At 37.2% G+C, this 144,179-nt stretch overlaps 2 protein-coding genes and 1 pseudogene across 3 annotated transcripts; 1 reads left to right on the top strand and 2 right to left on the bottom strand.

Annotated features, from left to right (window-relative positions):
• Positions 1–27,377: 27,377 nt before the first annotated feature.
• On the bottom strand, positions 27,378–42,237 carry LOC132300681 (cytochrome c biogenesis protein CCS1, chloroplastic). Its single transcript, XM_059797873.1, has 8 exons — positions 41,726–42,237; positions 38,987–39,206; positions 38,779–38,890; positions 30,470–30,742; positions 29,598–29,863; positions 28,854–29,010; positions 28,649–28,732; positions 27,378–28,106 (listed from the first exon to the last, which is right to left on the bottom strand). The coding sequence occupies exons 1-8, from the start codon at positions 42,144–42,146 to the stop codon at positions 27,951–27,953; spliced, it is 1,689 nt and encodes a 562-aa protein (XP_059653856.1). The 5' UTR covers positions 42,147–42,237; the 3' UTR covers positions 27,378–27,950.
• Positions 42,238–45,496: 3,259 nt separating this feature from the next.
• LOC132300680 (uncharacterized) lies at positions 45,497–95,292 on the bottom strand. Of its 2 annotated transcripts, none has more exons than XM_059797871.1 (23): positions 94,942–95,292; positions 94,414–94,745; positions 91,700–91,803; positions 91,335–91,403; positions 82,974–83,034; positions 80,318–80,457; positions 79,499–79,688; positions 72,478–72,539; positions 72,029–72,117; positions 63,913–63,985; positions 63,756–63,815; positions 62,978–63,124; positions 62,832–62,870; positions 62,661–62,698; positions 60,845–60,931; positions 60,382–60,547; positions 57,216–57,293; positions 56,739–56,878; positions 54,971–55,047; positions 47,887–47,956; positions 47,661–47,726; positions 45,814–45,963; positions 45,497–45,714 (listed from the first exon to the last, which is right to left on the bottom strand). In XM_059797871.1, exons 1-22 carry the CDS (start codon positions 94,999–95,001, stop codon positions 45,829–45,831), a joined length of 2,283 nt encoding a protein of 760 aa, XP_059653854.1. In that variant the 5' UTR covers positions 95,002–95,292; the 3' UTR covers positions 45,497–45,714; positions 45,814–45,828. The 2 variants fall into 2 exon arrangements, with proteins under 2 accessions (XP_059653854.1, XP_059653855.1); XM_059797872.1 differs by having other exon boundaries at positions 56,739–56,875; positions 94,942–95,290.
• A 46,713-nt stretch (positions 95,293–142,005) lies between these two features.
• LOC132302033 (small nucleolar RNA R71) lies at positions 142,006–142,104 on the top strand (annotated as a pseudogene).
• Positions 142,105–144,179: the final 2,075 nt, after the last annotated feature.

Raw genomic sequence — 144,179 nt, 5'->3', positions numbered from 1 at the left:
GTGGGCTTGGCCAACCCGCATCCGGAAATCCAGGGATATCACAGCAAGGCCCACCAGCTGACTAAGGGCCAAAACAGAGAGTTTTCTATACTAAAACATTGTTTCGGCCGGGTGACCCTCAATGTCTGCCTGCTAATCCTTCGTTTCTACTGACTGAAGCTCTTAGTTCACCTACAATTTTGACCAGAATTCAAACAGTCATATCTCCTTCATTTTAACTCTAAATTGGGTCAAATTTGAGTCCAATTTCAAGGTTTTTGAGTCAAATTTCCAATGGTACCAACCTCATCCAAAATTTCCAAATATAGAGGAAGATATAATGATTTTAGTGCGGATTGCTCCAGAAATCTTCTAAACCGAAAGGGGCTAATCATGTGAAAACATTATTCTTGCATCTTTAACCATATGAAATGGGTTATATAGCTGTGATGACCTAAATGGATATCATTTGACTTCTTTAGAGTCAACCCACTCTTATCAATTATTTAGAAATGACCATTTTACCCTTGTGTGCTCCCGGATCGAGTTAGGACCAGATTAGCGATCCGGACCCCTAGGTTTGGGTCGTTACTATTGGGATTTATATGCGTTGGCATAGCAAATTCCTCTTTGGATTAAAGTGACATATGTTCCTAACATATCTGAAATATTTATGCTTTATACAATTGGTGAATTCAATGTATTATGTTTCGATTCATTATGGAATTAATAGTGTCCACTTGATTACAAGAGATATTTATATATGTATGTGATGGCGATCGATACATGAATATAAATAGTAAACATAAATTGTTCATAGTCGGTAATTATGGATGGACTTATTATTAATTAAGACTTGAATTGGATCTGCGTTAGGTTGAGATATATTGCGATAACTGTCGTATGCAATTACTCCCTATCATTGTCATGGAATTTGACTCTTAAGTATGAAAGAAGTATAAACTCTTTTATTAATTAATAATTACTTTGATTTGTTCGGCGGATACTTCGGGATCCATAGATCGGCACTTTGGGTAGTTATGTAATTAATAGTTAGAGGGTTATATTCTCAATATTTGCATCAGTGCTACTTGTATTCGTTTTGTATTGATTATGGTTGATCACAAATTAAATTCGAAGGCCTTCGTATGTTTTAGACAAAATGATTTATTATATATTTATTTATTTAAATTATTATTTTTGTTAAACAAATATTTTATTGTGATCAAGCCAGAAATAATCAAAGGTACCAAAATAAATATATTAATTAAGTAGTCGGATTGATGGCTTTATTTATCCGATAATTGATTACGCATAGAGGGGTCAAAGTGCAACATTAACTTAGGGGTTATTTATTATTTAATTGGAGTTCTATTAATTTCTTTTAGTGGAGTAAAAATTAATTAATGGATTAATTTAATTGGGTCTATGGATCGGGCCAATTATTAATTCATTGTAGCCAAGAAAATAATAAGCCCAATAAGATTCTCACTCATAACCCAACTTGATATTGGAATCCTATTAGATTTGAGATATGTGAATTAGAGATTGAGAAGGATTTCTTGTTTCCTTTTTTTATTTTTATGTTGCCTATATATACATGGGTTCATGTGTAACGACCTGAACACGTGGGTCCGAACCGTTAACCGGATCCTTGCCCTAACTCGAGGTCAACTAGGTCATATTGTCCATTTCTTGTGGCTAACACCGTCATAAGGGTTAATCCGATTTTCAAAATGCCTTAGAATACAAACTTTTAATAAAAGTCAAAAAATTCAGGTCAAAGGGGGGTGATCAGCCGGCTAATAGCCCTTCACCGGCCAGCTGACTGGGCAGGTTCGATCGGCTGACCTACAGGGTCGGCCGACTGAAACGACTCTAAAACTTGCATGCTCTCGGGACTGCTACAGTGGGGGTGTCGGTCGGCTAATGAAGGGGATCGGTCGGCCGAAATAAGGTTCTTCACAACCAAAATGCACTATTAGCCAACTGATGATCTTTGTCAGCCGGCCAACAGGCCTGGGATGCTGCTATGTGCAGCCTCAAACATCAAAATGCTAAGTCCCTTTGCAAGCCATCCTATGTAGAAACCTAATTTATAACAAGTCCAAATTCACGGCAAAAGAACAGACAACAAATTCAAGATTTTCAAACATATATAGCTTGCCCCATTCATCATGAAATATTTACATAGTCTCAAATTTACATCAATTACAATCAAGTGTCTTAATCATAATACATGTCCATGGTTTGCAAAATAAATACTCCTTACTATGGTTTGAGACTTTACAAAAGAGTAGTAAATACACAAAAGGTGGTAAAAACAAATTTCTAGTCCTCTTTAAGCTTGTGATGGGTCTGCGTCTACTATCTCCTTTCCGAGCTCTGAAATTGTTAAATATAAGGGGTGAGCAGAATGCTCAGTAGGAAGTGTCTAAGACACACTTCTTATATCCCCATGAATCCATACAATAAATAGAAAATGAAAGGGGCGGGATTATGTTAATTCCGGAAGAAATACCACAATAATAACACTGGAAATAATTCGAGTCATGAATGAATCATATCGCTTTATAGAATGCAATGTCATGTCATGTCTCTCCCCAATTCCCAAAACAAATTCGCTTTACTGTTCTAAACCTTTAATGCAACCCGACCCATAACACCTCTATGGCGTCACGAGGAGAGGTTCGGCTAACAATCCCTGATCACATGGCACCTCCATGGCGTCTTCTGGGCCTAGGTAGCTTAACCTCCCTCTAGATTACATTAATCCCACAGACTACTAGGCGCCTCCTAGGCGTCTAGTTTTCACAACACTTTTCAAAACACTTTTTCCCAAAAATCATTTCATTTGCTTTCAAAACATTTTTCCCTTTTTCCTTTCCTAATGGATGCATGAATGCTTCATGCTTCTAATTATAATTTCAACTATAGAATTTCACACATGCTTTGCAAATTAAATCTCTAAAATAAGTAATTCATGCTTCTCTTCAACATTGTTCTAGCATACTAAGCATACAAAGCGTAAATTCTATTTTACATAAGCATATTATACACAATTCATCAACTAGCATTTTGCCACATATTTCATGCATACAACACATAAGCATCTAGCAAGAATTCAAGCTAATTAAGCATGCAAATCAACAATTTGTAGAAATTTAACTCACAAAGGCATAAGAAATCATGTATTAGAGACCTCTACCTCTAAATTAAAGAAAAGCCCCAAATTCACCTCAAACCCTGAAATTTTGAGATCCCCAAAATGGTGGCCAAATGAATATTGACTCCGATCAAAACATGGATCTCGTCGTGGTCTTCAATTTGCCGCAAACGGCATCTAAAAGCTTTCAACAGTTTGAGAGAAATCAAGGTTTGAAATTGAAAACGAAAAAGAAAAAGAAAAATTGAGAGAGAGATACAGAGCCAGCCGAGAGAGAGAGAATTGTGAGGCCATTTGGTGGCCTTTTTGATAAGTGCTTAAATGTGCACATTTCAGCACCTAAACTAGGGTAGTTTAGTCCTTGCATCTATCTTTAATTAACCGTTTTAGTCCTAATTTATGTTTATGTTTATTTCAGGGCAATAAAGTTAAAATGAGCTAAGAACGATCCATTATGGCCTTTTGGAGCCAAGCTAGAGCATCTAGACAAATTCCAGAAGAGAGCAAAAAAATTCAGCAAACATTGCGTTGCGTCCGGACACCAAATCTTGCATCCGGACGCAAGACTTTTATACATGGCGTCCGAATGCCAGGCTTACTGGCAGCAATTTAAGTTACGGGTTTTAATTGTTTTGATTGCTACAGGCTTTGGTCTTTTGGGCTTATTTTTGTAACCTATTGGCTCTAATAGGGTTTGTATTAAAGGGAAAACAAGGACCCATTAGAAAGGAGGATTATTATTTTGTAAATTAGTTTTTAATTAAGTTTATATATCGTTCTCTCTGGAAAAAGGCGAAAGAGGATAATAGAAGAAGAACAGGCTGGGGTTTTGAAGAAACTCAGAGATGGCCAAAAGATGGAGATGGAGCTTGTTGACACCATGATCCTTTCCTCCATGAGCTAGTTCTTCACTTAGGGCTTGGATGAGCCCTAACTTCATGTAAACTAAACCTTTGTATTTCTTTTAATGGGGAATTAATATGTTGTAATTGATTGTATGACCTTATGATTTCTTTATATATACATGCTTGATTTGACAAATTAAGGATTGTATTGATGAATTATTCCATTGAAATCTCCAGTTGATTATATGTCTATGTATGATTAATTAGGGTTTTTACTCTTCATTAGATTATTAGAATTAATTCATTCATTAATTCTATATGTAAATTGCATGTCTATGTGTGATTACTTTAGATTTATATTTTACACTAGATATTGCTTGTAGTTGTGTTTAGTGATGGTCATAGCATGATATTTATTTGATACAATTGTCAATTAATTTGATGGATAAAAGCTTAATCTTGATGAGTTGTTCTACAAATTAGAATTCTTGTCATTAGTTAATTGCAGTAAAGTAGTCAATTTCTGCTTGATTAGGTTAACCAATGCTTCTAATTACAATTAGTATTATCCTCTTGATTAATGTGTGTTTTTATTGGATACATTTGTGAATGTGTATGGTAGGTTATGACGTAGTCTTGAATGGGTTCTACACTTTAGTTTAATTGTCATTAGGTAGATAATTCATTCTTGATGTTGATAATCTATACTTTCAATTGTGATTTGTGATGATAATGTGACCACATCTATGATTACACTAATGATTTCCCCATTAAATGAAAGCATATGGTTAATTGCATGAGCTTAGTGGTGAATCTTAACCCTAAGAGTCTCTTCATATCCCTTAAACTCCTTAGTTTAATTTACTTAACTTGCAATTTATTTAATCACTTCACCAAACTCTTTTTCTCTCAAACTCTCTCTTTCTATCTCTCTTTTGTGCAATCGCATTAGCACTAAAATCAAGTTTAATCCCAACACGTGTTCAATCCCTTAGGAATGATCCCTTCTCACTTCATACTTGACGGTATAAGTGTTAAACGGCTTTTATATAAATTTAAAGTATGATGCCCGTTTGATACTATTTCCAAAACCAAAGTGTTGTGCATTATTTTGTGCACACGCTTGGGTAGCATCACTTTTGACCTTTGAAAGGAAGAAAAAGTTGGTGGGTCCCACCAAAACATTTATATATATATATTTTCCTTTTATTTTTAACTTTAATTCCAACCACAATTTCATATATATACTCATTTAATAATTCATAACTTTATATAACATACTAAATAAAATGCATAGGATGCAAATGGACCCCAACTAAAATCCCCGTATATAACAATTCCTATAGCGGGTCCTACACGAAACCGTCCGGGCCAAAAAACTGAAAAATGTCAAAATGACAACATTTGCATTTCAAAGAGTCCTGAACTCAGTGAAATACCCCAACCAACTCTCGGACCCATCCAGAATACCCCACGGTGTCCGGTACGAAAAACGAGAAAAGACGAAAATGCCCTTGCATGAACGAAAAATTCCAAAAAAATGAAAAATGAAAAAATTCAGAAATATTACAATCTATCCTCCTTAAAAGATTTCGTCCTCAAAATCTACCCTCCTTAAAGAAGCAAACCCACAGCCACATACCTTCCGAGAACACCTTACCAATCCTAAGAATTCACCAACCTTGTTACCTTTGACACCCGATGCTAACAGGCAATCGCACACTGTCATCAAAAAAACCCAATGCTCACCACCCTATGAGGGTACTCATCACTCACGACATCATAACACCAGACCATCTAGTACGCCCTACACTATACCCGACTCAAAACGGACATTGGTCCACTTTGCACTGCTACACAAGACTTTGGAGGTCAAAAGAAGAACGGTCACAAAATCTCTAAACATAACAACATCATATCTCTACTCATCCTTTAAAGGATACACAAAACCCCAATTCTATACATCTCCGTCAGTTCAAACACTCGCAATCTAATACGTAGCTACCCCATTACATATTGGTACAAGTAACCATGAACCACACCATTATGCAATCATTACACTTCATAACCTCAAGACGACTAATTAATGAATCTCCCAATGCCTGCATAAACATTAGTCACCAAATCAATAAAGTGCACTATCTTGTACTCAGGACAAAATCCTCAAAACAAGATCTTCAATAACCAAATAAATTAGACACTTGGTTCCACCTAACACACCTCGTCACCCGAGATAGACCACTTGAATCCACACTGTCACACCGACACAACCCATAATACCGTACTCTCATTGTCCCTAACAACCAAAACAATCATGGACCTTTAACCCAACATCGTGCTAAAGAGGGACTAATTCAGAAGAAATGGTTAGCCAGGCCATTCTCATCATCGATCCGATCTCAACACAAATGTCGTTCATGTCCTCAGGGTCCAGACCTCAAGTACAATCTCACACAGTATACGAAACAACAATGAAATCCACTCACTATTCATCCATCGTTATACGTAACCTCAACAACTATGCAGTCACATAGCAGCTCTAAGAATCCCAATCATGCCTTAATCACACAATCATAACAAGCTAAAAGCAACATGACACTAAACGTTATAATCATCAACTAGCATAAAGATCTCTAATCTTTTCTAAACACTGAGACCAGGTAGATGATAACATTATTTAGTTCAATTCCTACTTCCTCATAACACACAATACGACCGTCTCATGTCTGAAAACCCAAAAACCAAAGCCAATCATTCTCATTATTCTACAATGGAATCCAATAATCATTCTTTAGCTGCATAACATTCAACAATACCAATACCTGTCCTCAAAACACTGCTAGAACCAATCACCTATAAAAACATCCGAATATGTGAGTCACATCACATCACCTAATCATCCTTAATCTTTCATTCATGACGATTTCCTTACCACACCACGAGTACTAGACACTGAAATCGTACAATCCCTATTCAACAACTCGTACCTCACAAACCACCGGTCAAAACCACACTCAAAACAAGCACAACAGAAACCAAAGAATCCACCTCCCTTCGTGGGAGTGAGTCGACCTCCCTTTCAACCAGAGCTTCTACCAATGAACCCTAACAACATAACAAACCACATATAGGTCCGTCCATCCACGGACGCACGCAATTCCTAAATGGAGAACAAGACTCATCACAAACGACGCCCTTAACAGGACCAGAACAAATGGAAGGAAATAAACCTCACACTCACTAGAGGCTAACAACTCGCACCTGAATACTCCCGAAACCTTGTCACACACTACTCACCAATCGTCCAACCATGGACACTCGATCTCACTTGAGATGAAATGAACTCCATACACACAAGAAGGAGAAGTAACTAGAAACACATATGGGACAACGAACACAATTCTAGGCGACCTCGCCACCAACGAACCGTCAAACACAACCAACACGGAACCTCGTATCGCTATACCACGATACTTATGCCAACCAAACAAGAGTAACAAGGCTCACGACACAAAAACACCAGAAATAATTACAGCCCTTCGAACACCACATCCCGTTCTACCTAGAATAAGTCACTCCCAACCGGCAACCTCTACACTATAAAACGACACTTTACTATCCATTCCATCACTACCTACCCAGGTGGCACTGCCTCAGCTACCATGCACATAAGACCCGTGACCTCAGTCACAACAACCCACTGACTCTTCAAAAGAAAAAGATACTTACTTGGCAACACCTCTCTCTCCGGTTCTAAAGACTAAACAGACCACACAATTGTCTCAATTTGTGCACAATCCCATCACTTACCTGCCAACACACAACAAACAACTCGTAATTTCCAAACCACAATTGGATCATACCTTAAACCACTCTACTCATCAGCACTAAGCATCACACTACAACACCATAACACCTCTACTACCACTCATTCCAGCCACAGTTTTATCATATCATCCCACCAGACCATCAAGCCACTACCAAGCAATTCTTTTTCTAACATCCTTAAGGCAACACCATCATAACAAGAAAGTAACCATTACTCTTGATACTCCTCATAATGATCACTGCATACCACTAAAAAAAAAACCTTAATACAACATTACCATGCCGATAATTGCTCAAAACAAAAATGAGCATAAAGCCCATAATGCTTAACACCCAACTGTCACCTCAATACCATCATTGATGCCATCAATCATTAATGTTTAACTTACAACTTAATCCACTCCTTCTAAGGCGATCTACATGCCTAAATGAGAAAACCTCATACTTCAGGGTTCAACGTCACTACTTCCCTTCTTCATTGTTCCTTAGAACACTCTTGGCCCCGACAAAAATTAATTGGGGCTACCAACTAACCTACAAAATCAACCTCGTCACAATCACTCCAATCATTAGTCTATCTTTTTTAATCCAGAAAAAATAATACTCACCAGCTATCACTTCATCCATAAATAGCCAAGCACTCCAATGACCCCATATTACCTGTCTTATTGTGTAACCCTGCACTACACAGCTAAAACTAACCACTATACACCACCTCGAGACTCTCTAGACAGCAATGCCAACCCAGAAACCGCCTAATCGATCGAGATATGCAATCGACTCACCGAGTGTCAATTACCCGCAACACACTCCTGTAACTTTCTGAAATGGGGATCACCCCTCGACAAACCAGTCTCTAAAACAGACTCCTACAAGACCATGAAATGATCGACATCCGGCAACCAGTCCTAAATCACCATAAACCTACAGAGTCTAACAAGTTCTCACCAGTCAAAACCAACACACTTCCTTAAGTCATTCCAACATGCTCGAAATACACATTTACAATCCATAGACTACATTCGTGACTCAAAAAACCCCCGTTACGCCTATCACGACTGGTTCAAAAAGAACCTCTACACCAAACCGTGACCTAAGTCATAAACACTAAACTCCTAAGGTCATACCGAACCCTCACTCGCACACTTGACCACCATAGTCACCAGAACCCAAACAGGAATGCATGACACTCAAACACGACAAGGGCACTATGCCATGAAAAATGAACCCGTTCTAAGGTTGTGCTCTAAGCACCGCACAAATGCAATAAGAAAATCAAAGTGACCACACACCAAATAGCTCAATCCACGAGCTAGAAGTCTAAGCCACTCGTTTAATAAGAACTGAATCCTAACAACCCTAGAGTAACCAAGCTCCTCGCCTACTCAGGTCAAAACTCACACAACCATCACATGCTCGACAACATATACACATAAGAATATAGGTATATATATAAGACATACATATATTTATATATATACATAATAACAGGGACATAAACCTTGGCACGACCGTGTCCTATCACATAAGTTTTAAACAATGAGTTCATTAAATTATTATGTAAAATTAAACATCCTTTCCATCCTTATCATCATTCCATATACTACACACTTGCACAATCTGTGCTTATAGCTTGTCATCTTATCATGTATAACATGTTTTCCAATACATCCCCATTTCATTTTTCATAGTCGGATCATATAACTATTTCATATGCATGGCCATGTAACATAAATTTTAGCATTTGAACACGTAAGCAATTAGTAATTAGGCATGCCCTCAAAACTGTAAACATATAAGCATGTGAACACGTAAGCAAATAAACAGGTAAGCAATTAAAAAAGTAAGCATGCTTCTCAAACATTTAAACACTTTAACACGTAGCACATAATCATGCAATTCAACTTCCCCATGCAATCCTAGGTAGGCCTTTACTCGTCGTCCTAATGGTATTTGAACCATTGCTCTAATACCAAATTTATAACGACCCAAACCCGTAGGTCCGAACCATTAACCGGGTCCTTGCCCTAAACCGAGGTCAACTAGGTTATACCATCCATTACCTGTGGCCAACACCGTTATAAGGGTCAATTCGGTTTTCAAAATGCCTTAGAATACAACCTTTTAACAAAAGTTAAACAATGCAGGTCAAAGATGGGTGATTAGCCGACTGATAGCCCTTCACCAGCCAGCTGACTAGGCAGGTTCGACCGGCTAAAACGACTCCAAAACTTGCATGCTCTCGGAACTGCTACAGTGGGGGAGTCGGTCGGCTAATGAGGGTGATTGGTCCGCCGAAACAACGTTCTTCACAACCAAAATGCATTATCAGAGCACTGATGATCCTTGTCAGCTGGCAGAGAAGCCCTGGGATGCTGCTATGTGCAGCCTCAAACATCAAAATGCTAAGTCCCTTTGCAAGCCATCCTATGCGGAAACCTGATTTACAACAAGTCCAAATTCACGGCAAAAGAATAGACAACAAATTCAAGATTTTTAAACATACATAGCTTGCCCCATTCATCATGAAATATTTACATGGTCTCAAATTTACATCAATTATAATCGAGTGTCTTAATCATAATACATGTCCATGGTTTGCAAAATAAATACTCTTTACTATGGTTTGAGACTTTACAAAAGAGTAGTAAATACACAAAATGCAGAAAAAACAAATTTCTAGGACTCTTTAAGCTTGTGATGGGTCTGCGTCTACTATCTCCTTTCCGAGCCCTAAAAATGTTAAATATAAAAGGTGAGCAGAATGCTCAATAGGAGATGTCTAAAACACACTTCTTATATCCCCGTGAATCCATACAATAAATAGAAAATAAAGCGGGTGGGATCATGTTAATTCCGAAATAAATACCACAATAATAACACTAGAAATAATTCGAGTCATAAATGAATTATATCGCTCTATAGAATGCAATGTCATGTCATGTCTCGCCCCAATTCCCAAAACAAATTCGTTTTAGCGTTCCAAACTGTTAATGCAACCCGACCCATAACACCTCTATAGCGTCACGAGGAGAGGTTCGGTTAACAATCCTCGACCACATGGCACCTCCATGGCGTCGTCTGGGCCTAGGTTGCTCAACCTCCCTTTAGATTACATTAACCCCACAGACCACTAGGCGCCTCCTAGACGTCCGGTTTTCACAACACTTTTCAAAACACTTTTTCCCAAAAATCATTTCATTTGCTTTTAAAACATTTTTCCCTTTTTCCTTTCCCAATGGATGCATAAATGCTTCATACTTCTAATTATAATTTCAACCATAGAATTTCACACATTCTTTGTAAATTAAATCTCTAAAATAAGTAATTCATGCTTCCCTTCAACATTGTTCTAGTATACTAAGCATACAAAGTGTAAATTCCATTTTACATAAGCATATTATACACAATTCATCAACTAGAATTTCACCACATATTTCCTACATACAATACATAAGCATCTAACAAGAATTCATGCTAATTAAGCTTGCAAATCAACAATTTGTGGAAATTTAACTCACAAAAGCATAAGAAATCATGTATTAGAGACCCCTACCTCTAAATTGAAGAAAAGCCCCAAATTCACCTCAAACTAGAATTTTGAGATCCCCAAAATGGTGGCCAAATGGAGATTGAATCCGATCAAAACGTAAATCTCGTCGTGCTCTTCAATTTGCCGCAAACGGCATAAAAAATCTCTCAACGGTTTGAGAGAAATCAAGGTTTGAAATTGAAAAAGAAAAAGAAAAAGAAAAATTGAGAGAGATATATAGAACCAACTGAGAGAGAGAGAATTGTAAGGCCATTTGATGACCTTTTAACCTTTAAAAGAAAGAAAAAGTTGGTGGGTCCCACAAAAACATTTATATATATGTATATATATATATTCCTTTTCTTTTTAACTTTAATTCCAACCATAATTTCATATATATACTCATTTAATAATTCATAACTTCATATAACATACTAAATAAAATGCATAGGATGCAAATGGACCCAACTAAAATCCCCGTATACAACAATTCCTAAAGTGGTTCCCACAGAGAACCGTCCGAGCCGAAAAACTAAAAAATGTCAAAATGACAACATTTGCATTTCAAAGAGTCCTGAACTCAATGAACGCCCCAACCAACTCTTGGACCCATCCAGCATACCCCACGGTGTCCGGTAAGGAAAACAAGAAAAGACGAAAATGCCCTTGCATGAACGAAAAATTCCGAAAAAATGGAAAATGAAAAAATTCAGAAATATTACAATCTACCCTCCTTAAAAGATTTCGTCCTCAAAATCTACCCTCCTTAAAGAAGGAAACCCACAGCCACACACCTTCTGAGAACACCTTACTAACCCCAAGACTAAGAATTCACCAACCTTGTTGCCTTTAACACCTGATGCCAATAGGCAATCGCACATTGTCATCAGAAAAATCCAATGCTCACTACCCTATGAGGGTACTCATCACTCACGACATCATAACACCAGACCATCTGGGATGCCCTACACTATACTTGACTCAAAACGGACATTGTTCCACTCTGTATTGCTACACAAGACTTCGGAGCTCGAAAGAAGAATGGTCACAAAATCTCTTAACATAACAACATCATATCTCTTCTCATCCTTTAAAGGATACACAAAACCCCAACTCTATACATCTCCGTCAGTCTAAACACTCGATATCTAACACGTAGCTACCCCATTATATATTGGTATAAGTAACCACGAACCGCACCATTATGCAATCATTACACTTCACAACCTCAAGACGACTAATTAATGAATCTCTCAATGCCTGTATAAACATTAGTCACCAAATCAGTGAAGTGCACTATCTTGTACTCAGGACAAAATCCTCAAAACAATATCTTCAATAACCAAACAAATTGGACACTTGGTTCCACCTAACACACCTCGTCACCTGAGACAGACCACCTGAATCCACACTGTCACGCCGACACAACCCGCAATACTGTACTCTTACTGTCCCTAACAACCAAAACAATCATAGACCTTTGACCCAACATCATGCTAAAGAGGGACTAATTCAGAAGAAATGGTTGGCCAGGCCATTCTCATCACTAATCCAATCTCAATACAGACGTCGTTCATGTCCTCAGGTCCAGACCTCAAGTACAATCTCACACAGTACACAAAACAACAATGAGATCCACTCACTATCCATCCATCATTATACGTAACCTCAACAACTATGCAGTCACATAGTAGCTTTAAGAATCCCAATCATGCTTAATCACATAATCATAACAAGCTAAAAGCAACACGACACCAAACGTCAGAATCATTAACTAGCGTAAGGATCTCTAATCTTTTCTAAACACCGATACCAGGTTGATAACTCCATAACATTATTCGGTTCAATTCCTACTTCCTCAGAACACACAATACGACCGTCTCATGTCTGAAAACCCAAAAACCAAAGCCAATCATTCTCATTATTCCTCATTGGAATCCCATAATCATTCTTTAGCAGCATAACATTCAACAATACCAACACCTGTAATACCCCTAGTTTCAAAAGGATATAATTGGGATTTAATTTTTATTTTATTGAATTTTAGGTGCTTACATGGTTATGCGTTGTTATGGTTTCATGATATATGTGAAATTGAATTAAATGTTTAATTTTGTGAATGCTTAAGTGTTTTATTTTCATTAAGTGTTGAATTATTATTTGATATTTGATTTTGTGTGCATTTTATTTTTATTTTTATTTTTTTTACTTTAAAAGGATGGATTTGGATAGTAGTGAAAGACCAATAGTAGGTCTCATGGACTACTTGAATAGAGGTTGGAGATGGGTACGAGTAATTCCCATATATGGTTGGTTGTATATATATACACTTGAGTATAGATATATTGGAGAATATAGATTATTATTATTGTTCATTGTTTATTTTAATGATAATAATAGTAATTGTATTTTATTTTCTTTTCAGCCGACTTAGTATTGGGTAGGGATTAGGGTTTGGTTTAAACCCATATATATATATATTAGTAGTCTTGTCTGCCTTAGGGTTCGTAAATCTTTTTCATGCCACCTTATAGACGAGAGTGGTAACAAAGGATTAAGAGAAAGAACAGAGAAGATAGAAGAGAAACCCTATGACCGGAGAGAGGGTTTGGGCAAAATAATTAGGCTGAACCGAGAAGGGGTATTGGATGCTTGCTCGTGGGTTGAACCTAGGGCAACAAAGGAGTTAACGACAATCAGAGGTCGCCAGAAAGTCTAGACAGAGGATGGTTAAAGGTTTCAATTCGAAACCTAGAGGCAAGTCTCTATGCTATCTCTTTCCCTTAAACCTGTGTTCTGTGCATGCCTAGGTAGACTCCAGGAGTTTAATTAATGCTAAAACTTATCTGTGATGCATGTTTAAACTGGAATTTGCTTTGTTGTATTAAGCTGTTTTGAAAATTCTTAAATCGTTTAATTGTATCCTTCTGTATATGTTGTTAAACCTTATTTAATTGAGATTGTTGATGCATATTGATGTCTTTAAAATAATCTGGGACACTGAATGAACATTAGAACAAGTGTTTAAAAGATTACAGAGGGCCTGGGAATCGCGGGAGTCGAAGAAGATGAAGCAGATACGCGAAACGGCTTCAGGGAGTGAAAGAGCAGGCTCCCAAAAGGAGGGAGCCAGCTCCCTCATCAATGGAGCCGGCTCCCATGCCAAAGGAGCAGGCTCTCAATTTGTGAGAGCCTGCTCTCGCCCAGAATTTCATACTGTTTGTTTTTAAGGCGTTGTTTGGACTGTGCAGAGTGTATCTACTTCATTTAAGCTATTTTAACTGATGTATATGATTCCCATAGAGCTGTAAAATATAGGGAAACAATAATTCATAAATGGATTCGGGAATGGACAGTGTAAAATTAGGAAAAAATCATACATGTCGCACTTTGATTGTTAATCAGCTTATACATTGGAACTTGGAGATTCGTTTATATGCGATTCAATATTGATTAATCATATTTAAACAGGGTTATAAGTATCATGAATTACTTGAAATTAACCATGCTTGTTTTGGAACAAATTGATAGTTACCTTACTTTTAACTGTATCAGTTTTATGGATGATTTGGAGAATTTAAATGCGATGATTTATTTTAGCAATTTAAATAGCTGGGATATGATTTTTAGGTTCTGTAACAAATGCCTAATGTCATTATATATGTATTAATTTATGTTGATGCATACTTTGGAGAATGGTTAATGAATACGTGGTGCTATTTTATCAATTATACAAATTGGAGGATTGTATGCACCGGTATGGGACAGTGGCATACTAGGGATGAATTAGTTCAAATACTAAGTCCTACCTAATCTAGATTGAGGTATGGATTAACCATAAAGGTTGAGTCCAACTCATACTTGTGTCATGTCAATAAAATAATTGAATGACCTACTATGGTTTCTGGATGGATTGTTATACATATATCAAGCCACTATACCAGATGGATGATATTTTGTATTAGGAGTATACGGACTTTATATATTTATGTTATGGTGCCATGGTATGAGCTTGAGTCTCAGGACCATGGTTAGGGTACGTATATCATCAAGGATGGATAACTGGACAATAGTTGCTGTTCCCTGGTAGGTCTAGGTACACATGACCACGTTATGTGCGATTTGCATAGTATCTCTACTCAGGCTGAGACAGACCTATTGGACTAGTGAGCGTCCTATAGTGTATACTTATACATATATGGACTACTCTAATTATTGTTGAGCTATCTAGGATGTATCTGCGTATCGGTTTTCTGTATAGATCGCAGTAGGATAGGACTTGCATGTGGGCCTGACCCACTCTCTTATTTTTCAGGTGCTCGTCAGTTCCAGGGTTAGAGCTTGGTCATGTAGAGCAAATACAGACACTCATTCCTCCGACTACATAGGACTACTTTCCATGTTTAGCTTAAGATTTTATTTAAGTTGTTTCAGTTTCAATTTGGGATATTATTAGGGGTCTACAAGATGGATTCCCGAGTTATATTTGTATTGGAAGTTTGGATGTACCAGAATGGTTCTTATTAATAAAATTTATTCTGAGGAGTTCATTATTGGATTATCGTTTTAGTTTTCTTTCAGTAATTTTATTTATTCATATTTATCTTAATTGTATTCTATGTTCGATTATTGCCTAATTGATTTGATATCCTCGGGTAATCGGGCGTGGGCCTGGCCAACCCGCATTCGGAAATCCGGGGGTATCACAACACCTGTCCTCAAAACACTGCTAGAACCAATCACCTATAAAAACATCTGAATATGTGAGTCACATCACATCACCTAATCATCCACAATCTTTCATTCATGACGATTTCCTTGCCACCACCACTACTACTAGACACTGAAATTGTACAATCCCCATTCAACAACTCGTGCCTCACATACCACTGGGCAAAACCACACTCAAAACAAGCACAACAGAAACCAAAGACTCTACCTCCCTTCGAGGGAGTGAGTCGACCCCCCTTCAACCAGAGCTTCTACCGATGAACCCTAACAACATAACAGACCACACATAGGTCCATCCATCCACGGACGCACGTAACTCCTAAATGGAGAACAAGACTCACGACAAACGACGCCCTTATCATGACCAAAACAAATGGAAGGAAATAAACCCCACACTCACCAGAGGCTGACAACTCGCACCATAATACTCTCGACACCTTGTCACATACTACTCACCAATCGTCCAACCATGGACACCCGATCTCACCTGAGATGAAATGAACTCCTCACACACAAGGAGGAGAACCAACTAGAAACACATACAGGACAATGAACACAATTCTAGGCGACCTCGCCACCAACGAACCGTCAAACACAACCAACACGGAACCTCGCATACGCTATACCGCGATACTCATGCCAACCAAAACCAACCAGACAAGAGTAACAACGCTCATGACACAAAAAACAATCACAGCCCTTCGAACACCACATCCCGTTCTACCTAAAATCAGTCACTCCCAACCAGCAACCTCTATACCATAAAACGACACTTTATTATCCATTCCATCACTACCTACCCAGGCAGCACTGCCTCAGTCACCATGGACATATAACCCGTGAACTCAGTCACAACAACCCACTGACTCTTCAAAAGAAAAAGATGCTTACTTGGCAACACCTCTCTCTCTAGTTCTAAAGACTAAACAGACCACAATTGCCTCAATTGGCGCATATTCCCATCACTTACCTAGCAACACACAACAAACAACTCGTAATTTCGAAATCGTAGTTGGATCATACCTTAAATCACTCTGCTCATCAGCACTAAGCATCACACTACAACACTATAACACCTCTACGGCCACTCATTCCAGCCACAGTTCTATCCTATCATCCCACGAGACCATCAAGCCACTACCAAGCAATTCTTCTTCCAATATCCTTAAGGCAATACCATCATAACAAGAAAATAACCATTTCTCTCGATACTCCTCATAATGATCACTACATACCACTAAAAAAAAAGTTAATACGACAATACCATGCCAATAATTCCTCAAAACAAAAATGAGCATAAAGCCCAGAATGCTCAACACCCAACTGTCACCTCAATACCATCAATGATGCCATCAATCATTAACGCTTAACTGACAACTTAATCCACTCCTTCTAAGGCGATCTACTTGCCTAAATAAGAAAACCTCATACTCGAGGTTCAACGTCACTACCTCATTTCTTCACTGTTCCTTCGAACACTCTTAGCCCGACAAAAATCAAATGGGGCTACCAACTAACCTACAAAATCAACCTCGTCCCAATCACTCCAATCATAAGTCTATCTTTTCGAATCCTTAAACAACAAGCACTAATGACTCGAATCCATAGCTTTCAAATTCTAGAACACAATTCATTTGATAACACAATACTCACCAGCTATCACTTCATCCATAAACAACCAAGCACTCTAATGACCCCATACTACCTATCTTATCGTGCAACCCTGCACTACACAGCTAAAACTAACCACTATACACAACCTCGAGACTCTCTAGACAGCCGTACTAACCTAGAAACTAGCTCATCGACCAAGCTATGTAATCGACTCACCGAGTGTCAATTACCCGCAACACACTCCTATAACTTTCCAAAATGGGAATCACCCCTCGACAAACCAGTCTCTAAAACAGACTCCTACAAGACCATGAAATGATCTACATCCGACAAACAGTCCTAAATCACCATAGACCTACAGAATCCAACAAGTTCCCATGATGGTCAAAACCAACACACTTCCTTAAGCCGTTCCAACATGCTCTAAATACACATTTACAATCCATAGACTACATTCGTGACTCAAACAACCCCCGTCACGCCTATCACGACCGGTTCAAAAAGAACTTCCATACAGAACTGTGACCTAAGTCATACCAAAACCCTCACTCACACATTTGACCTCCACGGTCACCAGAATCTATACACCAATACATGACACTCACACACGACAAGGGCACTATACCATGAAAAATAAACCCGTTCTAAGGTCGTGCTCTAAGCACCGCACAAATGCAACAAGAAAATCAAAGTAACCACACACCAAATAGCTCAATCCACTAGCTATAGGTCTAAGCCACTCGTTCGATAAGAACTGACACCCAACAACCCTAGAGCAACCAAGCTCCTCGCCTACTCAGGTCAAAACTCACACAACCATCCCATGCTCGACAACATATACACATAAGAATATAGGTATATATATAAGACATACATATATTTACATATATACATAATAACAGGGACATAAACCTTGGCACGACCGTGTCCTATCACATAAGTTTTAAACAATGAGTCCATTAAATTATTATGTAAAATTAAACATCCCTTCCATCCTTATCATCATTCCATATACTACACACATGCACAATCCGTGCTTACAGCTTGTCGTCTTATCAAGTATAACATGTTTTCCAATACATCCCCATTTTAGTTTTCATAGTCGGATCATATAATTATTTCACATGCATGGCCATGTAACACAAATTTTAGCATTTGAACACGTAAGAAATTAGCGATTAGGCATGCCCTCAAAACTGTAAACATATAAGCATGTGATCACGTAAGTAAATAAACAAGTAAGCAATTAAACAAGTAGGTATGCTTCTCAAACATTTAAACACTTTAACACGTAGCACATAATCATACAATTCAACTTCCTCATGAATCCTAGGTAGGCCTCTACTCATCGTCCTAATGGTATTCGAACCATTGCTCTGATACCAAATTTGTAACGACCCGAACTTGTGGATCTGAACCGGTAACCGGGTCCTTGCCCTAACCATGAGGTCAACTAGGTCATACCGTCCATTTCCTGTGGCCAACATCGTCATAAGGGTCAATCCAATTTTCAAAATGCCTTAGAATACAACCTTTTAATAAAAATCCAACAATGCAGGTTAAAGGGGGGTGATCAGCCAACTGATAGCCCTTCACCAGCCGGCTAACTGGGCAGGTTCGGTCGGCTAACCTACAGGGTCGGCCGCCTAAAATGACTCCAAAACTTGCATGCTCTCAGGACTGCTACAGTGGGGGTGTCGGTCGGCTGATGAGGGGGATCAATCGACCAAAACAAGGTTCTTCACAACCAAAATGAACTGTCAGCCGGCTGATGATCCTTGTCAGCTAGCCGACAGGCCCTGGGATACTGCTATGCGCAGCCTCAAACATCAAAATGCTAAGTCCCTTTACAAGCCATCCTATGCGGAAACCTGATTTGCAACAAGTCCAAATTCACGGCAAAAGAATAAACAACAAATTCAAGATTTTCAAACATACATAGCTTGCCCCATTCATCATGAAATATTTACATGGTCTCAAATTTACATCAATTACAATCAAGTGTCGTAGTCATAATACATGTCTATGGTTTGCAAAATAAATACTCTTTATTATGGTTTGAGACTTTACAAAAAGAGTAGTAAATACACAAAAGGTGGTAAAAACAAATTTTTAGTCCTCTTTAAGCTTGTAATGGGTCTACGTCTACTATCTTCTTTCCGAGCCCTGAAAATGTTAACTATAAGGGGTGAGTAGAATGCTCAGTAGGAATTGTCTAAGACACTTCTTATATCCCCGTGAATCCATACAATAAATAGAAAATGAAGGGGGTGGAATTATGTTAATTCCGGAAGAAATACCACAATAATAACACTGGAAATAATTTGAGTCATGAATGAATCATATCGCTCTATAGAATGCAATGTCATATCATGTCTCTCCCCAATTTCCCAAAACAAATCTGCTTAACCATTCCAAACTGTTGATGCAACCCGACCCATAGCACCTCTATGGCATCACGAGGAGAGGTTCGGCTAACAATCCCTGACCACATGGCACCTTCATGGCGTCGTTTGGGCCTAGGTAGCTCAACCTCCCTCTAGATTACATTAACCCCACGAACCACTAGGCATCTGGTTTTCACAACACTTTTCAAAACACTTTTTCCCAAAAATCATTTCATTTGCTTTCAAAACATTTTTCCCTTTTTCCTTTCCCAATGGCTGCATGAATGCTTCATGCTTCTAATTATAATTTCAACTATAGAATTTCACACATGCTTTGCAAATTAAATCTCTAAAATAAGTAATTCATGCTTCCCTTCAACATTATTCTAGAATACTAAGCATACAAAGCGTAAATTCCATTTTACATAAGCATATTATACACAATTCATCAACTAGCATTTTGCCACATATTTCCTACATACAACACATAAGCATCTAGTAAGAATTCAAGCTAATTGAGCATGTAAATCAACAATTTGTAGAAATTTAACTCACAAAAGCATAAGAAATCATGTATTAGAGACCCCCTACTGATCTGTGTCAATAATAAATTAACCACTCGCAATAAAACGAATCCTTGTAGGATAGGGCTATTTTGAGGGTGTCAAACCTCAAGGACTGTGGTGGTTTATTAATTGATACTATTTTAATTTAAAAGGAAGATTTGTTGTGTGTTGTGATTCAAAAATATAAACAGAAAATAAATAAAGTAAAAGAAAAGACCAGGGTAGAGATACTTAGGGATTAACTTCACCACGATCCTCCTACTATGATCAATTATTCAACCTTGGGATTTCAACAATTTATATACCATATGAATTAAACTCAATAACATTCATTTAATTCGGTTTTAAAGAAAGATGTTTCATTGAACTTAGCTAACAATAACCTATCAAAAGTTGGCACGAATTATCCGCCTACCTACTTCTAACTAATGTTGCAGTATAACTTGTCTTCCCTAAGCATAGACTATGAAAGAGTTCATTCATAAAAAACGTTTGAACACCATTGCATGATCTTGATTCTTATGTTCGATAGGCTCCGCCAGATATCGTCCATAAGAATGGGTTGAATATAATTTAAGAATAATTAAATCTAAGACAAGGTATTAATCATTCAAAAACTATGTAATCATTAAAAACCAATTGAATAAAGGAATTGCCCATAATCATGCAATCAAAATACATAATATATTAAATTCCCAAAGAATAGAACAATCAAACCATAGTATTTAGATTCAGGCTACATCAATGCCCTAAGATAGGAATTAGCTACTCATGACGACGCAAGATATCATTTGTGTTGTTGTGGTCTTCATCACCATAGACCGCCAAAACTCCTTTTGGATCTTCTTCTTCAAAACCCTAAAAGCCGCCGTGAGAGAGAGATATGAGAGAATGAATGATTTTCTGTGGCATTCTCCTCTTCTTTTATAGTGGAGAACAAGTCCCAATCCCCTTTGGATTGGTTTTACAGCTGTTGGTAACAATTGGGCCCATAAGGAACTAAAGAAATATGATTTTTGGTAATTCCCGCATGTATTTACGACTTCCAGGATGTCCAGGCTCGAGCTTTAGAGTCCCAGGCTCGAGCATTGAGGTTCAGGCTCGAGCATCACCTGCCAGCAACTTTGTTCGACTTTGCAATACGATTTTGACCCATTTAGAGTGTGAATCTAGAGATGGCTATTAGAGACAAAAACATCAGGCTTCGAGTCTTCTTTCTAGAACTTCTAAGTTTGCTCAATTTGAAGTTCCGAGTCAACAGTTATGGCCAAAATACTAAAGTGGGTTTAGAGTTTTCAACCATGCTCGAGCTTGAAGTGTTGGTGCTCGATCCTTTTGATTTGTCCTCGAGCCTTAAAGTTCAGGCTCGAGCTCTGGGAGCAAAAATTGTCCGAAATGTCTTTTTATTGATGGTGTTCGATCTTCTCTTCATGGTGCTCGATCCCAGGGTGTTGGGCTTGAGCTTTAGTTCGATACTTAGCCAAATTTCTTCAACTTTTTTCCGAAGCGTCTTTTTTTTCAATAATTAGAATATTTTTGGGATTTAAATCTTTTAACATTGCTCGATCTAAGCTTCATGGGCTCGAGCACTAGGTACCATGCTCAAGCATTTGGTACTCAAGGCTCGAGCCTTAAATGATGGTGTTCAATCCTTAAGTTGAGGCACGAGGTCTGGGAGCTTGGAAATCAATTCCTTCAAATTTCGACACCTTGTGCTCGAGCTTAAAGGTCAAGGCTCGAAGACCTTATGGTCATGCTCGAGTATCCTTTGTTCAGGCTCGAGCCTGAAGGTGCAAGGCTCGAGCTTTGGATTCTGACTTCTTCCAAACTTCACTATTTAAGCTCTCAGCTTGCTTTGAATGACCGGTAATGATGCGGTAAACTTCATTATCATTCTTTTCATCATAAAAGCGCGGTTTTAACTGCTTCTTTAGGAAAGTACCTAAAAACACGAAATAAACATAAGCCAATATAAAACAGGATAGATATATCACTTTAGGTCTTAACATATGCATATTTAGGGGCTCGAATATGCAATATTCAGCGCTCATCACCTACATCTAAATTGAAGAAAAGCCCCAAATTCACCTCAAACCCTAGAATTTTGATATCCCCAAAATGGTGGCCAAATGGAGATTAACTCCGATCAAAACGTAGAACTCGTCGTGCTTTTCAATTTGCCGCAAACGGCATCAAAAATCTCTCAACGGTTTGAGAGAAATCAAGGTTTGAAATTGAAAAAGAAAAAGAAAAAGAAAAATTGAGAGAGAGATATAGAGCCAGCCGAGAGAGAGAGAATTGTGAGGACATTTGGTGGCCTTTTGACCCTTAAAAGAAAGAAAAAGTTGGTGAGTCCCACCAAAACATTTCTATGTATATTTTCCTTTTCTTTTTAACTTTATTTCCAACCACAATTTCATATATATGCTCATTTAATAATTCATAACTTCATATAACATACTAAATAAAATGCATAGGATGCAAATGAACCCAACTAAAATCCCCGTATACAACAATTCCTATAGCGGGTTCCACACGGAACCGTTTGGGCCGAAAAACTGAAAAATGTCAAAATGACAACCATTGCATTTCAAAGAGTCTTGAACTCACTGAAATGCCCCAACTAACTCTCGGACCCATCCAGCATACTCTACGGTGTCCAATATGCAAAACAAAAAAAGACGAAAGTGCCCTTGCATGAACGAAAAATTCCAAAAAAATGGAAAATGACAAAATTCAGAAATATTACATCATGTATATTTTAAGGTAGACTTTGGAAGAAAAGAAAAAGGATTATATTTTCTCTCTCTAGAATTTTAGGATTAGTGTTCTCATCTAATGGAAGTTCCCACAAGCCTAGTTTTCCAAGGTCATTCATAGAAGCTTATGAGTGATTCCTAAAGGCAAAACCATTACCAGGAAATTGGAGATCCAAAGAGAAGGCATATAGCAAAGGGATCTACAATCAGTGAGAACATTCACTTTAGAGGAGAGATCTAAGGTTTACTCAAACCTTGATGTAAATATTCAACCTATTAATTGAATGATACATCATATTTTATTTTTGCATAAAACTTGTCTCTATGTAATGAATCAAGATCTATGTATGAAAATCCCTCAGAAAGTTTTTAAAACTTGCACGTTTCCCAACAGTTATAATATAACCAAATGTCAAAACCCCACTCAGTCACTCATCATATATTTTTAGGCTACATCTATACACTCAGGAATTGCATATACTCTCCACTCTCTTCACAACACTCATCCTTAAACTCCTTAGGGCTAGTTTGGTACGGATGAATGAAATGAAGTAGGAATGGAATGAACCTGAGAATGGAATAGGAATGGAATAAGAATGGAATGCTCATTCACATTCTCTTGTTTGGTTATGGATGGGTTAAAAAGGAAAACTATTCTGCCAAATACATACTATACATACACATATATATATATATATACATACGTATATACATAAACAAATATTTTCTCTCTTTTCTTCTCTCTTTTCAATCTTCTAAACACCGCATAAATTTGGAAATTGACAAGAGAATATCAAGAAAAGTTGCCTTTTATTGGATCCTTCTCATTGAAATGGAAATTTACTCTTGTTTCTCAGTCAATAATACAATCTCAATGACATGCATCTCTCTCATCGATATATATTAGTGCTTCGTCGCCGATCGCCGTTAATGGATGCAAATAACCGATTGATTGGTTGTCGATCGACTTCAATGGATGCAAATCGCCGGCTGATATTAGATTGGTCGTCGACTTGAATGGCTAATTTTGGGCTGATTTCGGATTGGTTGTTGATCGCCTTCAATGGTTGATTTGGTCTTCGATATTGTTTAACATTGATCATTTTCAATGGCCTTTAAGCAAAGCGATTTTTAATATTATTTTTATTCCGTATTTTTTAAGTGGGAATGGAATGCCCATTCATCTCGTTGGAAAGTGTAATGGTTTTGATGGAATGACAATTCTCCAAGAATGGTGGGGAATGGGCATTCCATCTTTAAAATTACTTTCTAAACAAAAGAATGGAATTAAAGCATTCCATTCCACTTTATTTCATTCCATTATCACCTATGAAACTAGCCCTTACATCTTTTATCTTTTCTCTCTTTAAGCCTCTCACACCCATCTCTATTTATAGAGTCTTTAAACCCAGTTCCTTATTGGATAAGTATTCCCCAACTTACCTAAAAGGAGTTACTATATCAGTATTCAACTCTAAATAGTAATAATTTGGCTTTCACGTCCAACTAGTTCAACTTTTCTTGAACTGGTTCAATTGGAGTTACAATCATGTCCAACTAGTTCAAGAAAAAGTTGAACTGATTCCCAATGACTTGAATATGTTCATTTCTTCCCGAACACTACTTACACATCGAATTCGAGCCACGAAACCCAACACATTGTCACAAGAAGAAGGATGGAAAGATGCATCAAATTTCAGCTTGAGATAGCCATCCGATGGAGGTATCCATCTAACACGGGAAAAATCAGAATTCAAAAGCATTCTGTGTTCCTGGGAACATACTTCCTTGAGCTTCGCAAAACTGGCTAGGGATGAATTCAAGATATCCACAAAAGATGATCATTTCTGACCATTTGTTGTTCCTGCTTCTCTAAAGATTCCAACAGATATAGGATCCCTGGTTGAAGCAGTCTTGTGACGACTTAGACTTAGACCATAGATCCAAGAGATCCAACCATCGTTTTTGCCAAGGGATTTCAAGAGATCCAACTTTGTGAACTGAGATTAAGGGGAGAAGCACGCCATACTTGGACAAGAGAAAAGAACATGATCCACAGACTCATTTGTTTCTCTTCACATTGGAAACAAATTGTATCAAGCACATGCAAGACCTTTCTTCTTGAGGACTTGAAGAACCGGGAGTCTTTCATGGCAACTCTGCCATAAAAAAAGTGAACCTTCTTGAAGGATTTAACAACTTTTAAATTCCTGTTGCTTGGTGTGGAAGAAGAATGTTGGTCCACCTTAGGCTGCGGATGTAACACATCAACAACCACCTTATATGCACTTTTAACAGAGAACTTGCCATTTGAGTGTCAAAGCAAGGAATAAAACCTCTTGAACTTGAATTGAAAAAATCAGTTAGATCTCGGATTGGTCATCATGCTAAGGTTACTCGCAGACATAAAAATAATAATATAAGGTGTTCTTGATTGCTGGTTATAATTTTCTTTAGTTTTGATCTAGTAAATTATTATTGGAATTAGTTTAGTGTTTAATGTTTCATATAATGTAAATGCTTGGTATTAGTTTAGTGTTTAATGTTGGTTTTAATTTTTTTTTGTTTAATTTCTGTATGCATGCAGCTTATGAATATTTTTAGTTTTTAATTGGCATGTTTAATGTTAATATAACGAAAATGTGTTCTTTCTTTTAATACATATCATGAACAATATGCATTGCTAATGCAGATATTCTTAATTGATAGACAATAAAGAGGAGTCTTCACCCAATTATATATATATAATGTTATTTGTTTGTTTAGTGTTCAATTTTTATACGATGAACAGTTAATTATTTTAATTAATGTCATGGATAATGAGCAAACCTGCAGACTTTCTTGAGAGAGAGAGAGAGGAGTGTGGTAATGATAGCATAAATGTTAATTGGTTTTTTTTTTTTTTTTTTTTTTTTTTTTTAACAAGGAACTCACACACCCATTTTAGTTGATAATAGTTTACTTTTTAATTTTTATATAATAAAATTGTTCATTCCTTCAAAATAAATTACATATTGAATCATACAGAAAATAACTTAAATTTATATATATATATATATAATCATGTGTCTCCTGTGATCTCTCTGGTTGATTCAGGAGAATCACCGTGGACACATAAGCTATGGTCACAAATCAATCACCATTGGAAATATAAGTACTTGTGTCGAAAATGTAGACAATTGGACAAGTAAGCTATTGTGTGACTTGTGTCTGAAACGTATTTGCTTTACTTAGCCTGTTTTTTTTTTTTTTTTTTTTTTTTTTTTTGTAACTTGCGTGTCCAATGGTAATTTATTGGAACGAATGACAAACGTTAGGACCATCTAAAAATTTATCCCTTCCATCAAACTTTCATTTTTTTTTTTGAATTATTATTTTTTTATATATTTTTATAAACCTTGGTAAGAAAATCACATACCCCCACTATCATAACTTGAACCTTGAAAGATGAGGAAGTATCACCAGCTACACTTCAACAATTGATTCGAACTCTTCCAAATGCTGGAAAAAGGACTTGCATTGTGTCGAATCCGATGGAAATTGAGCAATAATTGATTTGAACTCTTCTGAACGCTGCAAAAAGGCTCCATGTTGTGTCGAAAATTGAGCAATTTCTTTAAGTATAGCAGGGTCTTGCACCAATTGACTTTCACTCTTTGGAGATGTATGAAAAGTTAAATAAGTTATTTAATAAACCAATTAACTTTTCACTCTTTTGAAATGTAGAAAAGTCAAATGAGTTATTTAATAAACCTTTCGATCATTGCTTGAGAAGGAGAGCTCACATGACTCTCCTCTCCTTATAGCATTACTCTCAAAAAAATCAAACTCAAAAGAATTTGTATTTCATTGCTTCAGACATTAACAAGAGAGCCTTCTTAGCAACTGAAAGTAACCTCATTTGATAGAGAGAAGAAACCATAAAAGAAATACCCGCTCGGAGTGCTCGGCACCCTATTAGGCCACTGAGTAATGCCCAAAATGATATCTCACGAAATGTGATTTTGATATTGTATTCAAGTGATATTGTATTCATGTGATAATAATCTTCCGTCATTGTTCGAATCTTCTCTTTTAGTTTCAATACAAATTTCTAACATGAAAAAAAGTACTAATGATACAAACAGAGGATGGAGGAGAAACCATTTGGGCTGAGCCCTCAGTTGTGTCAATATACAGTCATACTCATTCACTATGATACAAATGATGATGATACATACCACTGACTATACATTTAGAACAAACAAATTTGACTGCCCTAACAAACTTCTGAAATTTCGCTGCGCATATCAACTTGTGTTGGAGTGAACCACTTATTTGTTAATCTAGACGACGAAATCGAATCAATAAGATCTTGAATTCTTCGTCGAAAATTCGAACCAGTAGCTAATTATATCACTCGGACTGCTCTTTCTTGTTGCGTTTGGATGCCTCCGAACTGTAGAGTCGAGTTAAAAAATGATCTCCTGCTTTACCTTGTGAACTGGATACCACCTGGAGTGCTCTCTCATTTCATTTTCATTTTCATTTTGATGCCTCTAAACTAATCACTAATGCCACTGGATTGCTCAGTTGGAAATGATTCAACTATCTCTGGGACTCGATCTAACAAGCGATTCATCTCGTCTGGAAATTCAAACTTGGCTCTGTTCGTCTTTCCGCCAACAACAACTGCTGTTCCATCTTGCAAGGCCCATACCTTTCAGAAGACAGAAAATACATAAACACATGGAAATCATCGTCATCATCTTTGCATTTATTCCATATGAATGAAGTAGGCTACATGAATTTTATTGTTTTATTTTCCCTATTACAAGTCATGTCTCCTATTACACTTAATTATAGATAAATACATGGAAATGATATATCAAATACATCATTTGAGAAATGGCAGTTAGAACAGAATTAACAGTAGGACACCTTGGCACCGTTTTTTTTCCTAGTCATGATTATAATTTACGGGAGAAAAAGATCACCTTTACTACCACTAATTATAAGAGCGAAGTTCATTATATTCATCAATAAAGAACATTCCTTTTCTTTCAAATCAAACATTAACTAATATGTAGCTCAAGTGAAAATTAGGAACTATCATTAAAGCGCCATCGTTGTGAGAAATAACAAAGGCCAATGCGGTCTGAACTAAATATAACATAGTCTTAACCCAGATCAAGAGTATCTGTAGCTTCAAATTCAAACACATACAACAGCAAAATCCTACCCTAAATGCAGAAATTTTACCTGTGCATGTGATAGAAAACTAATGGAAGTCGTAAGCATCAGAGCACCAAAGCCAGCATAAACAACTGGCACCCCCGGGTCAGTCTGAGAGCAACAAACAAACTTAGTTCCATCAGAAATGATAAAGTCAAGAAACAGAAGGGAAGAATGACATTTACTTAAAAAGAATTGAATTTTGTTTTCAATTGAAAACCTTGAACATCACCTTCAAGTTAAGGCCACTACTACCAATTGCATCTACAATAACAATTTTTGTGCCATCAATTTCGATAGGGAGCTTAGAGTTAGGCCGGCGGACTCCAGCGAATTTCCCTTCCGGATCATAAAGGACTATCGATTGCAGATCACGAGCAAGCATTGATCTAAATTTTTAATAAGAGAAGGATGAAAATAGAGAATTAGGGGAAATTGACTAAAATGGCAGACTGTCAGAAAAGTATTGGCCTCTAACAAGCCCCTCACAAAATTTTCATGAATTTTCTTTTTTACCCAACATGACCTGATTTCAGCTTGAGACACAATTTCAACAAAAAATACTTCCTATGAAAAGCTGAATATGTATGCTAAAACTCGTCAAAATGCTAAAAGTCAAACCAAAAGAGCAGAGCATACACCAGAAAATTTTCCACCTAAATATTTTTTTCATGTCCATTATGATGCTCAGTTATATAAATATAAATATTTATACAATCTTAACAACTCTTATAGTAAAAAAAAAAAAAAAAAAAAAAAGCTGAAAATACAAATTGCATTGGTAGAAAGAGTGTGGCAGAGGATGTATATTTAAGAATAGTTTTACAGGCTCCCAAGTCCCAGGAGACCAGAATTTCCTAACTCTACCTTCATCAATTCTAAAGGGAAAATAAAAAAATAAGTGACTAAACCTCCACAACCAGTTGAGAAAATTATATAGATATATAGATATGATATAGTAATAAAAGATACATACATTCCCTTCACATTCGGAGAATCAGTGTCTCCAACTGGTAGAAAAGTCCCATAGAGTTTCTTGTCTCCATTGATTTGTAGAGGTGCCATTGCCAAATTGAAAGGCCCTTCATCATCCTTAAGTATTTGTAGAGCTGAAAAACTCCAATCTGTCTGGTATATGGTAAACCCACCATACCTTAATGGATCATTCACGCTTATTGTCTTTCTCATCACCTCTTTCCCATTGATGTCAAGGAGAGAAAGATCAGTGCGAAACTGCCGAACCTATAAGAATAGTGAGGAAAATAAAATAAAAAATCAGCTTATTTTCTTTCTCATTACCTCCTTTCCATTGAGGTCAAAGAGCATGCAATCGGTGTGAAACCGTTTAACTTATAACATAAGTGAAAAAAAAAAAAAATTCAAATATTTAGCAGCTTGTGAGCAAACAAAACTAAGCAATGGCATTAAATAGAGCGGAATGGAAACATAGGATTCATGTAGCCGACCCCAAGTAGTTTGGAAAAAATACTTGGTTGTTGATGTTGTGAGCAAACAAAATGATAGGGGCATGTCACCAACACGGAGCATATAGAAAGAGTATCAAATAATTAAGAAGGCTAATAATGTCTCTCATGCTAGGATGCAAGAACCTCTCAGTTTTTCTTTTTCCACAGGTGAAGAAGGTCTTAATTACAGTCAATCAAATTAAAGAATTTTGAGATCCACAGTTTCACATTATAAAATTTGGAGCTTAAGGGAAAAAAAATTCAGGGAATTCTTTAATGCATTGAGTGTGTGTGTGTGTGTGTGTGTGTGTGTGAGAGAGAGAGAGAGAGAGAGAGACAGAATGCCTCTCAGTGTAAGGTGCTCCTATTAACGCCTACTTACCTCTCCACTGTCATAGTAGTCCATGTAGAATCTGTTGACATGAATCTCAGTATTGAAAGCTTCTGTAGGAGTAGAGAGAAACCCACTTGGTCCCAACACATCTCCAACAACGAAGTTTAGACCCTGCGGAACTGTGACTGAACCTCTGAAACTCCCAGTAGCACTAAGAGTTCCACCTACCATTATCAGCAACATTGCTAAATGCACTCCAATTGGAGCAAATCGACCAGCTAGCCCCTTGAAGGCATATAAAGATGGTCCTTTCAAGAAAACCTATAGAAACACAAATCGAGAAACTGTAACTAAAGGAAAAAAGTTTAAAAGCAATCAATAAACTGAAAGATGATGAATGACTATAATGCAGAATTTTCTATCTGCAGAAATGTCAAGATAGATGTCACAGATCCAACACGGAAAGGAGATGGCTCATTATTGTTCCATTTTGTTTCTTAACTTGGCATTTGCAAAAGAATTCTCCGAATGACAAAATAAAATTTGAATGAGACCAATATTTTTTTTACCAAGTGTCCATGCACTCACTCTTAACAGCTAGACCATACAAATGAATGTGTAGCAAGAAAGGAGGGCCGACTAACTCTCTGTTGAAATAATATCTTAAACCTTGAGTTGGAAAGGCCTTTCCAAAGGCTGATAGGTCCAAAGGGTTAGAATATAGGTTTTATTATAATGCTTTATTCTGTTATTAGATCAAGTATAATACAGGGCCAATTTGGGGATTTTATGTGATTAGCTTTCATCACTGAAAACAAAGGATGGCTATGGTTTGTGTCTTGAAGCAGCCACATTGTAACCACCTTAATCATAATATCTGTAATGTTTATGAATCATATATTTGGTTAAGTTAATCCATAGGGTTATGCCACTTAGATACCAATGGCATTGAAGTTGTCAATGAGGATTGAAGACCGAATCCGTCAACAAAAATCACAAAAGTGAGGAAAGGGAAGTGACCTAGAAAACAAAAGGTTAACATTGATTAATTAATAATGTAGGTGCCTTAGAAATTTCCTAATTAATCTTGTGAGATCTGAAATGCTTAAATCTGGTTTAAAATTAGTTAGGAAATATGGAACTAATTTGAGTTCAATAAGGAAGTTGACTTCGATCAATAATGGAATGTGTTCTACACTTTTTCAAGTGGAAAAAAAAAAAAGGAACAAATCTTTCTGAATCAGACTCCAACACCTTATAAAAGATCTTGAGTATGCCATCGAAACAAAAACTACTATCTGAAATTGATCTTCTGCCTTTCTATAGCCACTTAAAATTATCTACTTAGAATCTAGCAATGAGATCTATATCTTATAAGTTGTACTCATTATTTTATCAATGATAGATAATTCACATAATTTTGTATTTGTTTGACCCATCAATTAAGCCCCTAAAGTCAGACCATTTACGTTCAATGATTGAGCATTGATTTTTACTTTTCCCTAATTTGAGCATCGATATATTAGCATCTAGAGATTTGTGTACTGATGCCCAAAGCTCATGTGCCAATACAAGCATCACACTGAGTGATGACTGATGCTCAAGGACCATGTACCGATGAGCACTTGCCTTGGAGTGAGATATATGTCATCTACAAGCCGGCTGGCCTAATTCCGAGGAAATTCATTCAAACAAGAAAAAGAATTTCAAATAGATTTCTAATTATTCTAAGACTGTCTAAATGGTTCTAAGGGTCTTTTAAACACATAAAACAAAGAAGAATTCATGAAAAAATATGAAAATAAAAGAGAATACTTGAGAATGAGATTGATAGCATTCTTTTTTTTTTCTTAGTTGATACTCACACACACATGTCTCCACTGAGACTCGAACACCTGACCTCTTTTTGAGAAGTAGGAGTCCGGTACCGCTAGGCTACTGGCCTGTTGGTATTGAGAGCATTCTTTATGGGTATTTGAGAGAACATCATGGGATTTGCAACTCCATACATCTTTTGTGTGGTTGTTCTCCATGGAAATTTAGTGAAGACTTGAAAAAAATTAAATATAATATATTTATGTCAAAATTGAAGAGAGAAATAGAAAATGAAGAACACAAGGATATACGTGGTTCAGCCACCATAGCTTACCTCCACAGCACACAAAGCCCAAAGGGCTACATATCTTTATTATACCCTCTTGATTTTTGTATACAATGATCACCTCTTTATATAGGTGAAATGAGAAAGACTTGTAGCTAGAGAATAGGAAATACTTGCTCTACAAGTATTTTATAATAAAGGAATTACACAAAAAATGAAATACAAATATGGCAACAAGTCTCATAGCAATATTGTGCGAAGGAGTAATTTAAGTAAGGGTTCCCATAATAATATTCTCCAACACTTTCCAGCTAGAATTATTATTGTGTATACGTATGTTGGTTGACATGGAGTAGGCTGGTTCGCTAATGGTCACTATTGAAGAAAGTGGATCACGGTGGAGTGATTGTGTTGATATCAAAATATGGAGCACCGGCTGATGAGAATGTTGTCATCCGAGATAAATCAATGCCTTGTGGTAAATTGATCTTGTACTTTTTCTGTGCATAGTAGATAGTTAGTTCGAAACTTGGTCTTCTGGTTTTCCCATGTTGGGGTTTTTTGTGAAATTTGGTGTATCATAGTTAGCTTTATTTGATGGTTAGCATAATTATTAGCCTATAAATTGATATTAATTAAGTTATAAATTGATTAACAAATTTGTTAAAATTGGAATCAAGAAGAAAGTGATCAGGGTTTGATTAGGAAATGTTCAACCCCCTCTGACCCTTTTTCGCTTCAGCAGTGCACTGCTTTCACTTAAAACTTGTTGTCTAGGATACTATTTCTTTCAATGAAAGTTTTACAGTGACTTTGTACGTGGAGGTAGGCTTCAAGTCGAACTGTGTAACTTATTGTGTATATTATCAGAGGAGGTGATCTACATACCAAAATTAGATGATTTGATGAGTTGTAAGATAACTTATAATTAGGGATTTCATTCCAATTTAGATGATTTACAGATTGCTTGTAGTTAGGAATATTACTTGTGGATACCAAATCTTGGGATATGATTGTGGTAAGCATTCCTTGTATAGTAAATATTATTCTATAAAGAAAGTCTCCCGAAGGGAAAGGGATAGAAGTTTTCTCCAAAAATCTCTTTGTTCTCTTCGTATTGTCATGGTATCAGAGCCCAACTTGATACAAGAGACGTTCTCAGTTTTTTTTTATAAGATACATCACAGTTTTTTGTTAAAAACTATGCTGTCTTGTTTCTAAGGAGTTGCAGCAACAATCTTGGTTAGAGTTGCAGTCAAGAATTGCTGTTAGCATCATCTCAGGTTCTCATTCATCTTTTCTCTTTCGTTTGAGTCTCTTTTGAAGTTTTTTTTTTTAGAATGTCAAAAAAGTCAGAAATCTTGCCCATTAAATTGAATGGGAAGAATTATTTTTCTTGGGAGTTTCAATTCCGTATGTTTGTTAAAGGGAAAGAATTGTGGGGACATGTAGATGGATCAATCCCAGAACCAAAAGCTGGGACTGAAAAATGATAGCATCGCTAAATGGGAGTCTAATGATGCAAAGATAATTAGTTGGATTTTAAGCTCAGTAGATTATAATATTGTACTCAATTTGCGGCCTTATTCCAATGCTAAAGATATGTGGGGTTATCTAAAAAAGGTTTATAATCAAGAAAATTCTGGGAGGCGTTTTCAGCTTGAATTGGACATATCTGAATATTCCCAAGGGAATATGTCAATTCAAGACTATTATTCTGGCTTCATGAATCTTTGGGCTGAATACAAGCAACTAATTTATGCTAGTGTCCCAAGTGAGGGGCTACCATCTCTTCAAAAAGTGCATGAAATTACTCAAAGAGATCAGTTTCTTATGAAATTGAGACGTGATTTTGAATCTATTCGCTCAAATCTGATGGCTAGAGATCCTTCTCCATCATTGGATATGTGCTTTGGTGAACTTCTCCGAGAAGAACAACGTTGTTTGACTCAAGCTACAATTGAACAAAAGGGTGTTGGCACTAATCCACTGGATGTAGCTTATGCAGCTCAGGCTAAAGGAAGGGATTTGTCCAAAATACAATGTTATAGCTGTAAGGAATATGGGCATATAGCCAATCAGTGTAAGAAAAATTTCTGCAACTACTGTAAGAAGTCTGGACATTTGATTGTTGATTGCCGTAAGCGACCTCAAAATCAATCATCCCAGGCTTTCAATGCTACCACCGCAGTGGGTTCTCCCTCTGCTGCTACGACCATGCAGCATTCTCAAGCTTTTACTGCTTCTAGTTCCATAACTCCAGAGGTAGTGCAACAAATGATTCATTCTGCATTTTCTGCTCTTGGTCTCACAGGTAAACCTTCCTCCTCATCTATTTGGTATGTTGATTCTGGTGCTTCCAATCACATGACCTCTTCCTCAACACATCTCACTAATGTGAAACCATATGTGGGAAATGTGAAAATTCATACTGCTAATGGGGAACATCTTCCCATTAAGTCAGTTGGTGATATCCCTCATTCGTTGCAATTACATAATGTTTATCATACACCACGTTTGACCTCTAATCTTATATCTGTCAGTCAATTGGTTGATAATAACTGTAAAGTTTCATTTTCTACATCTGGATGTATTGTGCAGGATCAGGAGTCGGGGAAAGTGATCGGGAAGGGACCTAAATGTGGAAGGCTGTTTCCTCTAAGCTTGTTTAGTTATCCCAGAAATAAATCTTTATTTTCGTTATTTCGTCCTTCTTCTAGTACGTCATATCAGATGTGGCATAAACGATTGGGGCATCCTAATGCCAAAAGATTGTTGTTCTTGTTGAAATCTGGTTTGTTTTTCTAATAAAAACCCTGTTTCTTTCACTGATGTCTCATTTGATTGTAGTAGTTGTAAATTGGGTAAAAGTAAGACTCTTCCTTTTTCCAATTCATGGTGACATTACTACAAAATGCTTCGATTTGATTCATACTGATGTTTGGGGGGATGCTCCATTTCCCTCTCATTCTCGTCACAAATATTTTGTTTCCTTCATCGACGATTATAGTCGACACACATGGATTTATTTTTTGCATTCTAAATCTGGAGTTTTTGATGCCTTTAAGCGTGTTTTTTGGCTTACCTAAAAAATCAATTTTCCACATCCATCAAAATTCTTCGTTCCAATTCTGGAGGTGAATATATGAAAAATGAATTTCAAAATTATCTTCAACATGAAGGAATCATTTCCCAGCGAACTTGTCCATCTACTCCTCAACAAAATGGAGTAGCCGAGAGGAAAAATAGGCATCTTTTGGATGTTACTCGGACCCTACTTCTTGATGCATCAGTACCCTCTCATTTTTTGGTGGAAGCACTTTCCACAACTGCGCATCTTATCAATAGATTGCCTTCTCCAAAGCTTCAACATCAATCTCCATATTTTCACTTGCATCAAGCTAATCCCAATTATAACCAATTGCGTGTTTTTGGTTGTGTTTGTTATGTCCATCTACCTGCACAAGATCGAAACAAATTATCTGCACAATCTGCTCGTTGTGCATTTCTTGGGTATGCATCTCATCAAAAAGGTTTTTTGTGTTATGATCCTTCTGTCCATCGCATTCGTGCCTCTCGTAATGTTGTCTTTGTTGAAAAACAGTATTTCTTTCAAAATACTCATGTCCCTTCTCCTCCGTCCTCCTTTTCTTATCTTCATGACTTTAGTAGTATCTCAATTATAACCAATTGCGTGTTTTTGGTTGTGTTTGTTATGTCCATCTACCTGCACAAGATCGAAACAAATTATCTGCACAATCTGCTCGTTGTGCATTTCTTGGGTATGCATCTCATCAAAAAGGTTTTTTGTGTTATGATCCTTCTGTCCATCGCATTCGTGCCTCTCGTAATGTTGTCTTTGTTGAAAAACAGTATTTCTTTCAAAATACTCATGTCCCTTCTCCTCCGTCCTCCTTTTCTTATCTTCATGACTTTAGTAGTAATAATCCTTCTGTTTTCACAAGGTTTAAACCTGGGCTGGTTTATAAGCGACGAGGTAAAACAACAATTGGTGCAGAAGAAGGTCCTAACCGTGACTCCTCTCCATCTCCTGATCCAAGTCCACAACCGCCTCCTCTTCGAAGATCCACTCGCCAAATCAAACCTCCTGATCACCTAATTCTTATGACTACTCTGTCATCAAAATCTATTCCCAACTCATATTCACAGGCCATACAACATTTATGTTGTAAACAAGCTATGAAGGAAGAATTGGAAGCTTTAGAGAGGAATCATACTTGGGATATTGTTCCTTGTCCTCTTGGTCACAAACCAATTGGTTGCAAATGGATTTTCTCTGTTAAACTTAGATCTGATGGCTCCTTCGATCGATATAAAGCTTGTTTGGTCGCTCTCGGGAATTGGCAAGAGTATGGGATTAATTATGAAGAGACTTTTGCTCCTGTGGCAAAAATGACAACTGTTCGTACAGTGCTTGCTATTGCAGCTTCTCAATCTTGGCCTCTTTTTCAAATGGATGTAAAAAACACCTTCTTACATGGTGATCTAAACGAAGAAATCTATATGAGACTTCCCCCTGGTGTCACAAGCAATTCTGCATCAGATGTGTGTCATCTACGACGCTCTCTTTATGGCCTGAAACAAGCGCCACGAGCCTGGTTTGAAAAGTTTGGTAGCACTATTTGTCAATTTGGCTTTAATCAGAGTACCGCTGATCCTTCTATGTTTCTTCGTCGTCGTGAAACTGGTATCACCATTCTCCTTGTATATGTGGACGACATCATCATCACTGGTACAGATACAATAGGCATTCAACAACTACAGGCTTCTTTACACTCTTCTTTACACATGAAGGATCTTGGAAACCTCACGTATTTCCTAGGCCTTGAAGTGCATCAATCAGGTAATGGAATTTTTATTAATCAGCACAAATATGCCAAAGATCTTATTGCTTTGGCTGGACTCGAGAACTCGACTCCAGTAGCTACTACACTTGAAATTAATGTCAAGTATAAAAAAGATGAAGGCCAACTACTCTCTGATCCTACGACATATAGGCAACTATTTGGGAGCTTGGTTTATTTGACAATCACAAGACCAAATATTTCTTATGCAATTAATTTGATGAGTCAGTTTATGCACCAACCTCGACATCTTCATCTTGCAGCTGTCAAACGGATCATTCGCTATTTACTCGGCACTCCAGAGCGTGGGTTATTTTATAAAGTTGGTTCATCTCTCCAACTTACAGCTTATACTGATGCTGACTGGGCAGGTTGTCCTGATTCTCGTCGATCTACAACGGGGTGGTGCATGCATCTCAATGGCTCCCTTGTGTCATGGAAATGCAAGAAACAAGAACGAGTTTCAAAATCTTCTACTGAGGTAGAATATCGAGCCATGTCTTCTGCCTGTTCTGAAATCGTTTGGCTTCGTCATCTTCTATCTGAATTAGGTTTCCCTGAATTAAATCCTACTTCTCTACATGCTGATAACACAAGTGCCATCCGGATTACAGAAAATCCAGTATTTCATGAACGGACTAAACACATAGAGGTCAATTGTCACTACATTCGGGAAGCCTATGTTAATCATCTCATTACTTTGCCTCATGTGTCAACAAATTTCCAAACTGCAGATATTTTCACTAAAGCCTTAACTAAGACTCGTCACCAGTTCTTAGTTGACAAATTGATGCTTGTGGATTCACCAACATCAATTTGAGGGGGGTATCAGAGGAGGTGATCTACACACCAAAATTAGATGATTTGATGAGTTGTAAGATAACTTATAATTAGGGATTTAATTCCAATTTAGATGATTTACGGATTGCTTTTAGTTAGGAATATTATTTGTGGATACCAAATCTTGGGATATGATTGTGGTAAGCATTCCTTGTACAGTAAATATTATTATATAAAGAAAGTCACCCGAAGGGAAAGGGATAGAAGTTTTCTCCAGAAATCTCTTTGTTCTCTTCATATTGTCATATTGTGTGTACTAACTAAATTTTTACATATTCCTTCGTGCATTTTGAAATAAATTGTAGACCAGCCATGACACTCTTGACACATCTTTAAAAGATTCTGTATTTTAATTGAACAGGTGAATACAATTTAAAAGGCTTAAAATTATGAAGCACTAGTAAATGAAAGCCTACCCATTTAAATAAAAAATATCTCATGTACCATAGATACAAACATATGAAAAACATCAACTACTATCAACCCACCAAAAGCCTTATCAGCACTGATAAAAGGAAAAAAGAGAAGGCAGAAAAAGTCAAACATCATACCTCGTACCCAGATCCCATCAAAATGACACCCAAATCTTGAATTGATGCGCTGAGCAGAGTGTCAGAAAATTCCTGCTTACGAATGGCCTCGGCCGAGTGTAAGAAAGACCATCTGCAGAAACAGATTATTTATGTCAACTACAAGCTTCTCCTGCTTACTCCCACTTGAAACGACATGAGTTGGCAGAAGGGAAAAAAAAAGACCGACCTTCTTGCTACCTTAACCAGAGGAATCTGCGTCGTGTATGTGCAAGCCATGAGGGATGCTGCCAAAAGAGTCAACAATCCAAGGAATATGGGAGATGAGAACATGTGGTCAAAGCCAAGGGTTAGAACCCATCTCCATGTAAAGAATCCCAGGACAGGATTATCTTCAGGGAATTTTTGAAAATAGAAATCCGGAGTTTCGCCTTGATCAATGAGAGTTCCTGCATGGCCATTATACGTACAAGGCTAGTCTCAAATGATAATGCATCTGGGCACAAGGTTGAAAGATTAAGACTACAAATGTATATAAAATGAGTCTGAGACAGAACTAATGGTTAGTTCTGAGAAGTGCATAACCATTAGCCAAGGCTCCTAGTATTCCTACTATTGATCTAATTCAATTTACCAAATATCAAGCAGTCAAACAGTGTCATAACATAAAAGTAAATAGAGAGAGAAAGAAGAATTACCAAGAATTTTACGTGGAAAACCCTAAACAGAAAAAATGTACTATACCTGATCCAGCCATGAACAATCCGCCATTAGAGAAAGAGGTTACAAACTAAGTTCCAGACTCAAATATCACGAATTCCTTAGTCCCTCCTGACTCAAATTTACACAAGACTAATACCAGTTTTTTCAGTTGCTAATCTATCGACAGACTGCCTAACTTCACGAACTCTGTTTCTCCACGAGTTGTTCAATCTATCTGCTCTTGATCTGTTTTCTTTTTTTTTTTCTTTTTTTTCTTTTTTAAATGGCAAGAAGCACACACACCAATCACACACCCACTTTGCCCCTTTGAGGGGTCTCGGACCCTCACCATCCACTTTGATCGACCGCCTATCAATCAAAGCTAACTAGAGAGCCCTCAATCAATAGACTTATGGATCGGCACATCCTTTTTTTTTTTTTTTTTTTTTTTTTTTTTTTTTTTTTTTTACCGTAAAACTTAATTTTGAAAAGTTTTCAGGCATCCTCAATTTAGAAACTAAACTTTGAAAAACATGTTTAGAAAATTATTTTGAGCCGAGCAAAGATCAAATCTAGGTCAACCTAACCAGTCTACCTTCGTCTCAGTGTCTAGGTTAACTTAACCAGACTACCTCTGTCTCGGTGGCTTGGGACTTGATGTCTTCCATGGTTGTAAATGAGTAACTCAAGACACTAGCTAACAACACCCAAAGTTTTGAGGCAGAAAATGCCAACACATGACTCATATTCCTAACACATTCAAAACAATTAAATTGGTTTCAACTGTTTATGCAAACTTCAAGGTTCTGCAATTATTTGTGAAAATGAATAATGACTTGACAATACTTTAGTGTATTAAACTCTTGTATCGTGGAAAAATTGAATCTACTCTGGAGTCTCTAAGTAGTGTAGCAACCCTGATGAAGACAAAAGTAATTAGGTTTTCCATTTGCTGCATGATAGTGGAGAATGATAGGAAAAGAAACAAAATTCTATAAATTTATAACAGGGTGGAAAAAAGTAGCAGTTCCTCGATACTAAGACCTTTCGCTGCAAAAATTCTTGGTAATCCCATAATGTGGATGGATTTAACATCCAGCAACACAGAAATAACAGCAGATGGCACCATTTTGGTCAATATTTCTTCATGCAAGGTAAAGTGATAAAACCATAGTTTTACCCTTTCTTTAATTTTTTTGATCCAAATTGGGGTGGTGAGACTATTCCAAATTTAAATGTCATAAAACACCACACATGGCACTGATTTAGAGAAAAAAAGGGTTGGGGGGGGTGAACTACTCAGAAAGAGGGGAGAACCAAAATCCTTGCCTGAGATGATATCGTATTTGATCCAAAACTAAATTTTTGCCAAAAATCATTCAGCATTGAAAGCCATGAACAAATAACAATTCGCTCAGGTTCCTGCAAGAAGACTGGTAGAGAAATATACACTTGTTTCACACAAAACCTAATGCAGTTCTCCATTTTCCAATGCTCAAACAATTGGTATAATACAGGCTTTGTTGATTGAATCCCATTTTCTCCCTTTAGTTAAAACATGAAATTTTCACAAACTGGAATTAGAAATGAAGCAAAATTAGTTCAAAATTTGCACTAAGATGATCCACAATTCGCATTCCAAGCCGTGAATTCCATGCTGCCAAACGTGGCATCAAGGTTCTCTATTATTACATCTTCTCATCAATGGAAATGGACTACATGGTCCCATTTTGCAATTAAAAGAATACATATGCCATGACGAATACGCAAGTCCAGTCCTTATATGCATCCTATTCATGAAGGAATAATAATAAGAGTAAGACTATCAAGAGAGCTCCCTCATTTCATGAGCTCTCAGATTTAACCACTGGATTGAGATAGTTTTTCTCTTACAGCAGTACTCTAATAATAATAATAATAATAATATTTAAATAGAGTAATAGACCAAAACTTAACTCAACTGAAAATTTAAAAATTGTAGTTGTCAATTTTCTAAAAATTATTTTATAAAGATTCAATTCAAAAAGGGGTTAAAGACAATCACCAAACCTGTTGTTTGCTCTAATTACACATTGATTTGGGAAAGAGTAGATTAACTAGAAACTGATTACACGGCATTTGGGCTTCTTTATATATCAACTAAAAACACTCCAATCGAAACAAAATAGTCATAGAAATATATATATATATATATATATATATGTAGAGAGATAAATATAGGGAAAGAGAGGCAGCAGGAGGAGGTTTTAAAGAGGAAGAAGCATACCCACGGCCATTAAAGCAGCAATGGTGAACATTTCCGCAATAGCCAAAGGCAAATTAGACAGAATAGACAAAACCTTTCTGGGCAACCTCTTCAACAACAAACCCCCCATACTGATACTACTACTGCCGCCGGATGGATTCCTCTCGGACTTTGGCGCCAACCCATTTTCAGCGTCCTCAGAAAGCAACGGTGCTTCCTCAGAGGCTACAATTTTAGTACTATTGTTATTGTTGCTGCTTTTCTTTTGAGAGGTTTTCAGCTTACAAGTAACAGTGAATAATTTTGATGGAATTCTAGACTTGGAGTAGCAGAGACTGTAAATTTGGAATTTGTATGGGAACAGAGAAGAATTCAGGAATTGGGTTTGGAGTTGGGATGGTTTTAGAGTTCTGATTGTTAAGTTCAGACTCAGTGTCTCCATTAATGGAGATTTGTGGCAACACACTCTCTCTCTCTCTCTTCTCTCTAGACTCGAGGCCAAAGGTTAACGGCAGTGCTGGTTAGTTTTATCTAGAAAAGCGCAGAGATATTTCATAACATCACTTAGCCACGTAGTACTTTAGCATTGGGAACCCACAAACCATGGGATCATCACCAATATGCTAATTAAAAAAAAAATTGGATAAAGCACAGCAACATCCTTAAAAATTACCAATAGGACACTCATATTAAAATTATCTATTTTTAAAACATTGACACTACTTTAAAGAAATTACATCCAAATAAGTCCTTAAATCATTTGAAAAAGATAAAATTATTCCTTAATATTAAATTCAGATTTATTACAAAATATCAAATCTATCAAAATGACATAATTGCCCCTGAATGTTTAGCACCACAAATTAGCACCACTTGGCACCAGATTAACAACTCGTGAATTGCCTTAATCTTCTAACATCGAGAACCACTGTACCACGTACCGTCTGCCCCTCTCTCTCTCTCTCTCTCTCTCTCTTCTAATCTTTCATTTATTCTCTTCATATCACCATTTCTACCTCTCTGAAACCCTAAGTTTGTCACCATGATCTTTTCGAAACCCTAGTTCTGGACCAACCGGTGTTCGGCTAATTTGGTTGTTCTGCTCCGATTTACTGATTTCGCGATCTCTTCAAGACCAACCAGTGTTCGATTGATGCTCCGATTTGCTGATTTCGCAATCTCGTCAAGACTAACCAGTGTTCGGCTGATTTGGTTGTTCTGGTCTGAGTGTTTGGTGTTTGCAATCTCATCAATACAATCACCACACGTGCTTGCTTTTATTCAAGAGGACCTTTCCCGTAAGTCTAATCTCGTCATTTTTCCTCAAAATTTTGTTCTTGTATTCTTTACTAATATGTGGTTTTTTTTTTTTTTTTACCAAAATTTTGTTATTTTGAGAAATTGTGGTAGAATGAAATTAATTTTATTTTTTAACAAATGAGGGGTTATCAATTTTGTTATTACCCTAAAAACATAATGGAAAATAATTAAATAACTAAAATAGTGAATCCAGTCTGGGCTAAGCAGCGAAGTAACACCTAGTAGCAACAATTAGCTATTGAAAGACATTATTCAAAGGTTAGATAACCCATTCATAATCTCTCACAATTTTTTTAAGGCAAAATTGAACAACATTGACAGATATAAGTAGCACCCATTGACACCCTTCTAGATTGGTCAAACTTTCTTCTTTTTGTAAGAAATTGAAAATTTATTACACCAAAAGAAATATGCAGAATGAAAACAAATGAGTTTTTGTATTTTTTTTTTACCAAAAATTTTGTTATTAATTCACACATGCTATAAGATGGCATGTTAATAACTTTCTGCAACCATAGTGATTGATCTATGAATGTTTATATTATGACGGATTTTATGCAAAATTAGTGGTTGACACTTGAATGTTGGTTAAGTAATGATGGATTGTGTAAATTTTGGTGTCAAATGTTGGTTATGTAATGACTTGGTACAAGTTTATTATGGATTATGGATTGTAGATGGCTACTTTTATGAAGTTAAATGTTGGTTATGTAATGATTGTAATGACAGGTAACTATATTACAGTGATGCATAAATTTTTCATCAGGGGTACTTTCGTCCAATTTATTAATCTGTTTCAAACATCTATATATATATCTAGATATGCAATCTATATTCTTCATCTGGGATGTGTGTGTGTGTGTGTGTGTGTGTATATATGTGTGTGTGTGTATATGTAGTATATATTCTTAGCATTGTGGTTGTTTGTTCATAAGGGGTAGTTTCGTCCAATTTATTAACTTGTAAAGTTAAAAAGGTCAACTAAATAGTCAAAAGGCAATTTGGTCAATTTTTCATGCCGGTTGACTTCAAGGGGTACCTTTGTTCACTTTTCAATCTTCAAAGGGTGTCATTGTCCCAAAAATAGGTAACTTTCATCTTATTGTTCTTTTGGCAAAGCTCAGGGGTTGTTTCTGTACTTTACTCAAAATTAAATGTATATTTTATATATATAACAAATAGCTATCTTTAATATATTTTTTTAATTCTATATTTAATAAAAAAAATTATAATTATATTAAATTTTTAATTAGGAATAATTTTTTCTTTTTTAAAATTATAAAAAGAATTAAGATTTTCATTCCATGTGATACTCCATTAATTTGACAACTTTGAGAACAAATATTTTTTTTAATCTCTATTTACCCAATAAAAAAACACATATATTAGAACTTTCTAAAGAGCAGCATTAGGTCCTTGAAAATGTATCTCCCAACTCTCACTAGGAGAAATATAGAGAGAAATTTTTTGTTATTTTTTTCGAAAAGGTGAGAAAAATCCTTAAAATTGAGTTAAATGTGCACATAAAACTACTATGAGATTATTTGCATGCAAACCCCCTTTGGGCTTTTTCAGAAAAGTAAAAGAGCGAAACGAACATTATAGCATTACTTTATGTCAGATTTCTATTTAAGGGATGTTTTCGCACAATGTTAAAAGAATAATGGTATTATTAGCACACTTTTTTAAATAGGGGATGAAAATGTTACGCGAAGTAATACATTAGGAGTGTTTTCGCAATGTTAAAAGAAAATAAGGGATTTCACACTTTTTTAAAATAGATGATAAAAATGCTACGCAAAGTATACATTAAGGGTGTTTTCAACACTTGACCCTCATATTTAATTTAATCTATTATAATTTAGAATAGTACACTATCCTTCATCATTATTTTTAATTAACTTATAATTTTATTTTATTTTGCAATATTACGCTTAAAAGAAATTCTTATTTACTTATTTAAAATTAGGGTTATTAGAGAATGACCCTAAATAACCAAAAAGGATTATGTATGCATGTCTAATTTTCTATACTTACCCAAATTTCTCCTGAAAAATAACCAGAATACTTTGAGCTCAAAATTGAGATGGAAACATCAAAAAGTGACCAACACGTGAATGGAAAAGGCAACTATAAATTTAGCATAGTTTTATGAGACAAGGCCTATACATTGTCAGCGGACTCGGCAAAAAGTGTATCAGAGGAAATCAGAATAACCTATTTGAGAAAGTTCCAACTCCATATCAAATATTGAGGAAGTTCCAACTTCAACTTCATACCAAAAACCAGACTACATTGAGGCAGGAGTTCCAACCACATAAATTTCAGGACACTGAAAAGAAATCATTGCCAGATCGAGATACAAATTGTTCTCTATCTACAACAGAAATATTTAGTGGTGAAGCCCCACACAATAAGCCAAAAAACCTGCCTCTTGTAACTAAATTTCACAGTGCTCAATTGCAGATATCGTTTATTTTTTTTTTTTTATTTTTTTTTTTTTTTTGAGGGAGCATAATTCAAATTCCTCGTAACATCAAAGTTGCAGCACAATCAATGGGTACTTTTCAGTGTATCAATTACTCTTGCAAACACTTGGCATCTAGAGCGCTCTCCCACAAGCTCCCATGGACACAATCTCAATGGATTATCTCAGCTGTATATCTTCATATTACTCATCGTCTAGTTAGCTGCCAAATAATACATATTCCAATTCTGTTATGGCAAGAATGGTTTAACCAGATTATATGCAGATGTAAAGGAGTTGGCAGAAACAAGTCATAAGTTACCAGGGAGTGACAATGTCAGCTCTGCTTTGTTATTAGTTCAATGTCAGCTCCGACTTCAGCAATCTTAGGGTCTTTAGAAGTCTTTGCTGTCTTGGCAATGTTCTCAACATCAAAGTCCAACGCTATTCTTCTCACCAGACCCTCAAGCATCTGTATTTAAAGAACACATTGATAACACCGATGTAAACATATATAGAAGAAATATACACAACTTCTCTCTCAAAAAACAACAGTGTCCTCATGGTTGACAATCCAAACTTTTACCATTGTACCAAAAACACAGCTCCTTAAAGCAGAAAATAATATTTCCCAAAATTGTATAATGACCAATTAACTAGATTATTCAGCACAAGATGATCTGAGCAATTAACTCTACACTACACACTATTTTAGTAATAATCTGACTCGTTTTAATTGAATGTTCTCAAATCCCATTCACTAAAATATGAAACAAATACCGCTACTTTAAAGATAATGCATTACACTGCAATGAATCTACACTTGCACGTTGTAATGTGTCTGATATTCTTCAAATCAAGCTATCATTTAATTGTTCTCACTGCCCTTGCTCTTGTTCCCTTGCAATGCATATTGGCATTTACTAACCTATGTGATTTATTGAAAATCGAAAAATTATATTTTTGGTTACTTTATTAATTATCTTAGCTTACAACCCTTTTAAAATATAAACTTTTTAGGTTCATAAGTTCCCATTTACTGTTGTTTTTTTGTTTGTTTGTTTGTTTTTTTGTTTGTTTTTTCCCTCTAAAAAATTGAACTCATAGTTTTTGACTTATTGGAATTTATGATTTGTTACATTGGAAACGGAGTGTCTGAAACGACGACCAAGAAAATTAAGACACAAGGATATAGTTATATATATACATATATATATATATATATGTATATATATGGGTGTACATTATTTCTTATCTTCGTTATGTGATAATTTCCAATTTCATGTTTTCCATTTATTTTGGGGTCATTACTTGGTGCACTGGTAAAATGCTCGGGCCGTAAAGCATGAGAACGCAAGTTCGAATCCTAAGAGTAGCCACTTTGTGTAAATAACAGCGAAGAATACATCCAGTCCACCCCTCCTAGCATCCTCAGTTAATGGGCACCATATTGAAAAATAATCCTTTTTCATGACCTTTATGTTTTCCATGTATTTCTCACATTTATTCAGATTCATCTGGCGAAAAAAAATAATAATAATAAAATAAAATAAAAAGAATACAGGGACACAGTGATACATATATATAATGCAGTTACAGTAGTTGTTATCTTTGCTACGTGGTTAAAAATTGTTATTTTTCATTTTTCCAATGTATTTCTTGCATCATTCAGATTAATAATGCAAGAAATGCATCGAAAACTTGAAAAAGACTTTCAAATAAGTGCAATATCAGCTGTGACTGAGACCAACAGTGTGTAATAGAATTTTCCCTTCCCCCCTCTTAGATCAGACCTAGGATTCTCAATAAAAAGTCTAGAAGCCTAGAAGATCTGATGTGGCAGGTCGCAGAATCACTGCAGCAGCGAGGGAGTGGCAAGTGGGGAGGAAGAACAAAAACAGAGGCTTGTTCTGCAGTTTGACTAATGACATGCCTCCATCCCTTTGTAATGGATTAAAGTTGTTTGTCTATTTCCGATTTCCTTCTCTTATAACTGGTGTTATTCTTGACTCAGTTGTATGAATCCAACACATGCTCTTCCTAAGGATCAGTTGGATCAAATCCAACATATGACGACCATAACACACACTCAGACCAAAATATTGGGAAAAACTCTCAAGAGACAACACTACTTGTAAGCATAAAGACGATTTGGGTAAACAAAAATACCAGTGATCCAATGGCAACTAAAGCCCGGAATTTTGCGTCAACTTCAAGATTTTCCTCTTCTGCAATCTGTGGTATTACAAACAGAGTGTCAGTAGTGTAAACTTCTGAACATAATTATCTACAAAGTCCAACTAAATAAATTTTAGGGGGTGGGGGGAAACAGAGGACTGCCAGATGCATCAATTCAAAATCTAAATTTAAGAGCATCAGGAAATTAATTGCATACCTCAAGAGCTACTGAAAGAACTTGGGATTGGCCTTCCTGGTCCTTACTTTCAATCAAAAGCACAGCATAACTGAATGCTCACAAATGATATATTAGAAATTGAAGTTGACAAAGCAATAACATGTCTCAAACTACAAGGGTAAAACTGAAAAATAGATGTCAAAGTCTATTAAATAAAAGGTAATGACTATGATATATCATAGCATTAATCACGGAACTTGTAATATGCTGAAATTAATTTCTAGTTGGTCACATTTTGTCCTTCCTTGAAGAGTCAAAAGACAAATATAATGATTAAATCAATAAGAGTTGGACATTTATCAACAAAAAAAAAAAAAAATCAATAAGTGTTGGACCAGATTATCATCTAGTAAATGAAGCATTGATATCTCATACCAATTTATAAAGGGGTGGGGTGGGTGTGGGGGTGGTATGTCCAACTTATCAAAAAATACAAGAAAATAAAATTAGAAGAAAAAGAAGTTGTGTTGAACTGAATTTGTCATGCAAATTATCGGGCCATGGATGCCTATTTTGATGTCCACGTGTAACAAACAAGGTGTGCATCAGGTTTTACATAATAGTATCAGTCATCATGGTTGTGAAGTTTTTCTTATTTTGCACATCTTGCCAAAAGAACACCCATATTCAGCTTTTAACTTCACAATCTAATGAGTTGGTAATTATGGCCTTTAGTGGATTTTGTCAAAGCATTAAAAGGTGATTTTATATGATTAATTGTCTCTACATTGATTTTTAAGTTGCTAAAGTTATCTTGTTCAACTAGCGCACCCGATTAATTTATTCTTTTTAACATATTTTACTTACCAGATAAGATCCTTAACCTGATTTATGTAGAAAACATGATAATATGGGATCTGTGCTACGAAATAACAAATGCAGGTAACATATAATGCAACTATCGCTGTCATGCAAAAGAAAAAAAAATGATTCACAATAATCAGCGTTGCCGCCTGAACCTTCATAATGGATTTCTTCTTCAGGAAAGTTCCCTAATTTTATTTTATTTTATATTATATATATATGATACAAATTATATATGTTGTCCAAGAAAGTGTCTTTCAGAAATTAAAGTCATTTCTGTTTTTTAATACAAAGTAGAAATTAAGCTAAAGAAAACCAAGTGATTACTTAGGAAAGTTAAAAGGTGTTATTAATGCTGAATGGAATTTCCAAAGTCTGACTATGGAAATTAGAGGTCATTATTGGCTATACCATAAAAGAACAACCCCTTTTTCTATGGTTTTTGTTTCTTTTTTGGAAGTTAAACCAAACACACACACCCATTATTCACAATATGTCCCTTGTGGAACTCAAACTATCAACCTCCCCCTCTGGGGAGGAGATATTGTACCATTGGACTAGAGGCCCTTTGGTAACCCTCCTTTCTATGTTGTAACAAGTCATGAAGATAATTCCAGCATATCATTAATTTCTAAACTATTCTTCAAGCTTATCCCAGATTTCACTTTAGAAATCAAGGCTGCAACAGTGATTGGAGTATTTATAGTCTATCTTACTGATGTAATTGGACTTCTGTTTATTTCTGTTCTCTTTTATATATATATATATTATTTTTTATTTTATTTATGTTTGCCACAAGTGGTATATAAGCCTTTTGTCTTCAATATATGATTATTGTGGATCTATGACTGGACAATGAAGCGACCTGTCTACAAGATAAGATTTAGAGAATCTGCAACATCAAATTCTTGACTCTACTTCTTTTGATAAAATAAGATTTTCGGAGTTTATTGATGGTCATCAACTTATTGATCTTCCATTAGAGGGTGCTTCTTTTACTTGGTCCAGCGGGAGGGAGACGCCTACTTTCTCCCGCCTGGAAAGATTTTTACTCTCTGGAGAGTGGGAGGAGAAGTTTCCGGATGCTGTTCAGACCGCTTTGGCTAGGGTTACGTCGGATTACATTCCTTTGGTTTTGGACTGTGGAGGGTTGAGTTCACGTCGTACCCCTTTCCGATTTGAGAATATGTGGCTTAGAGCGGTGGATTTTCAGGGGTTGGTGGGAGGAGGTTTTGGTTGTGGGAACTTCGAGCTTCATTTTAGTAGGGAAGCATCGCCCTTTAAAAGAAAAGCTCAAAACATGGAATAAGGAGGTCTTTGGTAATCTGGAATGGAGGAAGAATAGAGCCCTCGCTGACATTGCAGAGTTAGACAAATTGGAAGCAGTTAGTGGTCTTGTTGAGTCTCAACGTAACAGGAGAGCAGCTTGTCAAGCTGAATGTGGCGAAATTGCGATCATGGAGGAAATCTCGTGGCGACAAAAGTCTCAGGCCTTGTGGCTTAAAGAGGGTAACCGTAATACTAAGTTTTTTCATCGTACAGCTAATGCCCATAGGAGGGGCAACCATATTGGGCGGATGTGTGTGGACGGAACAATGTTGTGTTCTGAGGAGGAAGTACATACGGGGATTTGTTTCTTTCTATCAGAGGTTGTACACTGAGCCTCTTCGTTGGAGGCCACGCCTCGATGGTCTTCATTTTGATTCTATCTCAGAGGAGGATAAGGAAGGGATTGAGAGACCCCTTACGGAGGAGGAGGTTCTCTTGGCGTTGAGGAGTTGCAATGGCAACAAAGCCCCAGGTCCGGATGGTTTCGCTATGAGGTTCCTTCTGGAGAGTTGGGGGGTGGTTCGTCAGGAGGTTATGGGTACGGTCCATTAGTTCCACTCTAATGGGAGGTTCGAAAAGTCGTTGAATACTTCTTTTATTGCTCTTATCCCCAAGAAGGGAGGGGCAACTGACATTAAGGACTATAGACCCATTAGTCTGATTGGGTGTATTTAAAAGCTGATCGCTAAAGTCCTTGCGTTTCGCTTGAGGGGGGTTTTGGACAGCGTTATCTCTGACTCTCAGAATGCATTTGTTGGGGGTAGACAGATCCTGGATTCCGCTCTTATTGCCAGTGAATGTGTGGATTTCGAACTCAGTAGCGTGTTTTATGCAAGCTGGACATCGAAAAAGCCTATGATCATGTTTGCTGGAATTTTTTGTTCTATCTGTCAGAGAGGATGGGTTTCGGAGAGAAATGGAGGCGATGGATCGTTTCTTACATCTCATCTGTCAGATTTTCGATGTTGGTTAATGGATCCCCATCCGGGTTTTTTGGCAGCTCCCGTGGTTTGAGGCAAGGGGACCCTCTCTCTTCTTTCCTGTTCATTATTGTCATGGAGGCTCTTAGTAGATTGATGAGGAGGGCTGTGGACTTGGGGTTCATACGAGGCTTCAAGATTAGTTCAGACGCAGCTCATCAATTGGAAATTTCTCATTTGCTCTTTGCGGACGACACTCTGGTTTTCTGTGAGGCTGAGGTGTCCCAGTTGAGATACTTGCGATGTGTCCTTGCTAGTTTTCAAGCTGTCTCTGGGCTGAAAGTCAATGTGGGAAAGAGTGTTATTGTCCCTGTGGGGGATATTCAGGAGGTGGAGTCTCTCGCAGCTGTTTTAGGGTGTAGGACGAGTTCCTTCCCTATTTCTTATTTAGGCTTGCCTTTGGGTGTCTCGACAAGAAGGGTGGGAAGTTGGGACTCGGTGATTGAGCGATTCAAGAGAAGGCTGGCAGGGTGGAAAAAGCAATACCTTTCGAAGGGGGAAAAGTTACTTTGGTGAAAAGCACTTTATCTAGTCTCCCAACTTATTTCCTGTCGCTTTTCCAGATCCCTTCTGCTATTGTTGGAAGACTTGAGATACTTCAACGGAATTTCTTGTGGGGTGGTAGATGAGAGGAATTTAAGTATCATCTTGTTCGATGGGAGCAGGTTTGTAGGCCCCTCAGGTTGGGAGGCCTAGGGATTAGGAGATTGGCCCCTTTCAACAAGGCCCTCCTAGGCAAGTGGCTCTGGAGATTCGGCAGTGAACGTAATAGGTTATGGAAGAAGGTTGTTTCCTGTCGGTTTGGAGAGGAGGGGGGGATGGTCAGCTAGACCGGTCAGGTCTGCTGGAGGTGTGGGGGTTCGGAAATCCATTGGGAGAGGTTGGGATGATTTCTCAAAGCACATTAGATTCAGAGTTCAGGAAGGAAGGGATATCCGATTTTGGGAGGATGCTTGGTGCGAGGACCGTCCTTTGTCTCGTTTGTACCCGAGGTTGTTCAAGATTGCTGTTGATCGACATGCTATGGTTGCTGACTGCTATCACCTTGATAGCGGTAGGTTATCTTGGGATGTTTAGTTCCGCAATCCTTTCAGGATTGGGAGTTGGATGACGTCATTAGTTTGTTGGATCTTCTGTATAGAAAGGTGGTGGATGGCACTAGGCCGGACTCATTGATTTGGGTGCTTTCTCCTCAGGGGAAGTTCCAAGTTCGGTCCTATTTTCACCAGCTTTCAGATTTTTGTGACCCCACTTTCCCGTGGAAAACGGTTTGTGCTCGATGGCTCCTCTTAGGGTGGTTTTTTTCGTCTGGATTGCTATTTAGGGCAAGATTTTGACCCTGGACAATTTGAGGAAGAGACATGTTATCGTTAACCGGTGTTGTATGTGCATAAATGATGGAGAGTCTGTGGATCATCTTCTCTTGCGCTGTCCCGTAGCTCACGACTGCTGGAGCCTTTTGTTGGGTCTCTTTGGTGTCCAATGGGTTATGCCCTGGACCTCTAGGGATTTGATTGATGGGTGGAGGGGTCAAAGGGTGGGAGCGCGCACTCATAATTTCTGGAGGGTGATTCCCCTTTGTATTTGGTGGAGTCTTTGGAAAGAACGTAATCGTAGATCTTTTGATGGGGAGGGGACCTCCAATGCGGCTTTGAAGTTCACTATTCTTTGCTCCCTTTTTAGTTGGGGTATGGGGCGAGATTGTATTTCTTTGGATAAGATTATGGACTTTTTGGGGTCGTTGGGTTCATAGATCTCATTTTTTCTCTTTTTTCGTCTTTGTATAGTTCTTGGGACGCGTTCCCCTTTTGAACACCTTCTAATACAATTTTACTTATCAAAAAAAAAAAAAAATCTTGACTGTGCATTATATTAGAACAATCTGCAATCAAATTCTTCTCTTAATAAGGCCTTGCCAAACCACGCCATCGATTATGTCTGCAACTAAGGATTAGTTGTTCCTCAATTAGGGGCATAACTATTGATTTCATAAATTGTGTGCAAAAAGATGGATGAATCAGTGAACCACCTTCTCCTTCATTGTCCAGTGGCAAGGGATGTGTGGTCTCTATTCTTGGTTGCTTTTGGCATGGCTTGGGTGTTTCCCGAGTCCACAGTAGATATGTTAGAGGCTTGGAGAGGGTGTATTGAGGAGAGGAGAGCCGGGCCAGGGAAGCGTGGAGAGCCAGACCCCTTTGTTTATGGTGGGATCTATGGCGTGAGAGAAATAGGAGATCCTTTGATGGAGAAGAATCCCCTATTTGGTCCCTCAAATACAACATTCTTTCTACTCTATTTTTTTGGGTCAATAGGGCAAATTGTAAATCTTTGGAACATCTTTTGAAATTTGTGGATAGCTTGAAATTATAGTACCCTTTTAGGCTTCTTTGTATTCCTTTGGGAGCGCTCCCCTTGGGGCGCCTTTAGTGAAATCTTACTTATAAAAAAAAAAATTAAATTGTTGTTTTCCTTACTCATGCTTTCCTTATCTATGTTTTCCTTATTATGTGTTCCTGAGAACATTATATATTCCCCTTGTATTCATCCACTCAAATTGTGAAAGAGAAAAGTCTAACCCTGGATAATCTGAGGAGGAGGCATATCATTACTAGCTGGTGCTGCATGTACAAGAGGGATGAAGAGTCCGTAGATCATCTCCTCTTGCATTGCCCAGTGGCCAGAGACAATAGGGGTTTGCTTTTGGCTATGTTTGGGATTGAGTGGGTTATGCCCCAGTCTCCGAGGGGAATGATTGAGGCTTGGACAGGTTGTATGGTGGGTTCCCAAGCCCGTGACTTTTGGAGGGTGTCTCTTTTCTTAGTTCTCTATTTGTAGGGTTTCTGGGAGAAATTGTAAATCTATGATGTAGCTGGTTTATTTTTTGCATATTCTGAGAGCTTAGGGACCCTATTTGGTCCTTGTTTTTCTTTTTGTGGGCTGTGTACCCCGTTTGAACGCTTCTAATACAATCTTACTTATAAAAAAGCTTATATTTCCACAGTATACTTAGATGGTGATTGTCTTTTGAGCATGGAACATCAAAAATCTTGGTGCAACAAGGATTTTCAACACCGAAAGCAACTTCCATACAATCACCAAGGATCAGATGTTACTAGGCTTGGGGATCAGAGTGTTCACTACTTGAGGAGCATATTTGCTGACGGGAAGCAATAGAGTTCGGATGGAGAATCAGCCATGAGTCCTGGACAGAGGTAACTATGACATTCTCAAGTTATAGTCTAGTTGAATTATTGTGTAACGCCTTTCTCCTAGAGGATTTTATCTTCATGGACTAGTCCTGTGGTTTTTGTCGATAGGGTTTTCCACGTAAAATTCGTGTGTCCATTTGTGTGGATATTTTAACATTTTCAACAAGATAACTTTTGCATTCTTATATCATTAGCTATAATTTGGAATTTAGCTAATGGCAGTCTAATTGAACTTCTGTCAAAGTTAGTTAATTTGTGCTTAAAACCTAGTCAACACCACCCCCACACACCCCCCCGCTCCCCCCTTCTCTCTCTATAGGTATAGTTCAGGCCTTGTGCGGTAGGTGTTCTACGGAATATAACAAATTGATCATGGATTGAAATGTAAAGTAGCAAAATGGTTTTTGATTATTCTAAATGGTGGAATAAAACCAAGACAATGACAACTGTGACCAAGGGTTTTTGTATTATACTAAATAGTGGAATAAGTCCATAATGATGGCAATATTACAACAGTTATTATAACTAGTGCTGACAACAGTAGAACATCTTAAGACTCACCGGCAAGAAAAAAAAAAAAAAAAAGAACAAGAAAAAGAAGGAACCAAATAGGAAAAATATCCATCCAAAATAAATTAAAGGAAATATATTGTAAGAATGACGCCACCCAAGCAAAACTCAAACAATCACACATGAGCTACACTAGATAGAAAATTTAAAAGAGTCCTAGAGATCACTTACTTGAGTATCAAGGTAGAAAAAGACACTTGCACATTCTTATTTGAAGATGAATAACAACTTGAGAATGCATCAATAATCTACAAGATCAGTAAACAGAAATATTGATATTTTTATAAGCATAGAATAAAAAACTAGTACATTTTCATTAGACTAAAGTGCAAATTAATAATAAATAAAATAAAGTGATCGGGTGCAGATCCATTTAGTTCATGAAACTTCAGACATCAGACACAAATGAAGTGTACTGGTGCCTGAATATTGAGCAGGAGTAGCTACATAGTCAGACAAACAACTAAATTCTTTGAAAAGGTAAATTTGGAAGAATTTTGGAAATTCGAAATGATTTTCAAGAAATGTATAACTAGTGGTGAGGAAAGGAAATTTTGGGTCATTGAGAAATATTAAAACATGAAGAGGTACTTGTGAAATAATTAAAATTAAAATAAAAAAGGCTTCAAATGATGGAATTCATTCTTCTTTTAACTAAACAAAGAAATAGGGAGAAACCCTAGATCCGTGACTTCCGTCCATGCTTCCTCTGGACAATCTATTATGGCTTCAGCAACAACTAATCTTAGACATACACATGCATTTTCCATTAGTTCCTCCTGCCCCGCATTCCCCTCTGTTAACAACCATCTACTCCAAAAGCTAAAGCTCTTAGAGAGGGTGTAACTTAAATATTTAAATCCTTCAACACGCCCCCTCACAAGTGTCCTTCTTTTGGCCCAACATGTGTTTCAATTTTAAATCAGGTGACGGTGAGGTTTGAACACAGGACCTACCCTGATCTGATACCATGTTAACAACCATCTACTCCAAAAGCTTAAGCTGTTAGAGAGAGTGTAACTTAAATATTTAAATCCTTCAACACTCTCCATACACGATGAGACACAAGTTGGCTATGTATCTAAAGGAGTGTCTAGATGCATCTACATGGGTTCTCAAGTTTGAGGAGTTCGTGAAACAAAGCAGAGGCTCATAGTCTCATGCTCTTTATATAATTATCTCTTTTTATCTCAAAAATATAACATATCTAGGTGAGTATTTTACTAAACTTGGCAAGTGAAGAAGATTCAAATGTTTTGATGTGCAGCTCAACCACAATACAGTTAGACTGAAGATTGTAAATCAGATTCCTATAGTTTTATCATCGCAACACATACGTTGTTTAGAGGTCCTTTTCTTTTTCCAAATATAGTTAGCCTTCTGAAATCTCACTGAACAATGAACTTGGAAGGACTGGGAACACCAACTTGTATTCAAGTTGTCAGAAGCACTTCACTTAGCTCGTGTCGGGACAAGAAAGTGGGATAGGTAAGGATGCCAAGAAGAACAGAGTCTTCATGGTCAAACTGTAGGCGCATCATTTCAAAGTTTATGTCCTTCTGGGGATAGTTCATCTCCTCATTGGTTGAGCTAAGCATTTATTGTTTTCCCCAAAAGTTTCCCTCATCATTCACTAAATCAGTTATAAAAAATGGGTACTTAAACTTTGTGTTATATAATACATCATGAAGACCCTTGTATCCGGAAGATGCACCCACATGAATGGCTAAAACCAAACCTAGGACATTGGTTCGCAAGACAAGGCACCCTCCTCAAAATTGTCTGGGTGACCTCATAGTCTTGAGTAGACAGCTGTTGAAGTGAATAAACTTCAAATGATTAACCCATAAGTTTTATTTTCTTTAATTTCTCACTGAACATTTCTATCAAGTTTTCATGCGCAGTAACTGTAAAATTACTGCAGAGAAACAATACTAACCTCATCACGATGCTTTTGTAGCCATTGATAGTAGCATGAATTCTTGAAGAGATTAGTCACAGCACGAATGCTGGTCAAAATATTTGCTGGAAGTGGAGGACTTGTTGTAACCATCTTAATCATCTCCATGAGTATATCTGCTAGAGCAAAAGGAAGATATCTTCAGTAAATGCCGAACTTGAACTAAACAATATCATGGAGAAAAAGACACACCAAATCAAACCGCATGTAATAAAAACTAGTAGGAGCATGTTTGAGGCCCATTTCCCAGCCAAACCAGCTTAAGACCCAGTTGTTGGATCATCAGTCGTATTAAGTGGATCACAGCTTAAGGCCCATTTTCAGGTGTGATTAACAAATGGGGGATAGTTGCACATATAAGACATGACTAAAAAAGCGCTCTATTTGAATGGCTCTTCTTCAAAACTAATTTGAAAAATAAAAGTGAAACACAAGGTACATGACAAAATTAGATACCATTTTCATCATTAATATGTTTGAGAAGTAAAGTCGCCCCATCTGGGTGCAGGACAATCATCCTCAGGATATCTATAACTGCAATAAAATAAGATTAAAAAATTAAAAAAATAATAATAATCAAGCAAGAGAAATAGAATTAAAGAATTAATCATATGAGCAGTGTGGTGGAGATGCTTACTCTGACACTGAAACTAGTACTAGAATATAAGAATTAAAACACATTCCAATCAACAGTGTGTGTAAACACCAACAAGTGATAAATAAAAATTCAGTATCTTATATAACGAACACATGATTTACCTACAATAAATATAAATACATAAGCACAATTTATAAAAATAAATGGTAATTGCATTTGAGTACAGAATCCATATCCACACCACCAAGGAATTCAAATGACCCTCAACCAAGACAAAATCTATACTTTCGTGAGTATGAAAAAAATCAGAACCAGAATAATGCATCCTGATTAAAAAAGTCAGGAACCATGGGATCTTTATCTAAAGGCCAATCAAAAATATTTGCAACTCAGCGGAGTGATAAATCTACTGCTGTTCATTTCAGAAGAGAATGAGAATTATGTTTTACTTCACTCTCTTTAACTTTACAAAAAAGTTTCAAGTCACTTTTGTTAGGTCTATACGACTAATGTTGAAAAATTTCATAGAACACAATGTGTCAATGTAAATTTGAGTTTATATTTAATTAGACAGACTTGTCCTAGTTGTCAGTTAAGTGGGAATTACCTCTTTGATGAAGATGAGCTTCAACAAGGTTAAATTTGTCAACTTCATCAACAAAGGGTAAAAAGGTAAGTTAACACAGATGCAATTTCACCAATTAGGCTCATGCATTCATTTTTATCGTTCTTTATCTCAATGTTTTTATTGACTTATTTTGAATTCAAAAATATGTTTTTAAAATGCATGGTTTTGAAACAAAAGTCATAATTTCCGCCCCCCCCCCCCCCCCCCCCAAGTGTTGGAAAATCTTCAGTATTACGCACACTGGAGTATCCTCGATAGATTGAACCACCTTGGGATAGATCGAGACACGGTGATGACCCATATTGATCATACAGGATAGTTAATGATATATGAAACAATAAATTGTGGTTATGTATCAATCAATCGTGGCTATGTATCAATAGGTCGAGCCATCTATCATCAAGTGTCCAGCAAGCTATGATTTGGAAGGCGGTTTAGCGTTCTATGGCTCCGCTCAAGGTGGCCTTCTTTGCTTGGACAGCGGTTTGGGGCAAGATTTTGACGTTTGATAACCTGAGAAGTGGAAGACAGGTTACTGTCAATTGTGTTGCATGTGCAGGCGTGATGGAGAGTCAGTTGATCATTCTTTTGCATAGTCGTGAGCCGGGTACTTCTACTTGGTTTGTTCGGAGTTTAGTGGGTCATGACTCATGCCTCGGTCTTTGAGAGGCTTGATGGATGCTTGAAGATGGTGCTATGTAGGATCCTACGCCCGTGATTTTTGGAGGGTGGTGCCCTTAAGCGTTTGGTGGTGCTTATGGAAGGAGCGGAATAGATGATCCTTTGATGGAGAGGAGTCTTCTATTGTGGCTTTAAATTTTTGTATTATTAGCTCTCATTTTTGTTGCGTTTTGGGGAGAAATTGTAAATCTTTAGAGGAGAGAGTTGAATTTTTGGGCTCCTTGGGGCCTTAGGGTCCTTTTGGCTCTGGCATTTGTGTAGGTTTTAGGATGTGTTCCCCTTTTTGAAAGTTTTCTAATACAGTTTTACTTATCAAAATATATATATATGAAGTTTCCTCCTTGAGTTCTGACCTAATCCAACTACTTTCAAGGTGTTTATAAATGCTAATGTTCTGTAAAAATCTGGAGACATTCTGTATACATTGATTAGAGCTTTTCTCATATTCATTCTTTTTTTTTCATAAGCTCAATCAAATTTATTTGTCTTTCCACAAGAATCAAGACCTGATGTTCTTTATATACTACATATAGCTATAAGTGTTATTCTTGTGAGATAAAGTGCATCTTTTTGTTTGCATTTTTTTGTCATACATTTTAGTATTAGTGAGATGATGTATTATTGGTGTTGATACAATTTATTGTTGTGCTACAAAGACTATTTCAACATTATTCTGAGTATTAAACCAGATATTTGTTTGGACTGTCTAGTGGTTGAGATCAATCAATGAAGAAGCAGATTCGAGGAGACTAAAACATTGTAGGCTGAGTAGTTGATGACTTGGAGATCTTTGAGGGTACTGAAGATTTGGTGTTAGCTGTGTCTAGAGATCAACTAGGAGTTCGAGGGTACTGAACTAAAAACTATTTTGTACATCTCATTCTTCATAGTGGACTGACTTGCCAGACTAGATCCCGTGGTTTTTTAACCCTGGTTGAACTTTGAACTAAAATATAAGTATAAATATCTGATTGTTTTAAATTTTAAAATAACATTGTTTCATAAAACTTTTTTTAAGTAATTATATGTAAAGAGCATCATATTACTGAAAGTTATTAAATAACTGCTCATATTTACACTTCAACCCGGCTTTCTTTCTAAAACTTTCTTAAAAATCCCTAAGAATGCCTTACTTACAAAATAAATAAAATAAAAAACAAAAAAATCCCAAGAATCAGACACGCGTGTCGGGCACTTGTTCATGGCGTGTCTATGCAATGTCCGAGCCATGTCCAAATATTCAAATTCAAAAACAAAAAACAAAATTCAGACACATTTTTTGGCGTGTCGGGGCATGTCCGACACGTGTCAGTGTCCAACAAGGATTCTTTGCCTTTTTAGGTGTGTCCGTGATTCCATGTGTTTCATCCTCATAGAAATACTTCGAAAGCTAATGGGTTATATTTTAACCAGAAATAATCTCATGCTGTCGTCAGCTCTGGTTCTTCAACAAATTTCTATAAATTTCAGCAGTCCATCTCCAACACACAGCTAATTAAAGCATTCAATCAAAAAGATTGCACATACACATTCCAAGGCAAGAAAGCATTATCCATGAATTATTATAGCAAGGACAAATGGCGTAAAAAATCTATAAATAATACAAACAGTCTTCATCATGAAGCCCCTTCCGAAAGATAGAAATAAGGATGATTACAATGTGGACCACAGAAAAGGAAGACAGACTAGCAGCATATAAAATTAACCACAGTTACCTGGAAATATCGTTGCAAGTGTCCATGACTTCAGCAATTTCAGCAACAAAGCAATGTCAGCATCCGAAAATCTACTGCGGTGATAATGTGATGTATCCTTCAAAATTTTAACTATAGCATCCAATCTTGAAAACTCAAGTTCAGTCAGCGACATGTTCTTTTTGTCCTTCAGAAGATTTCAAATAGATCCATCATTTAGGTGTAATTCTATATTTGTGCATTGGGAATGTAAGATAGTTACACGTGATTAAAAAAAAATTTACTCCAATTCTCAAAACTTAAAAGTCTCTATATATTAACCAATATCTCATGAATAACAAGAAACAAGGAAGCTCAAACCATTGTACAACAAAAGAAGCAACCAAGATTAAATAATAAAACATTTAGCTAAAAGTAAATAGAAGTGAAGAAGCAAAACTCATATATACCAAGAATACAAAAAATATATGAAGGAAAATATTACCGGGTCAGAAAGCAGAGAATTGTTGAACTCTGAAATCTTTTTGAGAATCCCATCAAACTGGGCCACATCAAAAACAAGCATTCCTTTCTGGAAATAACATAATTTAGGAACATAAATGAATTAACAGATTGAGAAGAATGAAGATCCATGGAAAATGTAAGAACACAGAAGTATGTTTAGATTAGCACATCCCAAATTTAGAACTTGAAATGCAATATAGTTGACAGGTGAATTCCCATTGCTATAATGAACCCATTGTTGGCAGTAGTTAAATTACTTCAATGTCAATATATAGAATCTTAATTTTTCATGGTAAAAAGCAGCATATCTCATAATTGTATCCCGCGCCTAAATCAGGCACTGACAAAAACATCTATTATCAATTTCATTATGTTCCTGAAATTCAACATCAACATCAATACAATCAAATAGAATAAAGTAATGGCACATGGAATAAAGCTATAGGGTAACATGCCAACAAAAATATTTGAAAATTTCAAATTGGTTTCTCATTCATTTTGTCCGACATTGGTTATTCTGTCTGGAATCCCTTTGGAGGGATCTCAAATGATTGGCATCTCCAAAGTTGTGCTCATCTCTTGGCTATGTCATGTGTAATGGATACAAGGGCCATGGTGAAGGGAAGTAGTGCATCCATGACAGCCAAGGTCTACTAGATTGCTTCCTTCAAATCCATGCACCAAGCTACAAATGGCTCCTTTTCTAATAAAATAGCGGAAGGACGACTTGGGATGTGCAGTTTGTGAGGCACCTCTAGCCTCTCTAGGACTGGGAGATGGAGAACATTTCTGATTTCCTGGCGTTGCTATATCGTCAGAGGGTGGAGGGCATGGGGTGGACTAGTGGTTATGGGCAGCTTCCTCTCAGAGGAGATTCGCGGTGCGCTTCTTCCAGGAGGTTGGTGAGTGCTGAGGTTCCTTCCTTACCAAGTTGTGTAGCACACAAAGGCCCCTCTAAAGGTGGCTAATTTTTCCTGCACCATAGCTTTGGGCCGAATCCGAACAATAGACAACTTGAGGAGGAGAGGGCAGATTCTTGTGAATCAATGTTGCATGTGCAAGAGGGATGAGAAATCAGTGGATCATCTTCTTCTTCACTGCCCGATGGCTCGAGATAGCTAGGCTATGCTCCTGGGTTTATTCAGGGACCATTGGGTTATGCTTCATTTTACGATGATTGTTTTTGAGGTTTAAAAAGGCTGCCCGGTGGGGGGCTCAAGCTCGAGATGCCTGGAGAATCACGCCTTTGTGCTTATGGTGGTCTTTGTGGAGAGAGACATAGGAGTGAGAGAGACAAAACTCCTATTGGGGTGTTTAAGTTATCTTTTGCAGTTTATATTTTTGGCTTCGGAGGAGAAACTGTAAATCTATAAGAGAGTTAGTGGATTTTGCGGACATGTTGAGTGGTTATGGGCCCTATTTGTCCTTGTGTAGTTTTTGGTGATGTGTTCCCCGTTGGAGTGCCTTTTATAATACATTACTTATAAATAAATAAATAAATAAAAACATTTTTCCGCTTGCAAAATGCGAGGGTACCACCATGCTTCAGTGAACAAATAGTTTACCTTTCTAATTCTATTACTGTGACTCCTTTTTCGTCCACACTAAGTGCATTAATCAACCTTGTCTTACAAGAAAAAGTAATCAACTTGTATACTTGGTTTTATCACACAAGATGTGCTTCGTTACAACTATCCCAACAACAAAATCTGCACAATTATACATGGGCATGCAATTTCGAAGAGTGCACTTTGAACCATCTGACCAATTACAATATTGAAAACTTGAGAAAATACCTTAGGAATATGCTTATAAGTAGGTTTCGCCGAGACAGCTGTTATTTAAGAAAAAATATGAAAATTATTAGATCCTGCCATAGACTTGAGTAGGAAGTTGTGCAGCAGAATATCATCTGTAGAAAACCAGGAAAGAATTTTAAACTCTACTTCCCAATAATAAACACGTACCATACTTGTTGGAAGGTTCTCCAGGTATGTAAGCACTAGCTGAAAAGTGAATCGAGGAACTAGTTACATGAAATGTAGAAATTAGCAGAATGACCTAATCAACCAACTCAAGTGGTCAGTGAAGTCAAATATGATATGATACTTACAACCAGTGAAGGGATCACGAAATGATGAATCAAAAGTGGTATCCCTTTGTCCAGAATTTTGGAGTATGAACTGAACAATTTGTTCACGGTAGGAAAGAGGAAGATTTTCCTTGAGAAGCCAGTTGTCAGCAGTAGTATATGGATTATCTGGAAACAGTTAACCAATTGTATTATTTTTATTGGGTTTCAATGATCAAATACATACATTAATCATTGAATATATAAGGTATAATAAATTTAACATACAACTAGGATATTCAACAAGAAGTCCAAGTCTAAAAGAAATTAAAGCTTCCATATGTGCATACCTCTTTAGTATATGATCATCATTACTACAGACGAGTATTTCCAATAAAATCACAAACTACATATATTAATTATATATGTTGTCATAGCATATCCCTCACAATTATCAATACAAAATTAATGAAGACATAGAGATACTTTCAGATCCCATTTAGCATCACAATCATAGCCATAAAGTAAAACAATATTTGTCAACACAAGTCTACAACCATCTGCAGACAAGAATTCTGAACACGGAATATTATTAATCTATTAGAAATTTAAAGGAAAAAATGTGCCACCATTCTCTCACTAAGCCACATTATGATAGATCACAGTTTATGCAAAATTTTATGGATTTCTTTGGAGGAAAAGTAACGTATTTTAACAAAAGTTTTACAAAGATAGAACGTGTTGTAGTGGAAGAATAAAAATCAGCATGGATCAAGTGAAAATAAACTGAGAGACGTAAACATTGTACTGAGGAGAATACCCGATCGATTGTAGGGCAATTTACGAATGGGCTCACCATCTCCAATATCAACATCAAAGACTGATCGACAAAATATTCCAGATTATTATTGGAAAGTCTGAAAAATTAAAAAATACAAACTGAAGAAAAAAGGTAAATCAGATTTGAGAAGGCTAACCATAATCATATTGGATTCCATCAAGAACAGGACGCTTCATGCCATCATCAGGTCCATCAACAACTTCGCCAATCTAAAGTGAATGCAATGGTGAGTACAAATATTTCTAGCTACATCTAAAAAGAAAGGTAAAGACAATTAACATTGAAGCATAAGATGAAGATATTTGATTGTCAGAATAATTAAGTGACTTAACTTCTCTAAAACTAATTATCTAATTCCAAAATCTCGTTGAAAAACTATAGTCATTGACAGTTCCACAAAGTAAACATACAAGCAAACAATAAACAGAAATTCAAGTGTAGGTGATGAAGATACTAAAGAAGTAAGTATTCAGGATCACCAATAGGTAATGGCATTTATCTATTTGGTAATGTAAAAGTGCAAGATGTCTCCACAAGCGTAAATGAAAACTTCCAATTTTTTTTTTTTTTTTTTTTTTTTTTTTTTTTGTTTAGTAAAGATTCATAGAAAAAGCATGCTCAATCAGGGAGCACATCCCACAAAACTACACAAGGACCAAATAGGGCCCCTAATTTCTCAATATGTCCAAAAATCCACCATCTCCCCCAAAAATTTACAATTTCTCCCCTAGAACAACCAAAAAAGAGAACTAAGTATAGAAAATTTGAGCACCCCTACAGGAGTCTCCTCATCATAAAAAAAATCTATGTTGTGTTCATTCCACAAGCACCACCAAATACACAAAGCCGCCACCCTCCAAAAGTCTCGGGCTTGGAAACCCACTATACATCCTCTCAAAGCCTCCATCAAACACCTTGGAGATTGAGGCATAACCCAAATGACCCCATACAAGGCCAATAGCATGGCCCAACTGTCCCAAGCCACTAAGCAATGAAAAAGAAGATGATCTACCGTCTCCTCATCTTTTACACATACAAAACCAGCTCATGATGACCTGTCTTGTGACGACCTCTGTGGGCGGGTGCGAGACACTAGGCGAGCTACCACACCAGCAAGCTACAAGTGTTATGATTCCACATCACCTGGGAAAGGTAAAGGTGAAGTGCTATATGTAGGTTCAACACCTTTCTTTAACACAATGCGTTTTAAAGCCGTGATGGTCCTGAACTCATCAGAACTCCACAATTAAGAGTACTTATGTTGGAGTAGTACTCGGGAAGTCTGGTCCGGGGGAGCCAAAAGCGTACAATATTGTGTCGGGTAGGGTGAGGGCTGTTAAAAATGGTATCCGAGCCGGAACCCAGCTGAATGTGTCGCCAACAAGGACGTTGGGCCCCATAGGGGTTGATTGTGACGACCTCTGTGAGCGGGTGTGATGTGGGTGGGTGCGAGACACTGGGTGAGCTACCACACTAGCAGGCTTTGGGTGTTATGATCCCATATCGCCTGGGGAAGGTAAAGGTGAAGTGTTATATGTAGGTTCAACAACTTTTTATAACACAACGCATTTTAAAGCCTTGATGGCCGTGAACCCATCAGAACTCCACAGTTAAGCGTGCTTACACTAGAGTAGTACTAGGATGGGTAACTTGCTAGGAATTCTAGTCCGAAGGAGCCAAAAGCGGACAATATTGTGTCGAATAGAGTGAGGGCTGTTACAAATGGTATCAGAGTCGGAACTCAGCCGGATGTGTGGCCAGCAAGGACGTTGGGCCCCATAAGGGGGTGATTGTGACGACCTCTGTGAGCGGGTGTGATGTGGGTGGGTGCAAAACACTAAGCGAGCTACCACATTAGCAGGCTACGGGTGGTATGATCCCACATCGGCTAGGGAAGGTAAAGGTGAAGTGATATATGTAGGTTCAACACCCTTTTATAACACAACGCGTGTTGTGGAAAAACTAATCATTTTATGGGATTCTAGGCGCGGTTGACCTCATGATTCGGATCCAATTTATTCGGAATTACTCATGAATAAATTGGAATGATTTCTTCCCATTTTAGTCTCTGATTCAAACTATTTGTACAGCTGCATATCTTTGACTTTGTACATTTATTTTGTTCCTTATTTATAGCCTAGAGTGTAGCTGTCCTTTCTTGTATATATAGGCCTTGTACAATCTGTAAACTATGAAGGAAATTAATAGAATTCCTTATTCAAAAACTTTCCTGATGGTGTCAGAGCCCCCTTTGGTTTATAGGTGCATTTTCTTCAATTTAGTCGGCCTTCATTGTTGGATAACTTCATTCAACCACCATGTCTGAAGAAACCTCTGTTAGTGTTAGTGCTTCGGAAAAGACTTATAATGGGCAAACCTCAGGGCCTATAGAAAGTCCTACCATTCAGATTACTACCCACAAACTCAATGGCCAAAACTTTCTCCGCTAGTCTCAAATCCGTGAAGTTTTTCATCAAAGGCAGAGGGAAGATGGGACTGCGGGATGGATCAAAGAAGGCGCCCAAACTAGAGGAGCCTGGTTTTGAAGCGTGGGATGCTGAAAACTCTATGATTTTGTATTGGCTCATTAACTCGATGGAGCCAAAGATAAGTCAAGAGTTTCATGATTTTTTTTTCAGGAGGCTGTCAATCTCACTTATTCGGACAAGGATAATGACTCACAGTTGTTTGATTTGAGGCAAAAGACCCATGAATCAACATAAGGTACGCAAAGTGTGACTGTTTATTTCAATGGAATGAGTCGTTTTTGGCAAGAAATGGACCTGTATCAGGACCATGATCGGAAGAATGTGGAGGACAACATGAAATATAAGAGGATTCTTGAGAGAGACAGAGTGTTTGATTCAAGGCAAATGGCTCGGTTGATCGATACAAGGCAAGATTGGTTGCAAAAGGCTTCACACAGACCTATGGGATAGACTACAAAGAAACCCTTGCACCCGTGGCAAAGTTTGGGTTTTACTATCCATAGCTGTAAACTGAGACTAGCCGATGCACCAACTTGATGTAAAAAACGCATTTCTCCATGGAGACTTTGAGGAAGAAGTGTATATGGAGCTACCGCTAGGATTTGAAGGTAATTTTGGAGAAAATAAAGTATGCAGATTAAAGAAATCTCTTTATAGGCTGAAGCAATCCCCACGTGCTTGGTTTGAAAAATTCACCAAGGCTGTCCGTAGTAGAGGATATACGCAAAGCCAAGGAGATCACACGATGTTTTACAAACACAAAGGAGGGAAGTTAACTGTACTAATTGTGTATGTTGATGACATCATTGTGACTGGTAATGATGACACCAAGGTGGACGACCTGAAGAAGTCTCTTGCAAAAGAATTTGAGACCAAGGAGTTGGGAAATCTGAGATATTTTTTGGGAATAGAAGTTGCAAGGTCAAAAAAAAGGAATGTTTCTGTCACAAAGGAAGTATATCCTTGATTTGCTTGAGGAAACCGATCTATTGGGATGCAAACCAAAAGATACTCGTATAGACTTCAACCATAAACTTGATGGTATAACCACAAACCCAATGGTGGAAAATGAGAGGTACCAACGATTAGTTGGAAAGCTCATTTACTTATCCTATACTACGCCTGATATTGCCTATGCCGTGGGAATTGTCAGCAGGTTCATGCACGCTCCTAATCAAGACGACCTGAACGCTTCATTCAGGATCCTAAGATATCAAAGGCACTCCAGGAAAAGGAATTTTATTCTCCAAAAATGGGAATATGGAGATTGAAGCCTACACCGATGCAAACTGGGGAGGATCACTCAGTGATAAACGCTCTACTTCAGGGTATTGTACCTTTGTAAGAGGTAATTTGGTGACATGGAGGAGTAAGAAGCAAACCGCTGAGTTCCGTGCAATGGCTTTGGGAATTTGTGAGTTACTTTGGCTGAAGTCTATTTTAAAAGAACTAAAGTTGCAAAGCAATAATCCTATGAAACTCTACTGTGACAACAAAACAGCCATTAGTATAGCACAGAATCCAGTACAACACGACAGAACAAAACATGTTGAAATCGACAAACACTTTATCGAGGAGAAAATTGAAGGAGGCCTAGTCTGTACCCCCTACATCCGATCTAAAGAACAGCTAGCTGATACCTTGACTAAAGGTTTGGCTAAAGGACAGTTTCAAGAGTCAATTACAAGTTGGGCATGACTGATATCTAAACACCAGCTTGAGGGGGAGTGCGGAAAAACAGATCACCAGAAAATCTGGGATTCTAGGCGTAGTTGACCCCAGGATTCGGATCCAATTTATTCGGAATTATTCCCTGAATAAAGCTGCAAATCTTTGACTTAGTACATTTATTTATTTCCTTATTTATAGCCTAGAGTGTAGCTGTCCTTCTTGTATATATAGGCCTTGTACAATCCGTAAACTATGAAGGAAATTAATAGAATTCAATATTAAAAAGCTTTCCTCACGGTTTAAAACCGCAATGACCGTGAACCCATCAAAACTCCACAATTAAGTGTGTTTATGCTGGAGTAGTACCAGAATGGGTGACCTCCCATGAAGTCTATTCCAGGGGAGCCAAAAGCAGACAATATTGTGTCGGGTACGGTGAAGGCTGTTACATGTCTTCTCCTCCACAGGCTATCCAGCGTCAATATCCTCTCCAAAACTGTTAAGCCAAGGAGCCTAGCTTAAGAGGAGCTTTGGTGCGCGGCACACCACACAACCTTCCAAGGGAAAGCAAGCCCCATAGCATCCAAAATGCATCTATAGAAGAAGTGAACATCAAACCTTCCCTGAGATGGTATTGTCCATACCCAAGAGTCAAACCCATCCCCATCCACCTCCTGGCGGTATAGCAAAGCCAAGAACTCTAAGACGTTCTCCAACTCCCAATCCTACAAATGCCTCACAATATGCACATCTCAAGTCGTCCAACCTCTATCAAGCCAATAACAGTTTACAACTGAGGCCTGTCTATCCATGGCAATCATAAAGATTCTCAGAAAGACGTACGCCAAAGGTCCTGTCATCACACCAAACATCCTCCCAAAAGTCAATATCCCCGCCTCCTCGAATCTTGCACCGAATGTGTTTGGAAAATTCATCCCACCCCTTCATAATGAATTTCCAAACACCCACCCCTATTGGGACCCTCACCTCAAAAGAGCACCAACCACCCCTCTCCTCCCCAAATATATAGCAGATCACCCTCCTCCATAAACTATGTCTCTCCGCTCCATATTTCTTTTTTTTGATAAGTAAATTGCATTAAAAGCGTTCAAAAGGGGAACGCGTCCCAAACTATACAAAGACAAAACGGAGCCTATGAACTCAAAGAACTCATAAAATCAACAATATCCTCAAGAGAGGAGTAGTCTCTCCCCTGACCCCAACAAAACAAATTACAAATGATAGAAAATTTTAACACCCCAATGGAGGATTCCTTCCCCTCAAAAGATCTTCCATTACGCTCTCTCCAAAGGCTCCACCAAATACAAAAAGGGGTCACCCTCCAAAAAACTATGGCCTGAGCCCCCACCCATTGGCCCCTCCACATATCTAACAACTCCCAAGAGGTCCGAGGCATGACCCAATAAATACCAAACAGGCCAAACATCAAACTCCAACAATCATGAGCCACAGGACAGTACAACAAAAGATGATCCACCGACTCCCCATTAATCTTGCAAAGACAACACCTATTAACAATGATATGCCTTCGCTTCCTCAAATTGTCCAAGAAGCACTTTGTTGAAAGGCATCAATATCCTAATCCCCAACCTCCCACATGGATAGGGAATCAAACCTGCTCCCAGCTCACAAGTTGGTACTTGAACTCCTCTCTCAGACTCCCCAGAGAAAGTTTTGTTGAAGCCTCTCGATCCTCCTTTGCTGCCGCAAAAGGAATATGGAAAAGAGAAAGGAAATACGTTGGAAAACTCGACAAAGTACTCTTAATCAAGGTGAGTCAGCCTCCCTTCGAAAGGAACTGCTTCTTCCAACCCGAAGCCTCCTCTCAAACCTCTCCACTCCCGGATCTCAATGCCCACTCTCCTAGACAGCGATCCCAGGGGCAATCCCAAATACGAGATAGGGAAAGATCCTACACCACAATCTAAAATGTAAGCCAAGTCAGAAATCCTGGCAACGACCCCCCACCGAGACCATCACACTCTTCCTCACATTAACCTTCCAGTAAGTGGGAAATCTCAACTGAGGCTCATCTACATCACAAAAAGTAATTGTATCATTTGTGACCAATAATTGGGAAATCTCCAACTAGCTGGAAGGGTCCATGCCCACCTTGAACCCTCTGATAAGGCCGAGCTCCACGACTCTCCTCATCAATCCATCACAATGATGAATAAAAATGGAGACATAGGATCCCCCTGCCTCAGACCTCAGGAGTTGCTAAAGAAGCTTGTCGAAGACCCTTTTAGTAGAACCAAGAACCTCATAGAAGAGATACAGAATTCAATCCACATCCTCTACGTGTCCCCGAAACCCATCCTATTCAAAAACAATCATATAAACAGTAAAATTTCTTTGTAGAGCAAATTCCTTTAGATTCCCTCATGATTCCTCCTTTCTCCACAACTAATCTATAAATGTTTCAGCATGCTTTTTGGGGAATTTCTGCTAGCTGTTACTTTCATGTCTATTAGACGGAAAGAATTAAGAGACCCTACTTGCTTTATATATAGGTATTAAAATTCTTAAATGGCACATGGCAGCGAACTAAAGGTAACCTTTAAAAACAAAGAAAAAATGAAACCTAAATCCTTGTAGCCTCTTAAAGGTATGATCCAATTATTCATTTCTCTAATGGTACTCTATATACTTTCTTTCTAAAGAAACTTCCAAATTCAATCTTTCTTCCAATTATATGTTTTTGTATTACCAAATCATCACTTGGATCCTTCACCTCCTGCAATAAATCTTTCCAGCTAAATACCAAAATATCTCGTAATGCATAAAAGTACACGTGGCAGAATATATATATATATATCATATATTGATAAACATACATATATATATATATATATCAGGGCATTGACCATTTTAATCAATCATAGAAATCTCAATTCCCAAGGATAACCCAAGCATCATAATCACTGACAAAGCTGCATGGAGACACATGACCACAAGTTAAAACTCAATTACATTTAAAAAGTTCAATCATTGAACCATTTGCCCACTAGTTATATGACCATGCATTGATGACAATCTGTGGTATGCTAACTTAACCAGTATCAACTACTGAGTCCCTTAAAAGTTAGTAGTGAAATAAAAAGAAACAGAAACAAAGTGAAGCTTTTAGGAAAGCAAATTAAAATTAGAATTAAAGAAGAAAATAATTAATGTTTATGTACGCTTTGCACACAGAAGACTCAATAGTATGTACTAGGAGAATACAAGAGAAGGAATGAGCTAAAAACAATGGCTACACTTGAGGGCACATATCTTAAATTTGTAAACAACATGAATAGACCAACGTCAATGGAACTATAACACAAATGACCTAAAAAGAACTACTGTGACGAACATAGAAATGAGAAACTTGTTTATGAAATAGCAGATACACAGCACACATCTTCAATACGCACAATAATTCAACAACAATGATTTCTAAAATAATCATTTAAGTGTAGAAATGATGAAGGGCGACTAACTAGGTACTACCAGAAACAACATATTAATATTCCAAGTAAACATCAGCTTACTCTAGTCTTTTCTGTGAAACGAAACTCTGATCACAAAGCAAAGCTGAAACTTTTTAATACTAAAATTTCTAGTTACAATCGGCGTTTCAATATCACTTGCTTTTTTCCATGTATAAGAGATCCCAAAAGGAAAAACTTAAAAATATATGTATGAAGTATCCCAGAAAATAAGACCACAGGCACGGCATCCCTTCCGTGAAAAATTATTTAAATAAATCCAGCAGATGTAAAAATTAAGAACCTTGGCCCTTAATACACATTCAGTATTTATATGCAATTATCATAATCACTTTTACAAACAAGAAGTAAGCCGACATACTTTCATTAGACACATGAAAACTTGCAAAGCATAAATTTCGCACCTAGACAATGCTTATGAACACCATAACGCAAGATAACATTGTTTCCAAGGCCAATCGGCTACCAGCACATGAAGCAAATTCTTATATTTTATACAAAATAAAAACATAATCTAAACAATTGATAAAAGTCATGTCGCAAAGAGCCGGAACAGAATTAATATGGAACAGATTATTACTTTATCCCACTTTTGTTCCCCCAGATTCCATGCATATGCCACACCATTGTCCCCTTCTCTAACAACTTTTGTCTGGCCATCACTGGTTCCTGATCATCATATCATAACGTACATTACAAAATAACACTTGTGACAACAATTTTGCAGCTTTGTTGAAGATTTAACATTAAGATACGGAAAGAGTTTAACATCTCATGTTTTCTAAATTGGACTAATTTTGTTCTCTAGACACAAAACGATTTGCCTTGGTATTGAATAATACAACAATATCAACAGCACATGTTGATTTTAATATAAATCACTTTAATACTTGGACTTCAAAATGAGGAAACCTCTCTTCCATCCAATAATGGGTAAGGCACCATCTATCAGACATTACAATATTAGAACTGGACTTGAGATAACATTGAGTAAATTAGTTCTTGTGTAAGTACAAAGTTAGGATAAACCTGGAATCTGTAAAGCATCTAGCCCTGGTAATTCTTCCAATTTCAATCCTCCAACTCTCTTCCTGATACAAATTACAAAACACAATATGTATATTATTCAAGGGTGACAAGTGGTTGACGTGAAAAGGCCAAACAACTCTTTTCGTGAAAGGTATCTAAAGTCTAAACAAACAGAAAGGTATCTAGAAAAATGTGGGTGTGGGGGGGAGGAGAAGAAAAAAACAGAGGAAAAGAAAGATCTCCATATAGTCCATATAAATAGAATATGGTTGGCTTTAGAAAAGTAAGTCATAGAAACTAAATGTGCAACTAGAACAAACCAACCATATCCCAGCCCTTGTCCAACCTGGTCTTTTGAAAGGCTTAGACAGCTCTTTTTGTGACTTGGATTAGTATTGGATTGAGAACTCCAACCCATTTCCTATTTGGGCTGGGCTTGGGTAGAGATGTAAAGCAACCAAAGCCCAAGTAGAACCTGATTACTATATTGTAAATTAATAATTATCTAAAATATTATTAAACCTGAATTTGGAAAAAATTAAAAAATAAAAAAACTTAGTTTGGGATGGTTGAGTTAAGGGTCAAACTTGAATTAAACCCACCAAGTCGCAACCCTTGTCAAATAGGCAAAATTGACATGATAAGAAACATCTATGAAAACAACTAAGGAAGAAACAAGTAAATTTACAATAATTGTAGGCTTTTATATTCAGAATCAACATATCTTCATACCATAGTTACGGATGAACTAACTAAACTCACTGAAAAACTAAGATTTACGGTGTATAATCCTTACTGTGATGATATTCATTTAATTGGTGAAGATAAAGCAAGGTTAAATTTACATTAGAGATATGGGTGGAAAAACCATAAATTAACAGGATTAAGATATGTAGGACTAGAATTAAATGTACTGAATGTAACTTCAGCATGCTAGGAAATATGAATGGAAAATAGTGAACATTAAAGATCAAGACATACCAAAGGAAACAATGATTCAATACTTGACAGAGTGGAATGACAAAATATGATTCATACCACCAACCACAAGTAGTCGGGACAAGGCTTTGTGGAGTTGATAAACTACCTATATACCAATGTTCATATCATAAAACTATGAGTTGCTGAATGCAGAAACTCGTCTCATGTGTAGGTAACTAGCAAAGACATGAATTCAATTAAAATATACATATATAAGTGTGTGTGTGTGTGTGTATATATATATATATCAAACTCAAATGTGAAGTAAAGAAGATAGTAAGCAAGGCTAAGCAGAACTCGCTAAATGTCTTACAAGAAAAAATTACACACAAAAAAGGCGAAAAACATATCTATAAATTAGCAAAGAATCGAGATAGATCAACTAAAGACCTAAATCAAATTAAATGTACTAAGGATGTCCATAACACAAGATTAGTAAAAGAAAGAGACATATTAATTAGATGGAAAAATAATTTTCAAAACCTATTAGATGAGGAACATCCTAGAGAAGACGTAGAAGGAAATGAAGTCAACATAGGAATGACAAATAAAATCACCAACACATAGGTAGAGGGCACACTAAAGAAGATGGGGAGTAATAAAGTGGTAGGCCCAGCTAATATACCCATAGAACCTTGGAGAACACTAAGTGGTTAACAAAGTTTATTTGACAACATCCTAAAACAAGGCAAGATGCCACATGAGTGGAGGAAGAGTACAATATTACCAATTTACAAAAATAAAGGGCATATACAAAATTGTGGCAACTATAGAAGAATTAAATTAACGAGTCACACAATGGGAAAGGGTAATAGAACAGACTAAGAAAGGAATCCATGGTATCCAATACACAATACAATTCATGCCGAGAAGATCTACATTAGAAGCTAGACAATTAGTTGAATGTAGGATTAAGTAACAAGACTTACATATGGTCTTTATAGACTTAGAAAAAACGTATGATATAGTCCCAAGAGATATAATTTGGCGGGCTCTACAAAAGAAACAAATCCCCTCACAAATCATAAAAGGTATGCAAGATATGTACATGAACAGAAAAGGTAAAGTACACACCACATATGGTGAAACGATTGAGTTCTCCACAAATGTAGGATTGCACCAATGATCGGAACTAAGCCCAATATCTATTTGCTAAAATCTTAGATGAAATAACAAAAGAATTTTTTTTTTTGATAAGTAAGAAATAACATAAAAGGGCATTCAAAAGGGGAACGCATCCCAATTACAAAAGTGGAGCCGGGACTAAGGTCCCAAAGAATCCAAGAAAGTAATTAAATCATCAGAAGAAGAACAAAAGCTCCTCATCACATAATTGAAGAGAAAACGAAGAATGTAAAGTTTGATCATTGCCGTGGACGACTCTTTCCCTTCGAACATTCTACTATTTCTCTCCTTCCAAATGCACCACCATACACAATGTGGTACAATTCTCCAGAAATTTTGAATATCTCTTCTCACTCTACAACCTCTCCAAACATGAATTAACTCCTTAGTAGATCGTGGCATAACCCAACACATACCAAACAGCCCAACAATAAGATTCCAACAATCATTCGCCACAGGGCAATGCAAAAGGAGGTGATCAACGGACTCCTCATCATCCTTGCATAGACAACAACGATTAACGATACAATTGCCCCATTTCTCAAATTATCAATTGTCAGAATCTTTCCCCACACAGCAGTCCAAACAAAGAAAGCCACCCTAGTTGGAGCCATAGACCGCCAAATAGTTTTCCACTGGAAATCTCGATTAACAAAATTTGACAAGCATAAGAACAAGGATCTAACTTCGAAGCGACCGTGGGAAGAAGGAGCCCAAATTAAAACATCGTTACCTCTACCAACGCCCTCCTGCCGATACAGAAGATCCAGAAAAACACATACCTCGTCCATCTCCCAATCCTGAAAAGAGCACCGAAAATGCACATCCCATATAATCTCACTGCTATCAAGCCGATAACAATCAACTACATAGGTATGTTTATCAACAGCAATACTAAATAACCTAGGAAATGTACGAGAAAGAGGCTGATCCCCACACCAGAGATCTTCCCAAAACCAAATGCAACGACCATCATGGAGTTTGAATCTGAAATGAGCCGAAAAAACATCCCGTCCCTTCCGAATAGCCTTCCACTTCCCTACTCCTCCCGCCAGGGTAACCGGACATGTAGACCAACCTCCAGCCTCTTCCCCATACCTACAAGAGACTAACCTGCGCCAAGGACGATGTCTTTCCCTCCCAAATCTCCATAACCATTTACCCAGGAGAGCTTGATTGAAAGGAACTAAACGTCTTATACCAAGTCCACCCAATTTCAGGGGCTTACAAACATCCTCCCGTCTGACCAGGTGGTACTTGAACTCATCGCCCTTTCCTCCCCATAGGAAATCCCTTTGAATTTTTCCAATCCTATCTGCAATGGAACAAGGGATTTGGAACATAGAAAGAAAATAAGTGGGAAGGCTCGATAACATACTCTTGATAAGAGTAACTTTACCCCCTTTTGACAAATATTGCTTCTTCCAACCTGCCAATCTCTTCACATACCTGTCAATCACGGAATCCCAACTCCCCACTAACCTTGAAGAGACCCCTAGGGGCAGACCCAAATAAGGAATAGGGAAAGAACTCACCCTGCATCCAAGGACTGCAGCTAAAAAGGAAATATCCTGAACATTCCCTACTGGGACAAGCACACTCTTAGCCACATTGACCTTAAGCCCGGAAACTGCCTGAAAACAAGTCAATACACACCCCAAGTATCGAAGTTGAGAAACATCAGCAACGCAGAAAACCAGGGTATCATCTGCAAAGAGTAGATGAGAAATCTCCATCTGATGATCTAAATCTCTACCTACCCTTAAACCTGTTATAAACCCAAGATCCTCTGCCCTGCGCATAAGTCTACTTAACCCCTCCATAACAACAAGAAAAAGGAAAGATGACAAAGGATCTCCTTGTCTTATACCCCTAGAGCAACCAAAGAAACCAGCGGGAGAACCATTCACAAGAACTGAGAACTTGACAGACGAAAGACAGGTCTCGATCCACTTCCTCCATTTACTTCCAAACCCCATTCCTTGTAACAAATATAGGAGGAAATTCCAATTCACATGATCATATGCTTTCTCAATATCAAGTTTGCATAAAACTCCAGGAATACCACTCCGCAATCTGGAATCCACACTTTCGCCAGCAATAAGGACTGAATCAAGAATTTGCCGTCCACCTACAAAAGCGTTCTGAGAATCCGAAATAATCCCATCCATAACTTCCCTCATCCTTAAAGCAAGAACCTTAGCAATAAGTTTGTAAATACAACCCACCAAGCTAATAGGACGAAAATCCTTTATATCTGAAGCGCCTCCCTTTTTTGGGATAAGGGCAATGAATGAAGCATTAAGCGATTTCTCGAAAACGCCAGAAGAATGAAACTCCTGAAAAGTACCCATTACCTCATTTCTTACAACCGCCCAACTTTCCTTCAAAAATCGCATAGTAAAGCTATCAAGTCCCGGAGCTTTGTCCCATTACAACTTGATAAAGCTCTAAGAACTTCTTCTTTAGTGAAAGGATTCTCAATCCTCTCTCTATCAAACTCAGAAATAGCCTCAAAATGGAGACCATCAAGTTTGGGCCTCCAGACTAAAGGCTCAGTATAAAGCTTCTAATAATAAGAAGCAATACCGTTCCGCACCTCTTCCTCTCTCCACAACTCCTCACCATCCACCCGAATTCTTCCTATATGATTACTCCTCCTATGAGCGTTAGCTAACCGATGGAAGAATTTTGTGTTCCGATCACCTTCCTTTAGCCAAAGAGCCCGAGATTTTTGACACCATGAGATCTCCTCCATACTAGCAATCTCAGCAAAAACCGCTTGACAAGAGGCTCTCCTGGATCGTAGAAGTTCCACATCCCCCCCGCCTCCTCAAGATGATCAAGCTCAGAGAAATCAGCAAGAACTCTATTCTTCCTCCATCCCAGATTCCCGAAGACATCCTTGTTCCACTGCTTTTGAGCTAATTTGAGAGCCCTTAACTTCTTTGTAATGGTGAAACTGGGCGATCCTGAAACAGTAACTCCCTCCCACCAAGATCTGACTTTCCCTTGGAAATCTTCCGCACGCAACCACATATTCTCAAATCTAAACGGGGATCTTTGAGAACATAAACCCCCACAATCCAAGACCAAAGGAACATGATCAGAGGTAACTCTTTCTAACACCGCTTGAACAACATCCGGGAATTTCTCTTCCCAATCCCCAGAAATTAAGAATCTGTCCAGCCTTGAAAGAGTGATTGGATCCCTACCATTTAACCAAGTATAAGCTGCTCCTTCCATCGGTAAATCAACAAGAAGATGCTCATCAATAAAATCAGAAAAGTGATCCATTTCCAAAGATCTTCTCCCCCCTGTAGACCTCTCTGACGGGGACCTAACAGCGTTGAAATCCCCTCCCAGGCACCAAGGGGAAGACCACAATCCTTGGACATGGCAAAGCTCCTCCCAAAAGATAGGTCGCTCATCATCAACAACCGGTCCATAGACTCCAGTAAAAACCCACTTGAAGTTGTCCTCTTCCATCTTAAGCATACAAGATACAGAAAATCTCCCCATCCATACGTCCGTTCGAGATAACCACCTATTATCCCACATAACAAAAGATTTTCAAAACAAGATTCCTTGGTGCATAATGTTTGCGGATGATATAGTGCTCTTAGACACATCTAAAGAGAACCTAGCATTGAGAATTAGCCGAACTAAAACCAAGTATAAGGAGTGAAATTTTAATAAAGATTCCATCATTGATATTATAATATTAACACTTCAGACCCAAAAAAAATTACTCAAAACAACCATTTTCAATATCTAGGATCGATAATACAAAAGGATGGAGATAAAAGAATACCACATAGGATCAAAGGAAAATTTTATAGGACCGTTGTTAGATCGACTATATTGTATGGAGCGGAGTGTTGGCCCTAAAAAAGAAACCAGGGCAACACCTTTATGTAGTGGAAATGAGAATGCTAAGATGGATGAGCAGAGGGACTAGGAGAGAAAGGGTAACTAAAGAGAATGTGAGAAAAATTAGGGGTGGCTCCCACTAGAGAGAATGAATGAGAATGCTAGTTGTGATAGAAGATAAGGGACGGAAAAAACAACCAAAAATAACAGGTTATTAAAAATGATTTTTAAAAAACTAAATATAGTAGGTGAAATGGCATGTAATAGAAAGGATTGGAGAAAGAAAATTCATGTGGCCGACCCCATTCATATGGGATTAAGGCAAAGATGATGATGATGACGATGATGATGATGATGTGTGTGTGTGTGTATTACAGGCCGAACACCTCCAGAAAAATATGTTACAAGATTAGTAGTTGAATGACTCCTAAAAGAAAATGCTTAATATAAAAGGCAACTATTTAAAAGATTACTATTTAAAAGACTCCTAAAAGAAAATGCTTAATATATAAGGCAACTATTACACAAGAATGATTACTTCTACTTCACCTCGATAGTGAATGGTTATTATTAGCCGAGATATGATAGCCTAGAATCATGGGATGTGACTTACCATATTAGTAAAGATATGATAACCTAGAATCATGAAAATTGGCTCAATTTACTCACAAATTTAGGCAAAATAGTTGACTTTTTGGACTCTATTGAGAGTGTAGAGGCTTTTTGGCCTGGTGTAGCTTTTTTGGGATGTGTTTCCCATCTGAACGCTTTCTAACACTATCTTACTTTTAATTTTTAAAAAAAAAAAAGTTAGGCATAGAATCTGCAGTGATTTTATTTGGTTTCCTTTCTCTGTAATATACCAGAGCTGTGAATGAGTGATTATTCTCATTCAAGTCTACATATGTCTCTTGCATTTCTTCTTTGTATCAGAGCCATCACCTTTTCACAATGGATGACCCAAAACTTATGGGCCATAAGATTAACCATTATAAAATTAATTGGTTTTACACTTTAAACTACCAATTGATAAATAGCATACCTGCTGCCCTTGTACTGAGAAAGTTGAGAAGAATATGACTCGAGGTCCAGCAAGTCAGCTACCCTATCCTGATGTACTGTCCAAATACGCACAACTCCATCAGAACATGCTGTCACAAGATCACCATTATCCAAAAATTTGGTATCCCAAACACAACCAGGATGCTCTATGCTCTGAACACAAACTCCATCTGAACAGAACAAGATTTTCCCGGTAAAGAAACAATGATTCAATATCTAAATCTCATGATTAATGAAAACAAAAATTAAAACTTCAGCACTTCGTGATTACAAACTAATTCATTACAGGCAGTCAGGAACAGAATTAGTATCAATGTCAAGATGGAACTATGGGTACTTTCTAATTATTTCCAATGGCAAGGATGAAATAGTTGAAACATTTTGCTCCATAAACAGGCCTGCTAGTGTGATTGTTGGAAGGAAGCTTATAGAAAGCTTTTCCTGAAACAATAGTTCTACTACTACTATGTAACTATGCCATCTAACATTAATCATATCCTAATCAGTCATCTCAAGAAACCATTTCAAACCGAAAAGATAGTATTACTTATTATAGAAGCTTAAGGAAGTGCATGACAATCAATCTAGCTTTCTCAAGCATTGCAGTACCAAACCAAAAGCCTAGTCAAAAAATAAAAATAAAGGCCTCCACAAATTTTAATTAGCTAAACAAGCTTGTGCCCACCAAAAATATAATATTTAGATTCAAAACCAAACCCATAACCTTTCCAAGAAGTCGACAAGTTTTTTTTTTCAAAAGATAAAAAATTTAAGAAGATCAAGGCAGAATATCAATAACCTTTCCATATCTTTGCAAAACAATCCTCACTTCCACTGACAATAAGCCCAGAAGCATGTGAATCAACAGAATAGACAATAGAAGTGTGACCAACCATCTCCATTAAAACTTCTCCACTAATTGCCCATAACCTGATAGAACTGTCATCATAAGACCCCAACAAGAATAATTAGTAAATGACAAAATCTAACACGAGGACAAGAATGTTATCTATACTATGAGTGAACTAGTGAAGTGGAGTAGAGTATCTTTGCAATCATCACCAGAAAAGTGCTCCTAAAATCATAGCAAATAAGTCTCTTTATCTCTCTTTGTCCGCAGAACGCACGCACATATATAGTTGATATACATTATATTTGAAATACACACTCATAAATCTTGTTCTTTATTTATCTCCTTTTGTATCATGTTTTGTACACAAACACCAAGCACGCATATATCTTAGAGAAACAGACCACAACTTGGATATTTCTTGCTGTGAACTTTATCAGTATCTGTCATTGTGATTTTTATTTGATTTTTTTTTTTTCACCAACCGTTCTAGGATTTTAAATTAGTTGCTCTTGTATCTGTTTTATTGTAATATTCATCGGTATTTGTATCCATTGATTCAGGATTTGTTTGATTTACAGTAGATTACAGTTTGATCTGCAAATTCTAAAATTTATGGGCAGTGTCGAAGATATCATATTAAATTTCTAATAATTGATTGCAATCAAAAACCTTATTTGTTGATGCACTTCAGTTTCCTGATGTGTAATGAACACATGATATTTTATATACACACACACACACACACATATATTGCTTATTCATAGTTACTTGGTAAAAGGACTATAAAGAATCTGGCTGTAAAAGAATTCATAAATTCAGGATATTTGACTGTATCATTGCCCATACCCAAGGTTCGACGGGATAAGAAGTGGATTTGTGACAAGTTTACAGTCAATTGTATAATTATGTAAAATATTTATTATACATTATTATTCTAATGGAAAAAAATAAAAATAATAAAAAAGACCATAAAACTAGATATGAACATTAACCAACTTGTGGACACTAAATGAAAAGGATAAGTTGAAAGAAAATGGAGAAGTATATAATATTTTTCTCAAGTGATAATGATAACCACAGGAATGGGGTAGGTGAAGTAGTAGACCACTATATGAAACGAAGTTGCAGAAGTTCAAAGACAAGGAGATAGATCCATAGTTATTAAAATTGTAATATCTACAAGTGTATTGAATATAATACATGCACGTGCTCCATAGGATGCCTAAGACGAAACTATAAAAGATATATTATGTAAGTCATTAGATGAAATAATACAATATATAACTAGTCATGAAATTATTTTTATAGAAGGTGACTTTAGTAGACATGTGGGAGTTAAGCGAACATGAAACAGAAAAATTCATGGAGGACATAGTTTTAGAGAAAGATACGAGACAAGGGAAACATTCTTAGATTTCGTAAAGGCATATGACTTAGCTATAGCAAATACACAAGAAGAGAAGAGAAAAGAAAAAACATTTAATTACATTTAAAGTGGCATGAATAAATCATAAATTGATAATTGTTTAAATAGAAGAAACAAATGGGTCTCATGAAAAGATTGTAAGGTAATTCTAACAGAATCTAGCAAACCAAAGTCCACTATTAATATTAGACTCGTTGATCAAAGGATCTAAATATCAAAAAATATAAAAATAACATTAGAATTTAAAAGGTGGAAAGAACTGAAAGATAACAAAGAGATAACACAGAGGAAAAATATTCCAGGAAACAAAATGGAATTGGAATGCGAACATAAATAATTTGTAGTCAAAATTATAGATTATATTAGGCATATCGTGAAGGAAACTTTGGGAGAGACCAAAGAGAAGAAATTCATCAAGCAAGAAACATGGCGGTGGAGTAATGAAATACAACAAGTAATACAAAATGACAAAATGGAATGGAAATGAAGTAACAAGCAAAAAAAATTAGAAAAACATAAGAAATTATAAATATGCTAAGAAGAGGGTTAATAATACTAAATAAAATGCATTAAATGGTTGTAATGAAAATTTAGGTGTAAAAGAGGGTGAAAAAACTATTTGCTAGTTGGAAAAAAGTAGATGAAAAAACTATTTACAGGTTGGCAAAAAGTAGATTTTGGTTAATTAAAAATATGGATCAAGTTAGATGCATTAAGAACATAGACCAAACAATATTTGTTAAGGGGAATGATCTAATTTAATTGTCACCGCCTGGCCTCTCTTGCTACTATTGGGCCTATTCTCTTTGTTAATCACCTCTTGCATTCTTGCTAATTGTTCTTTTTCTCCAACTCATAATAAAATGGTAACATTAATAGAATTGAAATTTCAACAGATATTAAATAGGAAATATCATAGAGATTAAGGAAAGAATCCAAATCCAATAAACAATTTGGATTTATGCTAGAAAAATCCACTGGGGAAACCATCTACTTAATAAGACAATTAGTAAGAAATTGTACAAGTCAACAAAAGATTTACACGTGATTTTCATAAACTTAAAGATGGCATGTGGACCTTACAAAAAATATGGATTCCTTAAAAACTAATAAAAATTATTCAAGATATGCATACAGATACAAAGACTGATGCGAAGAAAGAGATGGAAAATTTACCCGTCATGTGATGCAGAAAGAATTCCCAAACCAGGCATCACAGCCAAGCCTCGAACCGTATCTGCAAAAGAACTTATTGAAGCACATGCATTGACAAAATCCTTCAAGTAAGCAAAAAGACGAAATAATTCATGTAATGTTGACCTCTAAAAAGTTTAGCCACGATGAATCACCCTATAAAAGTGGTAGTCTGGGAAGTTGGGGAGAGAAAAGACCAAGTTAGCACTACTCAGGATAGACAAAGGATAATAGAACGTGAAGACTGTCTCAGAGTGAATGAGTCTCTTCTGATAGGGGTATTCAACCCTCTTGTACTCACACCCACCCATCAATTCTTTTGTACTCCTCAAATTAACTGCATAAGAAATATCTGGTCTTGTGATTGTCAAATAAACAAAGCTCCCAACTGGTCGTCTATATGTCGAAGGATCAGAGAGTAGTTGGCCTTAATCTTTTTTTAAACTTGACATTAATTTCAAGTGGAGTATGTACTGGAGTTGAGTGCTCGAGTCCAGCCAAAGCAATAAGCTTTTTGGCATATTTGTGTTTATTAATAAAAATTCCATTACGTGACTGATGCACTTCAAGGCCTAGGAAATACATGAGGTTTCCAAGATCCTTCATGTGGAATGAAGAGTGTAAAGAAGCCAGTAGTTGTTAAATGCCTACTATATCTGTACCAGTGATGATGATGTCATCCACATATACAAGGAGAATGGTGATACCAGTTTCACGACGACTAAGAAACATAGAAGGATCATTGGTACTCTGATTAAAGCCAAATTGACAAATAGTGTTACCAAACTTTTCAAACCAGGCTCGTGGCACTTGTTTCAGGCCATAAAGAGACGTCGTAGATGACACACATCTGATGTGGAATTGCTTCTGACACCAGGTGTAAGTCTCATAGAGACTTCTTCTTTCAGATCACCATGTAAGAAGGAATTTTTTTTCATCCATTTGAAAAAGAGGCCAAGATTGAGAAGTTGCAATAGCAAGCACTGTACGAACCGTTGTCATTTTTGCCACAAGAGCAAAAATCTCTTCATAATTAATCCTAATCTCTTGCCAATTCCCGAGAGCGACCAAACGAGCTTTATATCGATCTAAGGAACCATCAGATCTAAGTTTAACAGAGTAAACCCATTTGCAACCAATTGGTTTGTGACCAAGAGGACAAGGAACAATATCCCAAGTATGATTCCTCTATAAAGCTTCCAATTCTTCCTTCATAGCTTGTTTCCAACATGAATGTTGTATGGCCTGTGAATATGAGTTGGGAATATATTTTGATGACAGAGTGGTCATGAGAATTAGGCGATCGGGAGGTTTGGTTTGGCGAGTTGATCTTCAAAGAGGAGGTGGTTGTGGACTTGGATCAGGAGATGGAGAGGAGTCACGATTAGGACCTTCTTCTGCACCTATTGTTGTTTTACCTCGTCGCTTATAAACCAACCTAGGTTTAAACCTTGTGAAAATGGAAGGATTACTACTAAAGTCATGAAGATAAGAAAAGGAGGACAGAGGACAAGGGACATGAGTATTTTGAAAGAAATATTGTTTTTCAACAAAGACAACATTATGAGAGGCACGAATGCGACGGACAGAAGGATCATAACACAAAAAACCTTTTGATGAGATGCATGCCCAAGAAATGCACAACGAGCAGATTGCGCAGATAATTTGTTTCAATCTTTTGCAGGTAGATGGACATAACAAACACAACCAAAAACACGCAGTTGGTTATAGTTGGGATGAGCTTGATGCAAGAGAAAATATGGAGATTGATGATGAAGCTTTGGAGAAGGCAATCTATTGATAAGATGACCAGCTGTGGAAAGTGCTTCCACCCAAAATAAGAGGGTACTGATACATCAAGAAGTAGGGTCCGAGTAACATCCAAAAGATGCCTATTTTTCCTCTCGGCTACTCCATTTTGTTGAGGAGTAGATGGACAAGTTCGCTGGTAAATGATTCCTTCATTTTGAAGATAATTTTGAAATTCATTTTTCATATATTCGCCTCCGGAATCGGAACGAAGAATTTTGACGGATGTGGAAAATTGATTTTTTAGGTAAGCCAAAAATCGCTTAAAGACAAAAAAAAAAAACTCCAGATTTAGAATGCAAAAAATAAATCCATGTGTGTCGACTATAATCGTCGCTGAAGGAAACAAAATATTTGTAACTTGAATGAGAGGGAAATGGAGCATCCCCCAAAACATCAGTATGAATCAAATCGAAGCATTTTGTAGTAATATCACCATGAATTTGAAAAGGAAGAGTCTTACTTTTACCCAATTTACAACTACTACAATCAAATGAGACATCATTGAAAGAAACAGGGTATTTATTAGAAAACAAACCGGATTTCAACAAGAACAACAATCTTTTGGCATTAGGATGCCCCAATCGTTTATGCCACATCTGATATGACGTACAAGAAGAAGGACAAAATAACGAAAATAAAGCTTTACTCCTGGGATGCTAAACAAGCTTAAAGGAAACAACCTTCCACGTTTAGGTCCCTTACTGATCACTTTCCCCGACTCTTGATCCCACACAATACGTCCAGATGTAGAAAATGAGACTTTGCAGTTGTTATCAACCAATTGACCTACAGATATAAGATTAGAGGTCAAACGTGGTGTATGATAGACATTATGTAATGGCAAAGAATGAGGGATATCACCAACTAACTTAATGGGAAGATGTTCTCCATTAGCAGTATGAATTTGCACATGTCCCACATATGGTTTCACATTAGTGAGATGTGTTGAGGAAGAAGTAATGTGATTGGAAGCACCAGAATCAACATACCAAATAGATGAGGAGGTAGTTTTACCTGTGAGACCAAGAGCAGAAAATGCATAATGAATCATTTGTTGCACTACCTCTGGAGTTAAGGAACTAGAAGCAGTAAAAGCTTGAGGAGGCTGCATAGTCGTAGCAGCAGAGAGAGAACCCACTGCGGTGGTAGCATTGAAAGCCCGGGATGTTCGATTTTGAGGTCGCTTACGACAATCAACAATCAAATGTCCAGACTTCTTACAGTAATTGCAGAATTTTTTCTGACACTGATTGGCTATATGCCCAAATTCCTTACAACTATAACATTGTATTTTGCTCAAATCCCTTCCTTTAGCCTGAGCTGCTTAAGCTACTTCCAGTGGATTAGCGCCAACACCCCCTTTTGTTCAATTGCAGCTTGAGCCAAACAACGTTGTTCTTTTCGGAGAAGTTCACCAAAGCACATATCCAATGATGGAGAAGGATCTCTAGCCATCAGATTTGAGCGAATGGATTCAAAATCACATCTCAATTTCATAAGAAACTGATCTCTTTGAGTAATTTCATACACTTTTTGAAGAGATGGTAGCCCCTCACTTGGGACAGTAGCATAAATTAGTTGCTTATATTCAGCCCAAAGATTCATGAATCCAGAATAGTAGTCTTGAATTGACATATTCCCTTGGGAATATTCAGTTATGTTCAATTCAAGCTGAAAACGCCTCATAGAGTTTTCTTGATTGTAAACTTTTTTTAGATAACCCCACGTATCTTTAGCATTGGGCTGCAAATTGAGTACAATATTAGAATCTACTGAGCTTAAAATCCAACTAATTATCTTGGCATCATTAAACTCCCATTTAGCTATGCTAGCATTTTTAGTCCCAACTTTTGGTTCTGGGATTGAACCATCTATATGTCCCCACAATTCTTTCCCTTTAACAAACATACGGAATTGAAACTCCCAAGATAAATAATTCTTCCCATTAAATTTGATGGGCAAGATTTCTGACTTTTCTGACATTCTAAAAAAAAAAACTTCAAAAGAGACTCAAACAAAAGAGAAAAGATGAATGAGAACCTGAGATGATGCTAACTGCAATTTTTTACTGCAACTCAAACCAAGATTGTCACCAAAATGCTGCAACTCCTTAGAAACAAGACACCATAGTTTTTAACAAAAACTGTAATGTATCTTATCAAAAGAAACTTAGAACGTCTTTTGTATCAAGCTAGGCTCTGATACCATGACAAGACGAAGAGAACAAAGAGAATTTCTAGAGATAACTTGTCTTCTTTCCCTTCGGAAGACTTCCTTTATATAATAATATTTACTATTCCATACAAGGAATGCTTACAACAATCATATCCCAAGATTTTGGGTATCCACAAATAATATTCCTAACTACAAGCAATCTGTAAATCATCTGAATTGGAATGGAATCCCTACTTATAAGCTATCTTACAACTCATCAAATCATCTAATTTTGGTATGCAGATCACCTCCTCTGATACCTCTGATATCTAGGCCACGTATTTGGACTGAGAAAGAAGGTACCCTTACGAGAAGAGGCAACTTCAATGCCAAGAAAATGGCAGTGTGGACTAAGATCTTTCATCTCAAACTATTGTTGCAAACAGCTTCAAGAGAGCAATACCATCTGTTTCATCACCAGTCAAAATCATTAACATATATGAGGAGAGTAATAGAACTAGCAGAAGTAGAGTGAAGAAAAAGAGTTGAGTCATGATCACTAGGATGAAAGTGCAAGTCACATATCAATGTATAGAGAACTTCCTAGACCAAGTCCTAGGAGCTTATTTGAAACTATACAACATATTTTTGAGTTTACACACCTCCCAAGGACTGTGGGAAAGACCAGTAGGAGGAGCTATATAAACTTATTTGGCCAAACCCCTATTTCAAAAAGCATGTTTGACATCCATCTGCAAAAGGCCCCAATGACGAATAGCTGCGACAACAACCAATGTGCATGTAGTCATCAACAGGTTCAAAAGTCTCATAATCTATACCATACTCCTCTATAAACCCCCTTGCAACCAGGCAAGCTTTATACCTCTTTACGGAACCATCAGACTTGGTCATAATTTCAAAGACCCACCTAGAACCAACTGCACGCTTATCAGGAGATAAAGGCACCAAGTCCCACGTACCAGTCTTATGCAATGCAAAAAAAAACTCCTCATCCATTGCTAGTTATCTCTAAGGATCAAGAACAAGCCTCCTTATAGGAGTTAGGTTGAAAAAGAGCATGAACAGATGCCAAAAAGGAAAAAAAATTAGCAAAATGATAAGAATTAAGGAAACCAAAACCTTCAAGACACTTAAAACACACTAAGATAGCGAGGAGGTGCAGGATCCACAGTGTGAATTAGCTGAGAGAGATAGAGAAGATGTACCTACAGAAGAGACGGTTGCATTCCTAAAGATTTAGGCGGTGAATGTCATTAAGTGCCTTTCTTGATCTGCTACAATCTGATGGCATTCTGCAGCCCTCCTGTGCAGAAACTCCTTAGTAAAATGGCATTGCTAAGCGAAAGCATAAGCACATCATGGAGATTGTCTGTTCTCTTCTGTTATCCGCTAGTGACCCTAGTATCTTTTGGATGGAAACTATTCTTATCGTTCATATTATACCAACTGGTATTACATCTAGTATTTCTCCTTTTGAATATTTATGTGGCAAGCCTCTTGATTATTTCTCATTGAAGGTTTTTGGTTCCATCTGTTTTGTTCTTCTTGCTAAAGTTATATTTGCTTGTTCTGCTACATGTGTCGTCTCTCTTGGATATGGTGAGGGACGAAAAGGATATCGATATTATGACTTGTATATGTTTTGTTATGTGGTGTTCCTCGAGCACATTCCTTTCTTCTCTCTTCCAATTACTCTTAGTATCCTAAGTAAATCTGACATACTCCATATTGATCCCTTTCCTGACATACTCCATATACCATCTCCACCACCTATTCTTCCCTTGGCTATTGTTCCACCACCTATTATTAATACCTACTCTCGCAAATATATTTGTCTCTACTGCCGGTACATGTGTCTCTCTCGTCTGATTCTCCATTGCATTCTGACAATGTGGATATCGCACCTCACTACATAAGTGTCCTGATCGCTTTCGTTTTTCTAGTTCTTGTTATTCTACAATTTTTTGTTCCTTTTTAGCATCTATTCATTCTCTTTCTGAACCTACTCCTATAAGGAGGTCGTTGATGATCCTCATTAGTAACAGGCAATGGATGAGGAGCTTTCTGCTTTGCATAAGACTCGTAAGTGGGAATTGGTGCCTTCACCCCTAATAAACTTGCAATTGGTTTCATGTGGATCTATAAAATTAGGACCAAGTCTGACGGTTACGTAAAGAGGTATAAAGTCCACCTTGTTGCTTGGGGATTCACATAGGAGTACAACATTGACTATGAGGAGACTTCTACTCCTATTGCCAAAAAGACCATTGTTCTCACCTTAACTCTTGTTGCTACTATTCGTCTATGTAGCCTTTCAGAAATGGATGTCAAAATTGACTTCTATAATGAGGATTTGGGAAGTTTATATGGTTCCACCTCCTGGACTTTCTCATAATCCTAGGGAGTTGTGCAAACTCAAAAAAGCATTGTATGATCTCAAACAAGCTCCTAGGGCTTGATTTGAGAAGTTTGTACAGTGTTATGTGACTTAGGCTTTCATCCAGTGATCTTTGATTCAACTCCTTCTCTAGTTGTATTATTCCCCTCTGGTTGTATCATTCTCTTCTGATATATTGATGACATGATTCTGACTGGTATTGACACAAATAGCATTGCTCTCTTGAAGTCACAATTACAGCAACAGTTCGAGATGAAAGATCTTGGCCCTCTTCACTATTTCCTTGGCATTGAAGTTGCCTCCTGATGTAGGACAAAGGACAGGCTCAAATAGAAGAAAGTAAATAAGAGTTATGAGCTGCAAATTCAGGAACAAAGCTAAGATTCGGGGTTGTTAGTAGAAAAGAAGGATTGAAATTAACAAAGAACAGCCTATTGGAATCACTCCAATAGGACCTAGGTATCACACCTAGAGAAGGCCTCACACCCTCAAAATTTGTGAATCACTCACAAAGAAATCTCAAAGGATAATTTTATTCAATCATTCGCTGAGTATTCAGAGTTACATAGTATCCTTTTTCTAATAAAGACGACCCTTGGATTACCCTACAATGGAGGTAATCAAAAGTTGACTCTAACTTAATAAAGTAACAAATAACTTAATTGATGCAATTTAATCTAATTATGCAATTTACCAAAACAAGATAATCAAAAGTTGACTCTAACTTCATAAAGTAACAAATAACTTAATTGATGCAATTACCAAAATAATGAAATTTGACCAAACCCCCTAATTATGCAAGACTCCAAGTGGACCCCCCATCGTCTAGCATTTGCCAAATTAAGGTTTGACCCTTAGAACCCTCCTTGCCACACCTTTTATATACTTTAAAAGGCTGATGTCACTGTTCTCTACCACCTCCTCTCCTAAAAGCTATCCTTTCTCAATCCATGTATGCTTTGGATGTTACTCATAAACCTCATCACACAGATTCACGGACAGTTGAGACTCCCCTAGAGCTCAATGTTTGTTACGCTTCTTCTCTGATGGTATTCCCTTGGCTGATTCTACTTTGTATCAAGTTATAGTTTGAAATTTAGTGTATCTTACTGCTACTCTGCCATACAGCCTTTCTCAAAACCAATAATTTAAAGATCCAAGGTAGAAGTATTAAAAGATTAGAAGTATTAAAAGATTTAAAGTAACATCACCTCCAACTTAGTGCAAGGAATTCAACTTAGTAAAACAATTAGAAAAAGAAAAAAAGTGGGGGGGGGGGGGGGGGGGGGGGGGGGGGGCACGAGGCTCCCGCCATTGCAAGGTCTGAGGAGTCAAATGTACGCAGCTTTACCTTCGTATGCGAAGAGGCTATTTCTTGTTTCGAATCCATAACCTCCCGGTCATAATGGAGCAACCTTATCGTTGCACCAAGGTCCACCCTCAACAATTTAGTAAAACAATATTCCTATTAAAAATGCTTTTTGCCAATCCCAAGTCTTGACATATTATAATTGAACAAATTTATAAACGGAAAGGAGAAAGTTTCCTTCTTCTTTTTTCCTAGTTGGAACTTACAATTCCCACCCCCCCCCCCCCCCCTCGCTCTCTCTCTCTCTCTCTCTCCCCCTCTTTCTCTCTCAAAGGAATTGTTTGCACCTAGCAGGAATCGATCTTGAGACCTGATGCTTCATGAGGCACCAGGGACCAAGTCTTTTCCAACTAGGCCAACCCCTTTAGGTTGAGAAAGTTTCCTTTTTCTGCAAGAATTATTAAAAATTATAAATTCTAAAAGCAAGAATGTGTAATCAGAAATATTCAAAGGAAATATAATCATGTAGAAGAATGAGGCACAACAAACCTATATCTCAGGAAAAATGTGCCATTGAAAAAATATAATTTAAAAAACAAAAGTGTGCAATCAGAGTTATTCATCTCATGTAGAACATGGCAAAGCATACCAGTATGTCCGACAAAAGTGTGTGCACATGTCCTTCCTCTCCAAAGCTTTAATGTTGTGTCACTTGAACCTGGATTGCAATAGGAAGCAGTCAATATCTTCTATTCATATCCAAAGCAACTTGAAGTAAGGTATCCTAATGCAATATCCCTTACTTTCAGCTTCAGCAAAAAAGCTCTTTAATAGTTTGACAAGGTTTATAAAGTATAGAACATGGACTAAAGTAGATGGTTGAGATAATGAATAAGAAACAGATCCAAAAATTCGAAGGTTTGGGGGGAAGTTAACAAGAGAGACAAGGAGAAAATCCTCTGCAGTAAGACCTCAAAATCCATAGTTAGATAATGTTCGAATTACAAACTATACCTGTTACAAGCTCGCCTGAAGGCAACTTTATAACTGCCTGAATTGCTGCCTTATGAGCCTCCCAAGCATCAATAGTTTGAGTTTTCTTCCACCGTCTTAATGTACTACACAGTACCAGAAAGAAACAATATTGAGCATTGTGTAAAAGCAGCAAAATGGCCAAACAATCAAGAAGCAAGCAAATAAATACCAATATTAATGGGCAGCAGAGTAGTTGTATGCCTCCAGCAATCAACCATAAGCAAACTACAGCACATAAAAGTAGCACGAAAGAGACTCATACAGCAGCATTTTACATTAATTAAATCAAAACCTTAGCAAAGTAAATTAAACCATTGGCGTCACTACCTATATTAGTTACATTTATATTTTTACCCTTCTCAAAATTTAGCCTTTTTCTTCTGTTTTTTTATAAGTAAAATATCATCAACAGCATCCAAAATAGGTAACCCATGTGTAAGGGTACACAGAGACTATACAAAAGACAAAACAAAAAATCAAAAGTAAAAGAAAATTATATATCATCCAAATGACTCCAGAAAAGAATCTAAAGACACTGGAGGCCTCCCCCCACCCACCCCAAAAAAAAAAAAAAAAACAGGGAAGCACCCATCATCAGAACTTCAATTTCTACATGGAACCCTTCACCTCCTAAAAAATAGCAAATATTGCTCCTTCCAGACATTCCACATCACAAGGTTATCTTTCAGATTCTCCCATCCCTTCTTTGCTTGCAATCCCCTTGCGATGAGCAAACCAATCTTTTAGCATTCCCGCCAAAACCGTACAATACCACAAGAGGAAAAGAGAATGTACCATAGTTCCCTCACAGTGAAGAAGCAAATAATTTACACTCTCCCCGACCCTTTTGCACCAGCAACAACAATCCACAAGAACGTACTTTTCCCTCTTCGGTTTATCACTAGTTACAATAGCTTCTCAAACTGATCTTAACAAGAAACACCTCCTTCAAGAGACCTTTGGGTGCCCAATTGCCCTGCAACGGAAATCTGGGGCCCATCTATAGCATAGAAGCAACGAGTAAAAAAACATTGTAATTCTCCCTCAGCCATTCCAATAAATTGCATCCTCCCCCTACCCTCTGAGGCTCTGAAATAACATCTGGCTATCACAAATAAAACCACCTTACCTGAAATCTAGGCAACTTGAATTCTCCTTGCCGCATGCTGAGACCAGAGATGGTTAAATTGAAAGTCTTTCAAAAGTTCGTGGGTAAATTCTATGGGTCAGCACAAGGAAGATGAAATATATAAGACGACAAACACAATCTGGGGTTGTAATAGGGATCAGATTATGGATAACCTGCTAGTCAACTTACAAAGTTTTTAAGTTAGAAGAAGATTCCAGACTGAGAAAAATGAAGAAACTTAGAAGGTTTGAAAGAAGGCTAATCATTTCATTTCTCAGATATTGTGCAAAGAATAGAAAAACAATTTTAACAATCAAAAGCTTCCTCCTTGAAAGATTAAGAAGCCCTCATTGATCCTTCTAAGGAAAGGAGACTCCTATAGGGACTTTAAAGTTTTCCATCATTAGCACCCTTTTTTGTTGGGTTCTGTGTAGAAATTGTAAATCCATAGAGGAGATTATTGGTCTTTTGGACTCTCTGAACTCTTTTTTCTAATGCACATATAGAAACTCCTATAGGGACTCTTTGGACTCTTTTGAACGCTTTTTCTGATGCACATATTACTTATCAAAAATAAATAAAAGAGAGAGAGAGAGAGAGAGAGAGAGAGAGAAGTGAAGAAACTTAGAAGGCTTGAAAGAAGGCTATTCATTTCATTTCTCGGAAAATATGGAAAGAATAGAAAAACAATTTTAACAATCAAAAGCTTCCTCCTTTATATATTAAGAAGCCCTTGTTGTACCTTATGTTTTCCGAAATCTAAAAGGGATTTAAGTGGCATTCTACTTTTATAAGCTTCTTGATTCTTGTAGTTGTTAGAAGGTAAATTAGCCCGCCCTCTCCTTTGGGCTTTCCCTTTATTGCCTTGTTCTCCTATCCTCCGTTGAATATTTTTTTATCAAAGAAAATGTACAACTCTTCTGAAGCTAATCAACTTGCATACAACTTTGTATTCCTTTCTAAACAATCACATAGAACACACCATTCCCATTTGTCAGGGGAGAGACTACTCCTCTCTTGAGGAGATTGTTGATTTTATGAGCTCTTTGAATTCATAGGCTCCGTTTTGTCTTTGTATAGTTTGGGTCGCATTCCCCTTTTTGAACGCTTTTAATACAATTTACTTATCAAAAAAATAAATAAATAAACAATACCATGTATTGGAGGGAAAAATATATATAATGTGCGAGATAGTGTCTTCCCTAATACACCAAATGGTTGTCCTTTCCCTTATATTATATGAAACAGAATATACAAGCAGAGTATGCAACATCTTATGACAAGTTATGGCTGGATAAAAGATTATAGTTCTAATTCCAAAGGAAGTTAGAAAGATATTCGAGTTCCATTGCAAACAAGTTCCGAACCCTAAATTCCAAGGAAAAAAAAAAATTGGAATTCAAATGCAGTGCATTATTTGTAATTTATGTCAAACCCTAAATTCAAAACTTATGGAAGAAGTCCACTAACATGGTAATAAAGAAAAATCATCAAATTGCAGTATAGTAGTACAAAAATACACCAAGAACAACAAATCACACACTATGCAAAACATGTAACTTACCAATCAACGGACGATGACACGATGTCTGAGCCATCTAACACAATGCCGGTGACTTGCAACTGATGACCCTTCAGTGTCTGCACCTTCTCTCCACTTGTCAAGTCCCAAACTATAACAAGAGTGTCCATTCCACCGGACACAATTCCTCCACCTGGAAACTCCTCATTCGGAGGAACCCAAGCCAGTGGTCCCACGAAACTGGTATGCCCCAACAGTATTTTCGAAGAAGTATAGACGCGATTGTTTGATGGATCTAGTGACCAAAACCTAACAGTTCTGTCTCTCGACGATGTAGCAATCCCGACATTGTCACAAACGCATATACCACGAACCTAATCATGGATAATTCAGAATCAAGACTGGTAGTGTTTCACTATGTACAAGTCGATTAAGTTGAAAATGAACAATCATAGCATTTGTAAATTCACAATTGAAAGTAAGACAAAATTGATTATCCACATAAGGTATTAGATATTATATGTGTATATATATATATAGGGGGAGAGAGAGAGACGGAGAGGTTATTACATCATCTTCGTGACCTCGAAGTTCACAGCTCAATCGATACTCTGCGAAGTCGATCTCCATAACTATAGAGGAAAAGAGAGCCTTCTTTTCCTCTTTTTGTGAGAGGGATGCTAGGGTTTCTACTAGAGATGGGTTCTGAGAGAAAGACTAATAGAGGGTTTTAGGACGAACACAACGGAAAAGACAATCACAGGCCGGTGATTGGTATTTGTACTTCGCAATTGCCAACGAGCATCGGCTACGTTTCTTGATCTTCAAGTTGGTTGTCGATACGTCATATTGACCCACATGGACCCAAATGGTTCAGAGCAAAATTTAATACACTACTTTTGTAATTTACTAATTGGAAAATGATATTCAGCCCTTGAATGACTCTCGATGGATTAACTTTCACAAATACGTTCAACTAGTTGGCTGAATCTTATAATTCTTAGTGTCTTATGGCACAAAAAAAAATCATTTTAAAAGATAAATCTGTCGAACCAGCCTTTGGTTTGAATTTTTATGAATTTTGTTCCCATTTTGATTCCAAAATTAAGAATTGTTAATTTTCGGTTCTGATTATTGGGACCAAATGGTAATCTAAATATATATTACTTATAAAAGTTTAAAGCTACTTTTGCTCTGAGGAATGGAAGAATTGGGGGAGGGGAAGTAATGGACGATACATCATAAGAAAATGAATGATTTTTCTCAATTTTTGTTTAAAGGTTCGTTTCGTTAGCATGAAATAGATAGAAAGGAAAAGAAATAGAAAATTTTTAAATTTGTTAGGAGTTTGGTTAGCTGAGAAAATTTTTAGGAAATAAATTTCTCGCAATAGCTTAATTTTTCTCAAAATGTTCGTCGCCAAAAACACAGGGAAATTTTACTTTCCCGTCAAAGTGGTGCCTTTATATCTTAATTTCCTATTATGCCCATATCACTTTCTCCACAATTCCCTTTTATTGTAAATTCTTTATATAATAATGTAATACTATTTTAATTGTATATAGTTTTATATGTGCATACAAAATTAAAATTTTATTATATTTTTTTCTTTCCATAGTTAATAATGATTTATATATATATATATATATATATATATATATATATATATATATATATATAATCTAAATATTTAAGAGCAGAGTGTTAGGTAAAAAATTAGAACTAGTGTCTCTACCTAAACAATTTACAATTTAATTCGTACATATACTTTTTTTATACATAGACTTCTCTCGATTTTAGGACTCTAGGTAATTAGATGTACCAAACTAATTTAATTTTAATTCTACATATATTAGATGTATCAAACTAATTTAGTTAAAGTATTGTATTTCGTTTAGACTCAACTTTTTTTTTTTTTCTATGACTAAAAATATATATATTAACTTCAATCTTTTTTCCTAAATATTTTTCGGAACAAAATTTTTTATTAATTAAACTTGTATCTATAATCACATATATAAAATTATTAAATATCAGTTTCATTGTTTCATTTTGAACTTAAAATTTTAATTTTGTTCATAATTCAGAAGATAGGTAATGTCTCAAAAGAATACAAAGTAATCATATAACTAAAAGGGTAGTTTTGGTAACTGTAATTACTTTCTTTTCATTTTCATACTTTCCAAACTCACAAAATAATATTTCTCATAACTTTTTTGAAAAAAATTCTTGCTAACCAAATGCATGATAGAAACTTGATTTCCTTTTCCTTTCTTTCACTTTCTTTTACTTTCACTTTTCATCGTAACTTTTCGTCTAACCAAACGGACCCTATAGATAGAAGAAATGATGGATGTAGTGATATCTTCTTCTTTTTTTATATATATTATTTTTACTAATATATCATTAATTATATATAATTAATAAAAATTAGACATTCATTTCAAATTATGCAACATGGTTAAAAATAGAAATTAAAAACTGGTTGATTATTATCCTGTTTATCTTTTCTCTTCCCCCCAATTTTTGGCGGATCGAAAATTACAAGAGAACCTCTTTTCCCTTCCCTTCAACTAAACACAAAAAACTTTTTTTATCCCCCATTTCCTCCATCCCTCCTCAATCCTTCCCTCCAACCAAACATAGCATAAGGGTTTTTCTTATTTCCAAACTTTTTCATTTTTTTTAAAATACAAAAAATTGTCCTTCAATAATTTCCAACCTTTTTTTATCAATTATAGTTTTATTTGTAATACTCTACTTTTATGGATTAATTACATAGATCTCCCATGTGGTTTGCCATAATTATAGGGACCTTCCTTATAGTTTGGGATATTACTCAGACTTTCCCTAAAAAGAAACAAACATACACGGACCTCCCTTCTTAGTAACGGACCGTTAAGTGCACTAACGGACCTGTCTAATTTACTGAAATGCCCTCTACTTTTTTTCAATATAAACTTTCACATCCTATTCTGTTGCACAACTTACAAGTGGTATCAAAGTCATCCTCTACATATTGAGTTGATCCTTATGGAAGGTTTTTTTTTTTTGAAAAAATAAAATTATTTTTGTTTTCAAAAATTCATGATGGAAAATCCTATGAATAAGGGTGAATTTGATCTTATTTTTTATGGTTTAAGCTCTGATAAGGAACTTTCTCGTTTATCTAAAAGATATGGAAGACTACTTAAAAATAGAAAGAATAAAAATTGTAGTAAAGGAGATTCTTCTAAATTCAAAGATAAGAAAAATAAGAAAGATGTTTCTAGTGCTTTTTTTGCTCATGTTGATAATGTTACTGCTAATAATTCTTCTTCTTGTGTAGGAGATTCTACCAAATTTGGGACATTGAGCAAGGTTGGTTCTTATGATTCGGATGATAATAAAATTAAAGAAAAACCAAGTGAAAACAATACGTTTAAATTTTTTGAGGCAATGTTAAAGGCTAGTTAGTTACAGTCTGAGGAACTAGAGTTGATAAAAAAGGAGAATGATACCTTGAAGAAGGAGAATGAGCAAAACATAAATTGCTTAAGGAGAACAAATTTGAAATTCAGAATCTTCAAGGTAAAGTTAAAATTCTTGAGAGCGAGATAAGTTAAGCTAATTCTGCTAGAGAATCTCTTGTTGCCAAATTTAATTTTCTTGAGCTTGAATTAAAAAATCACAAGAGAAATTAATTGATTTTACTTCTTGACAAATTAAACTTGATAAGATGATTAGTGTTGGTAAGCATATAGGTGATAAAACTGGATTAGGTTTTATAGAGGATTTGTCTAGTAAGAAGGATCAAACTGTTTTTGTTAAACCCAAGAACTTGAATGTGCCTATTGTTAAGCCTAAACTTTTTGTTGAGCCTATGCATGCAAGTGTCACATGTGCTTTATTGTTCTTATTATGGTACATTATTGTTATAAAAGAAAATGGGATAATTCTTGTTTTGATTTTCATGGTTATAATTCATTTGCACAAAATAGATTTCATGCTAGAAAGCAAAATAATTGGAATAAACCTAGAAATTTTTGTATTAAAAGAAATTCACATAAGAAAAAGAATGTCTTTGATGTTCCTCAAAAATCTCTTCAAAAGTTGAAGGTGAAAGTTGTTTAGGTAAAGAAAAAGGATTTAAAGTTGTATATGCCCATTAATGTTATGGAATTTGTTTCCAATTGGTCATTGGGTGCAAAACCCCCAGAGTAAATCCTAAAAAGTCTTTTGTTGTCATAACTTATCAAAAAAAAAAAAAAAAAGTCTTTTGTGGTCATGGATTGGGTTTTGATGTTGATCTTGTTTCCATTGGACTATATCTTGTAGTTTAGAATTTAGGTTTTGTTTTCATGAGAAAGTGATGATCATGTTTTTCTTGTCAATACATGAGTGATAATTATTTCTCTTGAATTCATTATTTTTAAATGTGAATTGGGGACACATGATTAATTAATGAAAAAGGTTCTTGAAGTGTAATCTATATGTTGAAAGACAATTTGTTTTTTTTATTCCTTTTTAGAGATGAGTCTTTTGAGTTCATATTTTTAATGTGCACTAGTCCAACTTTGAGAAAATTTAATTGAAAATCATTGTGAAGTTGATTAGGTCATATTGCTCATAAAAGTTATAAAGGTTATTATTATTATTTTTTTTAAAATAAAGCATAAATATATATGAAAATTTTCAGCATAAAAAAAAAAATTCAATATATTTAACTCAAAACTTTCATTTTCTTTCAAAGATTTAATCTTTATACATTAAAAAGATCTACAGACTTAAAAGGTACCTTGATTGAGATATTTTCATTCCAAGATTCAATCTTTACTCATTAAAACACTCTTTGTGACTAGAAAATGAGCTCAAATAAGTTTAACTAAAAACTCACCTTTTCTTTTAAAGATTCAATCTTTATACACTAAAAAGCTCTAGTGACTTAAAATGTACCATTATTGAGGTATTTTCATCCAAAGATTCAATCTTTACTCATTAGAACACTCTTTGTGACTTCAAAGGAAACTCGAATAAGTTTAACTCAAAACTCTCATTTTCCTTCAAAGATTCAATATTTATACATCTCAAAGGTCTAGTGACTTAAAATGTACCTTCATTGAGGTTTTCATTCAAAGATTCAATCTTTATTCATTAAAACACTCTTCATGACTTCAAAGGGAACTCGAATAAGTTTAACTCAAAGAATGCTGAAAATCTTTGCTAATGAAAAAAGCTACCTATTGAGATTAGGTCGAAAGCTCCTACTAGACTTTGAAGAGGAGCTAATTGAGTAAAAATAAAGGAGGAGATAAGTCGAAATAGGGAATTGTTGTCTATTCTTTAGAGTGAAAGCCGCATTGCTTAGTAAAATTTGCTCAAAACAATTTTATCTTGATACTTTTCAATCAATATGATTTAGACAGTTGGTCAATATGATTTGATTGAAATTTGATGAGGTTGGATTGTGCACACATACATATGAACTTGCTAGGAGAATTTCTAAATTTTTATAAAAATTGCAAGTTGAATTTCATGTTATGATTGCATGCTTGAGAATGATTTGATTGAATAATTTGTGGTGTCTAAAAAATTTCATGTTTTTAAAGTCTCTTAAATTCTTCAGAAATTTTTGGATCTCATGTATGCTTAATATTCATGAAAATTCCAATTTCATAATTTTTGTTCAAATATCAGGAAAAAAAAAATTAAAAAATCCAAAAAAAATTTCCTTTTAGTTTTTATTAGGATTTTTTTTTTTTTGATTGGATAGTGATATCCTATCTCAATTTGTTCTTTTTTTCTTTTTATGCATGGTTTGTTAAATTCTTACAAAAAGGGGAGAATATGTGCTTCATGTTTAAGGGGGAGATATCATATGTGATTTTGAGAATGATTGGTTCCATTTATTTTGTGGATGGAACTTGTGTTATCTTGGATTTTTTTTTTTGCTACTATATAACATCATATTTTTGTGCTTCTTGCTATATCTTGTACACGGATGATATTTTTGTCTCTCTTCATGTTAATTCTCTCTTGTTATTTCTTTTCCTTCTTTGTAGAGCTTTACTTGTCAATTTGTAACAAAAAGGGGGAGAAGTGTGCATAATTGAGGGGGAGACATATATATATATATATATATATATATATATATATATATATATATATATTGATATTCATATATTGATATATGTTTATTTTTATCTTTCTTGATTAAGCTTTACGGGTAATTTTGTTGAGTTGATGTGCAGATTACAAGGGAAGAAAACTACAAGTGATGAAGCTTTATATGATTCAAAAAGAGTTCTGCTTTATATTTAATTTTGGGCAATCATTGTAAATTTTTTTTTTTTTGCTTGGGTAGATTACATGTTGTTTTTAGGTTTTGTCACGAAATTGTCAAAGGGGGAGATTGTAAGATATATAAATTTTGTAATTGACTAATTTCGTTGTCAAAATAAGTCCGATCGAGTTGTAAATTTTCGTTCAGAATTTTAAGATTGAAGATCGGATGAAGATTTGAAGAAGTTCAGGTGTTCATACTTTAATACACTCCGGGATGATGAGAATAATGTTTTAGAAAGGTACGTGAGTGTGTGAGATCACTTAGTAACTTTTAGAAGTTTGAAATTTTTAGGAAGTTTACATTCTGCCCATTTTGAACTGGTAGCCAATCAATGAACGAGTTCAACTTAAACTGGCAGCCAATCAAGGAATAGGTTTTGCTTTTGCAGATTAGTAATTTTTCTATTCTATTCATTGGGAACTAGTAGCCAACTCTTGAACCAGTAGCCAACTCCTGAATTGTTTAGGTAATTTCAGTTTCCTGAACTGTTTTGATTCTTTTTTGGTATAGACTTCCTTTCAAAATTCTATGTACAAATTAACTTGTTTTCCAAGTACAATTAGGTTTTCAAAAGTCTATAAAAACATGTTTTCTCAAGTAGGTTTGTACGATTTTTTGCATACAAAATTCTGATTTATTTGAGAGCCATCTTTGTGAGATTTGTATTCAGAAAATCAATCTGATTTTTTTGATTTTATTTTTGAGAGCACACATATAAACACATGAGTGATTTAGGAGTAGTGTTGTTCTCTATCTCATCGGAATTGGAGTATAATTGAAAATTTAGAAATTCCGAAAAGTAGAATTCATTTATTCTTCATCAAATTAAGATCTTAAAGAAAATGGGTGAATCAATCACACTTTGAAGGGGTCAAAGCATTCATGGAGTGTTGTTTGATCTATCTACAACTCTTCTACAGAGATTAAGAGTAAATCTGAGGTCGAAAGCTAGTGGACGGGGGAGTCGCAAAGCCAGGGATTATCAGCGATTGGTTTTTGGTAGAACGATTGGGTGTAAGCCTGAGTTAAAGTTCAGTGTACTTTGTTTCAAACACAGTGGATCGTTTTTCTCTGGACTGCACAGTCTACAAGGTTTTTCCCACAACAATTAGTCTGTTCTACCAATTGGAGTTTCCTCGCTAAAAATCCTAGTGTCATCTCTCAAACTTTATTTACTTTACTTGCACTTTATTTTTGCTTTGTGGGTTTGAATTTAGTTTTATTTCGGTAAAATTAAAATAAGTAAAAACTGGATAAAGGAGCAAGTAAAACCTATTCACCACCCATCTAGGTTATTTTTACATGCAAACTTCTACATTCTATTCCGTTGCAAAACTCACACTCAATACCAACTTCCTTCCGAATACCCACCTTCTGTCTAATATCAACCTCTTTCCCAATTCCCAACTATTTCCCAATATACATCTCAATTTGAACCTTCTCAATCCAAGCCTAATTCAAGGAAAGATAGGAAAATTTGGTCCACCTAAGAAGATGAAGCGTTATGTAGAGCGTGGATTAATATTAGGGAAGATCTAATAACAGATGCAGATCAACAAAGTGGCAAATATTGGGGACGTATCCATGCAAATTTCAAGCGCCAAATGAGTGACATGCAGTGCCGACACCAGTTAGGTTTGCCGAATCGACTCACATTAATTAATCGAGTAGTCAGCAAATTTAGTGGATACCACCAACAGATCCAAAACCAACGTCGAAATGGATACGACGTTCAAGATGTCGTAAGTTTCTTACTTTGTAATAAATTTCTTACTGTCTAAATTTCCTTAAAAATAAATATTTATTTTAATTGACAATCTATCTAAATATAGTTTTTTGTTTAATTTTTATAGTACATGACAACAAAAGGATTGTATGAAGACCTTGAAGGGGAGCCATTTAATTGGGAGCACTGTTGGAATCTTCTTCGAAAATCTTCAAAATGGCTCCAAAATTGCGATGCAATGAAGAAAAAACAAAATCCAAACATAAAGAAGAGAGCTATGGATCTTGATATGAATGAGCCTGGAGATTATTGCGAAACAGTTCCATCAACACTAGGTTCAATCCCAACTAATTCATCTACTCAGCCAACTCCTGCAGTATCAACACCAGGTTTGGTAAACCTTGGCGATGACGACTCACCGACCATTGACGAAGGTTCACGTGACACTTCATGACCTATTAGGGGAAAAGATGCCAAAAAGGGTCATAGAAGTAAAGATATGGTACAAAATGACTTATTTCTTACATCATTTCAAGGATTTGCCGAGAAAAATAAGTTGATGGATGACTTAGAACTCGAATCTTGTACTTTAAAAATGAAATCAGAATTCAATTTGGGCATGGAGCAAGAATGGACACGGCGATTGGAGCTTGAGCTACAAAAAGAAATGAAATTAAAGGATATTGAGGTGTAAAAAGAAATTAAAAAGATGGAGATTGAGCGGGAGTAAGTTATTTGGGAAAGACAAATGATGAAAAAAAAAATCCAAATGATGCTGCAACACTGGCGATGAAAGCATGGATCGATGATTGACAAAATGAAATTATGGCGCGTTATACAAAAAGGGGCAATTAATTGTAATGTTTACTATTACTTTTTACAAGTGTGGAAGTATTAATGTATTTTTTTTTTTCTTGAGTTGTATTGTTTTATTTTATTTGTAGGAAGTTATGTAATGCACCTTTTCTTTTGGTATAATCTAATAAAATGTAATTTTTATATTATTATACAAATTAATTAAATCATTACATGATGAAGATGTTTAAATTTATTAATCGAATAAAATGTTATTCTTTATATTATTATGCAAATTAATTAAATTATTATGTAATAAATAAATAAATTAAATTGATAAGTCAAAAAGTACAAATTTTTTTAAAAAATAATTAATTAAATTCTTATGCAAATTAAATGACTCTTTTTATTTATTTTGGAAAAATGACTCTTTTTAATTAATTAAATTATGACTCTTTTTACATTAATTAATTAATACAATACACATAAAATAATTATTTTACACACCATTGCACAATATCACTTTTCCATTTTATATTATTCACACACATAATGGCCCATATGGCCGGCGCTACTCCATTCTCTATATGTGGTATCAAGTGTGTAATATTATGTGAGGGCCACAAGTGTGGAATGTGCACACAAAACGCATTGCTTCAACACTGCATCTAATATTATCCAACTGTGTTGTGTGCTGGGGATGCTCTTAGATTTTTAACCAGAAATTTGTGTGTACAAATACATATTTTGATAATGAAGTATATAAGGAGTGATTAGTTGTTGGGTCGATTGTCAAAGATGCAAGCCTCAAGTTTTTTGAAAATAGGCCTTGGACTAAGTTTGTAACGACCCGAACCCGTGGGTCCGAATCGTTAACCGAGTTCTTACCCAACCCGAGGTCACCTAAGTCAATCCCCATCATGTCTAGTGTCAACACATCATCCTTGCATCCCAAATATGTCTCAAGAAGGCTTTAAACAATTTTTCAAGGCTCGGGGTTAATCATACCAAAAGAAGGAACAAAGTGCCAAAAACAACAGCAAACCGGTAGACTAAAGTGGAGCTCCGGTCGGCCAAAATAACTCCTGTACTGGTTGAACGAAATGGCCATTCCAGTCGGCCGGTTGTGACCAAAATTCTAGTGAGGCTACTGGAATGTTCGGCCGACCAAAATTCTACTCTCCCTTTAATACTTGAAAGTAGAGTTGAAAACCATTGTTAGAGAGCTTCAAAGAGAAAAAGAAAGATGGTAGATGCTGTAGATTTTCTACTGGAGAACATGATGCAGCTAATAAACTCTGACAACAAATTGATCCTTAAAGCTTATGAGGAGGAAGTCATTGAGAAGGACCAAATCCAATGGCTTTATGAGGAGATGTAATTCCTGTGGAAGTTTTTGAAAGATTCAAAAGGGTCGCGAGATGAGCATAAACAATTAAGAAGTGTGGTGGCAAAGATTAGAGACGTCACTTACAGAGTAGAAGATATTATTGATTGGTTCCAACTCAACGCCGTCTTGCAGCTGAAAAATGGAAGCAAAATGACTTGTGATTTTAATCTAGTCATCAGTTCATCAAAGAACATTGTCAATAATGCTCAGAAAATCTGTTAGAGCTTAAAACCTTTCGCTAAAGGTACTCTTTCTGTGATACCCCTCGGATCCGAGACACAGGTTGATCAGGCCCAGGCCTAAATCCGAGGGATATCAAACAATTAATACTTTAAAACAAACACGGATTACAAAATGAAATAAGATTAAATATTAAAAGCTGAAAGAAACTAAATATAAATCCTTTAAAAACTGAATACTGATAATCCCAATAATCCAAAACCTCCAATAGATTAAATAACTCGGGAATCCATCTCTAGTGGACCCCTAATGAAAACCAAACTGAATGAAAACAACTGAAAGAACATCTTGATATAAGCTATGGAGAGAAAATCCTATATCGTCGGCAGAGTGAGTAGAAACCTCTGCTCAGCACGAACACGTCTAAGTCTGGAACTGTCGTGTACCTGAAAAATAGAAGAGGGTCAGGCCCACGCGCAAGTTCTATACTACTACAATCCAAACAGAGGCCCGATACGCATGTACACCCTAAACAATTCAACAATAGCTAATAGTCCGTAAATATATATATAGTCACACTAAAGGACTCTCACTGGACTACAGGCCGGTCTCAACCTGAATAGAGGTAACATGCTAAAATGCACATGAAGTGGGCATATGTACCTAAACCTAAACAGGGTACACCTCTAACCATCGTATCCAGCTATACATTCCAATGCATATACGCTCCCTAACCGTCGATCCTGAGACTCAAGCTCATATCGACGTACCATAACAATATATTTAAAATCCATCATGAATCCTAGTAGTGCTGCTCAACTAGTCGTTGCCATGACACTACAATTAATAGGACTTAACTTTTAGTTAATCCAATTCTTAATCCAGAGTAGGTAGGTTTTGGTATTTTGAAACCAAACCGTCCCCAGTATACCACCGTCCCATACCGGTGTATACTATCCAATCATCCAGTAGTTGACAATATCAACAATTAAAGTAAACATCAACTAAATCCATATCTCCCTCACTGATACTAACAAGCATGGTGTAAGCATCAATAAACAGAATCAGCTATATACATAAACATGTTCAGTTGTATATCCAACACTGATACTAACAGTCATAATGTAAGCATCAAGAAATATAGTCACCATATATATACAAATCTACTCAGTTTAGGTTGTTTCATTAAATCTGATATAATGATAGGATTATTTCAAATTATCATTCAACACCCAGCAGTTGATATTACAGACATTTAGAGTAAACATTAACAAAGTCCATTCCTCAAACAGTTGATACTAACAATATTAATGCAAGCATCAAGACAGAATTACAGTACGTATATATACATGCCTAGTTTAGGTTGTTTTACAAAATCCCATTAGTGCTAAGTTTAAGAATTATTATTTTTCAACACTAACATATTCTAAACAAGTGTAATTCAGATACATGCTCATGATATAGAGTTATACATGTTCCAATTATATCATCCGTCTCACAAGATTACTATTGCAGAGAAAATTAAACATTACTAGTTTCACAGTTTTAAACTTAGTTTAATTCCCTGATTAAGTCCCTACTGTCCAAGCTATTCTAAGCAAGTAGACTTAATTAACCCCACATATGAGGCTTTAATTTAACCATATACATCACTTAGACCCTCCATATTCAATTCTGCACTCAACAGAAAACTCCAGAATCAACTGCTGCATGCAAAAACTGACTGAAGAACAAAGAAAAATGTAAAAATCACCAAGGAGACGTCTCCCAAAAGTGGAGCTGCCACCTTTAGGCCTTGGAGCCGGCTCCCACACTTGGGAGCCGCCTCTAACTCCAAGGGAGCCGGCTCTCTCCTTCTCTACCTCGTCTCTTCGTCTTCCCTCTTCTTCAGATGTCTTCTGCACCCTCTCTACCCTACTCCTATGGTTCCCAGAGGTTGTAACCCAATCCCAGAATGTTCCCAGTCCATGTTTAAGGCTTAATTACATTCCATACATAGGTTTAAACAGAGAATTAAACAAGCAAATGTCACTTTTTAATAGTTATAGCAAGCATGCAAACATACTGTTTCAATTCAAGTTTTAACATAAACATATAACGTTTTTATTGATTCAATCAACCTTAGAATTATTTAGGAATACAAAGAACATGAAGCCTATGGGAGAGAGTAAGGATAGAACTTGCCTTACACCGACGTCCGTCTTAATTCTCCGACGAATTCTTTGTTTGTTCTCTGTTTTCTTCCCAGCCGACTCTAAAACTCCTCACAGCCTTACTATGTCGTAATCTTTTTCTAAAACCCTAAGCAGACATCCTAGGTGAGTATTTATAGGCCACACTAACCCTAGGCTTAGTTAAACCCTAATCGGATTGCTCGGCCTACAGCAAAAATCTAGGTTAAACCTATGTCGGCTACTTATGTGAATACTCTATATGCAACCAACCTTATAGTTATGTTAACAACAAAATAAAATACATTTAATTAAATAAGTTTATAACATTAAATCAATACTTAACACAATTAATTAAAACAAAAATAATTAAATAACAATTAACATATTAATATAATTAAAGCAATAATTAAAACCATTAAATAAAAACAACTAATTAAATCAATGAAACAAACACAAATACACTTAAACAATTAAAAATTGAAATTTAAACAATAAAATAAATACCAGGACTATCTTTTTGAAATTAGGGGTATTACACCTTCTATCAAAAAATTTATTTTTTTGGTAATTCTGTCAAGAATTTAATGACAGAGGTACTGGAAATTCTCTCATAGCTTAACTTTCACATGGCTGATAAAATTCGTGATGGATTTCGTGAAACCATAGAAGAGATGAAGCCTATCATAAATAAGGCAATCTAATTCCGCAAGAAGGGATCAAGTCTCATATGGCTCGACTGTAAGGTCTCTAATGCATGTGATTTAGCTGATTGGGTCTACAGTGATGAAATTCATGCTTGCCTACATCGATTGTACACAACAAAAATTTGTGAAGTTAGTTCTTTAAGTAAGGAATTTCCTAATGGCTTTGGCAGTGCCATGGAAGAGATCAAGATTATCATAAAAGATGTGATGGTGATTCATGAGAATCGAACGGGAGAGATTCATGATAAAATTAATAGCCTCTGTCATTTGGCCATAAAAAAAATCCGAGAAATGCCATTTGGTGATGTCATAAAAGAGATCAAGTCCTATCATAGAAGTGATCAGATTGCTGGAGTGCCACAAGCAACTTACTATTCATTTGTCCGAAGCAAATCTTTGTGAAGTAGATTACCCCATTGACATTTCTCGAATGTTCATTCCGTACAAAGAGATGATTAACTTGGCTGAGAAAATTCATCAGAGCTTTGGCAACATTGTGGAAGAGATCTGTGAGAAGGGGTTGAGTGTCCCATGGAGTAATTCTCAAATGACTCGAGAATTCCTTCACCTCCTTAGTTTGTCCCTAAAGGTTGCGGACCTGGCTAATAGGTTTGGTTATTTCATAGAAGAGACTAATTCTATAAAGATAAAAGTCATGAAGATTTACGAAAAGGGTTTCAGATTGTCATGGCTTGGATATGTTATGGGTGACGAAATCCATAAATGTTTTGGCATTGTCACAGAAGAGATTAAATCTATCAAGAGAAAGGCAACGGAGATTTATGAGATGAAAATGTTAGGATTTGTATGCCCTGGCATAGCGAATTCCTATTTGGATTAAAGTGACATATGTTCCTGATATATCTGAAATATTAACAATTTATACAATTGGTGAATTCAATGTATTATGTTTCGATTCATTGTGCAATTAATAGTGTCCACTTGATTACAAGTGATATTTATATATGTATGTGATGACTATCTGATGGTTGCGTCGTCCTACACCATCAAGCTTAAGAAGGAGTGTGCATTAAGGCGAGGGCCAAGTTTTACATTTATAGAAGCCACTACTACCTTCACTAAAAACATAGTTAGGGCGAGTAGGGATCGTCCCAAGGGATTGGAGTCGTACTAACTTATAGAATCACAATTAGGGATAGTAGGTCGAGTGATCAAACAAATGGTTGGTTGGTTGATTAAACTAGAGAGCAAATTAAACTAAATAATTGAATGCAATAAGGAGTAAGTAAGAGAGGGAGAAATCTTGGGTTTTAGAGGTTACCACCAAGCAATACTTTTCTACACCCTTAACGAGTGACTAATGAGGGAAATGTGTGTTGCAATATTGATGTGTGTGTGTGTGTTTGGTTGATTCAATTAGCAAGGGTGACCAATTAAGCATATATTGTTTAATCAACATGTGAAAAGCACAATATATCTAGCAATTAAGTATATATTGTCTAAATAGCATGTGAAAAGCATAATATATCTAGCAAGTCATTAATCCTTTCATTAAGCTCACAAGCCAAATACACCACAAGGTCAGAGACATATGCTACTTGCATTCAAAAGTATGGAACATCAAACAACAAGCATAAATTGTCCTCCCATCTAACAACTATGCTACCACTACACTACAATTAAGCTAATGACATGAAATTAAACTAATTAAGCTAAGGGAGAGGCACAATCCATTAAGAAATAAGCATGGACCATCCAGAAAATCACAAGAGCATTCTTTTAATCATTATGTTTTGACAATCTCTAAATCTATAGCATTAATACACATAGACATGCATTAATAACACAAGAAATAGAGACAAACACATGAACATCTATTCTAGCATACATAGACATATGGATAGAATGAAATGGTTAATTGGAAGCATTAAACCACATAAATCATTGAATAAACAAGATCTATATATAAAAGTGTCAAAACATGTATTACAACACTAATCCCTCAATAATACACAAAATCAAGATGTAGAAAGCATGCTTAGGGCTAACTCTAGCCCCAAGGGGATGTCTAGCCACTCATGGTAGTGCTTCTCCAACCCTCAAGGGCTAACTCCATGGTAGAGATTTGCTCCTTGGTTGATGAAGAGTCTCCAATGGTGTCTCTAGCCTCCTCCTCGTCTAAGCTTGCTCTCCAAGAGTTCTTACAAGGTATGAGATGATATGATATGATATGAGGTCCTCTCGTGTAAAAAGTAATCCTTATCATTATATAGGTAGGTCAAATGACACCCAAAATGAACTGGGGTCGTGCACAAAATATTCCCCAATGATTGGATAAAGGATAACTTTCAATGAGTTGGAAATTTAACTTTTTCGCACTGGAGGAAGTTCGATCGATCGAACTTTGGTCTTGGATCGATCGAACATGGCTGAGATCTATTGAACTTAGGCTGGATCGATCCTCACTGGTGGCGCTTTTTGGATAAAGACAAATTTGAGATATTTTGAAGATAGTTTTGGGAAAAGGACAAAAGTGGTTGGTAGGGTGGTACAACTAGATAAGATCAATCATTTGGATAAGGACAAAGCAGTTCGATCGATCGAAGAATGATGTTGGATTGATTGAACTTTTGGGATCTCTGAAAATATCATCATGGCTCTGATCCATCTTGAAGTGCTGAGATCGATCATGTTGGATCGATCGAACTTTAATTTGACATCGATCGAAGATGTTGATTTCCACCTTTTTCTTCCTTTTGTTTCCACTTGGCTCATTTATTTGATTCATCCCAGAATTGCTTTATTTTTGCTCTTATTTGGCTGAGTTAGCTTATTTTTGGGATAAGTGCCTGAAAATGGAAATAATACGAAATCAATCTAAAATGGTAAAGTAAGATAGATAAAGGTACTAGAATGCCTAAGCTTAAGAGGTTTAAATATGCACTTTTCAGTGCTCATCACACCCCCAAACTTAAATATTGCTAGTCCCTAGCAATGAACTAGAAAGTAAAGGAATGAAAAGAACAACTATACAACTATGAACTAGAAAACAATGAATGGATAACGCCACTTTCGTAGGGAACACGATTGCACTTAGCACATGCAACAAGCCTTTTAAACCCCTAGGTTACCCCTAGTGGACGAGTGAAGTCTTGTGAGGGTTTCCAGAAATGGTACCAACAAACATTAAGCTCATTCTTTCAAAAGAGGCACCAATATTGCAAACAAGCATTAGGAGAAAACTACCTTAAGTATGCAATGTTTCAAACATTTCCGAGCAATCTCTCAAAATTTCAACATCAAGCAAGCAAGTATGGTCCTCCACACATCAAGAAAATGATCATGTAAATCAAAACAACTCTAGAATCCTTTTGAGTGGATCACCATCAAATATGTTGCTATCTAAACCAACTAAAGAATTAATCACATCCTTACCGTCAAACTAGCACACAAATCTAGTACCGATCATCAAGACAAAAAGTGGACCTTTTATTAAAACTTTATTGTTCTAGGTGCACTTATTCTTATTATTTTTTATTTTTTATTTATTTTTTTTTATTTTTATTTTATAGGATCAAAGATGGAAGCATGGTGTAATGTGTTGATCTATTAAGCTTTCTAGCGATTCATGAGGTCGAGCGTTAGGTCAATGACTACCAAACCAGACGGCTTTAGGGCATTAGGCGTTCAAACACCCCTATGGACTTATAAGCTCAAATCAACTAGGTTACAAATCATGACAACCTCCATCTAATCATTTTCCACTTCTCACCATTTGGGAGAAGTCCTCACTTGTGACGACCCTGGTTTTTAGGCCAACGTGTCCTTTGATGAACCGAAGATTGACCCGATAACGGATCCGATATGCGGAAGCGAAAACAGAAAACAAGACTCTAAGAAGTCAAAGGAACCTTCCATGAGGTCGTGGAACTCAACAAGAACTGATGAGGAAGCAAAAGATTGAAAATATGACAATTAAGCCCCCAGGGGCAAAATAGTCATTTCTGAAAACTATAGATTCAGGTGCTACTAAGCACACCGCTGGAAGGACAATGAAAAACTAATCAAGATGGACTCAAGAATCGCATGATTCGGAGTCCGGACGAAGGAGAAACGGCATGACGAAGAAAAACGAGCACTTAAGGCAAAAGGGTAAACTGGTAATTATTTAGGAATAACCAGGTGCAACCAAGCTTAACGTTGGAAAGACAGCGAAAAATTAGTCAAGTTCAAAAAAAAATTCACTTGAATCGGAGTCCGGACGAAGGAGAAAAGCCCAAAAGAAGAATTGACGTCGCGGCGGCCCGACGAGGGGCCACGACAGCCTCATGCGCGCGCCCATGCACGCCGCGCGCGTGCTGGTGCACACATGGCTGGCAGCAGCAGCCCATAAAGCTGCTGTGGGTTTGTTTTTCAGAAAAATACGGAACAGAGGCTGAATTTGGAGGCCTAGATGAATTTCTTTGCAAAAACACAAAGAAGAAACCCCCCTCAAAATTGAGCTTTCTACGTGACTTGCGAGAGAATTAAAAAAAAAATGCAATGTAAAATGCCTAAAATGCCCTCCCAAGAAATTTGGTCCAGAGGGTCGAAAAAGCTGCTAAAATAGAAAACTGAAAGCTAAACTTTGTGATCGATTTTCAGCACCAAGATGACATTTTCTGGAAAAACACGAAAACGAAACTCCCCTCCCCCCCAAAAAAAAATCACGTTTTCTATTCAACCATGTTGAAAGAAGGAAATAAAACCACCGTGAAAAGTCTATAATGCCCCTAGATCAGAATATGCAAAAAAAGTGCGAAATGAATTCATAAGAGGCTTAAAACACAAACGATAAGGTTTTGCCCGGAAACGACCATGCACGCAAACGTAACTTACCTATTAGGACGTGCTACAATGGTCCACGACTTAAAAATACCACCGATGCAAAATCCGACCCCCCAACAGGCAAAAAGGCAAAAATGGAACTTGGAATGAAAATTCGGAATCCAAAAATACAAAACGGGGTCAAATGACCGTTTGGCCCTCGGCCACACTTCAAACATGATTTATAAGACCCTATGAAAGAACGAAAACGGAATTCCCACACCCGATGCAACTATGGTGAACCAATGACTTGCGATTTTTCAAGGTTTTCATAGCTTTTCAAGAAATCAAAAGATACATAGCATACAATGTAATGGTCATTGGCCTCCGGCCTCATCTCATACATATCAAATACATTGAAAGGAGTGTACTTAAGTACACATTACATACATGGAATCAAATATACATATTTTGACATACAAGTCTACAAAATGACATTTCCTGCTAACGTTTGCATGAAATGGAAACTTGAAAGCTATACGACATCCAAGGAATGCTAGGCGTCACGAACCAAGTCTTCGTACCTGAAATATGCCCCAGTATCGTAGGGGTGAGTAACATAAAGCTACTCGTAGGAGATGAGCATGCATCGACCTAGCATTTTATAAATTTATCACCTGAAGGTGAAACATGTTAAAGGGGTTCATGCCACCAAACGTCTATATCGAAATGAGACTCAGGGAGCATCCTAAGCTACCTTAGAGTGTTTTTAGCATAAATCACATCATCCATGCATTTCAACAACATAGAAACATGTTATATGCTAAGGCCTAATTTAATATGCTAACAAATATCGATTTCAAGCTAGTTAAGGCCATGTGAATTAATCTTTCACCTAAGATAAATATTAAATAAAATCTTTAATACTTATTCAAATGTTCCAATTTTAATACACAACAATGAGCATATCAAGGGGCAATATAAAATCATGCTACATATTTAAACCAAGTCATGAGCAACCGGGAAAATTAGATCCCGTACAAGAAAAATAAACAATAAAATCTCTAGATTTTATATTTAATCATGCAAACAAGTAGTATAAGCATCACAAGCATGCTGTATAACAAGAATTTAAACCTAGAACATCTCCTACCTCAATTTGAGATGAAAATCCCAAAGGCCCACCAAAATAAAAGTGCTCCGAATTTGACGATACCGAGAGGTTTTGTCGGGGACAACACCGTGAACAAGAATCCGCAAGAAGCCCCATGAAAATGTCAACTTTACTCCAAACCCGGACTCGAAAAATCGTCGGAAATGGATTCTAATAAGTGCAAAAGGTAGAGCACGTCGAGGGAAGCAATAAATGCTAAGGCCGAAGGATTTCTACCAAGGAAATCAAGTGGAGGAGAAGAAAGAGTGAAGGCAGCCCCTTAGGCTCCGGTGGCTGCCAGCCAAGAGGAGGAAGAAGGTCTGAAAATCTGATTTTAAAAATTAGGGCAACCTATTTATAGAAATCTCAAAAAGTGCCCCGAAAGGGCCCCGCCGGGTCCGGAAAAGTGGATTTTAAGCAAACGCGCTCAAACGGCAAAACTCCGTGAACAAAAAAGATTTAAAATAAGAAAATATGAACAACGGAAGAAACGGCGTCAAAAATTGAGTCCTGAACAGAAAGTTATGCCCCGAACAAGTTCGGCAGCAATCGGATCCAAAAACTCTGAAACTGGAGAAAAATGACCAGAAGGAAATTCTATGAATTTACGATTCAACGAAAAGTGAAAATGAATCCCGTACGAGGATCAAGGCTCCAGACGAGACATTTTTGCATTAACTTTCGTTAATTGCACAATGGCCCATACAAAAAAGGTTAACTGCGAAATTGTCCCAGAATGAAAATATCTTCCAAAAGGTATTTTCTTAGATGCCCCTGAAATAAAATATCTTCAAAAAATATTTACGAAAAACACCCCAAGAAATGAAAAAGATTCTAAAGAATTGTACATCCATGCCCCTATGGACACTGAGAGCAACCAGAGTACTTTCTTGCAAAAGTGGAGATACGTATTTTGAGGAAACCACTCAAGATGAAGACACGTGAAGTCAAAAACTAACTCCGAGCACGAAAAGTGAGGTTGTGCCAAAAACTGACAAACGGAGATAAGACGAAATAGGGAAAATGACAGAATAGGGAAAAGACGAAATAGAGCATAGTGTCCGAAAAACGAAAAATGTGAAAATGGCTCAGTCCTCAAAGGAAGTTGTCAATCCACGGAAAAGTGTCTCAGGAACCAATTCTGAGCGCTTGAGATGACACTAAGCGACACGAAACAGAGCTCAGAAAAGAAAATTAAACGAAAAAAATTCATTCGTAAAATTTCAGGAAAAAGGAAAGGAAGGCAAATGACCGGGTCGTTACATCACTTTTTTTTTTTTTTTTTGAATAGCAAGTTCAATTATTAACCTAGAGTTTGGGCCCTCCACCTTTCGACGTGAGAAGTTCAATGCTTGATGAGGCTAGAATCCCGGCTACTTAGTGAAAATAGATTGTTATCTACTTTTATCAAGAATGAAATCTTTCAATGCACTACTAGTTTAATTGGGATATAACCAATTCAATAATCAACAAAGCATGTACCCCACAAATGAATGCTAGTGTGCGCCTGTGCTAGTGTAAAATTCTAAAGTGAATCTCAAAACAATTACAAAATGTGATACCCCTCGATTCTAGAGCCACGGGTGATCAAGTCCGAGCACAGATCCGAGGGATACCAACCAATTAATATTTAAAAGAACACAGAATACAAAATGAATTTAATAAATAAAAGTTTAAAAGCTGAAAAGAATACTAAACATAATCCTTGAAATTAAAATACTTGAGATCCAATTATCCAAAACCTTCTTAAAAAGAATTCTTCAATAATTTTACAACTTGGGAATCCATCTCTAGTGGACCCCTAATAACAATCCCAAACTGAATGTAATTAAATAACTGAAGAAAACATCCAAATCTAACATAAAGAATAAAGTCCTACATCGTCGGTAGAATGGAAGATCGTCTCTGTTCAGCCCAAACAAGCCTTAGACTGGAAATGCCCGTCACTTGAAAAATGATAAGTGGGTCAGGCCCACTAGCAAGTTCTATACTACTACTACCCAAGCAGAGACCCGATACGCATGTACATCCTAACTAATCCAACAATAACTAATAGTCCGTATATATATATATAATCACACTACAGGACTCTCATTGGACTATAGGCCCATCTCAACCTGACTAGTAGGCACCATGCAAAACGCACCTGAGGTGAGCATGACTACCTAGACCTAGTAGGGTACACATCTAACCATCATAGCCAGATATGCATCCCAATGCATATACGCTCCCTAGCCAACGACTCTGAGACTCAGGCTCAGATCGTGGCACCATAAAAATATATTTAAAATCCTTTCCAAACCAAAAGTGTCACTCAACCATTTAGTGATCTGACACAAAATACAAGTAGGACTTAACTTTTATAGTTAATCCATCCCTTAATCCAGAGTAGGTAGGACTTAGCGTTCTTTTTTAGCTAATCCCCCTTGTATGTCACCGTCCCATACCGGTGCATACAAACCATCCACCCAGTATTGATAACATATATATGACAACATAACATATCAATATCAACATATCCCATAATAAGCATAACAAGAATGTTTAATTAACATGCTTGTTTAATACATCCAGTACCTGATTCTTTAACAAATTTCAAATGTAGAGAATAAATATAACCATCATGTAACTCACAATAAGCATAATAATAATATTAACAGTATTTACATGCTCACTTGTAATTACTCCACCACATCCCACAAGTTAACATAAACAATTCTCGGTAAACATCAACTAGTTTCTTATTAAGCATTAATTGAATTTATATTAGTTAACAGGCTTAATCTCATACCACTGTTATAGGATTTACATATCAAACCCCTAATTCAATTGCTAATTTAGAAAATTAAACAACTTGAATCGTCTGCAACAAAGTTTAAACTGAAAACTTCCCTAAGGTTTAGACTGTGACCCTATTTCAGCTTCCTATGGTATCTTATGAAGTACTATACCTTCTGCCCATTTAACAAGGGTTCTTACCTTACTGTATAACCCTAGGATAGCTCTTGAATCAGCCTGGGACCTTAAAAATTCAACCGCAGTAGCCTAGGTTCGCATAAAAGTCGAAAAACTGGAAACCGTCGAAGGAGCCGCCTCTAACCAAGTTAGAGCCGCCTCTAAACATGATGGAGCTGGCTTCAAACATGTTGGAGCTGCCTCCAACCTTCTTTGAGCCAGCTCCATGATTCCATGGAGCCGCCTTTTCTTTCGCCTCTCTCCCTGATTGTTTGTTTCGTCTCCGGTGATCTCCATTGTTTCCATTCCTCTCTGTTACAGCCTCTGATGCTTTTAATTATGTTTTGACTGATTAAACTAAGTCCTAGGGTGATCCAGAGTTAATTAAATTCATTATTTATTAACCAAATTCAATTGGAACAAGAATTTAGCAAAAACAGTTTCCGCAAGCCAAATCAAAACCATGAATACATACTGTATAAAATTTGTTTAATCCTTCAAACCAACTTTCTTTCTAGTTAAAACTAAATCCTGAGGTGCTCCAGAGTAATTTAAATTCATTATTCATTAATTAAATTCAATTGGAACAAGAATTACACAAAACAGAATAAAAACAAACAAAATACTTAATCGGAAACACAAACTGTTTTGAACAAATTCATGGAACCAAGCAATTTAATTTAGCTTTTACTCATCCTGGGATTATGTTAGAGATGCAAAGAACACAAGCCAAAGAGATAGAGTTAGTATAAAACTTGCCTGTGAGGTTTGGTTCAAAAATCTCAACGTCTTTCTCTGAAGTTTTTCCGGCGATCCTTTGGTTTTGTCCCAGACTTCTTTTTACGTTTCTTGCTTTCAGTATGCCGTGAATAAGGTTCCAAAACCCTAGGCAGACGCTCATTACATATATTTATAGGTTTACAGGTTTACACAAAACCCTAATTTAATTCAAACCCTACACTAATCCTTAGTCGGCCCATAGAAAACTTAATCAATGCTTAACCATGTCGGCTACATACGTGACATCTAAAAACCTAATTTAACAAAACAAATTTAACGAAAGATATAATTAAGTCAAATAACATAAAATAAATCCAATTAAACAACAATTAAAACAAAATAATTAAATAAAAGAAAATAAAACCAAGTCATTAAATAATTCACAACTTAAATCACCAAATTCTCAATTAAATAAATTAAATCGCATTTAAATAATTAAATAAATACCCGGACTATCCTTTTAAAATTAGGGATATTACACAAAATCAGGATGATGTGGACCACAAATGCAAGTAAGATATCAATCTTTCGAAAAATTTACTCCTAAATGGCTTCCACAAGGCATACAAGAAGTATTGGACTCTCAAATCAAGCAATTTTTAAATTTTAAGCAATATAGTCCTCAAAAGATCAAAATCATAGCTAGATATGGATCAATCATAGAAAAATCTCTTAAATACACAAGTCATGCTCAAAATTTTGAATTTAAAAGCAAACACTGTAACATACACCGTTACCCCCAAACTTAAATGACACAATGTCCTCAATGTGCAAAAAGAACGAAAGGAAAGAGTATACCGGTGCAATTAACACAAAGAATGATCGGGACTGAAGTATCCAAAGTAGGTGGCATAGCCCCCCCAAACTTGGGATTAACTGTGGTCTTGAAATTTGGCACTCGGATAAACTCATCAGATAACAAAAAGGAATAATCAGTGCACAGTGGACGTGCAAGTGTAAATGAAATAGAACAGTAAGAGAGGTATAAGGGTGGTCCTGAAAATTGTGTAACATTCCCTCTCACTGTAGTCACTGTGATGTACCTGATGGAGTCAAACATACAGATATAAGAATATAACACATGACATCCATAACAAAATCATATATAAGGAAAATAGAGTATAGAGTACATCAAAAGATCAAAGCCGACAGACCGGCTGCAAATATAATATATAGTGACAAAAAATGAAGTATAGAGCACAGAGGTGTAATATGAAAAGATAGAAGAACTGGAAATCTCAGGTGGATGAGGCAGGTCGGCCAGGGCGAGCTCCGCGGATATCGCGAGATAAGTCACAGAGTGCAGTCATGACATCCGTGCGAAGTGTAGCAAAATCAGCTCGGTGGGCTACAGCATCGGCTCGAATGGCAGCAGTATCATCTCTGATAGCAACCACTGCATCCTCAAGAGCCTGAAGATGCTCTCCAAAGCTGGGGGTCTGACTAGGAGCCTTAGGTATGGATGAGTCAGAAGAAAGATCCTGAGTCTGATTCTGCTTAAGTACGACCCAGCTGGAGAGTGCTGCTCTGCGTCATCTGCAGGTCACTCTAAATCAATGTCTTTATGCTCGGCAGCTGGACCTACTGGTACATCGTCCGCTGCGGGATCTACTACTGCTGCCTGAACTGCTGCCTCTGCCTCTTCAGCCTCGAGCTCCTCTACAGCTACTACTGCGTGATCCTGCAGTCTAGTAATGATGGCATTGTAGCTCTTTTCCCAGTCCTTCTTCAAGAAGTGACAGGAACCTCTCTCAGGGTGCTCCCGAGGATGAAAAGGGTAGCGCTGGTCAATAAGTATCTGGGTGATGAAGTGACCAAAAGGGAGAGACTTAGCCCTTCCGGGCTTCTCCTTGCTGATATACTCGTCAAAGAGCTTCCTCATCACGCTCCAGATGAGCGCGGGGATAAATACCCAGTGGCCTGTATAGAATGTATAGAGGGCTATCAGATAGTTTCCTCGCCGCTGAATCTTGTGCCCGACCATATATATATTCCGAAAAAGAACAGAATCGAAGAACCATAGGTCATCTGGAAGAAAAGTGCGGGTGGCGAAAGTCTCGCCATAGGCATGGTGACCTGTCAGAAATACTGCCATGTCGGCATAAGAAGGCCTGTATAGCCTCGGATATAGTTCATGTAGCTCCAAAGGGCATCGATGTGGACAATGGCATGGGCGGGCTAGTGAGTCCACAATAATCGTGATCTGATGGCCATCTATGGTAGTGACCAGCTTTGCTGTGGTACGCGGGGACGGTTGGAGGTTCTAGAAGAACATCCGTACCAGCTGCGGGTAGACTGGCTTTGTAACTGGGGCAAGAATAGCTGCAAGGCCCCTCTGGATAATGTCATGGTAAGCTGATCGAGTCAGCAACGATCTAGAGAAGAAATTTGTGTCGAACACGGACTCATGATCCACTGCCACATGCGCATATCTAGGCACGGGCCTATCATACACTCAAGCTGGCTGAGCTGGCTGGCGTGGTAGAGATGGTAATGGTGAATGCTTAGCTCCAGCATGTGATGGGGATGGTGATGGTGTAAACGCAGGCTGAGCTGCAGAGGTGGATGGAATATGATCATCCTCAACCTCATGAGCAGGTGACTGAGGTGGAGTAGGCTATACTGGCTCCTCCTGTGCATGAGAGGGCTCTGCTGCCTCCTCTATCCTCGGTCGGATATGTCTCTGAGGCTCATGTTGCCTCTTGGCAACAGTCTTGCGCTTAGTTATAGCCTGAAAGATAATTTAAAAACTTACAAGGGGAGTTAGTACCAGAATTAAGAATTGAAAACACAAAATAGAAACATGCATATCAAATAAGATAGACAAAACATATATGACATGAATTTATGCAAGTGACAGGATATGAAGCATGCTAAAAAATGTAAGTATGAAATGCATCCAATGTGGAATATCACAGGCATTGGGCATATATAAGATAGCATGAGCATAATATATGATAAATGAAGTGTGTGTATGAGATTTGTGAAGTTTGATCGATCATAAAAAGGTTTGAGATCGATCTCAAAAGTTCGATCAATCTGAGATATGAGTTCGATCGATCTCTCAAGATCGATCTGAGATACAAGTTCGATCGATCGAACTGTGTGAAGGTGAAAACTTAAGAGTCACAGATCTGTGACTTTGGAAGCACAGTGGCCACACGAGGTCGTGGGCCCATCAACACAACAATTCAATCAATTCTACTCACTTAGCATGGCCCATACTCCAAAAATTAATTCAAAACTCAAAAATATATAAACATATATACAAACATGCTTCAAGCTCATCAATGGTGGATTTCATCATCAATATAACATGGATTCAACATTTAAAACATATATTGAACAAGTGGAGGCTTGAAATCATGAGATGTGGCTCGGATCTTACCTCAAATCGCGAAAGAAGATGAGTGGAAGATGGAGATGAAAATCTGAGAGGAGAGAAAGAGAGAGAATCAAAGTTTGGAACTCGCCGGAGGTTCGTCAGAGAAGATAATGAAGATGGATGAGTGCAGTGGCGATGAACGATGAGGGACAAGGGTTTGGAGGGTTGGATCGATCTAACGGATCGATCTTGAGACCCTTCAGGTCTATTTTTAAAAACATTTCCCGATTAGTTCGATCGATCGAACTGAGATGTCAGATTGATTGAACTTTGATGATCTCTCCTCAAAGTATTTTTGGGATTTTTTGAAATTTTTGAAAAATTAAAAACTAAAATTAAAAATTGAAAATTGAAAATTAGAAAATATTTTTGGAGTATTTGAAAAATAAAATAAAATAAAAATATTTTTGGATTTTTGAAAATTAAAAAGTCAAATAAAGTCAAACAAGGGTCAAAATAGAGAAGTGAAGAACTGAGATCGATCTGAACAAAATGTTCGATCGATCAGACAGAAAGCAAAAATATGCAGGTTTTTGGTTAAAAAATTTGGCTAAGTGTTGGAACTTGCAGATCGATCGAAATTTGAAGTTGGATCAATCGAAGAACTTCAGATCGATCTTGAAATGTTTTCGATCGATGAGACAGAGAGCTGAATATACAGGTTGATGCAGGCTCAAAATTTTTCTAAGTGATGGATCACGAGATCGATCAAACTTTGAAGTTGGATCGATCTAAGGTCTTCTGATCGATCCGAGAATAAGTTCGAACGATGGGACAGAGAGGTGATTTGGATGCAGGTAGATGTAGGTGGAACATTTTTCTAAGTGTTGGATGCAGGTGGAAGTTCGATCGATCGAACTCTCATTTGAGATCGATCGAACTTATGCAAAATGCTTAATCACAACATAAAAATCATGTAATCCTAATCACAGTTCCTAGCAATGTATATGAACCAAAAACAAGTATCTAGACTTGGCAAGAAATGAAATTTAAGATAGAAATGAGGGAGGAATAGGGTTTTGACACCCTACGAAATGTCGTGCTAGTCTTTAACGTCTCTAGCAAGACATTGGGCTCTTTTAGCCCGGATCAAAGATTTTGTAATGCATCCCCTCCTTGTTGGGGTGATAGATGCTTTGAAGTCCACCCAACAAATAGTTTTTTGAAGAACTTGTTGGATTAAGCTCAAAAGAAACTTTTGTCCCCTTATCAATGCAAGAACAATCTTTGGGCTTCCATGCCCTTTCAAAGCAAGAATTTGAAACAACACTTTGAGAATGCAAGGTTAAAGATGATCCTTTTGAAGTTTTGGTCTTACACAAAAGCTCACTTCCTTGACATTGAAGATTATGACATTTGTCTACAACATTAACCTCTCCTTCATATTTGTCAAATGAATTAGGTGTGGGATTAAAGATATTCAACTTCACCTTCATGTGGCCAAATGAGATTTTCATTATCCTCGTCCTACAATTGATGTTGGCATTAGCTGTTGCCAAGAAAGGACGGCAAAGGATAACGGGAATTTGGCTCTTAGGATTGGGGACTGGTTCCGTGTCAATGATAACGAAAGCAATGGGGAGGAAGAATTTGTCAATCTTAATCAATACATCTTCAATTATACCTCTAGGTTCTTAATGGATCGGTCGGCAAGTTGTAAAACTATCGACGTCGGTTTCAATTCACCTAGGCCCAATTTGATATAAACCGAGTATGGAAGAAGGTTAACACTTGCTCCTAAGTCAAGAAGTGCCCGATTAATGATATGATCACCAATGATGCATGAAGTAGTAGGTGAACCGGGGTCCTTCAACTTTGGTAAAGTGTTATGTTGCAAAATTGAGCTTACTTGTTCGGTCAAAACCACTTTTCTTGGTGCTTGGCTCTTGTTCTTTCACTTTTGGGTGCACAAGTCTTTTAAGAATTTGGCATAAGCCGGAATTTGCTTGATTGCATCTAAAAGTGGAAGATTGACTTTCACTTGTCTAAACATTTTCATGATTTCATTGGTTTTTGCCTTTTGTTTGTCTTTTGAAATGGATCCTTTTAAGGCATCCGGAAATAGAACTTTTGGTTCAAACACTTTTTCAGAATTTTTCTTTAAAGTCTCTTCAACACAAGAAGTTTTCAAATCACTTTGTTTCAAATCGTTTTTCAACAAAACCTTTTCAAATTCATTTTTTTGCAAATCTTTCTTTAAATCATTTTCAAAATCATTTTTCAAATCACATTTTGAAGTTTTCTCATTCACAAGATCATGTATATGCAATGAAGGAGGAATGGGATGTGAAACGGGACAGGTGACAACTTAAGGTTGCACCGATTCACTCTCTTCATTGGACATTTCAACTTGATTGTCCACGATCCTACCACTCCACAAGGTAGTCACCGCATTAACATGCTCAATGGTGTGGCCTTCCGATGAGGAATGGGTTTCCACAACACATTGTTGCTTAGGTAGGGCATTAATAGGCATCTTTCCATTCTCTCTTGTATTAAGAGTGCTTGCTATTTGCCCTACTTGGGTTTCTAGCTTCGCAATAGATTGAGAGTGAGAATGAAGCAATTGAGTGTTAGCCTCTAAAGTGCCCAAAGCATTCAAAACTTTTTCTTCAAAGGCAGGACTTCTAGTATTTCCTTGGGGAAAAGAATGGTTGGGAAAATAAGAATTAGCAAATTGATTCCCTTGTGATTGATAAGGTCTATAACCTTGGGATCCTTGTGTAACACCCCCACATTTTCCACGCATAAGTTGATCAAGCTTATACACGAAAAACGAGGGATATCAAAAACAATTGGCAATATACAAGCATGGAATACAAAATGATGGAAATAAAAGAATTTAGACAGGAAAGAAACATTAAATAATACAACATCCATCCATCCTTTATTTAATACAGTACTTCATTACAACTTGGAAATCCTACGTCAGGGATCCCTAAATATAACCCTGAGAGTTCAACGTCAAAAGTAAATAAAAACTGAAACTGAAATACTACATAAAACTTCTACCCTGCACTGGATCGTAGGAGTAGATGAGTTCGGATGATGGTCCCACACTGCTAACCTCAGCCTTGAAACGGATACTGACCGTATCCTGAAATAACAACAATGGTGGGTCAACCCCACGAGCAAGTCCTCTCTACTATGACCCAAATCAGAGAATCAAATAAATTAATCATTATGAATCGGATGAGTACTATATCTGTATACATCCTATGGGAACTATCCAATGTATAACATGACCTCAACCAGAATAGACGGTGATCACTTAGACTCACACTAGGTGGTCAAGTGTCGCCTTTCCCTACCCGGGAAATCAGCTATTATACATGGTGTACGGTACTGACAACACAGACTATAACGAACTACACAGTGATAACACCTCGCAAAGTACTGATGAATATACTGAGCATATAAATTAGGCAACACATGCCAACAATATTAATAAATGTACCGAGAATGTCAATTTAGGCAACACATGCCAATAATATTAATAAATATACCGAGTATGTCAATTAGGCAACACATGCCAATAATATTAAACCACATACCCCGACAGCCACACATCTGTCTATCGCAACTAATGCATAAGGTATAAATGAGTCTAAACTTATTAGCCAGCTCATATGGTTCTATATGGCAACACATCCATATAATATAAATGCGACATAATTAAACAGTCCATTTATTTCCTGAAATGCACACAGCATAATAATCATGGTTTATATATCAATTAACAGTATAAACATCCTATAAGATATCATGGATAATTTATCTGACTAAAACCATGGCCTTATTTAATTTAACAGTAATGTTTGATACCATTAAATACGATAATAACACTATTTATATTTAACAATGTCGTTAAATAAATCACATTAGTATCCGTACTGCGAACGAGCCAATAAATGCTTAGAAAAGATTAATCGGCCATAAGAATAAGTAACGGGTGTTAAAATAATAATTTCGTGGCCCGTTAAACCCGTAATTACCAACACAGTACCTAAAAATCCAAGTTTAAGGTTCTGGAATTTACAAAACAGGCCCTAGGGGTATTCTGGTAATTTCCAGCAGCTGTAGGGACCCCACACGCGCCCTCACGCGCCTCCCAGAGCCTCCCCACGCGCAGCCAAGCTTTCCCCACTCTCCCACGCGCCTCCACGCGCGTCTGGCATCAGCCACGCGCCCGCACGCGCTTCCACGCGCGTCTGGAGAGTCTCACGCGCGCGCACGCGCTGCCACGCGCGCACTAAGGGTGCCTTGCTGACGCGGCGTCCTCCGGTTGGTTGGCTGCATCAGCTTTCCTGCATGTGCGCCACACCGGATCAATCCACCTGCATCTCCTCCATCCAACGTTCCCTGATCCGGGTGTACCGCGGTATCATGGACCGCGATGCACCGGATCAATCAGACTCCATTAGTGGCCAGGATGCGCGCGTACACCCTCCTATGGTGCGCCGCGTCGCACCGGATCACTCCGGTCGTCCCCCCCACTGCCGGCGACCGGAAAACTCGCCGGAAGGTCGCCGGAAATTGCAGAAAATGCCCGGAAAAATCTAGAAAATTCTAGAAAAATCCCTAAAGTCTTATTTAATTATTTTTAGCCATTATTAATTTCATAGGACATTAAATAAATATATACCATCCTATGTAATTAAAATTCCATTAATTTAATAAAATAAAATTAATAATTTATTAACCTCCAAACCTTGGCTCTATGCATAAAAATAAGCTAAACAATTAATTTATTAATTCAAAGGGGAAAAGTAGATAATAACTTGCCTTTTTGGATTTAAAATAAATCCGCCGGTCTGCGCGTAGTCGGGTAAAATTGCCTACACCGGTCCAAGCTTCTTTCTCTTTCTCTTTTCCTTTCACTCTTATAAAATAGCTCTCTAGAATTTATACTTTGCTTCTAACTCCCTTTTATTTTTTTTTCTAAGGCAAGCTAGTTAATTTATACACAAAATATATAATATAAATATTACAAATATCTAATTTATAATAACTTCTCACCCATTTCTCATATTCCTACCTATATGGCTTTAAGACAATGCTATCTTTAATCAAGATATTTGATCCACCATTCTACCATAGTAAATGAAATTCTATCCTAGTATTTAATTTTCCATCATTACATTGATTTATTATAACTATTATTATTATTATTACTAATATTATTATTAATAAACTTTTATTATTATTATTATTATATTCTTATTATTATTATTATTAAACTAATATAATTATTATTATTGTTATTACAAAATAATATATTATATTATCATAATACTTTATAACACAAATATAATACTCTAATTAACTAATATTGCTTAATTAAACATAATCAACAAATAAAAGTAATTAAAATAATACATGCACAATTAAATGAATAAATTTACTATTTTCACATACACAATTAATTTACATGCACAATTAAATGAATTTAATAAAATAATGTAGTATGCACAAATAAATAAAATTAATTAACCTAACACAAAATTAATTTAAATACATTCTTTAAAATTACGGGGTATTACATTCTCCCCCCCTAATAAAGGAATTTCGTCCCCGAAATTCACTACATACCTGTCTTAAAAAGTTCTGGATACTTGGCCCGGATAATATCTTCCCGTTCCCAAGTAGACTCTGTAGCACTATGATGGCTCCACTGTACACGTACTAATGGAATAGTCTTCGTGCGCAGTATCTGATTCCTACGATCGAGAATACAGTAAGGTTGTTCCAAATAGGTTGCATCGGGTTGCAACTCAATCTCACCCACATCAATGTGTCGGTATCGATCTTCATCCCGTAGAAATTTTCGCAGCATAGATACATGAAAAACATTATGTACCCTATGAAGATTATCTGGTAGAGCCAGACGATAAGCTACTGCCCCAATCCGATCTGTAATCATAAAAGGACCCACAAAACGAGGCGATAACTTACCCTTTGACCCAAACCGCATTACGCCCTTTATAGGAGAAACCTTAAGCAAAACCTGATCACCAACCTTAAACTCCAAAGCACGAGTTCGACGGTCAGCATAACTTTTCTGTCTGCTTTGAGCTGTACGCATCCGATCCCTAATAATAACGATCTTTTCTGACGTGTCCTTAATAAATTCAGGACCCAAAAAGCTGTTCTCACCAACTCCAAGCCAACAGACAGGAGACCTACACGGTCTACCGTACAAAGCCTCAAATGGTGCCATACCAATAGTTTTCTGATAACTATTGTTATAAGCAAACTCTGAAAGCGGCAAATATTCCTCCCAATTGCCCTTAAAATCAAGAACACATGCCCGCAACATGTCTTCTAAAATCTGATTAACTCGCTCAGTCTGTCCATCTGTTTGAGGATGATAAGCAGTGCTAAGATATAGTTCTGTACCCAAAGCCTGCTGAAAGCTCCTCCAAAATCCTGATACAAACTTCGGATCTCTATCTGATACGATGGACAATGGTACACCATGAAGTTTCACCATTTCTGCAATATACAGCTTAGCATACTGTTCTGACGTAAAGTTTGACCGAACAGGCAGAAAGTGAGCGGACTTGGTCAATCTATCAACAATGACCCAAATAGAGTTGTGATTATGCTGTGAAGTAGGTAATCCCTCTATGAAGTCCATGGAAATACTCTCCCATTTCCACTCTGGTATGGGAAGTGGCTGTAACGATCCTGGCGGTCTCTGATGATCAATTTTAATCATCTGACAGGTGCTACATTTAGAGACAAAGATAGCTATATCTCTTTTCATGCCGGCCCACCAAAACTGGCGTTTCATGTCCTGATACATCTTGTCTCCCCCTGGATGTACAGAGAACTGAGAAGTGTGTGTCTCTCTCATCACAACATTTCTCAAATTATCAGCTGAAGGCACAATTAAACGTCCCTTGTACCTCAATCCTCCATCAGTCCCTATAGAATAAAAAGGAACATCTCCGGAGGCTAACTCCGAAACCCGATCAATACACTGTTGATCTGAGAGTTGCGCTTGAATGACCTGATGAATGATAGAAGGAGTTACTACCACACATGCCATAAAAGCGTCTGCTAACTCATCAACAGTCTTCAAAGCATCCCACTCTGTTGTAAACAAAGCTGAAAGGCTGACATATGGTCGGCGGCTGAGTGCGTCTGCTACAACATTCGCTTTCCCTGGATGATACTGAATAGAGAAGTGATAGTCTTTCACGAACTCCAACCATCTGCGCTGTCTCATATTCAGTTCCCTCTGTGTGAACAAATACTGTAGACTCTTATGATCGCTAAACAATCGAAAAGTCTCCCCCAAAAGATAATGTCTCCAAATACGCAAGGCAAAAACCACTGCGGCGAGCTCTAGGTCGTGAGTCGGGTAATTAAGCTCATGAGGCTTAAGCTTCCTAGACCCATAAGAAACTGGTCGCTCTTCTTGCATCAACACACAACCCAAACCCTTCAGAGAAGCGTCAGTAAATACTAAATACTCGATTCCACTCTGAGGTGTGGCTAAGACAGGTGCAGAAGTTAACTTGCTCTTCAATTCAGCAAAAGCAGTCTGACAAGAATCATCCCATACAAATGGTACATTCTTCTTAGTCAGATGAGTAAGTGGACCCGCAATTTTGGAAAATCCCTGGATGAACCTGCGATAATACCCCGCCAATCCCAGAAAACTGCGAATCTCTGTCGGTGAGGTAGGCTGTCCCCACTCCATAACGGCCGCAACCTTGGCTGGATCTACTGCTAACCCTTCTTCTGACACTACATGTCCCAGAAATTTGACCTCTTTCTGCCAAAATTCACACTTCTCAAACTTCGCAAACAACTGATGTTCTCGAAGTGTCTGCAATACTGTGCGTAAATGTCTGGCATGGTCCTTCTCCGACTTAGAGTAAACCAGAATATCATCAATGAAAACAATGACAAACTGATCTAAGTATTCTCTGAATACTCTATTCATCAAGTCCATAAAGACAGCTGGAGCGTTCGTTAAACCGAAAGGCATAACACGAAACTCATAAGATCCGTACCTTGTGAGGAATGCTGTCTTTGGAACATCTTGTTCTCTGACTCGTAGCTGATGATAACCAGACCTCAAATCGATCTTTGAGAAGTAAGTAGCTCCCTTCAACTGATCAAACAGGTCATCAATTCTGGGCAACGGGTACTTGTTGCGAATAGTGACCTTGTTCAGTTCTCTGTAATCAATACAAAGACGAAGAGATCCATCCTTCTTCTTTACAAACAGTACTGGTGCTCCCCATGGTGAAGTACTCCTGCGAATAAATCCCTGGCTGAGCAACTGTTGAATTTGATCTTTCAACTCTCGCATCTCCACTGGTGCCATTCGGTACGGCGCCTTAGCAATAGGCGTAGTGCCTGGAGCTAAATCAATAACGAAATCTATCTCTCGACTCGGTGGCAAGCCTGGAATTTCCTGGAATACATCCTGGAATTCCTGTACTACCGGGATGCTGTCAAGAGATACCGCAGTCGCTTCCTGTGAGTCCTCCTCAAGAACGAATAAATAAGTGCTAGGCCCTCTATCAGGTTGTGGTACAACAAGAAGATACATCTCCTGTCCTGGTATGGAAAATACAATAGACTTTTCGTAACAGTTAACCTGAGCATGGTACTGAGATAACCAGTCCATCCCAAGTATAACATCATACGAATGCATATCTAACACTAAAAAATTTGCAAGAAATCGAAGCCGGCCCATATCTATAAGGATATCACCGCTATACTCTCGTAAAATTGCGCCAACTCCCAATGGTGTATAAATATTAAGAGGTTGGTCACATAACTGAGTCGTCATACCAGATAAGATAACAAAAGATCTAGACACAAAAGAATGTGATGCACCAGTGTCAAACAGTATACGAGCAGTTCGACCATGTATAGAAAACATACCCTCAATAGCCTGAGGAGCCTGCGCATTATGTGGCATGAAGTTATAAACTCTGCCATGATGCAACTGCTGTGGAGGTTGTCCCGGAGGAAATGGTGGTGCTGGAAGTGCCGGAAAATTCTGAACTTGCCCACGTGGCATCGGTGGGGCCGGTAGAGGTAACGGCTGATTAGGTCTCGGCTGCCCATACTGTCCCTGCTTAGCTTTGGGACACATCTTGGCCGGATGCCCAATCTCTCTACAGTGATAACAACGTCCCGTAAAAGGACCTGCCTGCCTCCTCTGTTGACTTCCCGACCACTGTTCCTGTCCGGTCTGAGGTATCCCACCTTGTCTACCCTGATTAGGGACTCCATCCCTCTGCACATCTAGGTTTCCTTTGTTTTTCTTCCAAGGTTGATGTCCTTGAAATCTGCCCCGATCATTGGACTTGGCACCACTGCTGCTTCCTTTCTCCACTGTCTGGTAGTCTCGGTTAGTCCGTTTATCTCCCTTGGATTTCCGGTAATCACTCCTCATCTGGCAGTGCTGTAAGGCGGCATTAACCACCTGGATATAAGTAGTATATGCCGGACTACCTAAGATCACCACTTTAATCGGCCATATTAACCCCTTCACAAAGCGGTCTCTCTTCTTTTCTTCCGTATTGACCTCCTCTGGTGCAAATAATGACAAATTTATGAACTTCTGTTCATACTCAGCCACAGTCAGATCTTCCTGTTGCAGATCCAGAAATTCGGTCTTCATCGCTGATCTTACTGACATAGGAAAATACTTGCCGTCAAAGCGAGTCTGAAATTCAGCATATGTCAATCTGGTCCTCTCATCGACAGTAGTAATAGACTCCCACCACTGCAATGCATTGCCTATCAACATAAACGTAGCCAGCATCTGTTTCTGCACTTCGGTACAGATTACCATCCGAAGATGACGCTCGCTCTCCTGTTTCCACTGATATGCTAACAAGACATCTGTGGACCCCGCAAATGTCGGTGGATTTCCCCGGATGAACGAGTGACGAACTTTGTCCCATGACATTGGCTGTGCCACTGGTTCAGGAACAGGTACTATCGGAGGAGGTTGCTGGTTTCGTAGAGCAGATGCTACTCCTGCTGCCACCGCTCGTGCAATGATATCAGCAACTTGAGGAGAAAATTCCTGATTCTCATTTTGAGTTGGGGAAATACTGCGATGACGGTTCGCATTCCTTGTCCCACGCCGAGACATCCTTCTATTAAATTCAGAAAGAATCTAACGTCAGTACATTATCATGGACCGACTAAAAGAATACAAAGAACCCTAATACTTAGGCTCTAATTATCATAATACACAACGCGGAAGTATAGTAATCACAGATCCCTAAGACACTCGAACCTGGAATGCTCTGATACCAACTGTAACACCCCCACATTTTCCACGCATAAGTTGATCAAGCTTATACACGAAAAACGAGGGATATCAAAAACAATTGGCAATATACAAGCATGGAATACAAAATGATGGAAATAAAAGAATTTAGACAGGAAAGAAACATTAAATAATACAACATCCATCCATCCTTTATTTAATACAGTACTTCATTACAACTTGGAAATCCTACGTCAGGGATCCCTAAATATAACCCTGAGAGTTCAACGTCAAAAGTAAATAAAAACTGAAACTGAAATACTACATAAAACTTCTACCCTGCACTGGATCGTAGGAGTAGATGAGTTCGGATGATGGTCCCACACTGCTAACCTCAGCCTTGAAACGGATACTGACCGTATCCTGAAATAACAACAATGGTGGGTCAACCCCACGAGCAAGTCCTCTCTACTATGACCCAAATCAGAGAATCAAATAAATTAATCATTATGAATCGGATGAGTACTATATCTGTATACATCCTATGGGAACTATCCAATGTATAACATGACCTCAACCAGAATAGACGGTGATCACTTAGACTCACACTAGGTGGTCAAGTGTCGCCTTTCCCTACCCGGGAAATCAGCTATTATACATGGTGTACGGTACTGACAACACAGACTATAACGAACTACACAGTGATAACACCTCGCAAAGTACTGATGAATATACTGAGCATATAAATTAGGCAACACATGCCAACAATATTAATAAATGTACCGAGAATGTCAATTTAGGCAACACATGCCAATAATATTAATAAATATACCGAGTATGTCAATTAGGCAACACATGCCAATAATATTAAACCACATACCCCGACAGCCACACATCTGTCTATCGCAACTAATGCATAAGGTATAAATGAGTCTAAACTTATTAGCCAGCTCATATGGTTCTATATGGCAACACATCCATATAATATAAATGCGACATAATTAAACAGTCCATTTATTTCCTGAAATGCACACAGCATAATAATCATGGTTTATATATCAATTAACAGTATAAACATCCTATAAGATATCATGGATAATTTATCTGACTAAAACCATGGCCTTATTTAATTTAACAGTAATGTTTGATACCATTAAATACGATAATAACACTATTTATATTTAACAATGTCGTTAAATAAATCACATTAGTATCCGTACTGCGAACGAGCCAATAAATGCTTAGAAAAGATTAATCGGCCATAAGAATAAGTAACGGGTGTTAAAATAATAATTTCGTGGCCCGTTAAACCCGTAATTACCAACACAGTACCTAAAAATCCAAGTTTAAGGTTCTGGAATTTACAAAACAGGCCCTAGGGGTATTCTGGTAATTTCCAGCAGCTGTAGGGACCCCACACGCGCCCTCACGCGCCTCCCAGAGCCTCCCCACGCGCAGCCAAGCTTTCCCCACTCTCCCACGCGCCTCCACGCGCGTCTGGCATCAGCCACGCGCCCGCACGCGCTTCCACGCGCGTCTGGAGAGTCTCACGCGCGCGCACGCGCTGCCACGCGCGCACTAAGGGTGCCTTGCTGACGCGGCGTCCTCCGGTTGGTTGGCTGCATCAGCTTTCCTGCATGTGCGCCACACCGGATCAATCCACCTGCATCTCCTCCATCCAACGTTCCCTGATCCGGGTGTACCGCGGTATCATGGACCGCGATGCACCGGATCAATCAGACTCCATTAGTGGCCAGGATGCGCGCGTACACCCTCCTATGGTGCGCCGCGTCGCACCGGATCACTCCGGTCGTCCCCCCCACTGCCGGCGACCGGAAAACTCGCCGGAAGGTCGCCGGAAATTGCAGAAAATGCCCGGAAAAATCTAGAAAATTCTAGAAAAATCCCTAAAGTCTTATTTAATTATTTTTAGCCATTATTAATTTCATAGGACATTAAATAAATATATACCATCCTATGTAATTAAAATTCCATTAATTTAATAAAATAAAATTAATAATTTATTAACCTCCAAACCTTGGCTCTATGCATAAAAATAAGCTAAACAATTAATTTATTAATTCAAAGGGGAAAAGTAGATAATAACTTGCCTTTTTGGATTTAAAATAAATCCGCCGGTCTGCGCGTAGTCGGGTAAAATTGCCTACACCGGTCCAAGCTTCTTTCTCTTTCTCTTTTCCTTTCACTCTTATAAAATAGCTCTCTAGAATTTATACTTTGCTTCTAACTCCCTTTTATTTTTTTTTCTAAGGCAAGCTAGTTAATTTATACACAAAATATATAATATAAATATTACAAATATCTAATTTATAATAACTTCTCACCCATTTCTCATATTCCTACCTATATGGCTTTAAGACAATGCTATCTTTAATCAAGATATTTGATCCACCATTCTACCATAGTAAATGAAATTCTATCCTAGTATTTAATTTTCCATCATTACATTGATTTATTATAACTATTATTATTATTATTACTAATATTATTATTAATAAACTTTTATTATTATTATTATTATATTCTTATTATTATTATTATTAAACTAATATAATTATTATTATTGTTATTACAAAATAATATATTATATTATCATAATACTTTATAACACAAATATAATACTCTAATTAACTAATATTGCTTAATTAAACATAATCAACAAATAAAAGTAATTAAAATAATACATGCACAATTAAATGAATAAATTTACTATTTTCACATACACAATTAATTTACATGCACAATTAAATGAATTTAATAAAATAATGTAGTATGCACAAATAAATAAAATTAATTAACCTAACACAAAATTAATTTAAATACATTCTTTAAAATTACGGGGTATTACATTCTCCCCCCCTAATAAAGGAATTTCGTCCCCGAAATTCACTACATACCTGTCTTAAAAAGTTCTGGATACTTGGCCCGGATAATATCTTCCCGTTCCCAAGTAGACTCTGTAGCACTATGATGGCTCCACTGTACACGTACTAATGGAATAGTCTTCGTGCGCAGTATCTGATTCCTACGATCGAGAATACAGTAAGGTTGTTCCAAATAGGTTGCATCGGGTTGCAACTCAATCTCACCCACATCAATGTGTCGGTATCGATCTTCATCCCGTAGAAATTTTCGCAGCATAGATACATGAAAAACATTATGTACCCTATGAAGATTATCTGGTAGAGCCAGACGATAAGCTACTGCCCCAATCCGATCTGTAATCATAAAAGGACCCACAAAACGAGGCGATAACTTACCCTTTGACCCAAACCGCATTACGCCCTTTATAGGAGAAACCTTAAGCAAAACCTGATCACCAACCTTAAACTCCAAAGCACGAGTTCGACGGTCAGCATAACTTTTCTGTCTGCTTTGAGCTGTACGCATCCGATCCCTAATAATAACGATCTTTTCTGACGTGTCCTTAATAAATTCAGGACCCAAAAAGCTGTTCTCACCAACTCCAAGCCAACAGACAGGAGACCTACACGGTCTACCGTACAAAGCCTCAAATGGTGCCATACCAATAGTTTTCTGATAACTATTGTTATAAGCAAACTCTGAAAGCGGCAAATATTCCTCCCAATTGCCCTTAAAATCAAGAACACATGCCCGCAACATGTCTTCTAAAATCTGATTAACTCGCTCAGTCTGTCCATCTGTTTGAGGATGATAAGCAGTGCTAAGATATAGTTCTGTACCCAAAGCCTGCTGAAAGCTCCTCCAAAATCCTGATACAAACTTCGGATCTCTATCTGATACGATGGACAATGGTACACCATGAAGTTTCACCATTTCTGCAATATACAGCTTAGCATACTGTTCTGACGTAAAGTTTGACCGAACAGGCAGAAAGTGAGCGGACTTGGTCAATCTATCAACAATGACCCAAATAGAGTTGTGATTATGCTGTGAAGTAGGTAATCCCTCTATGAAGTCCATGGAAATACTCTCCCATTTCCACTCTGGTATGGGAAGTGGCTGTAACGATCCTGGCGGTCTCTGATGATCAATTTTAATCATCTGACAGGTGCTACATTTAGAGACAAAGATAGCTATATCTCTTTTCATGCCGGCCCACCAAAACTGGCGTTTCATGTCCTGATACATCTTGTCTCCCCCTGGATGTACAGAGAACTGAGAAGTGTGTGTCTCTCTCATCACAACATTTCTCAAATTATCAGCTGAAGGCACAATTAAACGTCCCTTGTACCTCAATCCTCCATCAGTCCCTATAGAATAAAAAGGAACATCTCCGGAGGCTAACTCCGAAACCCGATCAATACACTGTTGATCTGAGAGTTGCGCTTGAATGACCTGATGAATGATAGAAGGAGTTACTACCACACATGCCATAAAAGCGTCTGCTAACTCATCAACAGTCTTCAAAGCATCCCACTCTGTTGTAAACAAAGCTGAAAGGCTGACATATGGTCGGCGGCTGAGTGCGTCTGCTACAACATTCGCTTTCCCTGGATGATACTGAATAGAGAAGTGATAGTCTTTCACGAACTCCAACCATCTGCGCTGTCTCATATTCAGTTCCCTCTGTGTGAACAAATACTGTAGACTCTTATGATCGCTAAACAATCGAAAAGTCTCCCCCAAAAGATAATGTCTCCAAATACGCAAGGCAAAAACCACTGCGGCGAGCTCTAGGTCGTGAGTCGGGTAATTAAGCTCATGAGGCTTAAGCTTCCTAGACCCATAAGAAACTGGTCGCTCTTCTTGCATCAACACACAACCCAAACCCTTCAGAGAAGCGTCAGTAAATACTAAATACTCGATTCCACTCTGAGGTGTGGCTAAGACAGGTGCAGAAGTTAACTTGCTCTTCAATTCAGCAAAAGCAGTCTGACAAGAATCATCCCATACAAATGGTACATTCTTCTTAGTCAGATGAGTAAGTGGACCCGCAATTTTGGAAAATCCCTGGATGAACCTGCGATAATACCCCGCCAATCCCAGAAAACTGCGAATCTCTGTCGGTGAGGTAGGCTGTCCCCACTCCATAACGGCCGCAACCTTGGCTGGATCTACTGCTAACCCTTCTTCTGACACTACATGTCCCAGAAATTTGACCTCTTTCTGCCAAAATTCACACTTCTCAAACTTCGCAAACAACTGATGTTCTCGAAGTGTCTGCAATACTGTGCGTAAATGTCTGGCATGGTCCTTCTCCGACTTAGAGTAAACCAGAATATCATCAATGAAAACAATGACAAACTGATCTAAGTATTCTCTGAATACTCTATTCATCAAGTCCATAAAGACAGCTGGAGCGTTCGTTAAACCGAAAGGCATAACACGAAACTCATAAGATCCGTACCTTGTGAGGAATGCTGTCTTTGGAACATCTTGTTCTCTGACTCGTAGCTGATGATAACCAGACCTCAAATCGATCTTTGAGAAGTAAGTAGCTCCCTTCAACTGATCAAACAGGTCATCAATTCTGGGCAACGGGTACTTGTTGCGAATAGTGACCTTGTTCAGTTCTCTGTAATCAATACAAAGACGAAGAGATCCATCCTTCTTCTTTACAAACAGTACTGGTGCTCCCCATGGTGAAGTACTCCTGCGAATAAATCCCTGGCTGAGCAACTGTTGAATTTGATCTTTCAACTCTCGCATCTCCACTGGTGCCATTCGGTACGGCGCCTTAGCAATAGGCGTAGTGCCTGGAGCTAAATCAATAACGAAATCTATCTCTCGACTCGGTGGCAAGCCTGGAATTTCCTGGAATACATCCTGGAATTCCTGTACTACTGGGATGCTGTCAAGAGATACCGCAGTCGCTTCCTGTGAGTCCTCCTCAAGAACGAATAAATAAGTGCTAGGCCCTCTATCAGGTTGTGGTACAACAAGAAGATACATCTCCTGTCCTGGTATGGAAAATACAATAGACTTTTCGTAACAGTTAACCTGAGCATGGTACTGAGATAACCAGTCCATCCCAAGTATAACATCATACGAATGCATATCTAACACTAAAAAATTTGCAAGAAATCGAAGCCGGCCCATATCTATAAGGATATCACCGCTATACTCTCGTAAAATTGCGCCAACTCCCAATGGTGTATAAATATTAAGAGGTTGGTCACATAACTGAGTCGTCATACCAGATAAGATAACAAAAGATCTAGACACAAAAGAATGTGATGCACCAGTGTCAAACAGTATACGAGCAGTTCGACCATGTATAGAAAACATACCCTCAATAGCCTGAGGAGCCTGCGCATTATGTGGCATGAAGTTATAAACTCTGCCATGATGCAACTGCTGTGGAGGTTGTCCCGGAGGAAATGGTGGTGCTGGAAGTGCCGGAAAATTCTGAACTTGCCCACGTGGCATCGGTGGGGCCGGTAGAGGTAACGGCTGATTAGGTCTCGGCTGCCCATACTGTCCCTGCTTAGCTTTGGGACACATCTTGGCCGGATGCCCAATCTCTCTACAGTGATAACAACGTCCCGTAAAAGGACCTGCCTGCCTCCTCTGTTGACTTCCCGACCACTGTTCCTGTCCGGTCTGAGGTATCCCACCTTGTCTACCCTGATTAGGGACTCCATCCCTCTGCACATCTAGGTTTCCTTTGTTTTTCTTCCAAGGTTGATGTCCTTGAAATCTGCCCCGATCATTGGACTTGGCACCACTGCTGCTTCCTTTCTCCACTGTCTGGTAGTCTCGGTTAGTCCGTTTATCTCCCTTGGATTTCCGGTAATCACTCCTCATCTGGCAGTGCTGTAAGGCGGCATTAACCACCTGGATATAAGTAGTATATGCCGGACTACCTAAGATCACCACTTTAATCGGCCATATTAACCCCTTCACAAAGCGGTCTCTCTTCTTTTCTTCCGTATTGACCTCCTCTGGTGCAAATAATGACAAATTTATGAACTTCTGTTCATACTCAGCCACAGTCAGATCTTCCTGTTGCAGATCCAGAAATTCGGTCTTCATCGCTGATCTTACTGACATAGGAAAATACTTGCCGTCAAAGCGAGTCTGAAATTCAGCATATGTCAATCTGGTCCTCTCATCGACAGTAGTAATAGACTCCCACCACTGCAATGCATTGCCTATCAACATAAACGTAGCCAGCATCTGTTTCTGCACTTCGGTACAGATTACCATCCGAAGATGACGCTCGCTCTCCTGTTTCCACTGATATGCTAACAAGACATCTGTGGACCCCGCAAATGTCGGTGGATTTCCCCGGATGAACGAGTGACGAACTTTGTCCCATGACATTGGCTGTGCCACTGGTTCAGGAACAGGTACTATCGGAGGAGGTTGCTGGTTTCGTAGAGCAGATGCTACTCCTGCTGCCACCGCTCGTGCAATGATATCAGCAACTTGAGGAGAAAATTCCTGATTCTCATTTTGAGTTGGGGAAATACTGCGATGACGGTTCGCATTCCTTGTCCCACGCCGAGACATCCTTCTATTAAATTCAGAAAGAATCTAACGTCAGTACATTATCATGGACCGACTAAAAGAATACAAAGAACCCTAATACTTAGGCTCTAATTATCATAATACACAACGCGGAAGTATAGTAATCACAGATCCCTAAGACACTCGAACCTGGAATGCTCTGATACCAACTGTAACACCCCCACATTTTCCACGCATAAGTTGATCAAGCTTATACACGAAAAACGAGGGATATCAAAAACAATTGGCAATATACAAGCATGGAATACAAAATGATGGAAATAAAAGAATTTAGACAGGAAAGAAACATTAAATAATACAACATCCATCCATCCTTTATTTAATACAGTACTTCATTACAACTTGGAAATCCTACGTCAGGGATCCCTAAATATAACCCTGAGAGTTCAACGTCAAAAGTAAATAAAAACTGAAACTGAAATACTACATAAAACTTCTACCCTGCACTGGATCGTAGGAGTAGATGAGTTCGGATGATGGTCCCACACTGCTAACCTCAGCCTTGAAACGGATACTGACCGTATCCTGAAATAACAACAATGGTGGGTCAACCCCACGAGCAAGTCCTCTCTACTATGACCCAAATCAGAGAATCAAATAAATTAATCATTATGAATCGGATGAGTACTATATCTGTATACATCCTATGGGAACTATCCAATGTATAACATGACCTCAACCAGAATAGACGGTGATCACTTAGACTCACACTAGGTGGTCAAGTGTCGCCTTTCCCTACCCGGGAAATCAGCTATTATACATGGTGTACGGTACTGACAACACAGACTATAACGAACTACACAGTGATAACACCTCGCAAAGTACTGATGAATATACTGAGCATATAAATTAGGCAACACATGCCAACAATATTAATAAATGTACCGAGAATGTCAATTTAGGCAACACATGCCAATAATATTAATAAATATACCGAGTATGTCAATTAGGCAACACATGCCAATAATATTAAACCACATACCCCGACAGCCACACATCTGTCTATCGCAACTAATGCATAAGGTATAAATGAGTCTAAACTTATTAGCCAGCTCATATGGTTCTATATGGCAACACATCCATATAATATAAATGCGACATAATTAAACAGTCCATTTATTTCCTGAAATGCACACAGCATAATAATCATGGTTTATATATCAATTAACAGTATAAACATCCTATAAGATATCATGGATAATTTATCTGACTAAAACCATGGCCTTATTTAATTTAACAGTAATGTTTGATACCATTAAATACGATAATAACACTATTTATATTTAACAATGTCGTTAAATAAATCACATTAGTATCCGTACTGCGAACGAGCCAATAAATGCTTAGAAAAGATTAATCGGCCATAAGAATAAGTAACGGGTGTTAAAATAATAATTTCGTGGCCCGTTAAACCCGTAATTACCAACACAGTACCTAAAAATCCAAGTTTAAGGTTCTGGAATTTACAAAACAGGCCCTAGGGGTATTCTGGTAATTTCCAGCAGCTGTAGGGACCCCACACGCGCCCTCACGCGCCTCCCAGAGCCTCCCCACGCGCAGCCAAGCTTTCCCCACTCTCCCACGCGCCTCCACGCGCGTCTGGCATCAGCCACGCGCCCGCACGCGCTTCCACGCGCGTCTGGAGAGTCTCACGCGCGCGCACGCGCTGCCACGCGCGCACTAAGGGTGCCTTGCTGACGCGGCGTCCTCCGGTTGGTTGGCTGCATCAGCTTTCCTGCATGTGCGCCACACCGGATCAATCCACCTGCATCTCCTCCATCCAACGTTCCCTGATCCGGGTGTACCGCGGTATCATGGACCGCGATGCACCGGATCAATCAGACTCCATTAGTGGCCAGGATGCGCGCGTACACCCTCCTATGGTGCGCCGCGTCGCACCGGATCACTCCGGTCGTCCCCCCCACTGCCGGCGACCGGAAAACTCGCCGGAAGGTCGCCGGAAATTGCAGAAAATGCCCGGAAAAATCTAGAAAATTCTAGAAAAATCCCTAAAGTCTTATTTAATTATTTTTAGCCATTATTAATTTCATAGGACATTAAATAAATATATACCATCCTATGTAATTAAAATTCCATTAATTTAATAAAATAAAATTAATAATTTATTAACCTCCAAACCTTGGCTCTATGCATAAAAATAAGCTAAACAATTAATTTATTAATTCAAAGGGGAAAAGTAGATAATAACTTGCCTTTTTGGATTTAAAATAAATCCGCCGGTCTGCGCATAGTCGGGTAAAATTGCCTACACCGGTCCAAGCTTCTTTCTCTTTCTCTTTTCCTTTCACTCTTATAAAATAGCTCTCTAGAATTTATACTTTGCTTCTAACTCCCTTTTATTTTTTTTTCTAAGGCAAGCTAGTTAATTTATACACAAAATATATAATATAAATATTACAAATATCTAATTTATAATAACTTCTCACCCATTTCTCATATTCCTACCTATATGGCTTTAAGACAATGCTATCTTTAATCAAGATATTTGATCCACCATTCTACCATAGTAAATGAAATTCTATCCTAGTATTTAATTTTCCATCATTACATTGATTTATTATAACTATTATTATTATTATTACTAATATTATTATTAATAAACTTTTATTATTATTATTATTATATTCTTATTATTATTATTATTAAACTAATATAATTATTATTATTGTTATTACAAAATAATATATTATATTATCATAATACTTTATAACACAAATATAATACTCTAATTAACTAATATTGCTTAATTAAACATAATCAACAAATAAAAGTAATTAAAATAATACATGCACAATTAAATGAATAAATTTACTATTTTCACATACACAATTAATTTACATGCACAATTAAATGAATTTAATAAAATAATGTAGTATGCACAAATAAATAAAATTAATTAACCTAACACAAAATTAATTTAAATACATTCTTTAAAATTACGGGGTATTACACCTTGGTTTTGAAGTGGAGGTGGAATGTACTTCCCTTGAAAACCGCATTGGGAAGGGTTTGAGCCCTCTCATTGGTTTTTCCAAGAGAAATTCAGATGATTCCTCCAACTTGGATTATAATGAGTACCATAAGGATTGTTCCCTTGGTTCATAAAAGCTGCATTGACTTGTTCATTAGGTTCATTTTGCACTTGTCCGTGAGGACAATGAAAAGTAGAATGAAGAATACTAGAACAAGTTATACATGTTTCATTTGATGCACAATGAGAATGGTTAGGGAAGGAAGATACTTGGTTCGCCGAGTTTTGGTTAATCAAAAATTGATCAAACCTTTGAGATAAAGACTTCATTTCGGCGGCTATTTCATTTGAATGGTCGACTTGATGTAAGCCAACACTCTTCCTACCTTGTGAATTTCAACCATTCTTGGATGATAATGTTCTATGCAAAGAATTTTCACTTATGCTGTCATAAAAACACCACACGTCATCCTCATGCCTATCAATGTATGAGCCACCCATGGAAGCATCAACCATACCCTTATAATTGTCTGATAAGCTTTTAAAGAAATATTTAACTAATTTCCATTTGGGCATGTCATGATGTGGACACTTCCTAAGCAACTCATTGAAGCGTTCCCATGCCTTATGAAACGTTTCTCCATCCCCATGTGAAAATTCCTGAATTGAGGTTCTCATGACATTGGTCTTAGAAACCGAATAGTACTTCTTCAAGAACTTTTGTTGCATTTCTGCCCAAGAAGTGATTGAAAATGGCCTAAGATGGTTAAACCAATACTAGCCTTGTCTTTTAAGGTGAATGGAAAAATTTTGAGTCTTCAGACCTCTTCCGGCATGTCCGTATATTTTACGGTGGAACATACTTCAAGAAATTCATCCAAATGCTTGTAAGGTTCTTCACTTGGAAGTCTATGATAGTTAGGAAGCATTTGAATGGTTTGTGGCTTAATTTCATAGTGATGTGCTCTAAATGGTGGCAATTGAATGCATGTGGGTGCATTATATTCATTAGGCACATAATGATCTCTTAAAGCAAGTGGAGGATTAACAATTTGAGGTGCAACATGGGCACCTTGATTTTGATGTCCTTGAATGGTAGGAGGTTATGGAGCATACATTGGCCTTAGCATTCCAAATGGAACTTCGCCTTGTTGTTGTTGTGGTTGGTGAATGAATGGCCTAGGCATGCCTAATGGTGCTTGAATGTTCTCATGATGCATATTTGGATGAAGGATACCTTGTTGGTCTATATGACCAAGGTCCTCTACATTCTCTTCATTATGGCTTTCCATTGATGTAATGGATCGGGTAGAACTAGAACTTCCTCTTCTTCTAGGATTTCTAACTACGGATTCAAGATGCAAATCAAGAGGGACAAGAGTTGGTCTTAGTGATCTACGACCATGCATGCACAAGGTGAAAACGCATAAACACAATGAATGAACAAACACTTCAACTTCACAACAATTTAATGAAACTTCCTCTACAAACACTTAACCCATACTCCTATGCTTTAACAACAATGATGCAAAAAACAATTAAAAATGCCTCCACGCGGGCTCACGATTTATCTAAAAAATTAAAAACAAGCCTCCACGCGGGCCGACGATTTAACTAAGGGATTGAGTAAGAAAAAGCTCACAAAGGTCCTATAGCACTTCAACTCCAAATTTATAGCTTAGCTTAGCAATTTTTTTTAACCTTTTAGCATTTTTCCTTGCTTGCTTAGCTCCTTTGCTTGCCTCCTAGCTCAATGCTCCTTGTCAAAGATGAACAAACACAATAAGTAATCAAAAGAAAAATAAAAACTAAGTAAAGACACGATCAAAAGAGTACTAATTCCTAATTGATTCCACAAATACGACGTTGCCTAATCCCCGGTAATGGCGCCAAAAACTGATGGTTGCGTCGTCTTACACCATCAAGCTTAAGAAGGAGTATGCATTAAAGCGAGGGCCAAGTTTTATATTTATAGAAGCCACTATTACCTTCACTAAAAATATAGTTAGGGCGAGTAGGGATTGTCCCAAGGGATTGGAGTTGTACTATCTTGTGGAATCACAATTAGGGATAGTAGGTCGAGTGATCAAACAAATGGTTGGTTGGTTGATTAAACTAGAGAGCAAATTAAACTGAATAATTGAATGCAATAAGGAGTAAGTAAGAGAGGGAGAAATCTTGGGGTTTAGAGGTTACCACCAAGCAATACTTTTCTACACCCTTAACTAGTGACTAATGAGGGAAATGTGTGTTGCAATATTGATGTGTGTGTGTGTTTGGTTGATTCAATTAGCAAGGGTGACCAATTAAGCATACATTGTCTAATCAACATGTGAAAAGCACAATATATCTAGCAATTAAGTATATATTATCTAAATAGCATGTGAAAAACACAATATATTTAGCAAGTGATTAATCCTTTCATTAAGCTCATAAGCCAAATACACTACAAGGTTAGAGACATATGCTACTTGCATTTAAAAGTATGGAACATCAAACAACAAGCATAGATTGTCCTCCAATCTAACAACTATGCTACCATTATACTACAATTAAGCCAATGACATGAAATTAAACTAATTAAGCTAAGGGAGAGGCACAATCCATCAAGAAATGAGCATGGACCATCTAGAAAATCACAAGAGCATTCTTTTAATCACTATGTTTTGATAATTTCTAGATCTATAGTATTAATACACATAGACATGCATCAATAACACAAGAAATAGAGACAAACACATGAACATC

Source organism: Cornus florida, unplaced genomic scaffold (genome assembly GCF_030987335.1).
Source record: "Cornus florida cultivar Cherokee Brave unplaced genomic scaffold, ASM3098733v1 CherokeeBrave_3.0.0_Hap2_Chr03, whole genome shotgun sequence".
Classification (NCBI taxonomy): domain Eukaryota; kingdom Viridiplantae; phylum Streptophyta; class Magnoliopsida; order Cornales; family Cornaceae; genus Cornus; species Cornus florida.
This window is presented reverse-complemented; position numbering and strand designations above follow the sequence as displayed.

Coding starts and splice junctions, on each gene's coding strand:
- LOC132300680 (XM_059797871.1), bottom strand. CDS start 95,001: ATGGAGATCGACTTCGCAGAGTATCGATTGAGCTGTGAACTTCGAGGT. Junction 63,816..63,912: donor TGGAATCCAATATGATTATG/GTTAGCCTTCTC, acceptor TTTGTCGATCAG/TCTTTGATGTTGATATTGGA. Junction 47,727..47,886: donor TTCTTTCAGTAGCTCTTGAG/GTATGCAATTAA, acceptor GTAATACCACAG/ATTGCAGAAGAGGAAAATCT.
- LOC132300681 (XM_059797873.1), bottom strand. CDS start 42,146: ATGGAGACACTGAGTCTGAACTTAACAATCAGAACTCTAAAACCATCC. Junction 30,743..38,778: donor TGATGGGATCTGGGTACGAG/GTATGATGTTTG, acceptor GTGTTTCTATAG/GTTTTCTTGAAAGGACCATC. Junction 28,733..28,853: donor GTAGTGGCCTTAACTTGAAG/GTGATGTTCAAG, acceptor TGTTGCTCTCAG/ACTGACCCGGGGGTGCCAGT.